The sequence below is a fragment of the Acomys russatus genome, chromosome 24 (assembly GCF_903995435.1).
Source record: "Acomys russatus chromosome 24, mAcoRus1.1, whole genome shotgun sequence".
In the NCBI taxonomy this organism is placed as follows: Eukaryota; Metazoa; Chordata; class Mammalia; order Rodentia; family Muridae; genus Acomys; species Acomys russatus.
This window is the reverse complement of record NC_067160.1, coordinates 19,252,318-19,376,021: the sequence shown is the minus strand read 5'-3', so window position 1 is coordinate 19,376,021 and position 123,704 is coordinate 19,252,318. Positions and strand designations below refer to the sequence as shown.

The following is a 123,704-nucleotide window of genomic DNA, read 5'->3' as shown; positions in this document are numbered from 1 at the left end:
ATGATTCAATTTATCTTAAGTATGTAATTTAGAGTGGGCAATGGGTGTGGGAAGAGTAAAGAGAATTCGCTGTTGATGAATGAGTCATTAAACGCATACACTTTGGTACCTTCATCCCTTCATTCTAAGTCAATGTTCGTACACCCACGTTATCCTAAGTCAATTAAGCACCCACCTTTAAAACTTTCCTCCTTGGATAGTTAGCCTATGGTTAAGCTTAGTCTGCATGAGATTGAATGCATGTGACAGAAAAGAAAAATAGACCATATATACAAAGAGGAAGCTTTGGGGGATGGATCAGGTTTTGTTACTGCAGGCCTACAAAGATCTTAGCATGGAAAAGCAAAGCTGAGGCCAACTAGCTGAAGGAAGCTACGAGACAGTTCATTCTGCTCATTCCCTCTGCTCACTACTGCGTTCTCTGGCTCCCAGGCCAAGGTTTTCAGTATTATTTTGACCTAGAGATCGTGTTCTGTAGGGATATTAATTATTTGGTGTCAAGCAACACAAATTTGTTTTTTGGTCTGCCTTTTTGTAGTTCTTCAAGAATTTCATACAAGATATTTTGAAACACTGCTTTCCAATTCCTGACAGATACACCTTCCTTCCTACCCTACACACTCTGTATCTTTCTTTTTTAACTCATAAAATTCAATTTATAGCCAAATACTCTTGTATGTCTGCCTTCCCCTTGAATGTCATTGATACCTAGGTGCTAAACTCTTACAAAAAAACAAACAACAACAAAAACCACAAAACGCACCCTTCATCTCCTAGAAGCTTTCAATTAGCAATAGCTGTTCAGTTAAGATTGACACTTCTCAGGCCCAGTTCCCCTCTCCACACTAGGATTGGAGTCATTATACTTTTTTTTAATTTACAAAAACATTTGGCACACCAAGAAGTAAACATTAAAGCTGACGGAATGAAAAATGTACTAAGGATAAACATTGATAATTTTATTTTGATTAAATTTCATCTGTGCTACAAAAGAACTCAATCTTATATGTTCCTATTTTTTATAGAAATAATTTTCTTTTACTGTGAGATCTTTTAAATACTTCCTTGGTGCCCATATAGCTGCTTTCAATGTGATGACTATAGGTTATTATTCTATTTAAATATAAAGATATAAAAAGAATATGATTATATTTAATAATTAAATTAAAATATTAATTTAACTATAAAGATTCTATTTAAATATAAAAATATAAAAAGAATATGATTATATTTAATAATTAAATTAAAATATTAATTTAATAATTAAATTAAAATATTAATATTTAAGTAGCTTAGACTGATTAGTTTTGACTAATCTTGACAAAACCTACACTATCAGGGTACATTGCCAATGCCTCCTTGCTGCAAAGAGTTGTTTTATTCTAAGGTCACAAACATACTTGCCCAGGTAGTATGAAAACTTACAGGTCTAAGAATTTAGCTGGATGAGTTATTTCAATGCAGCTGTTCTCAACTCTGGGTCTCAACCCCTTAATGGGCATAATAACCCTCTCACAGGGGTCATATACCAGATATCCTGCATATGAGATATTTACATTACTATTTATAACAGTAGCAAAATTACAGCTTTGAAGTAGCAATGAAATAATTTTATGGTTGGGGGTCACCACAACATTAAGAACTATATAGGGGTCCTAGCATTAGGAAGGGTAAGAACCACTACCCTATTGTTCACAAAGTATTTAAGCATCTAAGTTATTAGCCATAAAAAATGTCACAGTTGACTCAGTACTTACTATTCTTACATAAACCTTTGTAAGTATAATAACATGATTATATGTAAGTATACTTATAACACAAGAATGATACTGGATACCTAATACAATTGGTATCTCCATCCTAGAAAGGCCAACATTTGTTGGATTAGTTCCCAACTACAGGCACTGGAGAACACAGACAGGCACTTGTTCATTGCCCTCAAATTTTATGCTTTATAATTTACTCTCAGATTCCCAGTGTGTATTGAATTTCCTTCTCCATCTACTTAGTTTGTTCCACATTCCTCACTTATGAAGTAATGTCAGGAAAATTTGAATGTTGCTGTATCCCATTCCCACATCCTCTGAGACAGACTTAATCAGCTAGTTTTAGCAATGACTCTCAAAAGACTTAACTTAACAAATTTGAGTACATAACTTGAAAAAACCTGTAAATTGATGAATTTGGACAATGATATAGAAATGAGAGAGAAACAACTACAAAAACCATTTTGTCTACATGAAATAAACACCCTTTTTTTTCCTTTGTGAAATTATAATATAAAACATTTATCCATTTCCTTCCCTCCCTTCAAACCCACCCATATATGCCTCCTTTTTCTCTTTCAAATTCATGGCCTCTTTTGTTGATAACTGTAGTTACATGCATACGTATAATATAATATACTGAACAGGCTGTGTATATATAGATGTATATTTACTACTCAGTATATTTATTATTACTACTATACATGTTTTCAGGGCTGAGCATTTGGTATTGGAAACCAATTGGTGTGGGAAGGCTATTTCTCCCACCCCCAGCATTCCTCCACTGTCTGTAGAGCTTTGTGTAGGGCAGTGTCTGTTTGAAGTTCTGTCCTCATACACTTTGGCATGTCTATTGGTGTCATCTTTGTACAGCTCACATTTGAGAACTCATGGTGAAGAAACTTTATGTGGTAGTTTCTGATATTAGTAGGAGACATAGTCTTCTTTTTTGTTTTTCTAAGACAGGGTTTCTTTGTGTAGCCTTAGCTGTTCTGGACTTGATTTGTAGACCAGGCAGACTTCTAACTCTTAGTCATCCTCCTGCCTCTGCCTCTCGAGTGCAGGGATTAAAGAGGTATTCCAGCACTCCCGGCTTAGGAGACAGTCTTACAGCAAACTCCCTGTCCTCTGACTCTTACAACTGTTCCATGTCCCTCCTCCGCAATGCTCCCCGAACCTTAGGCCGGAGTGTTTTGTAGATGTATCCATGAGGAGTGTGTTTAACAACTCGGCATTTTGATTGGTATGGCTTTCTGTAGTGGTCTCTGTCTGTTGGAAGGAGAGGAAAAACAAACATATTCAAAATAGATTAAAAAAATAAAGTGCTTCAAGTTTTTCAAATGATCAAGCACCATTCATTACTTGCTATTCTGTTTCCACTAATGAGCATAGCCAACAAATACATGGTAATATGATAGTTACATTGCTGATATTTTTAATTGTTATATGACAATTTTCTAGATCTACATAATGAATTTTCATTCATTGTATCATCTACTTTATCCCTCATGTCCCTCTGTCTCCACTGAAACACTTCTTTTGAAGTATACTTCCTCCTCTTTTGTCTTCTATTGTTGCCTGAGTGTGGATAGAAAGTTATTTTCAGGGATAGGGGAAATTTATCCATGGCTGCAGAATTGAAGAAAATGTCCCTCCCATTTGTCAATAGTTATTGTTAGCCAGCAGTTCCAAAGGATATGTGAAACTGCATGAATCCTTCTCCCATCCATTAAATACTATTGTTACTTGATGTTCCCTGGGGCAGATGTGAAAAAAATATCTCTTATCCCAGTTATATCACCAGTGACAGTAAAGCAACAGTTCCACCCAAGCTTTGCTTAATGAAACAATTAGGTTACTGGGTTTACTTATAGGAAAACATGAATGACTCAAAAGGTTACATCACTAAAAAACCCACCCGCACTAGTCTACATGAAGACTCACAAAGCTGCATTCCTGGAACTCCATGTCAATGGTCAGTCGTTCCCACCAAAGAAACTCCTTTCTCCCAGTAATTATTTATAATTATTTAAGCATAAGGTTGGGGCCTCATTAGTCTTGTAAGTTCAGTAAGCCTCCTGAAGCTTGTGAGTTTCATTCCCTTGCTGAGTCTTAAAAGCTTCCTTCATCCATCCAGGCAGCAATGTTTCCATTAGAAAGAAATAGCTCCACATCAGACAGTAAGAGTCGAAGATCCCAGCCTGACCTCGGGAGATGGGTTACGATGAAATTATATGAATGAAAGTGTTTTGTAAAACTACTTTCAAGAGTGTGTATAAAAATCATACAAGGGGCTGGAGAGATGATTCAGCAGTTATGAGCCCTGTCTGCTCTTCCCGAGGTTCTGAGTTCAATTCCCAGCAACCACATGGTGGCTCACAACCATCTATAATGTGATCTAACGCCCACTTCTGGCCTGTAGGAATACACACAGGCAGAGCACTGTATACATAATAATAAGTAAATAAATATTTTAAAAAATCATATGAAACATAATGTCTTTTGTACCTACGTTTTGGTCTTGTAACTAGGATGTCTCATAATGTATATACAAATGTTCTAAAAATCGGGAGATAGTCCATAATCCAGAACACTTCTAGTTTCAAGCATTTTTAGCAAGGGTACATAACCTGCCTTGTGGTGATACAAAAATCAATGCAGAATGCTCCTCATACATCTTCCAATCGAAAGCTTAAAAAAAACTCTAAAGATTTATCTACCAGTATGTAGAGTGAAAATGATTTGATATTTTTATTGCTGAATGGGGATAATAGTGGCGATGTCCCTGGGACACTGAGAAAAGCAAATCCCATGGGCCCAGGTATTATAACTTAGCTTGGAAAAAAAAATATCAGAACACCACCATCTGAGAGAGCAACTGCTTATCAGGCAAGCCTCTCTGGATCAAATGATACGCCAACTAGCACGGGTGATTAAATAATCCTCATGTAGCTGATATTACTTGGTATTATTTGTAAGACAGCCACTTGATATTTTTTTTTTTTACTTTATTCTTTAAATCATGTTTTAATCTAAATCTTGTAAGGAAGGCATCCATGTGAAATGCTGACAGATTATATATATATATATATATATATATATATATATATATATATATATATATATATATATCAAAAGTCACTACCTTGAGGTATTTGTTATGATCTTTGGGAATTATCTGCTCCATTTCTCTTTATTGTGCATCATTACAGATGAATTCACTTTTATTCTTATATTTGCCACTCATCTCTGAATGATTTTGCAAACTAATATCTTGGGGTTTTGTCAGTTTTATCCTCCTTTATAAATAGTGGGATTCTTCTCATTATTATTATTTCAAAGACATTGGAGCAGAGGGAATTTTATTTCCTATCTTGTTTTTCCTTTGCTATCATACATTTGCTATCATACATTTTAGAGTAATAGTGTTCGATAGGAATTTACTAAATAATAATAAAAGTAGTGTTCTGTTTCTGTGTTGTTGATAACCACTAGCCCACTGTTACAAAGCCTTTGAGAAGCAGATCACATCTAGATCACTTTATGAATCCTGGTGACCGTCATAGTGAGTGTATGTGGTCAGCACTGCTGAAGGACAATGCATTTCCAAAAAAAAAAACCCCACTTCCCATCTCCCCAAAGGAAGTCGGTAAGGTGCTTGCTACTCATCTCATTTCCTTTACATAAAAAATGTGCATTTAAAATTGTATATAGGTAAATAGAAGAAGAGCTCATCGGTAAAACGGGAAATAGTACAGTATTCCACATATTAATATGTTGCTTCAAGTATCAGTGAAAGTCTCTTCTCTATAGTCTTTTCTAAAATTGTAAAATTAAGAAAAGAGAAATTTTTTTCTGAGTTCCACTTGCAATGCACCTAAAACCAATACTTTTTATCATAGAAAGTAATATTCCCCATCAGCCTTTGAATTTCTCTGTAACACCAATTCTACAGTTTATCTATTTTGATCTCGTGAGTCTCGGTGGATCAGAAAGAAAAGCATTTTCTGAATTCCTAAGGTTAACAAGGTTAAATGAAAATGAGTAATAGGATACTTGGAATTAATAACTTCACACCTTTACTAGAAACTAACAGTGGGAGGGTTGTCTCTCTCACTGTTGCCTGCTCTTGGGACTCTTGTCCTCTGCTGGGTTGCCTCATCCAGCCTCGAGATGAAGGATCTTATTGCAACTTGTTTTCCATGTTTAGTTGTTATTGCCAGGAGATCTACTCTTCTCTAAAGGGAAATGGATGAGGAATAGATCTAGGGGAGGGGGGAAGTGTGTGTGTGTGTGTGTGTGTGTGTGTGTGTGTGTGTGTGTGTGTGTGTAAGAAGACTTTTAGGAGTGGAGAAAGGGTAAACTGCAGTTTAGGTTATTGTATGAAAAAAAAATAACTAAATAAATAAGTAAAGAATTCAGCTGGAAACTTATAAATAAGTCAGACATGGAGTCATAGAGCAGCTTCAGGGAAGATCCCTGGCAGTATGTATTCAGCTCTGACTGGTTCCGTTCCCTCAGAAACACTCAGAGCACCGGCTTTCAGAACAATTTCTGGATATAGTAAAGTTGATCCAAGACCCCAAACTTATATCGGGATATTTTCCTTAACCTTTGTCTTTTATTGCAGATCCCAGGTATTTTCCTGTGTGTGTGTGTGTGTGTGTGTGTGTGTGTGTGTGTGTGTGTGTTTTCACATAAATATCCACATCAGAAGTATTTTAATAAAAAATAGTGTAAGTTGGACAGGCAAAATAAAGATTGTTTTCATATTAGTAATCACTTTCTAGTGCTTTGTTTGGGCCTTTGTTTATTTCCTTATCTTTTTTTTTTTTTTTTTTTTTCCAATTTGGTGGTTCTAAAGATGGAATCCCAGGGCCAGGCATTCCAGGCAAGCACTCTACCAACTGAACTATAGCACCAGCCCTCTTGATGATTTCTTGAAGTGGTTTCACCTGCAATTTTTCACTAAAATCCCTACATTATTCTTAGTCACTATCTTATATGGTCAGGGAGTGAATGCCTTTCAGAGTGAAGACACGAGCCCAATCAGAAGGGACAGCTAAGAGTTGGCTATTCTGAGGACTAGGTAATGGAGAGACTATTCATGAAGTATTCACACGGTAACCACAAGTCACTGCTTTGGAATGCACCAATTAATATTCCAAACCCAGGAAGGCATGCTGAGTATGTGCATGGCCATACTTAAATTTACACCATGATGCCACCACAACAGGAGAATACCAAATATAAATATCCCCTGAAACTGCTTGAAGTTCAAAATAGCTAAGTACATTTTCATTGTTGTGATAGGAGAATATAAAGATGTACAACTATTCTACAGAATTATATGAGCATGCTGTCACTTGTCCAATTGCTGACCATTGATTAAGTAAATAGTTTTAGTAGCTATCTGTCCCACATACTATGCCAGGAGTTTGAAATATTAATGACTAAAACAGAAAATTCATAAAAATAAACTCCTCGATCTGTAACTTATAACAGTGGGGCACACAAAGCGAAAAATAGCATTAAGAATTAAATTAATTACATATTAAATTAATACAAGTAAAAAGGAATGAAATTAGGAGCAAGGGGACGAGGCATGGTGGAGTTTTGTCAATAAAATTAGGATGTGAGTATCAGCAACAGTGGAAAATGACATTTCATCAATGTCTTAAAATATTTTTGTTTTGTTCATTTAAAAACATAAATATGCAAATTTATATGTTTTTAAAAGACAAATATATCCAGTGAGAATGGAAGAAGTGACTGAATGATGAATCCCTATAACTGGATTGAGTTTATTGTTGTTTTCTGTGTAGTTATTTGAGGTGAGAGCAAACATACAAGTGTGGAATCCTTATACCAACTAGTATTCCCAACACAAAGTGTGTGAAACACTTCCTTCCTTGGTTTTCCACTCTGCATCATGGTCTACAGGGTATTGCTCATCCTTGCCATAGACAGAACCTACTGAGATAGGACAACAAAAAGCAAGGGCTTCAGGCAGAACCATAGGGCTGGCTGAAGACTTGGCAACCACACATGGGAACCACACCAGAGTTCATTATTTTAGGCTTGCTTACATGGGAGTTTCATTGCATAATAATTTTGAAATTAGAATGTCAGTACAAAGGTGAAACCCAAGATGTCTGCATCTTAAAGTGAATTCATGACTTCATGAAGTTATCCAGGCTGGTTCATTTGATTACCACCAGGGTTCCAAAATAATACAGCATGAGAGACCTAACAGTATAGTCAGTCTACACAGAGAAGTTCAAGGAGAGATATTAATGATGCACACTTAGCAAGAGTGAGTTTAAGAGAAGAAATACAAGTCAGAAAGGAAGTCTAGTAATGAAAGATTAGGAAAGAGCTAAAAACAAACAAACAAACAAACAAACAAAACCATACTACTGTGATGTAATGAATTTCAAAGACTAGAAGATGCAAAGTAAGACATGGAAGAAGAGAAAGATGAAGACAAAGGGAAAATAGACAAAGACCACAAATGGAAGAAGAAATGGAAAATGACTGAAAGATGAAACCTACCCGCAACACTTTAGAGAAGCAGCTACAGTCCAGTCACTAAAGACCTTTGGCCAAATGTGGTGATATCCACTTGCAAACCCTGGAGGTGGAACCTGGAGGATCAGGAGTCAAGGTCATTCTCCTCTGCTTCATAGCAAATTTGAGGCTATCCTAGGCTAGAAAAGAACAGCAAAAATAAATTAATTAATTAATTAAGCGAAAAGATATGTAATATCATTAGAGATAAGCACATTAGCGGCATCCATTAACTAAGCAAACATTTACAGACTGTGGACTATGAACAAAGCTGTTTGCTCAGTACTTGTATGCTAAGTATGTGAAGACAAAGACTGTATCCATGAATATTCTATCACTTAAGAAAACACACCTAGACCTCGCTATTCTGATTTAGCCAACGGACATCTCATTCTCCATGGTGTGGGGAGAGTGGGGACTGCCTCTGACTGAACTCTGGTGCCCCTGATTTGATCACTTCCCCTTGGTGGAGAGGCCCAGCAGCGGCACACAGAGGAAGGGGATGTAGGTTATCCAGATGAGACCTGATAGGCTGAGGTCACCCAATTGGGGAGGAGGGTACCCCCTGTCAGAGTTCTAGAGGAGGGGAATAGGACAGAAAAGGGAGTGAGGGAGGTGGAAATGGGAAGATACCCAGGAGAGGATAACAATTGGGGTGTAATCTGAATAAATTAAATTAAAATTAAAAAAAAAAAAGAAAGGAAAGAAAAAAAGAAAAAGAAATATCAAACTATATACACCACAAAGAAGAGTGATAGGAATCATCCCATTATCCTGGACTCAGAGATTATTTAGAGAAATATTGACTGGAGAAGGGTGCACATGTCCTTGAAGTGTACATGACAGCCATGAAGATGGATGAGGAGGAGAAGCGGGGGAGGAGAAAAAGAAAAAAGAGTAGGAGAAGGGCGAAGAGGAGAAAAAGCAGGGAATTGTGAGAAGAAAGAATAGGAAAAGGGACCCAATTCTAGAAAGTGCCTATAAATTAATGGAGTGACATCAAACATGACGAATTGGGAGAAATAAGAATCCTTCCATATGTCTGAGGCTTAATGGCTCATTTCAATAGATATTCATGTATCTTAATGAGCTACAGCCAGTGTATGCACTGGATTCTAATCTGGAGGTGAAGTAATTAAGGCTGAGGTTAATATACTCTGCTGCTAAATGAAGAATACTGGACTATGTGAAATGGGAAGGCTCTATCTCAGTGCTCCCTACATTGATCATAATGTACATTATGAATTGGAGAGGAATATTTTGACTATTTTTCATCTTAGCTAAAAAAAAGTTACTGCTGCTAAAAAGTTACTGCTAAAAAAGTTACAGCTTTAATCTTAGGTGACTCAGACGTTTAGATTGGGGAACATGGTTACATGTGTTTCCTGATTAGCAATGTTAAGATATGAATTCAATTTTAAAAACTTTGAACTTTTAAAATAATTTTCCAAAGTTAAATTAGATAGTTTGTTTAAAATGCCCTTTTTTCAATCAATTTATGAGCACCTAGCTTTCCATGTATACAAATTGAAATTAAAATAATTACAAACATTTCAATTCTGAGCAAATGTCATGTTTCTGGTTAAATAGTTTGACATGTTTTTGAAATATGTTGTAAGAATAATAACCAAACAATAAATATGAATACACAAATAATAGGGCATGAAGTAATATTTACAGAGTCATGTGTTTTTACACCTATAAATATGGGTGTAGAGTTAAAATAATTTCCTATGAATAAACCGTGCATGTCATAGCTATGATTCCTCTCTTAGACTCTCCAAGCTGATGAAACAGAGCATGAGCTCTCAGTTATTAGGGTACATGAAGTCCTTGGCAGAAGTGCTTAGAGCTTTTGTACATGATAGCACAATACCTCCATATTGCCTCTGACAGAAAGCCATGTCCATGGACTTAAAATAAAATTGCCTTTAAAAAATTAAGATCTTGTCAAATGAAATAGGAAATTTATTTTATTCAGTTAGTAGTTTATTTGATCTAATATTTCAGTGCTTATTTTCTAGATAGCTTCAGATGCACGACACGATACATATTTAGTTCTCAGAAGCCTGAAAGGAACACCAATTTCCATAATTATGAAGGAATAAATTGACACATCACCTTCAAGCTCAGTTTGTAGTATTGCTTTGCAGTGCTAAGAAATAACTATTTAAATATTTTCCCTGGCCAGCCTTAATACTAATGTACTGCTCTTTCAGAAGTTAATATCACATGTTGTAGTCCATGGCTTTAAATTGTATTCAATATAGAGAATTATTTTTAAAAATTTAATACCCCTTTCAATTTCACATGGAACAATTTAGGTTAACAACTTTAAAAAAAGAATAGAAAATTGGATAAGTAAACATTTTAATGAATACATTTGAGAATTTCGGTGAGCATAGATAGATACTCTGGTTTAAATTGAAATTGTTTCGGTTGATTTTTTTCACTCAGTAGTTTGTAATTCGTATTCTCATATATAGCAACAATCCTAATTCTATTTTTATAATTTATTCATATTACATCCCAGTTGTAACCTCTTGTCTCCTCCTGTTTTCACCTTGCCTCCCTCATCTTTCCTAGCACCCTCTCCTAGTCCTATGAGAGGAGAGGCCTCCTCCTCTACCATCTGACCTCTCATCAGGACTGCCTGCATTCTCTTCTTCTGTGGCTCTGCAAGGCTGCCCCACCAGGGGGAAGTGATCAAATGGAGGGCACTAGAGTCCATTTCAGGGAAGGATACTGCTCCCTTTACTAGGGAACCCACATGTAGACTGAGCTGCCCACAGGCTACATCTGAACAGGGGGTCTATGCTCTCTCCATGCATTGTCCTTGGTTGGTGCATCAGTCTCTGCAGGCACATCTGGGTCCATATTTGCTGGCGTTTTTGGTCTCCTCCTGGAGCTCCTGTCCCCTCCAGGTCCTTCTAACCCTCCCCACCCCCAATTCTTTCAAAAGACTCCCAGTGCTCTGCCCAAAGTTTCGCTGTGAGTCTTAGCATCTTCTTCGACGTCCTGCTGGAGTCTTTCAGAGGGCATCTATGTTAGGCACTCATGCTGTTAACTATCTTCCACTGCTTCTGTTAGCTATTTATTTTCAATATTTGGTGATCATGTTAGTCCATAGAGTGATCTATCTCTCCTGGATATTCACTTCCAAATAGCTATTTTTCTAATAGGAAAATAGTGAAACCTTTGGTCAATTGTGTTTTCTGTATTTGCATAAATAAAACAAAAAATTGTATTTTATTTTATTTACTGGAGAGGGCTCTTGTCAGCCCTATTCTAAAATCCTAGCTTTTTGTAAATAGGCACATGTGAAAAAAAAAAAAAAAAAAAGGTAGAAAGGAGATTGACTAAAATGTCAGTTCAAAACCTCCATTACAGAAGGAGAGGTGTTTATTTCATGAACACTTGCTACTAGAGGTATAGAATGTTTAAGAAATAGTAAAAACTAAATAAATAAATAAATAAACCAACACGAATTCTACGGGAATAAATAGAGAAAGAATAAGGCATGGAATTACCTAAAGGCAAATTCTAAATTTTTTCTAGTGTTGAAAAACTAAATATACAAACGTTAAAAATAAGAGTTCTAGTATTCTAATGACTAAGGAAAACACATGGGGACACAGGATGACACAGCTGTGGAATGAAATCCTTCATTAATCCACTCAACAATGCCATTTTCCAGAAGCTTCCAGACATGGAGAAAGACAGTTCTGACACAAACATGTGTCAAGCGGAAGAGTTGATGGTGAAAACCATTGACTCTGAATGCTAAAAGTAAGAAGGGTCAAAATATGTATTCCATTGTGTAAATGTACCACAGTTTCCTTATCAGGTCTTCAGTTGAGGGGCAAGTAGCTTGTTTCCATGTTCTAGCTACTATGAATAAAGCTGTTATGAACATGGTTGAGCAAATGTCCTTGTTGTATGGTGGAACATCTTTTGGGTTTATGCCCAGGAGTGCTATAGCTGAGTCTTGAGGTAAAGCTAATTCCAAGTTTTCTGAGTAAGCACTGGATTGATATCCAAAGTGGTTGTACAAGTTTGCACTCCCACCAGCAAGAGGAGTGTTCCCCTTTCTCCACATCCTTGCCAGCATGTGCTGTCACTTGAGTTTTGATCTTAGCCATTCTGATAGGCGTAAAATGGAATCTCAGCGTGGTTTGATTTGCATTTCCTTGATAACTAAAGACATTAAGCATTTCTTTAAGTGTTTCTCAGCCATTATATATTACTCTGTTGAGAATTCTCTGCACATTGGAATACTACTCAGCTAATAAAAACTAGGAACTCATGAAATTTGTAGGAAAATGAACTGAACTAGAAAAGATTATCCTGAGTGAGGTAATCAAGACTTAGAAAGAGATGCAAAATATATACTCACTTATAAGTGGATATTAGCCCAACATCGATGTCCTATGAGAGACTCCACTCAGGGAGGGGGGGGGGGGGTCGGGACAGATGTTGAGACTTGTAGCTGGACTCTGATCAGAGAGCTGAGAGTTGTATGGAGGAGTCAGGAGGGATGGAAAGACCTGCAGCGATCAGGAACCCCACAGAGAGACCATTGAGGCCTGCTGATCTGGATATGGGGGGTGAGTGGGGGCTGCACAAACTGATGCAACAACCAAGGACAATGCATAGCGGGAACCTCGACCTCCTCTTCAGCTATAGCCAATGAACAGTTCATTCTCCACGCTTGGGGGGTAGTGGAGACTGCCTCTCGCAAGACCGCCCACATGGGTGATTTGATCATTTAACTTTGTCAGGGAAGCCCTGTGTGCAGAGGAAGGGGTTGCAGGCTGTCCTGATGAGACCTGATTGGCTCTGGTCAAAAGGTGGGGGAGGAGGTGCCCACTCTCAGAGGTCTAGGGGAGGGAAATAGGGAGGAAGTGGGAGGAAGGTTGGGAACAGGAAGACAAGAATGAGGGGATAACAATCAGGTTGCAATGTGAATAGATCATAATAAATTTTAAAATGACAAAAAGATCAAATATGTGCAGATTTTAATTTAAGAAATTACACTGGCAAAAATACACAAGAAATTCTAAATGAGTAAGATGGTTTAAAATCTGTGATTGCAGAGTCTTTCTCAAGTTGGCCGTACTCCAAATATATTTCCACAAATATTTGATGAGAGATTAAATAGTCTCCACACAGCTCCTTTTGATTTCTCCTGCTTGCTCCTCTAAGCATGACTTCCGTTTTATTGGTTTAATCTGCATGCTACTGCTATAGTAAAGAATAACTAAGTGTAAAGGCTTTCCTGAGCTTTGTGAATTAATGGGCTGAAGGGAATCTTGTGGATTTCAAGGGTTCAAGTGAGAAGTAAAATTTCAAATGATAGCATGAAATGCAGAAATAATAGGATCAGCCTGAACTTCCCTAGGTGATTATATTATTCTTTGAAAAAAAGAAAGTTATTAAAATTAGTTTTGTTTAGTTAACATATTAAAGTTTACAAATTAACAAATAAATGATTTAATTAAATTAGTTTTTAAGCCACTAGAGTGGAACAAGTAACTTTGAATAAGTCAAAGGAGAGACAGAAAAGAGAAACCAAGTCTACACAGTAGTGGAGGTCCTTATATATCAAAAACAGATGAAAATTTTAAACTGATCACATTCCTTACAAATGTGAGTGTAAAGCTTTTTTTAAACAGTATGATTGTCAAATTGTATTTTTTAAAAAAAACAGTCTATAACAGACACTCTCAAAAATTAGAATGTACTACAAAGGTAGAAAGACTTAAGCAAATATCAATTAACAGCAAACAGCTCTCCTCAACAAGAGGAAACACAAGGTACTATAAACCTAGCCAACCATCCAGAGATAGAGAACATGCAACTGTTAACTTTTGAAACTAGCAACTTCTCCACCTACATAATATTTGTCCTTATGCCCACAGATTAGTGTAGTTTTTTTACCCCTCATCAAGAAAACTTCTCTTTGTATTGCTGTTAATTTAATAAGTATGGCCCTAGAATGTTTATTATTATTAGGCTTATAATTATTACAGTGGTATTATTTAACCCACTTTCACAATCAATAAAGGCATAGACATCAAATAGATTTTAGAATAGCCTCATTTCACCTGAGGAATGGCAGATAATACCTTCTAAACTACCTTCCATTGTCTTTCAGCCCTCACGCAAGGCCGGCTGATTGAAACATATTTATCTGGGCTACTTCCCATCCATAATTACATAACATTTTTTGGCCACTTTCTTCCATCTTCTACAACTGAGCTATGTCTCCCCCAACGCTAACCCATCCTAGCTCTCTTCCTTCCTTCTCCTGATACCTGCCCTGCTTCTTCCTCAGCTACCTGTACACTTATCCCTCCTCCATCTGTCTGCTTCTTTCTCCCAATATCCTTCTCTTCCCCAAATCCCAGAACCTTCGCCACACCAACCTTCCTTCAGTCCTGCCCAACTGTCTGTTTTTTATTGGTTAAATAGGAGTAAACTCTCAGACAAGGTTTACACAGCAAGTACATGAGAATGTGCTTGCCTTGACAGCAACTAGATCTTGGGAGCCAGTAACTGGCATCGAATACATATCCCCAGACCAACTCCCAACTTCTTTGACACATAAAGACCTCTGCAGAAAATGACCACCAGTCAGAATACAGAGTTGTGGAGCCTAGTACCAGTAGATACATCTATAGCACAACTCCTGCACTTGAGGGTTAGGGATCATTGTGTAGAAAAGAGCAGAAAATTTGTAAGATCAGGGAGTATAACATGAAATTGTGTCTCCCAGAAATATCAGAAGCTGCACCCATAAAGTGGTTCCAAAATAGTTGATACAAATGACCTGAACAAGGAAAACACCAATAGATATATTAATGCAGATTGAAGGAAAGCTCCAAGACCCACAACACAGACAAAACAAAACAAAACAAACAACAACAACAACAAAAAAAACACAAAAAATATAGGTAGCCAAGGAATTCTGAAAGCTAATAAAATAGTCTTCCCTGTGGAAGAGCACACCAATTGTTCATTCAATACCAAATAGGTATCCCTGAAAGAAATATATATATCATTTAACAGGATAAGAAGGTTGTATTTCCATGTTTAGAAACACACACATAGACACACACACACGCACACGCACACGCACACACGCACACAAATTAAAGAATTAAAATGCACTGGCTACTAAGTTGAAGAAAGCAAGGGGAGATTGCATGCATGGGAATGTTTGACAGGAGGAAAGGCAAGGAGGAGATGATGTAATTATATCATAACCTCCGAAAGTAAAAAATAAGTACTGATTTAAAAAATAAGAAAAGTTGCTATGGCTATTGTATTCTCAGGAAACAAATTTTTAAAGGAATCAAAGTATAGTTTTCAACTTGTTTTCTATCCCAAAATACACAAAACCAATAAAAATTGACATAATTACCAAAATTGTTTACCAAAATAATTGAAATATTTTAGATATATTTTTAAATAAATATTGATTTAGGCAATGCAAGAAAGTATAGAAAATCGTCAAGAAACATAGAAAACCCTATAGCTATGGAAACTGACTACGAGCTGATTCTGACTACCAACTTGAGGTTGTGCCAGAACCCTCTGGGGAACCTGTCGTGTTCACTTCCACTTCTCAAGATGTGGTGTAATAGGTATTGAATAAAATCCAAACTTTGCAACCCTCTTAAATCTAAGATGGCGGTCTTCTGGCCTCAGCCTGTTTAGGAGCTATTATTCAGGGTTATAGAGAAATTCTCATGTATTTTGATTAAATTATCTCATACAGAGCTATAGTAATTAAATATGATAGAAAATCTTTACTATAAAATTTAGTTCCAAATGTTTAAAAGTGTCTCCTTCGTAGACCTTACATGGGCTGTACTTTCAGAAATTATCCAGACATTAAGTACCAAAAAGGTTGATTAATGCTTGTTTGGCTAATTCTTTGGAAAGTAAAGGATTTCTTCTGAGAAAGAATTGGGTATATAATGAAAGTACAAACCTAGCGAGCGGGACAAGAAGTATAAAATCTGTCCATTTCTCTGGTTTTCTTTCTGAATAGCTAGAACTTTTATTTCAGAGCCAAATGCATGCAATTGTTTTATGATATTAGGCCCTGAGTTCATACAGATTGAGCAGGTGCATCTGTAATCAGTTACAAAGCTAAAAAGTACAATAAACTGTAAGTGAATCAGAGCTAGTCTAACACGTGCTTATGCCAAACATTTGGCTGGAATAAGCAGAAATAATTTTATTTCTGAGTAATTCTTAAAGAAAGGACTAGTGGCTCCCGCCTAAACCCCATTTAGATTTGAGGTCTTGGAGAGATACCAAAACTTCCCATCCATTCTTGAAATTATAGTAAATCCATTAAAATGATGAAAACAGCAAAACTCTCTCTGGAGGAATAAAACTAAGGCCTCATATACATTCCTGGGATTAGTAACTAGAACTTAATGGTAGCAAAGTAACTTCTCTTTGAGTGTATACAAAACTTATTTCACATGGTGTTAAAGTTTAGTATAAAAACTCAAACTGCCGAAAATAATGTTGTGCTTCATAGAGCATTTATAAGGAATTCTAGAAAAAGAAACTCCAAAGTGACAATATATTAACTATTAAAAGACTAGAAAAATAAGAAGAATAAGTTCCCAATACTTATAAACATCAACACTTCAATATGTCATTATCAAGAAAAGAATCAAATATAAAACTAGGAAATGAGTAACAACCAAATCAAAATTAAAATGGATAAAAATCATGTGAAAATATGAACATCCATATTAATATTTAAGACAATAAACATTACCATAATATTCAGATGCCAACTTTCTCATTTGAGCAGCAAAAACAAAGGAATGTTCAATAATGTGTGGGTTTGGAATGTATAAACAAATGTATTTGTACTAGTACAAAAATAGTGTAATCTCTTGAGAGATGTTAATTAACACTCAAAGGACCATTCGGTTGCACATCAGCTTTCATCTATTTAGCTAAAAGAAGAGCTGCATTTGACAATGGTTATTAATGATGTGGTTTATGTGTTACACTATTGTTTTTAGGAAGAAAGATTAATACAGAAGTATGTCCATCATATCAGGGTGTGACTGTCTAAACTGGCTTATCCCTTATCATGAAATATTCCATATAACAAAAAGGAATGATAATTTTCAGATGGCATAACAAAGAAAAACTTTGAGATGCATTAGGTTAGTGTGTTCTTTTAATGTTGTTATAGAAAGAATTACTTTTAACAGTATTACTTAGGTAATTATTTGTGTGTACTTGTCCCATTATATCTCTCCTGGATTTTCTACATGCCATCAAGTAAAACCATAAAGCACATGCATTTTCTTTAATTCTTGGGGTTTTCATTTTCTTACAAGGTTTCTTCTGCCAAAAAAAATTTTTTTAATTAAATCAAGTTGAGTACTCTTATCTTATTAGCTTCTTTTTAAATTAAAAATAGATTCCTTTCTCATACAATATATCTTGATTATAGTTTCCCTTCCATCTACTCCTCCCAGCTCCTCCCCACCTCCCCTCCTTTCAGGATCCATTTTAGAGAGCCATCTATTTCTCATTAGAAAGAATAGGCTTATAAAGTAATAACAACCAACCAACCAAAGTAAAATACAATAGAATGAAGCAAAAACTTTCATCCTGAAGATGGGCATGGCAGCCTGACAGAATTAAAAAAGTCCTAAGCCCGGACAAGAGTCATAGACCCTCTCATTCTTACATTCAGGGGTCCCATTGTCTCTTTTCTTAGAGGTCCACAGCAATGACATCTCACTCATGCTTTGGTTTTTCATGGCAGTAGACTTAATATATCTTCCGTACTCATCTCCATGTGGTCTTGATGAGCAAACACAGAAGCCAAAGCATAACTAATGAGCAAAAGTAATTTAGCTCTAGATAGTAGATGTCTAATACAGTTTGCAAAAGGTGCACTGTGAGTGAATATGCCGCTACTTTTAATATCCCCGAAATAGCCATTAAGGCCTTAAAGCTAATACAAGTTTTTAAAAATACTTTAAATTTTTTATTATAATGTAATTACATCATTTCACTCTTTCCTTTCCTCACTTCAAACCCTCTCATACACCACTCTCATACTTTCAAATTTATGGCCTCTATTCCTTTAATAGTTCACACACACATACACACACACACACACACACACACACACACACACAGAATCTTCTTGATCTATACAATGTTACTTATGTGTATGTTTTCAAGGCATACCATTTGGTATTGGATAATTTCTCCACCTCTCAGGATTTCTTAGTTGCCTGTAGTTCTTTCTCTAGGGTAGACAGCCTGAGTTTCCCCTCCATGTTATTGTGTTCACTAGTGTCGTCCTTTGTCATGTAATAGTTAGACAGCCATGTTAATGAGACTTTAGGGATACAACTTTTGATTGCTAGGAGACACAGTCTCACACAAAACTTCCTGTTCCTATAGGTTTTTACAGGTTTTTCCACTCTCTCTTCCACAATGATCTTTGAGCCTTAGATGCAGGGGTTGTGTTGTTGATATATTAGCTGATTGGTACATTGCTTAGGAATGCAGAAAAAGTTGTTGCTCTAGCCTAGGTACATCAGAGTAACCTTTCTAGCACTTTCCCAAGCGTAACCTAGGTTACTTACATCACCTGTACTTTCTGTGTACATGCGTTTAATCATCTTGACATGTTCATATATCATACGTCCTTAAATAGCATTATGTTATCTAAATTGAGTGTAAGTTCAAAAGTCATTGAATGATCAAATGGAGTAATTTTCCAAAGGGGGAAATAGGAAGATCATCAAACATACTTATATTTGTAATTACAAGGAATTTTTTGATAGGTGGACTTTATTTCACACTGAAGTGATAGGCAAAAATTGATAATATTTTTGTTTGTTCTTTTAAATGTTCATATTTATATATTCTTCTAAGTATCACAAATTATGTAACCTAAAAATGTTACCAGTGTTGGTGACTAGGCTGTAATAGATTCTTAGACAGTAGTAAGGTTAGTATTCTCTCTTAGGTATTTTGTAAAGAGTATTTGACCCACCCAGTGCCTACCACAAAACCATGTGTGTGATATAGATGGCTTTCTGGTTTCAAGAATAGTTGGCAAGCTATGGATTTTGCATTTCAGAACCAAAATTAAGTGCTATCCGAAAAGCATTATTTTAATGGCATTCCGTACTTTTATGAACTCTTGACAGAATAACTTGAAAATGACTAGGACTTGGTAAGTATGAGGAATTAGTCTGTCAGTGTAGCACTATAATTGAAACAAAGTGTGAATGTGGTTTTGGTTAGTTAATAAAAATGTATGAGGACATAGATACTTCTAATCTAAAGGCTTAGTAGTCGTGAACATGACTGTTTTTCATCTCCTTCCTCCAAACACCCTGGCTTATTTTGGGCTCTTACTGCCTTCTCTTTCCTTTTTATTCTATGTGGAAATACCCATATTTAGTATTTTCTTCATTTCCAATAGGAACCATTCAACCATTACATGGACCCATTTAGTGTATTGTTTTATTGACAACAACAAAGTGCATTTGGTTCACTAAAAGCACAGAAGCAAGCATTGTCAATACGATTCTCAACAACATATGCCATCCCCACCGTGTTCTTGAAAATGTAAACTGGTCAAGAACTGAGATTCTTGTTTATACAGTGTTGATCTACTCCTTACATCCTTTCACCTTTCAGAATTTAGTTCAGGTGATCATTTGATAGTTTATTTGTTTTTTTTTTTTTAATTTGCTGCTCTATTTATTCTATAGTCTATAAAATACATATATGTTTTACCTGTATTTTAGCATGATCCATCATTCTTTTTAAGAGTTAATTTTAGTGCTGGTATGTTTCCTAGGGTGTTCTCCCATCTCAAGGTCAATATTGAATTTATACTAATATTCTTAATCTTCAATAAACATAGTGAAGAAGTCTATGTATACATCATAACATAATTCTATATGCATAACATTTTGGAAACTAGCTTTTCCCCCTCAAATCATCAAATAGATAAACACTACAAAGAAAAGGGAGGCACCAAAATAAAATCTTTAATAATTAATTTTGCCCTTCCTTCCTTCTACAAAAAGTAGTTACACAAAGCCATTACTTTAATGTACATTGAAGGGAAATGATGAGGTTTGACAGAGTAGCTGATAATCATTATTATCAATACGGTAATAGATAAATATATATTACCTACGTATTTATATAAGTATGCAATCCAATGTTCTGATGGAAGAGGAAAAACTATAGTTTCACCTTAGCCACAGTAACACAGTTCAGTCTGATAGCTGCTTGAGAATTTGGTAAAGATTGTCTAGAAGACAATATTCAGAATGGACAAAAATATGATAGCTATTCCTCTACAATGAAAATAAGATACAAAAATATGAAATTATCAAAAAAAATGAAATGCTTTAACACGCTGCTCTGCCTATGCTATATTGTGAACAGTGTTTGCCTCCAGAATTTATAGATTGCCTTTGAAGATAACAAAAGAATAATTAATATTTCTGTTACTTCCTTTGTCACAATATGTAAATATCTTTATAAAATACAGCTGAAACACCTGAGTAAAAAACGCACTGAAGTCCTGCTGTCTGAAACTGCATGATTTCTCCATATTTTCTTTTATTTCTCATTTATAACTTTCACAATATGAAGCATTTCCCAAACATTTTTGTTATTTGCATCTTATTCTTTGATTTAGGTAATATTATTCCAAGAATGTAAATGAAAATAACTGAAACTTAGAAAATATAAGACCAGGACAAGCAGAGATAATTCCAAGTGTGAAATATTATATCATAAAAATAGTCATTTATATATCATTGCACTTAGCTTTTAACAGGAAATTTGAAACTAAAGGCCAAGAAACTTACAGTTACTTGAAAAAGCAAGGGTATTATTTGAATCAATAATAGTAGTATTTTGGGGAACCAGGGCTTGTCTCTAAATGAATAGGGGGCCTGGAAATAGCAGGCACAGGAAGAAGTCACTGCTTCTAAGGGTAATATGGCTTTCTTTTGTTACTGTGATAAAATGCATGCACATAAGGAATTTTAGAGAGAGAGAGAGAGAGAGAGAGAGAGAGAGAGAGAGAGAGAGAGAGAGAGAGAGAGAGAGAGAGAGAGGGAGGGAGGGAGGGAAGGACGGAGGGAGTTTATCTTCACAGTTCCAGGTTTTAGTCCATCCTGCTGGATAGCAACAGCTACATGAGCTCAAGGGAGCTGTTCACACTGCACCCACAGACAGGAAGCAGAGAGTGATGAATGCATGGTTACCAGTGTCCTCTCACTCTCTCTGTTCTATACAGACCAGGATCACATGCCAGCAAACAGTGTCTTCCACAATTAAAATGAGTCTTTTCACATCATTTAACATAACCAAGATTTTTCCCCCACGGATAATACTATTCCCCTTCAAATTGACAATTGACATTGGCCATCCCATGAAACATATAACACATTGGAAGAAGCATCTGTAAAATGACTCTTTCGTCCAGTGCTGATGTACCAGGCTGGATTGGAAAGGGCTCAGTGAGACCTGTTGTGTAAGAAAGTCTTCCACTGGGAGTCTGCACTTTGAGTCATCCTAGGAAGGCATCTCCCAGGATGCAGAGGAGGTGCCATGAATAGCTGCCAGATGTTAGTTACCAACTCACACTGCAGGGACCTTCAGGAGAGATGTCACAAAAACCAAGAGCCGTTACTTTCTAGTGTCCTCCAGGGCCCTTCCCTATCTCCATTAAGCTTATCATTTTGCCTTCTCTCAAAGGAAGAATGTTCTGAAATCACAGACAGAGCCACAAAGGGAGGCTTGGGAGCAGAGAGTGGTAGAGTGACAGTCAGTACATTTGTATATTAAGAACACTAAAAGGCCTGTATCTGGTTGCCAAACAACAGAATAAGAATGCAGTTTTATTGCATTATCAGATAAAATCATCTAAAAATAATTTTCTGTATTTATTTTGAAAGACAATGCAAAGCTTAATGCTTTTCTGCATTACTACAAAGAATAAAGCTGGTATTCTGATAATTGAAAGAGCTGAATTTGGCTTAAGCCTGTCTGGATCATGTTTTTGACTGCTAAACTTTGGATATATATGTTGGTCAATATACTCAACATTCCTGTGTCTCCGTTAATTTATTATACAAACATACAAGGCAAGACCAAACCATGCACTGCCACTTATATATTTCTCATGCATTTTAGATTAAATGATAATTTCGATAAACCCAGAATGCTATTTGCACATGCATAATGCTCACTTCTATAGTATTGCTTATTATCGTGTTATTGAATTACTTTTCTTATTAAAATGTCTTAAGTAGCTAGAATAGAGAACTCAAAAATCTACAAGACTTTTGGAAAGGAACGTTAGCTGTTCACAAATCAACAAAGGTCAAACAGCTCTCAGGGTACGTGTGAAGTGTATGCAGTGCAGAGCAAGGATGACAGATGAGAACCTAGAGAGGTGATGATTAATAAATCATTCCATAAACAAGCAAGGCCCTTCTTACTCATGTCAAAAATGCAATAGAGAAATGAGACATAAATAATAAAGTCCACAGAAAGTTCATTGACACTATACAATGTACACTGTCTTATGTAGTGACAAATAGTCATCTATTTTCTATTTGAAAAGTAAGTATTAATCCTCCTTCTTATGTCTCTCTGCTTTCTTAACCCCAACAGAATCATTCTTTAGTAATATTTGGTGACAAGGCCTTCCACAGATTCCAATCCCCACAGATGCTCAATTCCTTTGTACAAAATAGAAGTGTCACCTAAGAACACCACTCTATCTTCTTAATTGTCTTTAAGACTTATTTATTTTCATGTTATGTGTATAGGTGTTAGACCTGTACTTACGTATGTGCGTTCCCCCACATGTCAAAAGAGGCAGTTAAAGCTTCTGAAACTGCAGACACAGACAGTTATGAAGGCCTATGTGGGTGCTGGGAACCAAACCGGTTCTCTTTCTGCAAGAGCTGTAAAAGCTCTTAACTGCTGAGCTATCTCCCAAGCCCTAGGCCTTATATGATTTAATACATTTCTTGTAATAATTCCTAAAATGTGTTATCTAAATCGTTGCTGTACTGTATTTCTTAAAAAGACAGTAGTGAAAACGCAACTCCTCTCAAAATATTTCTGATCTGCAGATCAAGTCTTTGGATACAGGGCAACTGCATGTACATTGGGGAAGGGAGAGGGGAGAGCAGGGGAGTGTCTCTTACATGAACCCTGGTGCCTGCAATTTGATCACTGTCCCTTATGGGAGAGGTCCTGTGGGACCTGATAGGCTGTGGTCAGGGGGAGAAGGACCCTACCTGTCAGAGGTATAGGTGATGGGAGTAGAGCGAAGAGGATGGGAGTGTGGGAACAGGAAGACAAGAGTGAGGGGATAACAATGGGGATACAATGTGAATAAAGTATAATAAAATAAATTTTTTTTTAATTTTTAAAAATTGGTCCTATGCTATTCACTTCATATTATACTTTTTACTGCACTGGTTCTTCCATCCACTTTTTCTTAACCAAAACTAATTCCAAAATATTTATTTAAATTGGATTTTGACTCTTAAGTATTTAAATTATTTGTGAAATAAAAGAACTGAGGATCAAATAATGTCCACAGAAAATTATAAGTCTATTTAGTATAGAAACTCAAATTTCTATTTATATACTACCAACCAGTACCTAGATTAGATTCAAATTCATTGTCTGACTCTGACTGATATACCTGCGTTGCCATCTCCTCTGTTTAGAGTGCTACATGTTTAATAGGAACAATAGCGTGGACACAAGATGCTGTGAGACTATTTCTACATGATTTTGTTCTAGTTAAGATTAAAATTGATTCCCTTAAATGTTTCTTTCACTCACGATGCCGCCCTTCCTTCATAAGGAAACATCTCAATAAACCACTGCCCAAAACATCACCTTAGCACTGTTTTTTTTTAAAGATTTATTTATTGCATATGAGTGCTTTATCTGCAGAAGAGGGCATCAGATAACGTTATAGAAGGTTGTGAGCCACCATGTGGTTGCTGGGAATTGAACTCAGGACCTCCACATTTTGTTGAGATATAATGCGAACAGAATCCCCCACAGAGCTCCCTAAGCATCAGCACCTCCTTTAGCCACTCTTCAGCACTGCAACAATACATGGGAAAAGCAAGTGAGAGGGGGGCAGTGTTTTTTAACCGACATTTCTAGATGTTACAGGAAACTGAAATTTGGTTCTATTATTTCTCAGTGATTGCATAGTCAGGTAAACCATGGGGATATGTGCAGAGACCCTTCCCATAGGAGACAGGAGAGGCTAGGGATAAACAGATCCTAATAAATCATACCTCCAGTGACCTACTGCTTTCAGCTAAGATGAGTCACCTAGAAGTGCAGTCAGGTATGAATTCATCATAAAAGTTCCCTTGGCCATGATTAGAACCTCGATGGCCCACTAGCTGCTGAGGAAGCTTGTAGCTTACAACAAATTCCGTGTGTGTTGACATCTGTCTCAACCAGGTTCACTGCCTCAGAATGTTCGTTAGTGCATACTCCAGATCAATTAAACCCAAGCCAGAAGTAACAACGATTTGGTTTTAACCATTTCTATTAGCTTTTCTTCTTCTAGAACTTCACAAACTTCAGTTGTTCAGGTCTCCTTTCATTCTACACTATTTTACAACTTATCTAATGTAAAGTTTCTTTAGGTCAGCCCATCCTTCTTTTCTGAATACTGTAATATTATTATTTGTGAATAACCAAAACTGATATTTCTTTATATTTTTTTATTGATGATCAGGCAGTTTCTTGTCTGGAATCATTAATAACCAAACTGTTATAAACTATCTTGCATCTATCTGAGATGCCTGGATTTTCGTGTCTTGTAGTGATTAATAGTTAGGGAACCCTGAAATTCTTTTCCCTCGTGCCTGGGCCACTTGCACTCTTATCAGCAATGTGAGAGGCATTTATTTCTATGACGTCTTCCACCTCATCTTCAACCACTGCTACTGGTATTTGGCCATCCTCGTAGGGATGAGTCATATTTTATTTTAGACTTAATTAGCATTCATTGCCCTGATGGTTAGTGGTGTTAAATACTTTCCATAGGTTGGGAAGTAGGTTTAATTTGATTTTTTTGTTTTTGTTTTTATATGTTTGATTGCTCGTTTGACAATTTTTGTGTAGTTACTGAAGTGTATATTTAAGTTCCTTTTAATAGGATGCTTCCCTTTTTCTATCTTACAAGGTTTTGTTGATTTGTTTTTCTTTTCTCCTTTTTTTCAAGAGATAGGATGTCTTGGTATCTTGATAAACCTTCAAGATTTTCACCTCAAATTTTTTTCAGAGTCATTCCATTTTTTTTTTGAAGTTTAAATATTTGTTTTTGTGCTAGTTCTCTCTTCCTCAGAAACAGTTACATTTCCTTGATAGTTTCTCTGTCTTTCATGCCGAACATTATCTAGGTCATCTTTTTTTTTTTTTTTTCCTTTGACTTTGCTCCCTCAGTGTGAAATTTAAGATTTTTCCCACATTTCATTGAGTGAAATTAACATTTACATTTGTTCTCTCCTATCTCAAATAGCTTTTGACATTCTCACTGGACTTTATATTTTTCTATTGTATTTTACTTTTTTCCATGTTTTCTATTCTTCTTATTCTTTTTGTAGTAATATCTAATATAGTTTCTAAGAAGCAATTCCACTGAATCTTTTTAAAAGGATGTTTATAAATATTATCAAGAATTTATTGGCATTTTAATTTTTAAACTAAGTTTACCTATCTCATAAAAACTAAAACTATATCAATATAATTTTATTTTTATGCATGCTGAAATTGCAGTATATATTTTTAAAATCACAGATAACTTTACCTCCTCTTGAAACGCTACTTATGATGAACCTTTTAATGTTTCTTTTCTATCATTTTCAAAGTCAGTGACTGTCAGCTGTATCCGATCGACTGTGTTGTCTCATACGCATCTGGTTAATGTTAGTGCACTCTGACACCCACTTGCCATTATAGGCTCATACCCGTAAGCTCCCTACATTCTCCAGCCATTTTATGCCCAGCTTTTATGAGATCAATTTATTTATATTTTCCAGTTACTTCAGAATAAGCTAATTTAAAGAACTGTCCTATTGACTTCCCTCATCAAACAGATGAGTAATATCAATATGATAGGCAGATTTGGGCCCAGGGGTCCCGCTCAAACTAAGGCACCAGCCAAGGACAATACAGGAGGTAAACTTTAAACCCCTTCCCAGATCTAGCCAATGGTCAGAATATTCTCCACAGTTGAGTGGAGAGTGTGATACGACTTTCTCACATACTCTGGTGCCTCACATTTGACCATGTCCCCTGGAGGGGGAGGCCTGGTGGCACTCAGAGGAAGGACAGCAAGTAGCCAAGAAGAGACTTGATACCCTATGAGAATATATAGGGGGACGTAATCCCCCTCAGGAACAGTCATAGGGGAGGGGAATAATGGGAAAATGGGGGGGGGAGGAATGGGAGGATACAAGGGATGGGATAAACATTGAGATGTAACAAGAATAAATTAATAAAAAAAAAATAAAAAAAAAATATCTGAATTTAATTATTTTAAATTTATTGTCTAAAATTGCTTCACATGTGGCACTTCTTTCAGATAAGGTGAGCCAATTTGTCATATTCTGCTGTAACTATATACATCCTATAACTTCAATATATATAATTCTCTCTTAATATTCTCAGTTACACCAACATTTTTTAATATTCTAGCATGAAAAACTTTTGCTAAAAGGACTTGAAATATCTACCCCATATTTTACACTCCTGCTTTAGGCTGAAAGACTTGGTGAGTGTGTTTCCATCGCAAAATACATAGCAAGAACTATTGTGGAGTTGTATCATGCACACACTGAAGTCATTTCCTGGGATACTAGCAACCAAGCACTAAATTTCGGTCTAGGCGAAGTAGATGTCAATGAGAAAGTTGTGATATAAATGTATTAACCATGGAGCTTGAAATGGTTGAGAAGTTATATTGCACACATCCAGTGAATACTACCTAGTTTTAGTATAGCAACATGGGGGTGGGCCAAAACTTTTTCTATATTTTGGGAAAACTTTGTTTTCCTCTGACTCCAAAGTGAAACTGGTATTTCCTGCTCTTAATGATAACCACTACTGGAAATTCTATACACAACTTCAACATAACGCATTTAATATGTCTGTCTTTGAATTGGTTAAATACATTAAGGATAGCCTTGATGGCACCAAAATGTGTCAGCATAGCATCAAAGAATAAAAATTCATCACTTTACTTGAATTAATATGATCAAGAGTATCCCCAATGTTTAATCCTCCACTTCTCTCCCAAAGACTTCCACCTGTTGGTAGTTTGTAGTTTCTGATTGTCCATAGTCTTTCTGTTATGTGAATATGATCTGTCTCCCTTTCTGGTTATAAGTGGCTTTCTCATATCTATCTGTCCCTAATACTATTGTTAATGCTGTCTCTAACAAACAGCTGTGCTCTGTACTCATGGACCAGTGGAGAAACCATCTCAATAGGGAAGGAATGAATATATTCTACAAAATAGTTCATGGAATATTTTGCTTTTGGTTTTGGTTTTACAAAGGATACCAAAGAACTAAATAGTGTTAACATACCCTTTCAAGTTATATCTATATGCTGTTGTTAACATTTGTGGCAGATACTTGTTGTATAAAATTGTTTTTAACTCATTTGCTTTTTTAGCAAATGACTACCATAACACACACACACACACACACACACACACACACACACACACATACACACACACACACACACACACACACACTGCTCTCTGGACCAGAGTACTGAAGAATATGTAAAGCCTAAAGCTACATATTAGCTTACATTGTAAAGGGTGATTATGAAAAATCCAAGGGAAATAAAAGGAAAAGGAAAAGATTGTTATATTGTTCTCTTTAAGGCAGGTTAAACAGACATGCTGAGTACTCAGCAGGATATCCGTCAATACTGAAGTGATCTCAAGGCATATTATGAACTAGAATGTGTGATCCAAAAAAAGTCCAATTATCTTTGAATGTAAGAGTTATTTTCATATAATTGTATTGCCACACCTCTTTATGTGCCCCCATCTCTATCTTTGTCTCTGTCTGAAGCAATCCATAATATTATATAGGACTTTTTTTTTTTCTATTTTCCCTGGCTGCTAATAAAAACACATGCAGTATGTGTGTTCTTTGTGATTTTTAACTAAGAACATTGTCATCATATTATTTCTTTTCCAATTGATCAAATTGAAATATTCTCTAGAGTTCTTTCATCCTTTCTTTCTCTATTAGAAGATGGATATATAATCCAATTTAAAGGGTAGAGATGATCTACAATAAAATGTTCAGTAAGAAAACTATTTTTTTCATGTTGAGAGATAGATCATCTAAAAATCCCTCAGTGTGTGCCTACAGTGTGAGTCAAGAGGGTCTACATTTGGCTTATTAGTCAAGTGTTTACAGATGTCTTTGTCCCAGACAGGCCCAGCTTACACTGTGTGTTGTTGGCACAGTTATTAATAGTGCTGATTTCATTCTCTGAAGTTCCCTGGTTGGTATTGTCAAGTACCTCATCACTCCACATAAGATTATGAGATATGAGTTAAGTGAGTCATATATGCATCGTGATCTTATCATGCTTCTTTAATATAATGACATGCTTTTAATGTAATTAAACTTGAATAGATAAAAGTTGTCACTAACCAAATTCAGCCACAATTCATTTTACTAAGACTTTGTTCCTGTTCAAAAAATAACTGAATGGGTCAACATGGCACCTATGGTGTTCAAAGCAGATTGTTATTATCATAAGTGGTGTGCAAGTATTTCAAATATGATGACCAATAAATTATTTATTTTATTTTAAAACTAATAGATAGGCCCCCTTCTGTCAAGAGATTTCAGATATTGTAACTGAAATCTAGTTGGCCCAACTGTAATACAGGCCCTTCCTGTATCTAGAAGGCTCCAGTAAGCTTGGCCTAATTCCCTTTACAGAGAGCCTAGGTATTGCAAGCATGCTCTAAGCCTTCATCTCATCATCTACTAATGCAAGAAATAGTCTATCCCTCACAAAGCATATTACTATGACACATAATAATGTTTGGAAATTTTAAATTGCAATCAGGATTTAAAAAAATCCCTCTAAAAATGTGAACCTAAGAAGTCAGCAGAATTAAGATCATTGACCGTTAAAATTTATTTATTATTTACTTTCATCTTTGAAAACGTTATTTAACTTTTCTAATCTTCAGTTTTATAATAAATAATAAAAGTGTCAATTTGTTCTCTTCTTTTGAGAACAAGAAAAAATTAATGTAAATAGCACAATCAAATCTATGACATAATCCTCTTATATAATCTAGTTTTTTTAAGGGAAATTACAGAAATAAGAACATACATTCCTTTTCTTGCAAAGTGCTAATAGACTATTTTTAGAATGGTTCTAGCGTCATAACAAAAGGGAACAGAATTATTCAATTTCCACCTCCCTCCCCATGCATAGGTCTTCTCTTCATCAATGTCCTTGAGCAGAGTAGAACATTTCTTACGAATTTAATGAATCCATGCTGACATACTTTTATCACACAAGTCTATACAATAATATTGACATTGTACATTCAATGGGATTGGCAGGTGAGTGATAGCTCACATTCCCAGCTACGGCATCATTGTGAAAGAGCCTTTACTTCAGCTTAGTCACCCACTCTTCCTTGGCCCTTAAAAACCTTTTATTTGTCCACAGGCAAAAATGTTCCCCATGATGTCATAAAATTGAATCCATATAGTATACAGATTTGTTTCACTGGATTTAATATTTATTTTTTCTCAATGTCTTTTCTTTAGTACTAAGTGGTATTCTAATTTCTAACTATACAAAATGTTATTGATCAATGAAGGACAGGTCTGTTTATAACAAGTTTTGGTAAACATGTCTTAAAATGCTATCTACGCCCATTTGCAGGCTTTTGAGTAGATGTGAAATTTTAGCTTCGTGCTGGGCTCTACTATGAACATGTTACTCCTGTAGGCACCACTAATCATCTCCCACAATGGCTCTTCCTTTTTCACTGCTACCAGCAGTGGCTTGGGCACCCAGCCTCCTGAATCTATGCAGATACTTGTTGTTTTCTGGTTGTATCGCTGGGTATATCACTCTTCTTAAAAGTTAGGCAGTCATATCTCACTGTTGTTACTTGCATCTTCCAGATGGTGAATGGTGTTAGGTGTCTTTCACATGCTCATAGCCAGCTATGATCACCTCAAGTGATGTATGTGTTAAAGATGTTGGCTCATTTTTAAATTTTAATTTAATTATTTTAAGCAATGCATATAAATATGAAGCTTCTATTTTTAATGGATACCATGTGATACTTCGGTATTCACATACATTGGATAGTATTTAAGTAAAGCTAAAAATATCTATTTTAATCCATTTTCCATATGTTATATAAATACTTAAACCAAAACATTTTCTCTGAAAAGCCAAAAGTAGAAATCTTGAGATATGATCATTATGAACGAACTTGAGGAATCAAATTAAAAAACTAGTCACTGAATTTAAAAGGAATGTGTTTAAGTAAGAGCCATGATGGATCCAGACATCAGATATTTGAACAATTTAAACAACCATACAAAGACTCTTAAATTTGCTCTAAATTTTTCAAAGATGTATATGTTAGAATGGGTAAGAATGTGGAATATGTCCAGGTAACAGAGCCCAGTTTGTGCTAAGACCCTGGGGGACATGATCAATGTTCAGTAGATCTTTCCAACTGATAAAAACATTCTCAATGCAGAACCACATGTCACATATGGGGGCAGAGTACTTGAAATGTAGTTAGTATAAATTAGGAACTGAATTTTAAAAGCACATTAATTATTAATCATTGGAAATTCCAATGGGCTCATGACGACACATACGACTCAGTAAACCTTGACGTAGACTGCACTGGAAAACCTTTTGGCATATTCAGGACCATTTAATAAACTTTTTCTTATGATTAATAAGATGCAATATCACTCATTGGACTGCCTTAATTTCAAAACTAGTATTTATTTTAACTGCATATGTGCTCCTCTTCCATGGGCATTGTATAATTAGAAGCTTACTTGTATTTGGATGAAATAAGCCCGGTATAAGTAAGATGCTTTTTCAAGTTGCAGGAGAATTTCCTTCACTTGGGTTTGTTGTGAGGCCAGAGAACACCACCCTATGCTAGGGAAGTTATAGGAGAGATGAAGGGTGGTGAGCTGGCTACCTTATATTTATGTAGATTGTCTTAGGTGCTGCCACTATGGAGCTAAAGGATAGCACTAGCTAACTTCTATTTGTCTCTAGTCTGGGCTATTAGGGTATGCCGAGAAAGTAGGATACTGGCAATGGGTATTTAATAGAATTTACTCAGGAGAACCTGAGATGACCCCTTTTCCTGCCTGTTCTTTCTTGTGCCAAATAATTTAAGGCTAATATTAATATGTGTAGATTTTTTAGTCTTTCTACAAAGCCTCTTATCCCTTTCTTCCTTTCCTTCTGCCATGAATAAATAAATAAATAAATAAATAAATAAATAAATAAATAATAATCCCTTTACTTCTAAATACTTCATATGCTTTTGCTTTATGAGTGAAGACTTGAAAAGCAATTAGGGTTTTACATATCAAGAATATTTAAATTATAAGTCTAAAAATGTTACATTGATCTCATGATTATCCTCCTATAATTCCAGTCTCCTGAGGCCAAGATACAGGAATGCCAGTTTCCTTGCCAGTCCATTACACACACACACACACACACACGCACGCACGCACACGCACACACATACACACAAAGTACCTGCTTCCCATACAAACAAAAATAAAGCAAAAATCAAAGTTTTGCCTCCAAATATCCCTAGCTATCACAATCCCAACAGAATAAATAATATTTATTTCTACATACTTTACTTTCATATTTTTTACTTTTAAATAAGTAAAAGTATCTTTTATTGAAAGCTTTAATAACACCTCTTCTTCCATAATTTATTTCTTAGGATACATTGGGAAGTTCAGACTTTGCTGTGGTAGTGGCTGCAGAAGGAAGCTTGATTGACTGCACATGTGTGAGAGCCAAGCATACATCGCCCAGGACAGTTCTAAGCAACATGCTGTCAGAGGCTCACTTCTGAAAAGAGCAGTTGACTCAGGCCCCACCTATACAGAGCTCAGTTCCTAAAAATAGGTGCTAAGTTGCATCCTTTGGACACAGGGCTAAAATAAATTCAGCAGCCACATCTACTTGCTTCATAGACTCTTCAGTGGAGCTGGTCTCCACTCTGCTGGTTGTTTTCAGGGGACTGGGAAAGGTGCTGTGTGTGAAACAGGGAGGAGACCTACTAAGGGAAGATATAGAGGTCTAGAAAGCACTTCTACGGAGTTAGGGTTCATTCTGGTGCAAAGGTATGTAATGTAGTCCTGTGTGTGTACCAAGGCAATAGAGTGTTCTGCTATCACTGAAGAGCAGTGAAGACTAAAAGTCAACTGTCTTCATCGTAAAGAAACATGATGGGGTGGAACTTGTTCTTGGAATTGTGCTTAGCCTTGTTGGATACGAAATTTAGCACTGCATATGTGAGTCTCTTTGCAATAACTTATTTTCATGTTTAATATTAAAGAATGATGATCTTAATAACCAATCATGACTTAAAAGTAACTCTATAATTTATAGCCAGAACGGAAACTGAAAAATGGTTTGTCTCTTCTGAACACAAAGTTTCAAAAAAAAAATACCCATTAAGAAATATAAATGATGCTTCATAAAATTTGATGAGGAATGGGAGTCTGAAATACTTTCAAGTGTTTCGGCATGCTCAAAGAAAGGAAGGAAAGTTTTTCCTTCTCTGCCATAGTTTGATTTTGTAGCTCTTGCTCTGGCTGTGGGCTTATGTCCTCTGGGAGTCTTACTGGAGTTGAGGATTAAAGAATCAGGTTCTTACATGTTTTTCAGAATTAAGGAAAGCACTGCCGGTTGGATCTGCCAGGCCTAATTATGGTAACTACAATCTCAAAGAGAGGATACTGAGATAGCGCTTTGAAGGTGGCATGCTGTATATGCACTTTCGAATGGATTTTTTTTTTTTTTTTCTGTCTTCAATTGCCTGTGAACACCTTAATTTGGTCCTGTTGTGCTGTGTTTAGATGTTAAGAGACTGAAGTGATTTGGGAGTGTCATTGTAAGAGAATCTCCTAAGACACGGTAGAAAAGCAAGGACACTTTAAGATTGCATAATGCAGGGTTTAAATTTAGCCAACTGGTGCTGAACTGAAAGATATTTTATTTTTACCAGAGCTCTAGTTGGTCACTGACAAGCTCTAGGTTGTTTGCAACATTTTAAAATTGTGCATTAAATTGCCAAAAGGCAAGTAAAATATTTACCGCAACTGTATTCAGAGTAATGGTGGGGTTTTTTTTGTTTTTGTTTTTGTTTTTATGAAAGAACACCTGTTGAGACATTTAGACAGTATTATAGGGAGTGGAAATGTTAGGGCAGAAATTAGGAACTCAGCATTGTATGTTCAAACATCTCTCGGCTTCTTTGCTTGATCTGTGAATATTTTCCCTTCTTGCTATCAACACATCAGCTAAGAATTAGATCCGTATTTAAATATCACTCAGTGTTTCAGCCTGCAAGGTGGCAAATTGCCAACAGCTTGCCTGAAGAATACAGTCGGATGTTTAGACGGGATGGGATTTCTTTCATGTGGGTATCTTTTAGGTGCAACTTCCCTCAAGCTCCTGAAAAATGAAAGTAGACATTCTTTAATGATCATGAGAGGCATTGTTTGTTTCAGGAAATGTTCCTGCCAAAATGTCAGCACAGGCCTGCTGTCTCCTGTGATTACGGGAAACAGGAATGTTGCCTTTATCTAGGTCTGCTTTTGGGAAGAAAGCCCACTAAGTTCATAGGTAATTTCCTGTTATTTACAAAAGTGTTCTCCTTGATGTTTAATCTTTCCAGAATTCCGGCTCTTACTCTGGATTTGTTACATTAGAAAAACTTAAAATATTCGGTGTAGCAGACTTGTTTTTACTACTTGCAAACTGTTAGACTTAATGGAATAATTTCAAATCTGAAGTTGATGTTCTATCCCCTACCTGCTCAATCTCTCTGTGTCTCTGTCTCTGTCTCTCTGTCTCTCTCTCTCTTTCACACAGACACACAGACACAGACACACAGACTTATTCTCTCTCTCTCTCTCTCTCTCTCTCTCTCTCTCTCTCTCTCTCTCTCACACACACACACACACACACACACACACACACACACAGACTCATATCTCTCTCACACACACAAAAACACACACAGTCAAACACAGACTCATATCTCTCTCTCTCTCTCTCTCTCACACACACACACACACACACAGACTCATCTGTCTCTCTCTCTCTCTCTCTCTCTCTCTCTCTCTCTCTCACACACACACACACACACACACACACACACAGACAGACACACAGACTCATCACTCTCTTTCTCTCATACACACACAGACTCATATCTCTCTCTCACACACACACATACACATAGACTCATCACTCTCACACACACACACATATTCATCACTCTCTCTCTTTCTCACACACACACACACACACACACACACATAGACTCATCACTCTCTCTCGTTCTCTCTCTCTCACACACACACAGACTCATGACACACTCTCTCTCTCTCTCTCTCTCTCTCTGACTCATCAGTTTATGTATTAATGGAAACCATTGATAACAGCTATTTGATAGTAAGTGTCATATAATTACGAGGCAGGATTGACCATAAGTACAGGCAATATAGTCCCGAGATATTTTTTATTAACATTCTGTGTAAGATAGGATTTAATATAATTACCATGTCCTCTTTTATTTGCATACCACCCAGTCTTTTGAAAATATTCAATTTTCCCTTTGGAATTCAAATAAGGCATAATTTGCCTTTTCACGTTTCTAAAAAAAAAAAACATTGGGTTGTTCGAACAGCTGATGCTTTCGTCCTTTGTAGAATAGTGACAAACGTTACCCTTTTCAGATCCAGGGCACTTTCCTGGAATAGTGATCTATCCCCCTGACCTCCACACAGACACATGGTCTCTATATGTTTGCATTTGGTTGTTCTTTCCTGACACTGTCTATAAGACAATTGTTTCCTTTCCAATAACAAGCAACTCTCCTATTTCCTAACTCCACTGGGCATCCCACTGACTCGACACAATTCAGACACTGCTGTTTCACCTTAGCAAGGTCTCCAGAAGATATGTACTGGATCACACCAGATTACACTGCCTCGCATACCAGCCTAACCTTCTGAAGTTGCTACAGATCCTCTTTGAGTCTGATAATTCATGAAGTGGCTGACAGCACTCTGCTTACCACCACTGTTATATTGTAAAGCATACAATTATACTAATGTAACATGGAAGAGCTCCCCATGGCAAGGTATTGGAGGAAAAGAGGAATTGGAGTCCCTTACCAAAGCCACACCTTTGGGAGTAACCAGGTTTATTTAAATGATAACAGTGTCAGTCAGAAAGGGACCAAGGCCTGGGACACATTCCACAGCTACCAGCAGCAAAGCCAAACAGAAATTTTAGAATGTCTGTGGAAGCTGGAGCAAAGAAAGATTTTAAAGCAAAATCTTGGGAAAAGAGAATTATGCTTTGTTTCTACTCAGCCTACACTGGTGTTTGATGTTGTAGTAAGTTTTGACATAGGCAAGGCTACAAAGAGAAAGAATGGGCTTCTTAGGGGTTACTCTTAAAGCATGCGATTTGTAATCAAACTTTTAATTTATTATTTTATTATTATTTAACATAAATATTAAATACATTATGTATTAAATATACCTATATATTAAGTATATATGTCTGGGTGTGTAGAATATATCTTATTGGTATATTTCAAAGTTGTTAACTGGAAACTGTCCTTATCTTTACTGTTTCACATCCTCCATGTGTGCAATTAAACTTAGAGCTTTCACAATTTTTTTCCTATCACTAATCTAGAAACTCGTCCTGTCTTTCACTTGGGATTTCTATGGTAGAACTTAGTCTGCAGCCTCTCTCCCCTAGGCAGAGGTAGGGGGTGGGGTCTGAATGTACTAATCTTTTTACTCCTTGACCAAGCTCTTGTCCTCCTGAAGCTAGGTAGCATATCTCCCACTCTGATTCCCAGGCCATCCCATAAACAACACCATCACCAATGATACTCCTCAAGGTTTTAATGGCAAGAACCAGAATAAAAGAACAGATATTTGCTCCAAAATATATGATATATGCCTACAATGGGCCCTTCTCCTTTGAAATGCCTCCTGTAAACTGTACTCATTGGAATCCATCTCTTGAAAATTTTACTCCTGAAAGTGTTTTTCAATTTGTATCCACAAAAGCATAAAAGGCAAGACTAATTAAGACATTAAGGAAGCAAAGATTTTACCTTCTTAAAATCAGGAGATATAATATTTAGTGTTAGTTTTGATACATGAAATAGCAGTGAGTTCACATTTTATGGCATATAAGATTTTGAGAGCCTTAATGATGGCATGGAAATAGTTTAGGACAATGGTTCCCAACCCTCCTAATGCTGCTACCTTTTCATACATGCTGTGGTAACCCACAGCCATAACATTATTTTTACTGTTACTTCATAACTCCAATTTTGTTACTATTACTAATTGTAATGCGAATATTTTTGGAGATAGGGTTTTGCCAAAAGGGTCACGGCCCACATATTGCGAACCACTGGTCCAGGGGAGCACAATAAATAACCCAAATTCCCGCTACTGTAGCTGTACCACTTAAGATAATGAAAACTGATTCTATTGATATGCAGCGAACCTCATGGCTGTTTAGTTCAATCTCTTAAAATACTAAATTACAGAAACAGAGACCCTGGAATGAGTCACAAAATCTCAAGACAAGACTCAAGAAACCCACTTCCTTGAGCTCAGCTTAGTCTTAGCATGCTTTCTTAGAGTCTTTGCAGCATAGTGGCCGTGCTCTACACAGCCCCACCTTATGAGATGCATCTGGGCACATATCTTGATAAACCCCTTGTTATTGTTGTTGTTGTTATTGTGTGTACAGAAGCAGAATTTTGCTATTTTTCATATTGTTTCATGTTTCTCCTGAAACTAAGACAAATTATCTAAAAGAGAATATAATCACACATGCTGTAAGACCTCAGAAAGTGACAGTTGGCTTGCGGTCCGGTTTTACCCAGTGTTTGTGTTCCTTCTCTGTACAAAGAGCCCCTCACCCTCACCCCTGCTGGTCTGTTTTGTAAACTTGTCATTTTTCAGAGCTCTGTTTGGTGAACTGTCAAGTCCATCTTTTCTTTTCATGTTCTTCTAATTGTGCAGCGGATATTTCTTCATTGCCTGCATGTGTCCGATTGCTGAAAAGTCAATAATGGCCAGGGTGTTTCAGGTATCCATATAAGAGAAAATAAATGTGCACAGCACAAGAATTCATTTTGGGGACCATTTACAGTTTTTTGAAGATCCAATGGCATCTTCTTTCAAGTTGGAATAAATTGACGTAGATGCTCTTATATGGTAATTACTGGATTTAAAATAATTATGCCATAAGTTATAATTATATCACAAGTTCAATGCATATTAAGGAATAGATTAATATTATACCTTCCAACCATGAGTTTGATGTTTGTCAGAAGTTCAATAAGTATAGATTGAATATAAAATAATATTCAGACAGTAATCGTTATTTTTATTTTCAATTTACAAGAACTTAACTGTATTGAAATGATATGCAGTTAGACCTCATGTCATAGAGTAGCTAGGGTTTGGATAAACAAAGTCACATTTAAAGGATTTAATGTTTTATAACCTCAACAGCAGCAGTATTTGCTTCTTGTAAGTCAACTCTGACATAACAAGAATTCAGATTTGTGTTAACTAACTTGTAAGCCATTTACACAGATAACTAAAAGCAAACGAACACCCAACTATGTAATTATGTCTGCCAAAGAAACAATGAAAAGTGTATTTCTATAAAGTTAAAGCTCCCTTAATGATTTGTGTGTTTAACGATTTAGAATTTTTGCATGTCAGTCCAATAGTTCTAGTGAAGAGTGTGTGTTCCCAGAAAGGGGGAGATTATAGTAAGTTCCTACATATTAGCAAAGGTTCTCAGCTGCAACTGCAAGCTTGTATTTGTCGCATACAGAGGCATTTTCCCTGCATGCTTCAGAGGGCAGAGGGAAGAAAGTGGGTATTTCTCTGCTAGGCAAAGTCCAGCGTGGCTCTCCATTAGAACACAGACAGCATAACGGATGATAATAGAGAGCCACCAGCAAGAGTTGGTGTGCATATCTGTCTCTGCTCTGCACTGTCCCATGGTGCCCAGAAAAGAGGCAAGACCCTATGAGAGCCATGGCTTCTTTAATAAGTGGCATCCACTGTGTCCTGCAGGAATGCAAGACATTTATTTTTAGGGATGGAATTGTGTGAGAGCATGTCCACTTTCAGCCACTGACTCATTCACGGGCCAAAATAATTCCAAGATTCATCATCACTCCATCTTAGATGGCTGGAAAAGAGTTACCCTTAGGCTCCCAATTCTCAGAGAAGTGAAATTTGCAAGGCATGTGTCTGTATCTAAGATAAAGTCTTATTTCTCAATCTATATGGCAATTTTTAATTCAAAACAACTATTTGTAGTTCCCAGTGTCCAGGCTCCTAAAATATAAAAATAGAACATCTCTTAAAAGTTCTTCTTTATCCCTTCATTTACTTTGTCACCCCAGTCTAATGGATTACAGCTTCTTCACCCCATCTTTGATATTGATTATTTCCTTTTCTCTCAGTTAAGCTCAGTTATCCTTACATGTGCACACAACATAGGTATATTTTTTCACATTCTTGTTTGTAAAGCATGAGTGTCTGTGCTTCCATATTTTATATGTTTTTAATATTCTTGATCAAAACTCATTTGGCTGTTCAAAGAGCTACAATGCTTCTCAAATAATAACGAGTATCTATAATATCATGGTGATAAATGTTATTTTTGTGTAATCATGAAAGAAACTGACAAACATTCATGTACATATTTGTATTAATAAGATGCACAGTTAAAAAGTAATGATAAGAAAACAATTGCTACAATATTATATTTCTAAGGATATATATGGAAATGGAATTTGAGGGTTGGTATATAAAATGGCATTTATGAGTACAATCTTTGCATTTTTATCACTCAACATTCAAAAATTATTTGTAAATGCTCTCTCTCTCTCTCTCTCTCTCTCTCTCTCTCTCTCTCTCTCTCTCTCTCTCTCCCTCCCTCCCTCCCTCCTTCCCTCTAAAATAGATATTTGTGAAAGAACTCTGAAATATGTTTCCTTATTCTAGAACTCTAACCAACCTTGATATGTGTGAAGCCCCTTAGATTGGTCAGAATCACACAAACATTGTCTCCTAGAGCCATACAAAATCCACTTTCCATTGCTCTGGAGAATAAAAATGCTGGTGAGTTCACCCTCAGAGGTCAAGTGTAAACTTTAGCACCAGCTCCAGGTCCTTGGGTTTCAATTCTGGTTCCTACATTTACCAACTGTTGCTATTGAGCAAATAGGCACCTATACTTATTATCTAATGAAAATTAGGTGCTAGTAGAGTTTTCTCACAGCATCGATCTGAGAAACAGATACACTCATTTGTAAAGTGACCACATTTGTGCCTGGTGCATAGTAAGTGCTGCATAAGATTTGGTCTTTCATATCATGATTAGTGTTTAATGGTAACATTCTTGTAACATAGTGATCCTCAGGGAGCAAGGTAAGACTATCAACTTTATAAGTTTCTGGGTATGCTTAAACTTCAAAGCGGTAATGTTCCACTGTTTAAGTAACAGAATCATCAACCAGATTGCATAGGTTGTTCCTTGCTTTTCACACATGCAGACTTCAGTTCAAATTAAATGTCTATGCTCTCTAGAGTTGCAGAAAGCTATTAAGTGCCCCTCTTCCATTATAATTATCCCAGCACTTTAAACAAATAACATTCCTGTTATTCTTGGCATCAGCATCACATTATGCAAGAACCTAAATTCTGCACCAATCCAAGTCCTAGTGACTCCAATTTTTCATCTGGAAGGACCACAGTCTTAGTTAGGGTTTCTGTTGCTTGAAGAGACACCACAGCCACAGTGACTCCTATAAAGGAAGTTTAGTTGGGACTTGGCTACTGTTTCAGAGGATTAGCTCATTATCATGGTGGGAGAGCATGGCAGCATACAGGCAGGCATGGTGCTGGAGAAGTTGCTGGGAGTTTTGAATCTGGATCTAAATAAGCATCAGGAAGAGAGAGAGAGAGAGAGAGAGACACTGGACTAGGCCTGAGCTGTTGAAAATCTTAACGCCCACCTCCAATGAAACAATTCCTTCAATGAGGCCACACCTCCTAATCCTTTCAAATAGTTCCCAATTCCTGGTGATGAAGCAATCAAATCTAGGAGCGTATGGAGGGAAGTTTCACTTAACCACCACATCCACATTGGACCTGGTCAATATTTCGACCTACTTCTTGCTCTCAAAACATATCCTCAGACCATATCTAGAATCTTGTTACATCTTCTGCTCTTCAAAGCAATGGAAACTGATCATGATCCTCTAGACATTCTACACTTCCTTAGTCTGCACTCCCACTGCATCTCCCTTTGCTTTGCTCACCTCTTTTTCTGTCTTAGATCCACACACAGTAGGTGAAAGATAGGGGACTTCTCATTCAGTAATAAGTAGCAAACTCTTTACTTTGGGAATCTACGGTAGACTAGGCAAGGCAGAATCCAGTCAACCACTTAAGAGAAATCAAAAGACAATGAGCTCAGAAAATGATGCAATGCATTAGAAGTGAGGCAAGAAAGTCATAAGGAGTAAAATTAATCACAAGAGCAGAAACAAAACACTTAGAAGACTGAGGCAAGAAGATGGTCACATGTTCATGGCCTGTCTGGGTAACAAAGAGAAATCCACGTCAGCCTCTGTACAGATAAGACGTGTTGGAAGGTTCCTTGAGGAAGTTAGAGAGTTGTGTGAGATACATTTTATACACATATAAAAATTTCAAATAAAAACAACTAAAATAAGAAACAACCATAAAAAGAATTAAGACAACAAGATGTAATAGGCATTCAGATCTTGTCCTAATGACACATGCTTCTTAATGAAGGCCAACATCAATTCAGGATTCTTGGGAGTTCCCTACTTCCGATTTCGAGAGTATTTGTGAAGGCTTGAAGGAGCCATCCTACCCACCCAGTCTGGATCGGCTGTCAGCTGTCACCACTGACTTCTCACTCATGTGTCTCGGGGTTTCAGACTGTCTACCTTAGGGAAACCAAGTTCAGTTACATCCCATATACCTTTCCTGTGTGCATTTCCACTCCTAAGCTTTTGCTTACATGTTTATGGTGTGTGTTTGTGTGTGTGTGTGTGTGTATGTGTGTGTGTGTGCCCTTAACAACAAATAAAAGCTCACATGCTTGCACATATTTTAATGTCTCAACAAGTTTACTCACATTTCTTTGAATTCTTACTACATTTCTCATTATTTCTGACTGTTCCACAACTGGAAAACTTGAGTCCAAAAACAAATTTGTGAGGAATAAGAGAAAAAAAAAAAAAAAAGCCACGCTGGATTTAAAAAGTTTTTGTAACATGGGATTATGTTATTAGTTCATTTTTATTTCTGGGATAAAATATCATGACCTAGGCAATTTTTAGAGAAAAGAGTTTAATTGAGGCTTATGGTTCCAGTGGATTAGAGTCCGTGGTGGTAGAGTAAAGGGAGCAGGAGGCAGGTGGCTGGGACAGCAGCTAAGAGCTCAAATCTGAAAAGATAAGCAGGAAGCAGAGAGAACTACCTGGAAATAACGTCTTGTAAAACCTCAAAATGCCTCCAGCTACATACCTCCTCCACCAAGGTCATGCAATCTAATCTTCTCTCAAACAGCCATTTGCAGAACAAGTATTCAAATGCCCAAGGCTTATGGGAGACATCTTCTTCCAACCACTGAAAGATGTTTGTCAGAAGTAACATGGTAAATAGACTTAATGAAAAAGATCTCTTGGAAAGACTGGAGCTCCACCTATTATCCATGTCTGTGGTGTGTGTGTGTGTGTGTGTGTGTGTGTGTGTGTGTGTGTGTGTGTGTGTGTTTAGCTATTGGTCTGAGTGTTTTATCTGTGTCCGGTATAAGTCTCTTAAGAACTACATGCTCAAGCATGAAGTTATATAAAACTTAGTGTGCTCTGATGTATTAGATTCCCCTATAATCCTTTCTCTTAGGCAGCCAAGTGTCAAGCTTGGTGGATTTAATCACAATCCTCAGAACTTGCCTAGATACTGAGTGAAAATTAGGGTTTTGTGCTAGATTACCTTTCCTCAGGAAGCATGCAATTGAAGTGTGTCCTGGGACACTCCCAAACCCCAAAAACTCAGATAAAGGAAAATGCTGCTTCTGAGTACATGGTCATCCAAAGAAAGATGGGCATAAATCTATGTGAGTGTGCACAGGCAAACATGTACTGGTTGTGTATCTCCTCACTATAATCAACTCATGGGATTAAGGAGCTGAGGATGGTGATGAAGACATGGCTACTTTTGGAAATTTTTTCATTAGAAAAATATTTCTAGTAGCATTTTTGTTATATAAAAACAGGAAAAATTCTGGCAAAAATTAAATTTGGCAGGAAGTCCAACAATTACTGGATTTACTTTCTAGCAAATATTTTTCACAGTTTTAAATTTTACCTGCTCGTGTGGTATACTCATTTCTCTCATACCTGTGCATGGCAAATTTGGGTCAATAAGTTGGATTTTATTTTTGTACAGTTTCACAAGCTAGGCACTTGTTTTTATTCGCTTAAAGAATCATTAAATTTAACTTTTACATAGGTTTCTGCTTTTCTTAAAAACTTACATCTCAGAATTTAAGACTTACTTTCTGTTCATTTAAAAAAAAAGCATTAAAAAAAAACAGTGAGGACCATTAGGCCATAGGCATTGGATTTTGCAATGTTATTTCAAGACATTTCAGGGTACCCACTGAATATGTCATGCAAAATATTACATAGATGAGAAGCTGACTATTTTAATTTGAAACATCAGTTTGTTTCTTGGTAATCTGTGAATTTTAGTTCCAGGCAATAATATAAAATTCAATAAACCCTTATGCAAAAGTGTTTGGATAACGTTGCCACTCACTGGTAGGAAAAACACCTTCTTATGCCTTCTATATGTAGTTTTTACTTCCCGAGATCACATAAAAAGATTTGTAATGAGCTAATCTCGTCACTAGCCAGCCATTGTAATTGAAAATATATGTGCTGCCTCTTTAAAAACAGATGAAATTCAGATTGTGGATATGAAATCATGGTAGAGATGGTTAACCTACAGATCAGTAAGTTATGAGACAGATAGTAATAGTGTGCTGGCAAGTTGTTAAAATATACAGTCATTATTAAGTGTTTTAAATATTAAAAATAACTTTGAGAAAGAAAGGAAGGATATTTAGCTTTACAGAATAAGTTCCCAGCCACTTTGGAGGTACTGCCCTAATGCAGTGGAAGACCAAACCAAGTTCAAGAGACCCACTTAAGGTTTTTGGTGGAGAAAATAAATGCATATTTGGGAATATATACAAAGTTGCAAGCACATGAAGACTTTACTCAAAACTGTATGAGGAAGACCTGTATGTGATCATTTTTACATCTTCTTACACTCTCTCACTTCTCACCTTTTTCTCTTCATCTTCTACTACATTTGAGTTTAAAGAACATGAATTAATAAAGCTTTGGCTGGAAAGTGTTAATTAAATACTTCCTGCTCATGAACATAGCTATCGTAATAGGCGTGCCAAAGGACATCTTTCAATCAGATAAGTATATATAGACTGACTTTGATATTTTCTCCCTGTAAAGACAGGGGTGAAAGAAGCCACATGTACAGAATTCCACAACTTCCTGCCTACTCTCAGGATTAGGCTTTGAAGCTGAGGAAAAAGAGAGAAATGCAAATGTCATAGCTTTACAGATAAATAGCTATAACTTAAGGGCAAATGAGACTTAACTAACTGTGCACTCCATGTGTATCCAAAGCAGGGAAGACTATCACATTACACCAACTCTTGTAGACTGTGGCTAAAACCACTGCATCATTAGGAATCTGACATCATAGACCTCTGTTGAAATTACAAACTGCAATTGGATGCAAAGGGTATTTATATCATGTTAGGAGTAAGAGGGGAGATTTATGCAGCACCTGATTGATTCAAAGTTGTTCTGACTTTTTCTGCAATTGATCACTGCTGACAAAGGAAATAGCGGCTTTCTCCAATGGAGCGTCACTGAGTATATCAGTACATTCCAAGGCAGGCCCCGTGACCAGGAGTAGTTGGATAACACAAAATTAATTCAATTAGATGCTGATCCAATATAAGAAAACTGGGAATAAATATGATCTAACACACAATTTGTGTGTGTGTGTGTGTGTGTGTGTGTGTGTGTGTGTTATTGGTCTTTTCCCTGTTTATTTTTTAATTTTTGTGGGTTTCTTAAGGGGGTTGTTTCTTGTTCACTTTAATTTCTTCTTTAAGAGGAAGAGTATAAAGTTGGGGAGGTAGGGAAGTAAGTTGGATCTAGGAGGAGTTAAAGTGAAAATACTGTATAAAATTTAGATTCGAAATTAAAATAAATAATTATTGCTTTAATTTATAAACATCTGCACTTTAAATTTTTTTTTTTTTTTAAATCCAGGTTTTAGTGTACACATCAATGTAGCTTTCCGCAGAAGGGGAACAATATTCAGAATGTGATCTCCACAGTGCACACACTGGAGCAGAGTGCCAATTACCTCTTACTTTAATATGACAAACTCCAGCCCTTAAGAAAAGTAATATCCCACAATGGATTGTTTATATGTCTGCTCTCATGCCCTTAGTAGTTCTATCATACTGTTCGCTTGGAGCTACTGCAACAGCTGTGCTGTTTGGGATGTGTTCAAGGCTTGCTGTAGAGTCTCTCCGCACACACTAGTGCTTTAAAAGAGTGAAATGACTTCCAGAAAAACAGCTTGTTTAACAAGCATGGTCAATCCTTGAAGTGTTATGTCCTAGGATGTCTCTCTGATTCTATTTTCATTAACAAATTTGTTTCACTCTCTAGTGTCAAAACACCAGTAAAGCCAACCTGTGACTATCCTATTCCCTTACTAAGTAATTTTTCTCTTTTATATTCTTTTCATCAGCAGTATGATCACATGTGTACGATTGTTCCCTGCTACAGCCGTTCCTCTAAATTACCCAATATTTTCATGTCTTGAGTTTGATTTGGGGCATCATGGCAGAAAGCAAAATGGGATGTGTTCCTAAATTATGGAAATGTGAAACTTACATAAGTCAGGGCCAAGTCCTATCTTTGCTACATACTAATTTTATATTTATAACATGGTTTATTTCTCACCCTAGATATGTTTATCTGTATACCTTTTATAAGTATATGAATCCACACACCTTCATCTAGGATATATAATAGCATTATGACGGGTGAAAGAGAGAAAGCATTGAGTTCGTTCTATGAAAGGTACTACACTGGAGTATTTCATTTCATAAGATTACATATATTCTCCACAGACAACTATCTAGGTCCCAATTAAAGGTAAGAAACAGGAGGTTTAAAAACATTAAGCAAATAAGTTAACATCAAACATTAATTACCAGAGATGATTTGAAATAAAAAATTATGGGTCCAAAGCAGATTGTTAGTCTCCTAGTACCTTGCTTTTCTAAAGTAGGTCCAACCAAGACTGATAGAGATAGATTTATAAAATTTTCTACAGTGAATTAGATGCTGATCCAATATAAGAAAACTGGGAATAAATATGATCTAACACAGATTCCATAAGCAATCAAACTTATATTTTAGAGACACAAAAATCCAACCATCTATCCCATGTCTCTTTGTGACTTTGCCTCCGAAACACTGGGAATTAATATGTTCCATCCTGTTTAATTTAGAAGTATAATTTCTTTTTTTAATTTTACTAATTTATTCACATTGCAACTCAATTGTTATCCCACCACTTGTATCTCCCATTCCTCCCTCCCTCTTGCTTTCACCCTATTCCTCTCCCCTAGGTCTAAGACTGATGGGGACCTCTTCCCCCACTATATGGTCATAGGCTATCCAGTCTCATCTTGGTATCCTGCTTATTCTTCCTTTGAGTGATACCAGGCCTCCCTACCAAGGGGAGGTGATCAAATATGGAGCACCAGAGTTCATGCCAAAATCAGTCCCCACTCCCCACATAACTGTGGAGAATGTCCTGTCCATTGGGTAGATAAGAGTAGGGGTTTGATGTTTACTATTGTATTGTCCTTGGTTAGTGTAAAAGCTTAAACCGACACCCTCCCTGGGCCCTGATCCACCCATTGCGATGTTCTTCTTGTAGGTAGAAGTATAATCTCTAAATTTAAAGATCCATTATTTAGTTAAGTGGAGAAAATTGGAAGAGAGATGGAGTTGCCATTAGACTAGTTGTGATATTTTAATTCTTTCATCATTTAATCTATTTTTATGTGAAAATCAGTTTGGTTTGGAGTGTTGGCAAAGATATGCAATATATGCCTGCAACTTCCTAAAGATAACTTATATAATGATAACTGCATGTGGAATGTCTTTAGACAATCTGTCTTCCTCAGCAGGATGACCATCTGGGACTTTTTTGTTGTTTAATTCAGAAGCCAGCAATAAAGTGGCACAAATTGCTTTATTTCTAGTTTTAGAAATAAGGTCAGATGAACACTTCTTAGCATGCCATGTTTCTTGAGGATTTCTCTAGTACTTTTCTCTCCTCTTTCCAAGAAATCATGACTGAATATAATGATTGATTTGTTCTGATAGCACTGAATGGCCAATGATTGACTGCTTTACCAGGACAGGGTACCAAATCCCCTCAGCAGTGGAGAAGGATAGGTTCAAACCAAGGGAAAAAAGAAGCCTCATTCCACGCTTTATTCAGGGTGCAGAATAAATCACTAGAAAATGAAAGCCATGACCCCTGCTCTGCACTTTCTCCATCTTTCAGTGATGTCTTTTCCTCTCCATGCTCTCTTGGTTCTGTACCTAACATTTCGTTAGTGTGGTCTCTGTAATTACCAAAGCAATGCAACTGAACCATCTACAGTGACTTCCACTTTCAGATACAAGCTTATAAGAATGAAAAGGGACCCACTCAGGGATGTAGAAATACAATGTGCTGTTTCCCTTTGATTTACCTTAGATTAGACTGAAATCATAACTAGATGGGATAATATGTAGTTATTCAAGAAGCAGGAAGGATTTGTATCCTGAATTAAAATTTTACTTGAAATTTTAAGCATAATATTTTAGTAAAAACACCTTTATATTATGGGCATTTCAGAATGAAACAAGTGCATTTGCAGAAATTTATGTATGTTTTCAGCCATTTTGTATTTGATTATATAGAATTCACATGTGTATATGTGTTTGTAAACTGTGTGTATAAATGCATGTTTGCATGTGTGCACATATGAATGCTGGGCTACATGCATGTGAATTCCAGAGGTCAACACCAGGTAGCTTACTGCTGTTTGTTTTCAGAAGTGTGTTTCCAAGAACCCAGAGCTCATTGATTTGTTTGGTCAGCTTGCAGTGAGCTGTAGGATTCCACCTGGCTCCCCCTTCAGTGTTAGGATTACAGTTGTGCATACTCAGGTTTTAAAGAATGTTTTAATTCTTTCTTGAGAATTGTACAGTGTGTTTTTATCGAATCCACCCCCCACAACCTTCCCTCAAACTCATTGCAAAAAGCCCTATCACTTCTTCCTCCCAACAGATTTTTCTATTTAGTAAACCCACTGAGTCCATTAGCAGTGCCATGGGACTATATAGGGCTGTCCACTGAAACATGGGCAACCTATCAGGGGCCATATCCTAAAAAGAAACGAGCTTTCCTCCTAGCAGCCATTAACCACATATTCCTCCTCAGCTATAGGCAGGCCTTCAGGAGGCCCTCCTACATTCCATGCTAGAATTTAGACTGATTGGGTTTTGTATGTGCAACCACGGTCACTGTGAGTTCATGTGTGCAATGGCCTTGTTGATTCTAGAAATCACTGTTTCAAACAGTCCTCCAAAATGTTTAGCTATTACAATATTGTATGTGTTTGAATGATCACAACAGCCACTTTACCACTGAAATGTTTCCCCAGCTCTTGATTTATCTTATCTTCATTATTTCATCAGTAAAACAGGACTAAATTCCCTATCAAATATGAGAATCAATGTATAATCCAAGAAAAATGATGAGCATATGATAGGCATTCACCAATTGACAGCTTACTATGATTATGGTGTGAGAGGTCTGATTGTTCTAGAAAAGAAAAACGGCCAACCGGAGCTTATGCTGAGAAATATAAACCATCTACAAGCATTTAATGGTTCAATTTATTTGACCATTTCATTGAAACTTAAATCATTTCATTTAATTATTGATTTTTTAAACAAGCCAATTCTCTAAGCTAAGCAATTAATTAAAAATGTTTAACATCAATGTGATTAAATTCTCAAATATGCCCAAACTGGCAATATTTTCATTCTAATGATTATCAAATTTCCTCTTAAATTCTGTTCATTCATAATTGCTCTCTGACCAGTAGTCATTCCCATGGTGTGGTAGAATCTTGAAAAAGCCTATGGAAAAATCTATAGAGCAAGTTATTGCTGTTTCCATAAAGGGCAGTCTGAATGGAATTTGACCCAAGTGCGCCCTCTCTCTCTCTCCTCTCCTCCGCTCCTCTCTCTCTGCTCCTCTCGCCCTCCTCTCGTCTCTCTCTCTCTCTCTCTCTCTCTCTCTCTCTCTCTCTCTCTCTCTCTCTCTCTCTCTCTCTCTGTCTTACTTACTAGTCAGCTGTCTATATTTGTATAATGAATGATAATTTTGGTTTCTGTCATAATTAGGATTTGTATTGCTATGCTAATCACCTTGACCAAAAGTAACTTGGGAAGGAAAGAATTGATTTCAGCTTACAGCTTGTTGTCCGTCATTCAGGAAAAGAACCTGGAGGCAGGATATGATGCAGAGACCATGGAGGAACACTACTTATTGGGTTGTATCCCGAGGCTTTTCCAGCTTGCTTTCTTATATGCTCTGCAACCACCTGTCCTGCTTGGGACCTCTCATATCAATTGCTAATTAATAAAATGCACCAAAGTATTGCCCACAGGCCAAACTCAAGGGGACATATCCTCTATAGATGTTCCCCCTTCCTAAATAACTGTAGCTGTGTCAACTTGACATAATTTTCTGAAGAGAAAAAGGAAAAGAATGAATCTGGGGGAGACAGAAGTAGGGATGACTGCCAGGAATGAAAGTAAGAGAAACTGTTGTTGGAATGTAATGTATAAGAGAAACATTTGTAAAAGAACAAGCTAGCACAGTCTCCTATTTTTTGTTCATAAACATCAGGGGAAAATGTGTTATATTGCAGTTGTAGGCATCCTGAGCCCCCAAGGAGGTTTACTGTGTAGAAATCAAGATGACTCCTAGGCCAAGATCCTCCAAAAAGCTTTACAGCCACTGTCCCAGACTCTAGAAGCTAGATCTAGTCTGTTTTACTTTTACCTCCAGCAGTGCAACCACTGCCTCTCTCTCCCATGCTCTTCTGTCCTTACTATGCTATCTCCTGTTTCTCTTTTTCACTTATGAAGTCTCTTGGGATTATAATTTAAATCTATGAAGCATCTAGGAAAATTTTCCCATATCAAACTCATTAGCTCTATAGCAATATGTATCTTTATGTAATTTAATATATCATAGGTTTCAGGGTCTGGGATAGAAACATCTTTAGGTCAACTCCCATTTTTTCCAACTTAGACTGCATCTTCTCTTCTTCTTCTTATTCTACTTAGTGAATTCCTTTCCAGGATGTCTTCTGCTAGCTGGTAAACAAAATTCTAATTGAAGACCTGATAAGGAGACAAAGACTAATTCTTTACAGTGCAGTGAAGAGACACCCCCTTGTAAGTGAAGAAAGATCAGTAGAATTGGATGTAGGGATGGAATTGGGGGGAAGTTACGTGTACACAGGCAACAGCATGATGGATTTGGGGCTTTGTGCTACCATGGCATTCCCATGCTCCCTTGCCACTCCTCATTGTGTTAAAGGCTGCAATTTAGGGAAAACTGGGCTGGATTCTTGCTCTTTCATTTTATTATCTATTTCCTGGTCTTATAATATTCAAATAAGAATAAGAATATAAAAAACTCAATCGATGACATATTTGCCATGACAGAAGTACTTTAAATGCTTGCAGGAATGAATTTTTCTTATTGGCTGAAAGATATGCAAATATTAAAAGTATAGAAAAATGTATCCGGCTAATGGACCTGTCTAATGCTATCATATTCTTCACACGGATCCAAATTTGGTTACAGGTCATATGTTTAGATTTAATAAAATTGAGCTCAGCACTTTCCCAACTCAATTCTAAATCAATTTCCCTAGTACTAAACAGTTGACATCTTTATAAGACATCCAGAATAAATAGCAAGGCAACTGCTATGTCACTGTAAAAAGAGCTTGCCATCTTGAAAGTGGCATCTAAGACTCCTTTGGCCTCACAGGCATCCGTGGGAACCCACCATCACGTTCTTGACTTGTTCTTGGGCCTCATCAAGGCTTTTAGTGGTGACGTCAGAGAAATGTCAGAGAAAAATAGTTCAAACCATTTTTCCTTCTAAACAGTTTAACTTTCTGTTGGACATTGGAGTCTCTTTTTCGTCATACTCACAACTGTGTTAGCCATCTGGGAGTTTGTTAAATGTTTTATTATATCTGTAATATGAGCCAGTTCACAACAGAAAGACACTGTATCAGTCAGTGTTCTCTAGATGAGCAGAACTGATAGGATGGTTTTTTGGGTTTTTTTTTTATATATATATTTTAAAGGTGGAATTTGTTACATTGACTTATAGGCTGTGGTCTGGCTAGGCCAATACTCTCTGTCTCCTGCATGAAATTATTAAGAACCTGATTATTACTCAGTGTGTGAGGTTGGATGTCCCAGCTGGTTCAGTGTATGTCAGAATCCCAAAGAGATCAGCTCTAACACGAGAGATAGAAGGCTTCCGCAGCAGAGGAAAACATGACAGTGAGACTGGATGCAAGCATGCCCAGCCACTCCTCCAGTGTACAGCTCATGAGCCGTGTGGCAAGGCAGAAGTTTTAAAACTATCAGTTAAGAAACAAATTTGCTTGCCCTGGGAAAAAAAAATAAGCCTCCCATCACAGTATGATCATGAGTATTAAATAAAACTGTCTGACTTTGCACTGCCCTGTTCTTGTTTTTCACTTGTAATTTATTTCCAGTTCTTTCCCCCATAACTCAAGGACGTTTTGCTGACTTGTTGGTGATCTTTATTGAAACTGAACACTTAAACCCGTCGCTTAATCTCCATCTCTAGTTTTCTTTGTTCCTACAAACGTTGTCTAAAATATTTTACCTTGAATTCTTTTATGTTTTCTACATAAAAGTCCAGGTTTTTTCCTGCTCTAAACTTTATGTCATTTATATAAATGAGATTCTCTTGAAATCATTTTATAAAACACCCAATATCTTCTAAATATTTTCATCACTTTAAAAATGTTTAACTCTTCAACCCAACCTGCACTTCATTTGCCACACACAGAGGGGTGAAGATCTCCTTATGGTGTCCTTACAGTCACAGCCCACCTTTTCCTACACAGTGTCTCGGCTTTGCTGTTGTCTCATCCTATCTGCATCTCTCTCATGCACACATGGCACAGAATGTGTCTCAGATGATGACCCTGGCAAGCCCTCAGCCCCACCCCTACATCACAGACAGCTTATGGACTGCCTTCATATACTCACCTTGTAGAAGCACACTTCCGTTTGGGGCTATAAACATTTTCCTCCATTAAGGTGAGAGTTCTGGAGAATAATAAAGACACCCTATGTTCTTTCTAGCGATACAGAAGTAAACATTATTAAAATCATGTATTCCTAATTTACTCTGACAAAAATGAAAGGAGATAATTATAGACACCCATTCATAAATGTCTCTTTTTTATCGCATATGATATCTTGTGTTTCTGTACAATAATAATGAGCATGGAGATCCACAGGTATTAGATGAGTACTGTATTTCAACAATACACTGACGCTCTCTATTACTCTGTAGAATTTGATTCCATTATGATTTTGCCAGCAAAAAATATAGTTTAGAAATCTTTTCTTTATTTGTTTTTTTTATTGTATTAACTTTTTTATATTGTTTTCTTACCTTTATTTTTTTCCTTTTTTATTATTAATTTATTCAAATTACATCTCAGTTGTTAGCCCATCCCTTGTATTTTCCCATTCTTCCCTCCCTCCCGTTTCCTCCCCATTCCCCTCCCCTATGTCTGTGACTGAGAGAGACCTCCTCCCCCTGTATATGCTCATAGGGTATCGAGTCTCTTCTTGATGACCTATTATCCTTCCTCTTTATTTGTACTTAATATATTTTACCAATATTTTCTTTCTAGATGATTTTAAGTTTATTGCCTACTCTTTGGGAGTTTTTTCAAATATCTTTCTTACAATGTTAATTCAATAACTCAATTTACTAATTTACTAATAATACCATTTACTAATTCAATAATTGGCACATTTGGTTTTATAACTATCTTTATTTGGAAGTATTGTGTAAGAGGCTTGCCTTGATTTTTGGCTGCTTTCTTTTGTTGCATGGCTAGTGTGGATAGTTTTATTCTCTTTTTTTTTCCATTTTTTATTATATTATTTATATATATATACATTATATTATTACACATAAATAAACTACATACAGCAAGAAGAACAATGAAACAATCAGGAATTGGTTTGGCTATTTGTATTTGGTAACCTTGAAAAAAAAATCTTTCCTATCTTGGTGAATCTAAAATTCTGAATGAAATTGTTGTCTATCACATCTCATCTCTATTAACTTAAAACATCTATCTAGACCTAAAAACATCTTAACCCCTAAACAAGACAAAACTGTCTTGTCTTCAACCCCATCAGAGACTTGATAAGGAATAAAACCTGAGTAAGCCAGAAATGCACTGTGGCTGCTTCCAAAATGAAAAATAGAGACAGCTTGCTGCCTGAACAGTCACCCAAAACTCTCTATAGCATTGGGGCATCGTCTTCAGCCTTCTGGCCCAATATACTTGTGAGACAGGAACTATTGAGGACTTGCTTACTGTGTCTTGGCAGAGTTTGGCAAGTGACTATACCCATTTTTAGGCAGAATTCTGTCTGTAACAGAAGTGAGGACGTTTTGCCCAGTGGCTTGCTTGCTGCATTTGAAGCCATCTTCAAAAGTAGGTTCTTTGATGCTCATCATCTTCCTTGAGGGAGAGTGGGTGATGCCAGGATGTTAGAAGATTAAAAGAATCTTTAAAATAATAAAGACATCTTTAAATGCCATATTCTTTAGGGCTCTGAGCCTTTTGAAAACCTTATTAGCTATTTTACCTTATATATCTATAGAAACATATCTATCTATTAAACCTAGGATGTATTCATTCTTTTCCTCATGGTTATCAGTTTAGATTCACACAGACATTTGGTGGTCATACAATTAATTTTTCATTAGTCAATGGCTGGTTCTCTAGTTCCTTATGATATCCAGTGTATAAAAGTATTATCTGAGAGTGTCCGGATGATGTTCTTTTATCACAGAGACTCTTCATGCTCATGGAGAATTATAAATTTCTGAGTGAATCATAAACTGGAAAATTTCATAGTATTTTACCAATAAGTTGGTATGGTATTTGATTAGCTTAACTTCTGGGTTACGGAACTATTTCCATTCTCAACAATGTATTTCCTCTACTATCTCTTACAATGTGATGTGTGTAGCTGAGATTTTCCTCTATTCCTTGTGTCTGTCATCTGCTTTCATGTTGTTGCTAATATGTCACTCATTTTCAGTCTGTGGTCTGCTATAGTACCTTCATGCTTTTGGTGTTTTTCTCAAGTCTTGAAGTCTTCTCGTCTTTTCGTTTCACCTTGATCTCTGCTGAGAATTTGGCTTGGCTGATACCAGCCTCCCAACCAACATTAGCTAGCAGTTTCTTACTGAAATAAAAAGTTCAAATATTTTCTATTTCATTCTATAGGATTTTTCTTCTTTCAAGGCATCCCTTTTATATTAGTTAATATGATTTTATGTAAAAATGGATTTCATTATAACATTTAAACATATTATAAACTTTTGCATATTCCATGTTTGGTAGGAAAATTTCATATGATTCACATCAATTTAAGTTATAGGTAAGTAAGCCAGTTTTAAAGTGTCTAATGTCTAATGCATGTATTTCAACCTATACAATCTATTATTTTATTATGCACTCATCCTTTTTGTAAGGCTTTTTCCAGAGCTTTAGTTTGGGACTGTGTTTTCCATATTTCAAAGGCAATAAGAAGTATTTATATTTTGAAAACTTGCTGACAAGAAATCTGGCTTTATAAATGAGACAGTGACAGAGCACTTGTCTCTGTGAACCCTGCCACATTGGACATTTTATGTGCGGACATTTTTATGATTCTGGCAGCACTTTGGAGTAACACATTGACCCTGGATTTATGTCTCAGGAGGCTGGCCTTTATTTCACATTGCTACTGTATAAAGTTATTAGGACTGAATTTATAATGCTCAGTCTTATAAGATAATTTTTAATGAGACATGCTCATCACTTCTTATTTTCATTCTAACATGCAACATATATAAACTGTTTAATGCCAAACTGAAGACTATCTGACCAGCTAAATGACAATAGTTCATCCTAAATAGATAAATGAACCTTTCAGGATATTTATCAGTGAGAGTTGCTACACATTGCTAAGTACTCTTCCTTGCAAACAGACTCGTGAAAGTAAGAGGAAACCCCAGGTTGAAATAATCTCATTGATGGTTTCTTACTATGTTTAGTGTCCGGTAACTGAGACTCATTATGGTAGCACCTTTAAGAAACACAGGCTGGCAAATACACCATCTTCTCTGATTGATTGTGCAGATGTAAATAATTGGTCAAGAACTCTCTGAGCATAAATATTGCACCAGTGCACTTTAACACTGCTTTAAATATGAACTCTACATAGAAAGAAAAACCAAGACAGATGTAATGGATTTCTGTGGCCTGGAGAAAAAGATGTCAATTAAGTTTGTTTATTTCTAAATGTTGTAGAAGAAAAGCAAGTGTATGGACACAATAACTTGAGTTTCATGTATTATAGAATGCATTATATTACAAAAGTGATCATTTGCATCTTTTCCTAAGACAAACTGATCACTTAATGAAAGGCATTCCTGTGTTCAGTGTCTAATACTTGTCTTCGTGACAGATTGTATTTTTAATATTTAATTTTATTTCATAATTCTCTCCGTGTTATTTCTTTTTATGTGGTTTATTATGTCACATAAAGAACTGATGTTTCAATGAACTGTCATTTGCATTGGTATAAGCAATAAAGGATACTTGGAGTGTTTAGAATGTGATGGATTCTAAGCACAGCGATGCCGTTGCCTGTAAACAACAGGGGAACGGCTGTCCTCCTTTGGTTGTACCTTACCCATCTGTACAATGAATTTCCTGTAAGGCCCATTGACAGACAACTTCCAAAAAAGTCTTTTTGTGATGTTAGTACTTACGAGGCTTCCTAACAGAGCTCATCTAAATATTTGGGGCTTTTTTCTTCTTCATGGGACACTTTAACCTTTTACTTTGCTCTCTTGTCTTTTTTGTTTTATTTTATTAATTTATTCATATTATATCTCAATGGTTATCCCATCCCTTGTATCCTTCCATTCCTCCCTTCCTCCTATTTTCCCCTTACTCCCCTCCCCTGTGACTGTGACTGAGGGGGACTTCCTCCCCCTGTATATGCTCATAGAGTATCAAGTCTCTTCTTGGTAGCCTGCTATCTTTCCTCTGTCTCTTGTCTTATTTATAGCAATCTTCTTTCATCATTTTCTACTTTTCCACATGTACTATTTGAAAGCAAATATATTTCTTCATCATTCTATTACCTCCTACATTGAAAAATACTTCAAATGTATCTGTGCTCTTCTCTAAACTAAGTTAGCTGTTCTGCATCGGGAAATGATGACGCCCTGTCACTTACTGTCTTCTTTTCTTCCCCACACACCCCTAGGAAAGGAGCTGTCTAGTCAAGGCTGAGGTACAGTGTTGGATGGGACTGGCTCCACAATAGGCGTGCCTGGTCCCATGCTTACAGAACGAGGAAAGGAAAATCTTCTTTTTTTTTTTTTTTTTTTTCCTTAATAGGAAATTAGCAGGTGTTGACTTAGAAGATCGGGAAGCAACTTGGTTGCCTGTTTGCTCACTATGGCATTTCTACTCCATGCCCCTAGCTGAACATGCGGTTACTTAAGAGCAATGGGAAGAAAGGTCGGAGAACACATCAAAAATGTAGTGGTTTCTTGACTGCCTAAAAGGCCAAGGGGCAGTGGGATCCAAGGCTTTGAGCACTCAGGCCACTGATTGCTTTAATAATAACCTTGAGCACTTTCCCAGAAGTTGGAATATAATAACAATTGAAAACTTCATGTGTAAAACACTATCAGAACATTTTATGGGGAGGGGGGAGGAATGCTAGGTTTAGCTAAGATTAATCACAAAGGAATGAAATTTGTTACTATTATACAAAATAAAGTTTATATTTATTATGAAAAGCACTTAGTGCATCATATTTTATTAAAAACTATATAGCTCTTCCTCACGATGAAATGAGACCAGCGCAGCTGAATATAATACGACCTATATGTGCAGATGGATTGTACATGCAGAAAAATTAGAATATCTCTTCTTTGGTGTATGAAAGACTTATGGTGATTTGTGAGAAATTTTTATCAGGAACATTGGGAGGCAGTTAAATTTCAAGATAGCTGACCTTTGTGGTACAGTCAACCACAGTGCTTATAGCATGCAACTTCTTGATACTTTACAGTTTGCACTTTATGACATGGTAAATAAAATACTTTTATTAAACATATAAAATATTTACTCAAATAAGAGGTCACAAATACCTAGTCAGGAAGCTAAACTGCAAGTAGTTTCAGTTATTTTTTGTACTGCAGAAGTTGTTTTTATGAGCCATTGTGTACATATATCTCGAAGACACCAAAAAACTTAAACATAACCACCAGTAAGATGTTTTAACGTGGAGGCTGAGGGCTGAGGAGAAATGGGGAAAGAAGAAAGTGGGTTGGCGCATTAGTGTTTAAAGTGATTTACGCCTTGGTCTAGAGTGGTTGCATTAAACCAACCTACGTAATAAAATACACCAAAAGGGTTGTACCTTTGTCCCAGAAGCTACAATCACTAAGGAGACAATCTTGGGGCGCATGCTTAAGGGGTGAATGCATACTCACACGTCCATATACACATGTATGCGCATGCACATTTTAGAATGAGTAGTGGTTAACCATCTAGCAAAATAGTAGCAGAAAAGCACTACATTAAAATGTCAAACCTGGCTTTGAGACCAGCGTTTGGCACATGTGAGCTGCCTGGCAGTGAACAATCACATGACTATGGGGGTCCTTATGTTCCTTTCGCTGACAGGAAGTACTGAGACACATGTTGCCTTCTGTGTAAGGATATGCTGCGGCTAAGTTAGTCACAAGGAGCCTTTCGCCTCAGGGTACCAGCGTTCTATAAACTTGCAAGCAGTCCTTTGCACTGGTACCAGGTGTGCTGCTCTTCTGTGTCTGGTAGATGGTTTAGTAGGAAAAAATAGCAAACTCTTTGATATGGGTGACAGAAAAATGCCATTTCTAGTGATACCATTGGTCTTTCCTATGTAGCATCTACTTCTGAATAAAAGGAAAGAGTGGTTTTAGCTACATGTACCTCTTTCAGGTACATGAAGAAAGCTGCAAAGAACATTTTTTTTTTTTACTTGCTAATAATCCAACTGTATTCAAACTTGCCCCTTTGGAATTGTGTCATCCTGGGGAAGTTTGCTGTTGCTGGTGGTGCTAGTTGTTGTCTTAACTACTATGTACTTCTGTTTTCACTCATGTAAAGTTTAGGAAATTGCATCTACCCACAGGGTTGTTAGAGAAGCGTATGAGATGTTTATGCAGAGTTTAGCATCAATGCAAGGTACGGTTCTTGACGAATGTTAATTATTAAGATTATGTAGCTGTTAGGAAACCATCATTTGTCATCATAGTAACTGTAGAAGTATGAAGGATGGGCAGTAATGAGGGTATTCTCCTGTGTGCACATTTTCTAGCTTTGCCTGGAAGCTTGGAGAAAAGAAATTGACAGAGAAGCTTTGAGTGCTGTAATACTTGCAGCCCGAGTTAAGAGACCGAGTACTCTAGAAGCCCTGGCTGTTCATAGCTGATGCTGTATTTTTCGCAAGTTGACACCTATCTGAAAATGCTACATTTGTTTTCAGCGACCTTCAACCTTACTAAGTCCGGAGAAGCCGGTACAGCTGGCAGGGAAGGCCAGTCCGATCTCCTCCTCGAGGCGCTCTCTCTGAAGGAGAGGATGGCAAGGTACCAGGCAGCTGTTTCCAGGGGTGACGCCCGCAGCTTCTCGGCTAATGTAAGCGCCTCTGGAGAATTTTGCATGGTGTGGTACACAGGCTTGTCTGCCCATATTTTTTCCCTTACTTTTGAAAAACAAAAATAGTACTAGGCATTATTATATTTCTGACAGAGGGTCAAAAATTTAAAAACAAAACATGAATCTAATTCAGACCTTCAGATTTGAAGCCTCCGATGTGCCTGTTTGATGGTGGCATGAACCGGAACTATTCTCTTGACCCATCTGCCTGAGCTTCAGTTTCCTGCACTGAGGAATGGAAATAATCATCTGCCACATAGGGTCGTGGGAAAGAAGCGAGGAGATAATTTATGTGGAAGCCAGAAACCACTACAGAAATGTGTTATTATTGTCATCATTACCACTTAACCTATAACTGTTCTCCTCAGGAAGGTTGAGAATTAATTTCAAATCTTAATAATGTGGGCTTATGTGCTGGCCTCCTTTGCCTTGTGTATCATTCATTAAATTCTCTTGCAGTGTAATTTCTTTTGCTTTTCTCGCTATGCATTGAATCCATTTGGAGAGGCTTAATCAACATAGAAATGAAAGCGATATCAATGCAGGCACTTTACTAAACCAACTATAATTATGGAAAACTATGAGATTCAGAAAGACCACCAATTTTAGAGCCAACCCATAATAAGTGTTGTTTAAAAGAATTTGATAGATTCTGTATTCTTTGCCTTGCAGCTTAATGAAATATAAGAACTGTTTTTATAAGTATAATCCCCAAATATATGTATGTATATATATGTATATATATACACATATAAATATATACACACACACACACACACAGAGAGAGAGAGAGAGAGAGAGAGAGAGAGAGAGAGAGAGAGAGAGAGAGAGAGAGAGAGAGAGAGAGAGAGAGAGAGAGAGAGAGAGAAGATCCCACAGGTAGGGTTTAAAAATAGCTACTCAACATTTACAAATTATTTAGAGACAAGACTGACTATGCCAAACTCATTAACAGCCCTGCAATTGCAGATGACATTTAAGTTTTTACATAGTCATTAAAATACATTTTAGATACTGCATAGATTTGGGATGAGTGTACAGAAGAGACATGAGTAAGTAGATCATTTTCAAAACAAACATTAGCTCAACACTGCTAGTCTTCTTAGTGAGCACCCCCTGCTGGTAATTTTAAGAATGTCACTACACTTGTAGTTCTAAATTGCTAAGGAAGCAGCCAACATTAAAATGTATAAAATCCTCAAAAAAAAAAAAATTATTTGCAAGCTATCAGACCATTTCTAAGATGAGAAAATGCATCATTAAATAATTGCTGTTTGGTAAGCAATGGTTTTGGTTGGGAATACTTAGATTTTTTTCCCATAATTGGATATTATGTCATAAAACAGATTAGTATCATGATATCATTTGCTTTTCTAAGGCACTAAAAAATGCTAAAGGTGGGCACACAGTCCACTTGTAAAACAAAAGTTATAATAGTCAACAATAGTCCTATAAAATGGTAATTATGTTTAGTCATTGACTGATCTTGTCATAGCTTAATGTTTTTTTGTTTTGTTTTGGTTTGGTTTTTGTGTTTTGTTTTGTTTGATATATGGCTTCTTCTACATTTATCCTAACCCTGATCTCCATAATCTAGCTGTCAGGAGTGCCAACATTACCCTGGTGTACTTAGTGTTGTGTTTACTACTGTTCATTGTAGCATTTTTGTACCTTCAAATTGGCAAAACATAAAGTTCTATGAAGAAAAAAATTGTTGGACTTTTTAAAAAAAACAAGGGGGAAAAAACCTCTTTTGTAGTGTAAACCAACTGTTTCTTCTTGGAAAAAAAAAGGTTCCCACAAAGAACATAGTAAAAGGAGATATTTTAATCATTTTGACATTTTATTACTGTTTACAGACAATGTGCATTGAACAAGAATCACTTCTTATGTGTCCTATACATCCAATGATCTTCATCATGTAACAAATAAGGTTTAACTGCCCAGGCTGCCTGCATGATTTAAGTCAGATCTCGCTGTGAGATGAAAGGCGTTCTGCCCTTATTCATGAATTGTGAAGAATTAGCTGCTGTTGGATTTGATTAACTTTCCATGGACTACAGTGTGTTGTATCTGGACTACTTAATGCTTAACTACAGCTTTATTCTTTTAGTATAAGATGAATAATATGGATACCACAGATAAATTAAAGAATTCTATTCAAGAAATAAAAATTAAGATTGATATGGAGTGAAAGTCTTCACTTACCAGGAAAGTAAGTCAGAGGGGAGGACATCAATTGGGAACTTTAGGTGAGAGAAGCATGGGAGAATGGGGAAATAGAAGGATCCAGAGGGTCCTACAAACCTACAAGAAGAACATTATGACCGGCAGATCTGGGTCCAGGGGTCCTGCTCAAACTATTGCACCAGCCAAGGACAATTTAGGCAGTAAACGTCGAACTCCTACCCAGATCTAGCCGATGGACAAAACATTCTCCACTGTTGAGTGGAGAGTAGGGACTGACTTTCACATGAACTTTGGTGCCCCATATTTGACCACATCCCCTGGATGGGGGGCCCTGGTGGCACACAGAGGAAGGATAGCAGGCTACCAAGAAGACTTGATACCCTATGAGCATATACAGGGGGAGGAGGAGGTCCCCCTCACTCACAGACATAGGGAAGGGGAGTAGGGGGAAAGTGGGAGGGAGGGGGGAATAGGAGGGCACAAGGGATGGGATAACAATAGAGATGTAATAGGAATAAATTAATAAAATATATTTTTAAAAGACTGACATAGAAATCTTCCACATGAAGAAATATAATTATTTTTATTTCTTCCCAAGTTATAGGCCAAAACTTTGGTGAAAGTCATTTTTAAAAGTTTCTACAGTTACTAAGTTAAATTCCTAGATTCATGATGCTGATGCTTTTTAAACCATTTTATACTCTCTTTTTATACAAGAGTATGTTATACAAGAGAGTATTTGGCCCTCAAACTACCATACTATATGTGTCTCAAATATTATGATCAAGAAAATACTGCAATAAAGAAGAATACTTATGAGCGCACAAAAAAGCCCCATATATAGAAAAACAAAGTACAATAACAGTCTTGTTTGTCAGTGCTGTCAAACGCTTTATCACTTAGGCCAACCAGGCTACTTGTGACTCTACTCAGCTGACACAAACATTGCAGGTGGAAATTCGAGAAGTCACCTATTCTCCCAAACCTACTTCAATATGTCTCAAACATGCTTGAGCAGCTAAGAGTGACCTCCTTGTGTTAACTGCCAACTGGTGATGGTGGCTCGACATGCGTGTGTGCCCATGTGAAAACAGCAGTCTGCAAACAGTCTTACATGAGAGGAGGGTAATGTGTACAGAGCAACAAATTAAATGCCAGATTCCTTAGAGTAGTCTTGTTCTCTTTATCTTTTGTTTTTAAACACACATCATAAATCTGTAACAAGGAGTGTTGCCCCATCCAGTGGGTAAAATAGTTTCAGGAACTTTAGCTCAGGATTTACCAGAATTAGGATTAAAGTCACCTTTTGTCCAACTTCCCAAATTATGTTGTTTTTCTTCAGTTATAGTACCCGAAAACCAATCTATGTCACTGACTGGGCTTACATCTTAAATTGATGACTGTGTAGTATATTTGCCTATGATATCCATTAGATTCCAGATCTTGTTTCCTAGCCCAAAGCTGAGAAGCAGCATACAAGTAAATTTCAGAACAATTTATCAATAAACAGTCTCAGTTATGAGGTCATTAAAAAATAACACAGATTAGTTGGAGCCATTCAGAACATGGAGCTAAACAAAGCTTGACCACCGGAGTGAACCTGTGAGCAGGTGTCACTCCAGCAATGGCCACAGACTGCATAACCTGCCCTCTCACTTGGGTAGCCCTTCCTCTACAGGACCAGCTCAAGGCATTCTTAGCCTCATTTTTATCCACCATTGGGGAGACCTATCTGAATCCGTTTGACAAAAAGTTACAGTGTGTCACGGTGGCCCCAACAATAGCAGGGGTAGTAATCTTCATAAGGTTCTGAAAGTCAGCAGCTGTGTGCTCCCGTGTATGTGTAACATACCTGCTCCCAAAGTAGATGTCAAGGGAAAGGGATGGGTATAGCTATATTTCAATCAATGGTAGGTAAGAGGAAAGCTGTAGACATTGAGAACTGATAATTCTTTGAACAAACGATTATGGAAGAGTATCTGGTTTCTTGACAAAATTAATTAGACTTAACAATATATATTTGCAGCCAGGTGGTTGTGGCACATGCCTTTGATCTTAGCACTTGGGAAGCAGAGGCAGATGGATCTCTGTGAGTTCAAGGCCAGCCTGGTTTACAAAGTGGGTCTAGGACAAGATCTATTGCACAAAGAAATCCTTTCTCTAAAAACAAAATATAAAATAAAATTTCATATGATTTTTTTATTACTTATAGCTTTTTATTTAACTATAAAGCTTCTTGACAATAATTAAGTAATTTCTATAATTTAAAACTTATATTTATTTGCATATAATCTATCCAAAGAAGCCATTTATTCTATATAAATGGTAGGTGGGCTTAAAGAGAGTATTGTGACCTTAATTCACTCATCTCTTTCTTTATTCTCTTAAATTTCAAAATGGATCTCAAACATTCTACTGACTTTAACATACATCAAATGTCAGTAATTAATTTGGAATTGCAAATAGCCAAAACACTAAGAATGTAACATTTATATTATTCCTGATTGCTTCATGGTTCTTCTTTCTGTAGGTAGTTTATTGTATATATGTATAATGATATAAATGTATATGTAAAAAAATAAAAAATATTTTATAATAAAATAAAAACTCTAATCTGATTGCAAAAAAATTTTAAAGCTTTGGAGAAATTCAGAGTATATATGGGATACATAAGGAACATGCAACTGTCTCTTCCCATTAACAAATATTCATATTCTGAAATGACTGGGAAAGCATGAACTCAGAAAAATGTTGTTATGAGAGTGCAAACATTTACAGTGTTTGGCAAGAATTCATACAACTCTGCTGCATGAGTTCAGATGCTACTGCTTGTGTATTCATTCCTAAGGTAGATATATTTCTCACAACCTTTCAAGAAACGCCATATTTTGGGTGAAGACTCCAGGCCCCTGGGTACGCAGAGTCTGTAGGATGTGAACATATCTGTCAGGCCTCCCATGACCTACGAGGTCCTTTGCTCCCAGAGCTATTTATATCAGTACTGGTCCAGACCTCAGGAGTCCTGGTGTGGTCTGAAATGTCACAGAATCTCCACCCACTCGCACAGAGAACTAGAAGCTTCCCAGGCAAAGGGGTCAGGTTGCATGTCACGTGGCATCCCAGCTGGGCTAGAGCTCCTGCTGGGATAAGGAAATTGTTGAGTCAACAAACCAAATCCCTGGGCTTTTTTTACTTCCCTGGGAGTCCTATCAGCTGACAAGGCTTCTTAGTGCCCTGCAAGTTGTTTCCCAAACTATGTACAGAGATCAGCTTTCTCATCTAAAAATATGCCCTCCTGCCCAAGCCTCTTTCTTATTCGTGCCACATGTTGCTGACATGCCAGTGATCAAACCAGAACTGAGATGTGTCAGCTCTGGGGAAGAACAACTGTTTCCCAGCCTATTCATTGAGGCTAGTGATTGAGACAGACAGATGTCATTCAGATTAAGGTTCAGACAGACAGATTTAATATCTGCACATAATGGCATGCATATAAAAACATAAGATGCTTCACATCTCTTAGTCCCAGGTTCTTATATTAAAATGCAGATAATAGATGTCCATGGCTCACAGGATACCAAGAAGCAGGAAGCAGTGGGATATCTGTGAATGCATGCAAAGCTCGCCTAGCACTGTACCGCCAGAAGTGGCAGTTTTTACTGATAGTTTTAGGTCATTTTACATAAGGCTCTTCATTTTGTTCATCCAAAATACTTGAAATAAAATTTGTTGTTACTAAAAATTATTTTAGCACTTATTCTTGATAATGTGTCTTTTCCCTGAACAGATGTTTGAAATCTTAATGACAGCTTTACTTTGAGTTACAAATGATTTTATTGTTATACCCACCAGTCATCTAGTACATTATTAGAGGAATACAGTATTCAACCTAATCTAGAAATCAAAATTTATCTGACACTGGGTGATATTACTAAATGTTTTCAAGACGCGTTATATAAGAAGTCTGGTAAATGACAAACCAACTGGACAGTTTACTTTCAACAGAAGGCTATGGCAATCATTTGTGTTAATATCGCCTTATGTGTTCCACCCATCAAAAATTGTCAACTATAATAAAAGACTACCCTAAGCATGCCATCTATGTAGAGGAAATGCTAAAATGTCTTCTTAAATCACCATAGGTCATGGAAGAATCGGAAGTGTGCACTGTGCCTGGTGGTTTAGCGAAGATGAAGAGACAATTTGAAAAGGATGAAATGACTTCAACCTGTAATGCCTTTTCTGAGTATCAATACCAACATGAAAGCAGGTCTGAGCAGGTAATGAATGCCACTGTGGGTGATGTGCAGATCATTTCGAGTTGATTTTGTCTTCACCAATGTAAAAACACTCCTTCTCTCGTATTAGAATATTTTCACTGCTCATTTAAAAAAAAAAAACGATCATTTAGAAAATCATTCAAGCATATTAGCGTCTTGGTTTACTCACTTGGAATATTATGCCATGTGAGCCATGCTGGAATGTTCTTTTTAGGTGTCTTACATTTCACACACAAATAAGATTTAAATAGTATAACTTACTTAAAGAGTAAATACAAATGCCAAGAATAGAGTTGGCCTTGAGCTTTGGCTTCTAGGTTGTGATTCATTCCAAACTCTCTGCTGGTTGCTTGCATAGATGGAATAGGAAGCATTGTTGAGAGTTTGTTGTAGGAGCTTTATTTTGTTTTCTTTAAAATCATCAAACGTCAAGCAGTAGAACCCAGATGTTACATAAAACCACATAATATGGCTTCTGTTATGTAAAACTTTCCCATTTCATTTTTTCCGTATCATATATCATCAAATATTTTCATGAGCTGTAATGGTTTTTAAATGTGAAAACCCAAGTAATAAAACCCATCAAACAGAGCTTGGAGCTCAGAAAATTCACAACTTTGGTGTAAACAGATGTACTTTCAGCTTTTGTTTTCCATGAGAAGGGAAGTAACTGGGATATGAAATTTTGTGATATGAAATAAGGTAGGAAATGCAGAGCTAAACAAATTTCATAAATATGAATCAGTTGGGTTCTATGTGTGGCAAGCAGTTAAGGCATCAGGAGGAATAGTTAAAAGTCCAATACTTTAACAATAGTTTTCCTGTTCTAGCTTTGCATGGAAAGTAAAAATGTGTACTTTATTTAACTAAGTATATTTCTTTCTAATAATGCCTAGGGGCATATATATGTGACCAAGAAAGTAAGACATGGTCGACTTATGATCTCATATATAACTGTTGGAACACAGGAAACAGAGTGGGTCAAGTGTAGATGGCGTGATTAACTAAAATTTGTCAAAAATATAAAATATAACTACGTTAATAACTTAAATTACAAATTCCTCACAGAAACAAGAATATATTTGTAGACACATTACTAATGTGAAAGTCGTGTTATAGACTATCAGACCATACGGTTTGAGATTCATAAATGAGAGTTCAGTTCAATCTCTGCACTCATCTGTTGAATGGCATAGATCTAAACCCTCCTTCATTAGTATACACTGAAGTTGCATTGTTATGCAACTTTGCAGTTGTATAAGGTCTTTCTACCCTCTTTAGAAGGGCCCTGGGTTCAGTTCAACACTTATTCTCCATTCTGAAATTTGCAATATCTTTTGTTCAAATAACAGTATGTTTTCATTTAATCTGAATATCTGCACAATTGTGCAATTGTAATCACATCTGGAAGCATAAAATAAACCTATGGTCTACCCAAGTCTTACTCACAAATGAGAAATTGATTTAGGTTCCTGTGGGGTATCAAAGCTGATTTGTACAACTCTCTAATTATTGTAGTTTGGAAAAAGTTTGCAAAACAGATGATATATCAGTAGCTGGAAAGTTGTCAAAGTGTGACCTCTTTGTAGGAATCAAGGGAGGAGATATTAGAATCATCAGGGTTCAAGTTCCTATTTCTGTGTGAGAGTTAGCAATCTCCTTAACTTTTCTGTGTCTTAAATTTCTCATTTATAACACCAAGATTATAATGGAATCTAGCTCTGGAGTTTATTTACAGAAATACGTTGGAGTTCATAAGGTTTAAAACAATATGAGGGCTTGAAGTGGAGTAGCTCAATGGTAGACTGCGTATTGCTCTTACATCAATAGCATGATTCACAGCCACCTTCTCCCGCTCCTGGAGATCCATCACCTTCTTTTGGCCTCCTCATGCACTGTACACACATCAGCAAGCCTACACACACACACACACACACACACACACACACACACACACATACACACACACACACACACACACTAAAATTAAAAATAAAACATTTAAAGATAAACCAATGCATAGACCATCATATGAACTACATACTTGTTTGCTTATTGGTTAGTTTTAAGTTTTACTTTAATATGTTTCTTTTTTATTGCTTAGTCTTGTTCCATTTAGTTAATTCTATTACCACCCAGATTGACTGAGAATCCTTCTCCCAGGGTACACACACACAGAGGTGGGGGGAAGACAGAGACAGCAAGACAGAGACAGAGGGCACTCGGATGAGGGAAATGAAAGACACCCATTTCTCATTGAACACATTGCTGTGGCCAGAGCATACTGGCTGCTTTGGGTGCCTGCATCTTATTCACTTATATAGAAGTTCTCAGCATATGTTTATCAGTGGAGAAAACGTCCTGTGGTAACCAAAAGGAAGTAGCACAAGTCCACTATTCTTGTGTGTTGTGCTGTGAAACACCAAAGCAAAGGAAAGCGATAAAAACCACACACTTTATATCCAGATCCAGAACTCCAGTGACCTGCTAAAGCTTCAGTTTCATTATCTGTCTTTAGATATAGGAATAATGTTGACAACTCCCCAGGGATAAGTAAACCTAAGCCACTACAATGCACTCTATAATATAAGGCAATTACAAATAGGATTAACTTAGGAAGTGGCATTGACCAAATGCCCTCTGCATATGGAATCCTGTGAGAAAATGAAAGAAGTCAACTGTTTGTTTATAAAACTAAAAAGCAGCTTCCCCACCCTCCTCTCCTCCCAGTCACCTTCTCTCACCTCCTCCACCCTTCCTCTCCCTCTCCTTAGAAAAGAGGAGGCTTCTCTGCTTGGTGGTTCACTCCCTATGAGCCCCTGTGTGCTCAGGTTAGTTGATTTAGTAGGTTTTCCTGTGGTGTCCTTGACCCATCTGCTCTTTCAATCCTTTCTAGCCCTATCCCACAGGATTCCTCAAGCTCCAGCTAATGTATGGCTGTGGGTCTCTGCATCTGCTTCCATTAATTCTGGGTGAAGCCTCTCTGAAGACAGTTATGGCAGGCTCCTGTCAGCAAGTATAGTAGAATATCATTAATAGTGTCATAGGTGGACTTCCCCTCATGGCATGGGACTCAAACTGAGCTAGTCATTGGTTGGCCATTCCCTCAATTTCTGCTTAATATTTACCCCTGCAAATCTTGTAGGCAGGACAAATTATGGGTCTAAGGTTTAGTGGCTGGGTTGATGTTCCAATGCCTCCTCCTTAAATCTTGCCTGGTTAAAGGAGATGACCAGTTCAGGTTCCAAATCCCTCACTGCTAGGAGTCTTAGCTAGGGTACCTCTCATAGATTCCTGTGAGTCTCAATTTGTCTAGGTTTCTCCTCAACTTTATGGCTAAAATTTACTTATAAGTACTCATTTATATATACCATGTGTGTCTTTCCAGGTCCGGGTTACCTCACTCAGGATGATCTTTTCTAGTTCCATCCACTTGACTGCAAATTAGATCAGGATGTAAAGCAAATAGATTACTTAATTAATAATAAAATAAGATAGATAAAGGAAATATATCCAATCTCTCTAAACATCAAAAAAGGCTTTAATTTAAATCTTGATTAGGGATATAAGACAAATGTCAAATTTGATTTTAGAGAGAAAAGTAAAAATTGTCTTAGCTATCCACTTAAGCTTTTTAAGCCAGCTGAAGACATCCTAAAAATGTGTATGTTTAGCACCAGGGAGGACAGACAGCAGGAATGTGAGTAGCAGGTAGTTAGTTTTGTTCTTTCATAAGATATTGTCAGATCAGAAAGCATTTTCAAGCCTTTGTCTCATTGGAAGTACTTGAGATCGATCTCCGAACTCTTAGCCCTCCATAGGTCAAATGTATTTAATTTGGTGGCATACAGTAAGTAACAATAATTTGAAAAGCAATTTAACTAGGGTGAAAAGAATGAGCATTTGTGTTGGATTTCTAACGGTATTTCATGTCACTGTTAGTAAAGTTTTCATTAGTTGCCATAATTAAGTGCAATCTGCCCCCTTTCCTTTCTGGTGCATTGAAGTCGGGGTTTTCGAGGTAATTGGCTATTTGTTAGCAGTTTGTCTTAAGAGATCAGCAACTGTAGTAAACCAAGTTTGGAGATGGAACTATCTGTGAAATTATAAATCCTTTATATTTGCTTTCTACCTGCAGGAAAGAAAACTGTTGGTTGTTTTTCTTTTGGCAAAACACCTGACAGAAAGACCATAAAAAGGGTGGACTTATTTTGCCTCACAGTTTCAAAGAACTTAGTCTTTTACAGTGGAGAAGGCTAGTGGCGCGGTTTCCTCTGCGCCAGAAGGTTGCTCCCTCTCACATTGCGGAAGACCCGGAAGCAGATGGTTCAGAACCGGAACCAGACCTAAATAGGAGCAGTAGGCGAGCCGCCGACCGCCACCATCAGTAGCCCTTTCCTGCTAGCTAGGCAACAAACCAAAGTTTTCATAAAATCACAAAACAGCACCGCTGGCTAGGAACGAAGTGTTCAAACCCATGAGCCCATGTGTTGCGTTCAACCAAAGCAGGAGAACACAGACATAGGAACATTCATTGACGCCAGAAGTAGTGAACAAGATGATGCCCTATTTGCATATGTAGGGCTAGTCATCTAGTCGTGCTTTATGGTTCTGTTTAACAGTGACATCACTGTTTCCCAGCAAAACGGCCACAATAAAATTACTCAAGAAGTGAAGCAACCTCACTCCCTGGGAGAAGAGGCATTAGTGGAAAAACTAATGTGGCCTTTTAGAAGAGTAAAGCTGGGGCTTCAGTGGTAGAGCATACCTGTAATCCCAGCACCGAGGAAACTGGAACAGAAATATCACAAATTTGAGGTCAGTTGCTAGACCGGGCTGCATTATGAAACTGTAACCTAAAAGCAAACATATATAAAGGTTCATATATAGAGAGATGTGTGTGTGTGTGTGTGTGTGTGTGTGTGTGTGTATTCACATATATGAATGCTTGTCCCACAGTGTTTAGCACTAGTTTTTAACAGCATTCATGTAGACTTTGCCTTTGAAAGAAAGAAACATTTTTGCTTCTAGCAGGAATAATCTCTCTCTGTCTCTCTCTCTCTCTGTCTCTCTCTCTCTCTGTGTCTCCCCCCGCTCTCTAATGAGCTACTTGGAATTACTAGAAAAGATAGTTGATCCTTCATGCTAAAAGGCAAATACCTCTTAAAGGGACACCTTTTTGATTTTAATTTGTATAGTTTAGATTAATTGATTTTATCTGTATGAATGTTTGCCTGCATGTATATCATGTAATTTCTGTGTACCTAGTACCTTCAGAGGCCCGACAGGGGTATCAGATCCTCTATAACTGAAGTTACAGGTGGTTGAGGGCTGCCATGTGGTTGCTGGGAGCTATTCAGGTCCTGCCATGTGGTTGCTGGGAGCTATTCAGGTCCTCTGCAGGAGCAGCCAGTGCTCTTAACTACTGAGCCATCTCTCCAATACTAAAGAGCAATTTTTATCCATTCACTATGGCAGACTGTTTGGAAGGAACATCCTAAAAATTTAGTACCCTCCACCTCAAATTAGGACTTCAAAATATGCTGCGCTGCTCATGGCAGAATGGACATGTAACAGGAAAGAAACTGCCACAGTCTCCCCATTTTCCTGACCGTGTGGCAGGCCACAGCTTCTGGCCGGCGTTTTTAGTACTTTCATCCTCTTGTTCTTTACTTCCTTGTACAGAAGCTTTGTTAACATGTGGTTTGCATATCATACCATCTACCCACTTCATGGGCACAGCTCAGTGACCATTTTATACATGTCTGGCGTTATTTAATGTCACTGCAGCGTAGTTCTAAAATGTGACCAGCCCCTCCAAAAGAATCTTCAGGTGCCACACTAGAACTCTGAGCCCTCTTGCCAAGCTGGGCATTCAGTTAGCGTCCAATTTTTTTTTAACTGAATTCCCTCTTCTTTCTCTTTCCCCGTCTTTGTTTGATGCTGAGACACTCTCTTACTGTTGAGCCCCAGAAGCCTCTTCCTTTTGGGAGTTGCTTGACTTATTTCTGTTTCTTGTTTCATTCTGTGGTTTGAGTAAGGAGGAACAGATGGGGCTCCAAACAGTTGAATGTGCTCAGTGCAGTGGAGCACCCAGGAAATGGTTTTTCCTGTGAATACGCTGCCCTGAACCTCATCAAGAGTTGAAAGCATCCCTGCCTAGCTCACATGCTTTCCACATACATCTTCTGTTGCACAAATGCAAATGTTCACATTCATCCTCTGAGAGATTGCATGACTTTGGAGGGATCCCTGGACAATATTATGTCTACAGAAACCATTTCTGACAGCTTGTGACAGATTCAATCTGACATCTATGTGCTTTGGGTTCTATAAAGGTGACCTGTAATTATTTTCAAGCAAACTAAATATATATTTATCCATTGAATGTGCTCACCACAGAGTTGCTCATATTTAAAACTACCTTTAATTTATGCCACATATATTATTGATTTTCAAGATCATAAATTGGTATTAGTAGCTCTGCCCTGAACCTGATCACTGGTGATACAAAGTTAATGGCCAAAGTTGCCCTGGATCTTAATTATATGCACTATTTTAAATAGTCATTATAACTAAAAATAATAGCACTCAAAATAAAGCAGTCTAGAGTGTGTTGGGCCTCTGCCTCCAGAGTAAGACAGTTTGGATTATAATCTCTCAGGGTCAGCAGCCCATCTTATGCTATATTGTGCTGGTAAACGTAATATCACAAACTGCCTCATTTATAAGGATCTGAAATGTAGAGACTTAAAGTTCTGGCTGCTGGTATCTAACACCAAGGTCCTGGCACCAAGAAAGGATATTTTTGTTTGTTTGTTTGGGGTTTTTTGGTTTCTGTTTTTGTTTGGTTTTTTTGTTTGTTTGTTTTGTTTTGCTTTGTTTTTTGGGTGTTTTTTTGGTTTTTTTGTTTTTGTTTTTGTTTTTTGCTGCATCTTAATAAGTAGACAACAAAAGCAGAGGTAGAGAGAGAGAGATGGGAGAAAGATGTGTGGCTGGGCGAGAGGATTAACTCAGCAGCTCATATATGTCCAACATTTTACTGAGGGTGATTATTATTCACTGAGAATGTATATGTGTATATATATATATATAATTTTTTTATTTTTATGCTTGTGTAAGGACACAAAGAAGCTTAGTTTTATGTCATAGCCTTCTTGTCAATTCTTTGTTTAGCTCTAGGTAGCAACAGTTTCTTATGCACTCCAGAAATAACTAGAAATTGCTTAAAATGAGCATACCTGTATGTGCTTTGGGCATATGTTGTGCTGGGATCATCAGAAGCACTGCTGAGTGCACATTTTATGAAGCAGAAGCAGAAGCAGGTCTTTCTCCGAGGAAAAGTGCTTAGCCTCATCTAAGAAATGAAAAGAATGACGAGTTGAACCTCTCAGAAGACAGAGGAAAGGAGAAAGAATAAAGGCTCTTTTGTGCAGGCTTGCATGTCCCTGTGATTCCACTGTGAATGGAGTTTGGTTTTTAAGTGGAAACGATTGAATAGGCTGGCATTGGCTTTTGGAGTCGACTTTGTTCATAGCATTGTGGGAAGACATATGAGAAAAAGATGATTTAGTTAGTGTATGAATGGAACTAGGCAGAAGAGGAAAAATCTGTACTACTTGAAGAAAGGAAGAAAAGAGAACAGATAGAGGGGTTTGGTTCACCTGTTTTTACTAATGCTGAACCTACTTCACTGTCTCTTATGACTTAACACATTTAAGTTGTTGGGTGGAAGGGAAAGAAAGTAAAGTGTAAGAGGAAAAAGTAATTCATGACATTGTATGGTTTTTGCAGTTGGAACAACCTACAGATATACTGCCACAAAATTGATGCCATATACAGGTTGCCTGTAACAGGCTTGCTTGGAAAAAAATTAAAAATAATGATGAGTCCTCCAGTACTTTAATTTGCTTAACTTCCTCAATGTCTCTGGATGGAGTGACAAAAGATTAACCTATCACTGACTCAGAATCGGATCAAGTGTTTGCTAAATGGAGCTTGTGGCCTCATCAGTTAACACCTGTAGTGTGGCCGGAACTGCTCTTTGCAGACTTCAGTTGACTGACTGATTATTATAAGAACAGCCTGCTTGCTGACTTCACCTTAGCCAACCACTGGCTCTACAGAGGTCTTCACTATTCCCTTCAGTTTACAAAAACATCAAAGCGCCAGCTCCGATCCCATTGTGGGTTCATAGGTACATGTTTCATGAATTGACTGGTTTTTCTCTACTCTTGAGTTCAGAACTTTATGGCAGGCACTTACGTATCCATTTCATCAGTGCCTTTTCTTGTCCAGTGTCTATACCCAGGGTTCTCATGCTGTCCTGTGTTGCAGCTGGTTGTCACCAATCACCAGTTTCTTTGCCCTTTTCCAGCTCATTCTCAAATCTCTGTATCTCTGTAGGTCATGGCAGGACCCAACACTGTTTTTACTAGAAATCGAATCCTATACATACACAAACTATGTGATATAAAACACAAGCCAAAAAAATAATAGGTCTTGGATTCCTCAAGGTGGAAGATAGGGTCAACTTTCCTATGATCCTCAACAAACCTACTAATTTTTCACTTGTCTGTTTTGGGACCTGTATGAGGAAAACTGTGCCCTACTACTTCCTGGGTTGAGTCCCAGGATGTAGTGATGGGCTTGCAGGAGTCTGCTGTCTGCTTACTCCATCAAATCCCTAAGCCTGAAGCAGGGCACTTATTCATCCATTCAGACTTCCTGAAAAAGCAGTTCCTAATCCTACAGCTAAACCCACTGTATAAGAATTTAGAATCAAAGCATCCTCCATATTTGTCTGGGTCTGGGAGTCTCAGGAGGAATTTTGGCATTGAAGCTCATTTCCATTTGGACCTTGATTGTGCAGCTTCCTGGATGCTGCACTAACTCTTTCATTTGATAGATGAAGCATTGGGAAGTATGTATGGCTCGGAATCACTCTTTTGTCTCTCTGTGTTTCTGGTTGTTTATTTGTTTGTGCAGTCTAGATTGGCCTTGAACTCACTATGTAACTGAGACTATTTTACCTGTTAACCCTTTTGCTCCCACTTCCCATGCACTGGGGCTACAGGCCTGTACTGCAATGCCTGGCTTTCTCAGAGTCATTCTAGTGTGAAACCATGAGTGTGGTGCAAATCTGATCCAAATTCATTATTTCAAAATTGAGCCTTCCTTCTCTCTCCTCCATCTCTTTCTCTTTCTCCTCTTCCTCCTGGCCTTCTTCCTATCTCTCCCTCTTTCCCTCTACCTTTCTCTGTCATCCAAGGCTTACTTCCTGCTTAGCACTTTGTCCTCTCCTGATAGTAGTGCTTGTCTGCTCATTTGGTCCTTTCTCCGCAGATGCCTACTATAGTTAAAGAAAGGCGGAAAGGTGAAGCAAGTGGGATTTTAAAGAAGCTATAGTAAAATGGGGAAACATTAACAGCCAAACAGATAATACACGAGAACCCAAACTAAGTTAATATTCTTCTTAGTGATAAATTATATTTAAAACACTATGATTGTGCATCTAGGTGGTGCATTATAATTTTAAAATACACTAAATACAATATAAATTAAAGATACGCTAAAACATTAACTATATGAAAAAATCCAATGGATTGAATGAACTCATTAGGTTATTAAATTAGTATCCTATGAATTTTAAAACTTAGATTTAACAAATTTATTCTGGCCATCTCTAGTGAAAAATATATTCACCGTATTATGTAATCTGCACTTAATGTCACTTCTATATGAACCTTTGATATCTCAATGACAGTAAAAATATTTTATGAACGACACAGAACTTCAATTAATTATAAGTATAAAATGTTACTAATTGTAGTAACAGTGTCTATAAATATTAGATCTTCACATGACTAAACCAATATGTAATCTTTTCCTAGGATACAAGCTGTACTCATAAAAAAGGGGTAGGACAGACTTCTGTGCTCTGCTCACATCAATCACATTACTCTATAGTCATGCAGAATAATTTGCAGCCTCTGCTATCCGCAAATGCAATTGATGGTAATTGCTAACTGCCCACTGAGGCATGACTGTAATGCCTCAGTCATGGTCCCTTCTCAATTTGCCTTTTAGCTTTGTGAGGTGGAACCTGTTGGTGGATGAGTCATCCTGCTGGAGTGTAGAGGAGTTGTCTCTGCCCTCCTCCTGCGAACACAGCAGCACGTTCTGGTACCTCATTATAAAAGGAACCTCATCTCCACCTGCACTGTGCAGAACATGGGACTGAGTCTTTTATGGACTCCATTGTTATATAATTAAATAAGGCCATCTGTACGAGCATCCATTCAGTGTCAGTTCCTCTACTGTTAAAAGGAGGAAGAGGAGAAATAAATGAATGAATTGATCTTGATGGCTTCAAGGGGTTGAGAAATGTTATTATATGGAGGATGTGAAGGACGGGACAAAGAGGCTTAAGGAAAACTGTTACAAAAAAAGAGAAAATCTTGAATTGCATGATTTTTTCCCCTGAACTTTGTCTTATTTGTCTTCCAAATGGAATTAGTAGGAGCAAGTATTCATCCCAATTATTAGAGACTCACTGCCACAGCACCTCTGCCTTTTAGTGGTATTGTGGGGTGCTGTTTCTATAGACCTATTTGTGTTTAAAGAACATAATTTTAGTTTCATTTACAGAAGACAAGCATGCTTACATTTATACCTTTCACTCTTTTAAATTTAATTGAGTCAGAATTGATTTATCAAGGAAGTAGGGGGAATTCTCACAGGACCAGAACCAGGCAAGCATCACCTGAGTCCCCTAACGGAGACAAAAAATACTAACATAGTGACCTCTCCACACTTTCAAAATGCTTTCAAAAGTGCTTGGTGTTGATAATTATGGGAAATACTTAATGGAATTTTAGAAAACGTTAAAATAGTCCTACATTGGTTCTTCTACCAGAAAATCCAGAGTAGCTTAGAAAAATGGGTTTTCTTTTTGTACAGCTATGTATATGGATGATTTTTTTCTTACCACACTAAAGTTGCTCTGTTTTCAGTTGTTTTTTAATAAAATAGCAAGCTGTGCTGTTTTTGGTTCTTGTATTTGGGTATGTTGCAGGAAGCAAAGAAAACATAACAACAAAAGAAAACATTCACACTACAAAATCATTATGTTTGTAGAATTTATTGAAATCTGAAAAAATGTGCTTTTATTCATATGTTTATTTTTATAAAAATAGGTGATTGTTTTAAGTACTTGACATCAGAGGATATCATTATCTGTTTCTGGTTTACTTCTCGGTCTATAGCTCTCAAAATAAACTCCTCCTTGTGGGTCCTTGAAAATGATTGGACTGAGTCAAGCTTGTCTATTCTTTGGATGTTCATTTAGTTATTAATTTGCATAATTACAAAGAAATTATGATGCCAAAAAAGAGCTGGGAGAAAAAGGCCTGAGAAAAAGAAGAGGCACTGAGTAGTTTTGTACTTAAAACAATTCCGTTGCAGAAATATGTTTGGGAATTTTTTTTTGTAATTTATTCAGATTACCTCCCGATTGATATCCCCTCATTTGTATCTTCCTGTGCCTCCTTTCACCCTATTACCCTCCCCTAGACCTCCAGCAGAAGGGGACCTCCTCCCCCACCATATGACCACAGCCTATCAGGTCCCATCCAGATAGCCTGCTTCCCCTTCCTTGGAGTGCCTCCAGGCCTCCCCACCAAGGGAATGATTAAATTAGGGGCACTGAAGTTCATGTCAGAGGCAGTCCCCACTCTCCCCACAGCCCTGAAGAATGAGGTGTCCATCGGCTGGAACGGAACAGGGGTCTAGGTTTACTGTGTGCATTGTCCTTGGTTGGTACAGCAGATTGTGCAGCCCCGCCCCTGCCTCCAGCCCTGAGTCCAGATCTGCCAGCCTTGATGGTCTCTTTGTGGGGCTCCTAGACCCTCTCGGTCCTTCTGTCCCATTCTTCCATACTATTCTCACCCGGTGTCCAGCAGCGAGTCCCAGCATCTGTCCCAATCCACCATGAGTGTAGACTCTCATAGGACATCTATGCTATACTAATATCCATGTATAAGTATTTCTCTAGTTTCTTCATAATTCTCAGCATAAAAGAGGAGAGAGTAAACTGAGTCTCCTTATGGACCTTCCTTGGATTTTTTTTCTTTATCTTTCTCTTCTGAGTAATCTACCTACAGTAAAGAAAAAGTTGTTCATCTCATTAGTAACAAGAAAGAAATGGGGTCTGTTTCATTTCCCTTCCCATTGATAGAACAGGGTATAAAATATACCAGGCACTCAATCAATACCAACAAGAGAAATCAAGTTCACTAGAAATGTCTTGTCCTTGAGTATATGCCAGTGCCCTGTAGAGACATGAAGGCATCCTGGTGTGGCGTCTAAAGTACACTGCCCATCCTCAGCACATGAATTGAAAAAATATATTGTTAACATTTCGAAGCATTTGGAGGAAATATTTCAGGCTTCAACGAGGTCATTATTATTAGTTTAGAGTTCCATTTAGGAGTACTTTATCATTTAAAAATTACATAAACCGTCTAAACCTTAGTTTTCTTCTTTGTCAACTAAGATTTTCTTTCCCCCGTAGTCTTTTTTCCTTTTTACTCACTACTGTATGGAGATTGTCACAATGAAAAGTTGTAAAAGCAACTCTGTACTTGGAGGATGCTTAATTCTCTTTCAAAAGGCCAAAAAAAAAAAAAAAAAAAAAAAAAAAAGAAAGAAAAGAAAAGATAGATGTCCTCTGAAAGACTCCACCCAGCAGGGCAGAGAAGCAGAAGCTGAGTCTCACACCAAACTTTGGGCAGAGGGCAGAGAGTCTTATGGAAGAATGGGGGGATAAAAGGACCTGAAGGGAACAAGGGCTCCCCAAGATCAACAGAGGCAAGAAATCTGGGCCCAGGAGGGCCACTGGAGACTGATGCACTAACCAAGGACAATGCATGGCTAGGACCTAGACCCCCTGCTGAGAAGCAGCTGAGCTGGAGCTGTCCATGCCATGCACTCTCTTGCCTGCTCTTTGATTACTTCCCCCTAGCGGAGTCCCTTACCAGGTGGCAGAGGAAGAGGATGCAGGCAATTCTGATGAGATTTTGTAGGCTGGAGTCAGTTGATAAGGAAGAAGGGTTCCCTCTATCTGAGGAATAGGGGAGGGGCATACAAGGGAAGAGGGAGGGAGGCTGAGATCAAGAGGAGAGGAGGGAAGGGGCTACAACTGGGATATAAAGTGAATGAATTTTCAAAAATAAATTTCAATTTAAAAATTTGTTTTAATGCACCATACCTGAAAATTACTTTTGTAGGCTCTCAAACAACAACAAAAAAGCATTAAAAAGTATGGAGTGTTCTTGTTGTTTTTTAATTGCAAATTCATATTGGCTACTTTATTGTGTTGAAGTGTTAAAATATTAGTTTACTGGGTTGATGCTTAAAGCACTATACTCATAAGATACTTCATTTGAGTGTATAATAAGTTGTTTTGCTTTATTTTGCTTTAAGACAGTGTCACCTTGTGTAGCCAATACTGGCCTCAAACATGTGATCATTTTGCCTCAGCCTTCAGGTACTTGTCATCATTTCTCCTTCAACTCCTTGTTTTCTTTTTTAAGCTGATGTGTAATTAATTTGTCTAAAATTATAATTTTCATGGAATTAGATATTATACAGCATAATGGTCCTTCTGCATCTAGCGATATCTGCAACATGCTTTCGGTAGCTGTCCTGTTTCCTTTGGCTGTTCCTCAACCTATGCCTCAACGGTTTAGCAGCAAGGATTCCATGTAAAGTAGAAATTAGTCATGACAATTTTTACCTTATTTCTCACTTCAACTGTTGGAGAACTTCAGGCATAAATCAGCAGTTCTGACTGTGACTCTAAACTTTTTCCTTTCTCCTTGGAAGTCATCAGTGGGTACATCATCCAGTTACAGATAATCACATTTCCCATCTATTTAATTTTAAAGAAAACCCAAGTGATCAACCTAATTCATCTTTAATTATAATTAGTTTTTATAATGAAATGCTTTTGTTTGCATAGACAATCTAGGTTACTTATGTTAAAGCCAAACCTATTTTCTCCTTCATTTTTCTTGTTTGGATTTTATATAAGGATTAAAAATGTCATTTCATTCCATGAAAAAGACTGATGATCATACAGACTCAGAAGGGGTGTGCAGTCAGGCAGGTTTGTGTAGGAGGAACTCTTAATGGCATTCTTAGCAAGCAAGTTGTGCGGCCAAGGTCTGCATATAGTTTTATAAATGTATGCAAAATCCACTGCAAATAAATAAGCCAAATCAATTCCCTGAAAGGTTTGATGGGTACTGTTTATTGTGGTGTCAAATGTAAAAAGTGAGTGCCATGGATCCTTTTTTGTTTTTTCACTGGTTTCCATTTGATTAAGAATACTTCAGAAATCATAATTAATAATTTTTAGAGAGGGGAAAAAATGTCCACATATTTGGACATACAAACTTCCTTCGATTTCACTTCTCAGTGAAGCAGAACCTGACACCACTAGCAGACACTGTGACTATTCACTAGCCTTTCTAGAATGCACGCCCCACCTCTCTCTCTGAGCTAAACTGCACTAATCCGACATCCAGCTGAGGACTAGCATAAGAAGTTAATGATGTAAAATGCAGGATCCATCACCAGACTGTATGACAACTGTATTCTACATCATTACTGGATACAGAGTTATTCTTGCTTTCCTAGAGACTCCTGAGACGCATACTACACCCTTATCATCTCTTTTTTTAATTGTATTAATTTATTCAGATTACAACTCAATTGTCATCCCATCACTTGTATCCTCCCATTCCTCCCTCCCTCCCACTTTCACCCTATTCCCCTCCCCTAGGTCTATGACCGAGGGGGACCTCCTCCCCCACTATATGGTCATAGACTATCAAGTCTCACCTTGGTATCCTGCTTATTTTTCGTTTGAGTGCCATCAGGCTTCCCCACCAAGGGGAGGTGGTCAAATATGGAGCACCAGAGTTCATGTCAGAGTTAGTCATGCTGGCGAGGATGTGGAGAAGGAGGAACACTCCTTCTTTGCTGGTGAGAATGCAAACTTGTACAACCACTTTGGAAATATATCTGACACTTTCTCAGAAAACTTGAAATAGGGCTTCCTCGAGACCCAGCTATCATCTCTTTAATAAATTTTTTTCTTTTTATATTGTCAGTCAGATCCTTGTACTTGAAAGTGAGAGGTATGGATGATAAAAAATAAATATTTTAAACTTTAATACTATTTATAGTCAATATAAAGAGTCATACAGTAATGCCTTTTATTAAAGGGAAAAATATGGAAGTCACTATAGAGTAAATGCTGTGAACTGGCTGTTCACTCTGTAGAAAATTATTTTAAGAATGACAATAGACTCACTGGCTAGGTGGTCATATGGCTGCCCTCTGACCATGTGTTAGACATTGCTTCTGTGACTAAGGGATCATGATTGTTAGAAGGATCACAATATGCACAGTTTGTCCCTCTCTTTTAAAGAAACAATTCAAATCCACTACTTCTCCACTAGGGGAAAATAAGTGTCTATTGAGACTTAGTTTTCTTTTATTTCTGGACTTATATAAGAATTCTAGCCCAAGCAATAGAAGATCAAGGGCACCTGATGGCAGAAGAAACTTCAGTTGAAATGTGGAATAAGTTAGGCTGAGGAACAACTCATGCAACATGGAACTATAATTTGTAAAACAGGGACTAGCTCGTGGATAATGTTGAAGGCATAAACGAAGAGGAGGCTATTAGAAAAACATGATATGCCTGGTGAAAGATTTCTCACCTTATTCTCAAGCCACCAAGAACCATTGAAATTTTACGAGGGACAAAGATGAACAGATATGCTTTCTAGAAAAATGATTATGACTGCAAAGGATTGATATAAGTGCAGTTAAGGATAGATGGAATAGGGTAAGTCAGAGTATTGGAACAGTTCAGATTCTGAGTAGTTAAATGGGTCAGAAAAGAGAGTTCTGGCTGAAGAAGAATATACATAGTGTTATCTAGCCTTGTTTGAGTAAGCTAGGGGCTATGGCCAAGAAGGGGATAGAACTCTTCCATCTTAGTTTATATTAATTTATATAGGGAAAACATCCCACTGGCTATCCTTTTCTTGGAATGTTTCAATATTTAAAAACTGTTAATAGATAATACTGCTTTTACAGTTTTGGCCACCTGCCCTTTATTATATTATTTATAATCCTAGTTTCCATTTGATTGTAAGATATTTTACTTTATGTGGAACTGAAATACTATATATGTGTATATCTTAAGATACTTCTACATAAATCCTCTAGAGAGAAGTTTTTATTTATTGTAAGTTGAATGTTTATAGAAGGCCGCTTTTTCCATTTGCCAAATAAACAATGTTATTTATGTAACTAATATGTTTGGTGGCCCAGTTGAAAGTACATATTTTATATTCTGTCTATGAATATTCAGCCCTTTCAGATTCAGACTTGATGATTCTATAAATAGCATGGTAAAAGAAAAGGACAGTTAGTGTTCCAGCATTGAAACTCAGCACTGAGTATTCAGAATGCACCCCGGCAAACATTCTTTTTCACTTTTTAAAATAATTATATTTGTTTAATAACTTTACAGCCTCATCCAATCCTGCTCCCTCCTCTCCTCCCAGTGCTACCCTCATGACCCCTCCCTCTATTCCCCTCTGTTCTTCTCAGAGAATTGCAGGCCCCTCAGGGTACCAACCCACCCTGGCACCTCTGCTATATATGTGTAGGGATATCTAGATGCAGCCCATGCATGCTTTTAGTTGGATGTTCAGTCTCTGCGAGCCTCCATGAGCCCAGGTTAGTTCACTCTGTAGGTCTTCTTGGGGTGCCCTTTACCCCTCTAGCTTCCACAATCCTTCCTCCCACTCTTCCACAAAACTCCTCAGGCTTGGCCTATTGTTTAGCTGTGAGTCTCTGCATCTGGTTCCATCAGCTTCTGAGTGAAGCCTCTCAGAAGGCAGTTATGCTAGGCTCCTGTCTACAAGCATAGCTTTGCATCATCAATAGTGACAGGTGTCAATTCTGTCCCCTGGGGGGGGTATCAAGTTGGGCCAGTCATTGATTGGTCATTTCCTCAATCTCTGCTCTTTCTTTATTGCTATACTTCTTGTAGGCAAGGCAAATTTTGGGTGGAAGGTTTTATGGGTGTGGTCATGTCACCGTCCCTCCACTAGAAGTCCTACGTTGCTCCAGGAGGTGGCAACTTCAGGCCAAAATCAACATGATAGACAAACCATTAGGCAAATGAAAAGGGGGACATAAAAACAGACACTGAAGAAATCCAAAGAGTCATTAGGTCTTACTTCTAATGCTTATATGCCACAAAATAAGACAATTTTAAACAAAATGGATAGTTTTCTTGATAGATACCACTTACCAACATTAAATCAAGACCAGGTAAACAATTTAAATAAAACTATAACCCCTAAGGAAATAGAAGAAGTCATTAATATTCTACCAAAAAAAAAAAAAAAAGCCCTGGGCTTGATGGGTGTAGCACAGATTCTACTAGGCTTTCAAAGAAACTATTCCACAAAATAGAAACAAAAAGACCATTGCCAAATTCATTCTGTGAAGGTCCAGTCACCTTGATAACCAAACCACACAAGGACTCAACAAAGAGAGATAATTTCAGACCAATTCCCTTCTGAAAACTGATGGGAAAATGCTCAATAAAATACTCACAAACAAAATCCAAGAACTCATCAAATACATCATCTACCATAATCAAGTAGCTTCAGCCCAGGCATGCAGGGATGGTTCAACATATGTAATCTACCATATAAACAAACAAAGAAACAAAAACCACATGATCAACTCATTAGGTGCTGAAGAATCCTTTGACAAAATCCAACATCCCTTCATGTTAAAAAGTCTTGGAGAGATCAGGGATACAAGATGCACACCTAAAGACAATGAAGACAATATACAGCAAGCCAATAGCCAGCTTCAAATTAAGTGGAGAAAAGTTTAAAGCAATTCCACTTGAATCAGGGACAAAACAAGGCTGCTCACTCTCTCTGTATCTATTCAATATAGTACTTGATGTTCTAGCTAGGGCAATAAGACAACTAAAGGAGGTCAAGGCGACACAAATTGGAAAGGAACAAGTCTTTTTCACTTTTAAACTAAACATCTTTTATTTAAAATTACTGTTGATATCATGTCTAAATAGAACCAAAATGAAATTGGATTAAAGAGTTAAAATTATTTGCATACAATTCTCTTCAAGAGTCTTACAATAAACTTTTTAATCACACACATATTTGTATATATTTAATATTTTTGTCTCAGGATGAGGCCCTTTATATCAATGAATATGAATGTGCATATTTGCATATGCATATATAATCAAATATCCATAAAGGAATAATATATATATATAATAGATACTTACATGTGGATAAAAGATAGATTATAGATAGATGACAGATGATAGATAGATAGATGACAGATAGATAGATGATAGATAGATAGATAGATAGATAGATAGATAGATAGATACAGAGATAGATGACAGAATATGATATCAGAAATTTACTATAATAATGTCTGCAATGCTTAGCACAAATACCTAGAAATATTTTTGCAATACAACTGGTTGTGCAAATAAATGTATATGCCATCATGTGAGGAGGCAGTGTTTTTTAAAGAAATGTCAATATCTGAACTTTTTAATATTCTAAGTTTCCCACCTCTTGATATAATAATGTTGCCTGCAAATTCTCATAATTTTTGGCATGATTATTACTGAAAGAAGTAAAATTTTGCTTCTGTGTATATAGGGCCATACAAAAAAATCAGGATTAACAATCACCTTAGCGCATGTTTTCCACTAGTTTATATAAATTTAACATTAAACAATGCATTTTTGATGGTTACAGCTATCATAATCTGGTTTTCATGTCACAATTATTTTGCCCAGTGTGCTCTATCACTGTTTCTACATGATGCTTGGCTTTAGGTTCATGAGCTCTGTGAGGAAAAGTAGGTTACTAAAAGAAAAAAAAATGACCAAGACCTAGTTTTCTTAGAACCTTGAATATATTTAAAGGGGAGGTGGAAATGTGTTTTCTTGCTGGGCAGTGGTGCAAGCCTTTAATCCCAGCACTCAGGAGGCAGAGGTAGGTGAATCCCTGTGAGTTCGAAGCCAGCCTGGTCTACAAAGCGAGTCCAGGACAGCCAAGGCTACACAGAGAAACCATATCTTGGAAAATAAAATTTGTTTCCTTGGTTTGAAGATTCTCTACATTCATTTGTTTGTTGTGTACGTATTTGTCATTTCTTGTTACGGCTCCTCTTCCTTCTGAGGATACCCATGGTCTGCACCTTTCTACTGCACTGCTCACCTCATTCCACATTCTGACCACATTCCAACGGTGCCCTGAGTAAACTTACAAAGCCTGAGCAGGTTTTGTAAACTAAGGGACATGTTACTGTTATACATAGTCATTTCAGTAGCTTCACCTACCAATTATGCCTGTTAACTACAGCTGTGAAGCATAATAGCTAAATAACAAAGATGTAAACAGTCACAGGAATGAGAAAAGCAAGAACATCTAACCACATGAAGAAAAGTCAGAAATGTCATAGAAAAAGAAAAATAAAACAAAACACTTGAGCCAAGCCTTCAATGAATATAGTGAATATAAAAAATATCAAACCATTAATCCAACAAGGATATGTCAGGTAGCATACTACTACTTTTAGCAATTATTTTAAATATTAAAAAAACAGCAAAGGAAATATTTAACTTGATATATGGAAATCAACACAAATGTCTGGCTCAACCATAAGCTTCCAAACTTAGCCCTGAAAAGGAAGATCTGCTTGTCCTATCAATCTTGAAACCACTGATGCTTTGCACAGGATTACAGGCATATTTTTGTATCATTTATGTCTGCTTGACACAAAATGCAGCCAAGTTAACACACCAAAATCCTTTCTACTTTCATTACAAATGAGACTGGTTGTATGTGAAATGTCCCAACTGATACTGAGCATGAAATATTTTTTCACTTTGAAAGACAGGTAGCCATGATTCTGCCAGTTTTTTTTTTCATTCATTTTTATTTTGAGATAGAGATATTTAAGCTCATAATAATAGTTACCATTTTAAATGGCTTTTTTCTTCTCTAACAGCCTTAGAATGAATATGCATTTTATGGGTAAAAATAACAGTCTTTTCACATAATGACAATAACAAATTGGATAGTCAGAAAGTGAACACTTTCAGTACTATGAAAATTTCCTAATATATTGTGTGTAATAGAACTGGCTAATATATGAGTTGACATAAAATACATGTAAGCTATGCATATACCTTAATAATGTTTTGTAATTGTGCTTAAACATGTCTTCATATATCAGGATATATATAATCTCTTCTTCTTCCTCCTAATGGAAATATGAAATGGAAACCCTAAATTGAAGTGTGATTTGGTGGTTTACCAGAGATTACAGTGTATCCAGTACAGTAGGAGGATAATATTGACTCCTCATTCCTAGCTACTGCTAATCTACCTGAGAACAAAACTACATGTTTTCCTCATTCGATCTGGTCTCTAGTTGAATTTAATTTCAGCAGCCAATTTCATGAATCGTTTCATGTGAATTTGTGTGTAGTGTTCTGACCAGAATTCTTTATTATATTTTATTTGTGTAATTTGAGGTCTGCCTGTGCATTCTAATGATGCATCCTTTAGCCTAATCCTAAACTCTAGACAACAGAAACTAGAAGGAAGGAGTCAAATTTAAAAATTCAAATGAACTACTTGCAAAATGGAAACCAGAGTAAATGATAGAAACAGGATCTTGGAATATTTTCAGAAAGACTTTGTGTAAGTTACAGCAACCAGGGGACAGTAAAATTGATGCACTGATGCTCACATATCAAACTAGTGCAGCAGTTATAGTTCTGTTCTACTCGGCAATGGCACATAAATGCCAAAGTTAAAACCTACAACTATAAATAATATTGACATGCACTTGTATTATCTTTGTTTTCCTGTCTCCTATAAGAAGGTGCATTTAGAGGTGATGAGCACTGGCTAGTTTTTCTTGAGTATGTACATGATAATGATATCTTTTTCCTCTGGAAAGTGATAAATTTTTAGACATATGTCAAAATGCATTTATTTCTAGTTTTGCTATCACAAATATTATACCTTTGTTTTTTGTACAACAGAGGTTTTTCTCATCTTACTCTTTCAGAATAATAATTTGTGGAAGTATCTATGGTCACCAGAGTAAATGCATCTTTTAAATGTCATCTTGATAATTATTAGAAAATGATATGGTCATTGGCTTCATAGTATATGCCCCATGCAAGAAGAATGACTACTACTATATGTTAGCCAGATACAGCAATATTGAAATATGACTAGGTCATTGTTAGATATTCACCTTTCAAATGGTGGAAGAAGAATTAATTTTTGTAGTGTGAACTAATCCAAAATGCAAAAAATAATCAGTTTGTTGGACAAATGTGGTATGTTGGGAGGCTAGTGCTTGCATGTGGGTTTCCAGACAGAGACCTGGCTAAGTGGAAGTGATCACACCGCACCTCAGCTAAGACCACTGTGGGTTCATACAAGCTTTGTTCATTTGATTTAGAGGGACTTGTTCTCCTCCATAACCCACCTGGCTCTCCTGGTGTTCTCTGTTCCCTTTGTTGTTTCACAGTCTAGTTGGCATTAAGAACAATAAAGGATGCTCTCATTATGTCTCTAGAGATGGAAAGCTCTGATACTGATAAAGAGTTATCATTTGTTCCCCTGTGTTTTGTGGCTCTTATCTTCCTATCCCACACAATGCTTTCAATACCATTAGGTAAAGCCTGACAGTGCTAGGCATCTTGTCACAAGGAATTCGGAATCTTTGAATTTACAGGAAGCAACATGGGTTACCTATTTTCTACATTTATCCTTGTAGAAATTTTTTTCTTTCTTCTCTTTGTTCTGTCCCTCAGAGTTTACAATACATCTGGAAAATAGTTTAAATAGAAGTGATGGATTAATGGGAATTTGCTATTTTATTCTTCCTTTCTGCTCTGTTTCATTCATATTGTAAACTTTTCTTTAATGGAAATTATGTGAAAAGCATATACAAAATATCATTTGGAGTGCATAGGTCCTTACCTAGGGACTGGAGACTATTCTCTTTATAAAAATATGCTTGGTAATCTGTTTCTCCTTAATAAAACATAACATAAGTTTTACAGTATAAACCCCAGGTTTTCCATTATATTTTGAGGTTTGCTGTGGAGGTATTTTTAAATTCTACTTCCTGGGAAAACTATAATGGAATCAGATTACTGTATATATCTCAAAACCAATGTATACATGTTGCTTAGTTTATTATTATTGCTTCTCATGGCAAGTGCCCTGTGGAAAGCCACACAAGTAACACCCTAAGTGTAGACTAAAAATTACAAAAGGTGTAGTCTCAAAGAAACAAGATGCCTTTAATCAATTTTATTCTTTGAAAGGTTATAAAAATTGATCCTTTAAAACTATTTAACTCTTTGTTTCCAATGTATTGATTTCATGCCTGAATTTGATGGTATCCATCCGTCTACTCCTCTCGGGTTTATCTGCTTCTTTTGTCCTAAAGCTTTCAGATGTGCTGTTAAGCTGCTAGTATGGAATCTCTCCAGTTTCTTTATAAAGGCACTTAGTGCTATGAAATTTTGATTTAGCACTGCTTTCCTTGTGTCTCATGAGTTTGGGTATGTTGTGCCTTCAGTTTCAGGGAATTCTAGGAAGGTTTTAATTTCTCAGTTTATTTCATTCCTTATCCAAATGTCATTGAGTAGGGAGTTGTTCAGTTTCCATGAGTTTGTAGGCTTTCGGTTGTTTCTTTGGTGTTTGAGTTCCATTTTTAATCCATGGTGGTCTGATAAGATACAAGGGATTATTTTGATTTTCTTGTATCTGCTGAAGTTTGCTTTGTGATCAAGTATGTGGTCAGTTGTGGAGAAGGTTCCATAAGGTGCTGAATAGAAGGGGTATTCTGTATTTGGACGAAGTATTCTGTAGATATCAGTTAGGTCCATTTGTTTCATGATGTCTCATAGCTTCCTTGTTTCTCCATTTAGTTTCTGTCTTGATGATCTGTCTATTGGGGAGAGAGGTGGTGGAAGTCTCCCACTATTAATGTGTGAGGTTCAATGTGAGATTTAAGCTTTAGTAATGTTTCTCCTATGAATGTGGGTGTTTCTGCATTTGGGGCATAGATGTTCAGAATTAAGACATCATCTTGGTGTATTTTTCCTTTGATGAGGTTGAAGTGGCCTTCCCCATCTCTTTTGATTAATTTTCATTGAAAGTTTATTTTATTTGATACTAGAATGGCTACTTCAGATTACTTCTTGGGTCAGTTTGATTGGAATACAGTTTTCCAAACCTTTACTCTGAGGTAATGTCTATTTTTATTGCTGAGGTGTGTTTCTTGTATGCAGCAGAATGATAGATCCATTCTGTCAGCCTGTGTGTTTTTACCGAGGAGTTGAAGCCATTAATGTTAAGAGATATTAATGACCAGTGGTTGTTATTTCCTTTATTTTAATGTTGGTGGTGGTAGAATGTGTGTGTGTGTGTGTGTGTGTGTGTGTGTGTGTGTGTGTGTGTGTGTGTGTGTTTTGAATTTGTGGATATGGAGTTATTTATTTTCTATGCTTTCCTGAGTGTAGTTAGCTTCTTTAGTTGGAGTTTTCCTTATAGTACCTTCTGTAAGGCTGGCTTTGTGCTTATATACTGATTAAACTTGGTTTTGTCATGGAATATCTTGTTTTATCCATATATGATGATTGAAAGTTTTGCTGAGTATAGCAGTCTGAGTTGGCATCTGTGGTCTCTTAATGTTTGCATGACTTCTGTCCAGGCCCTTCTAGCTTTCATAGTCTCTGTTGAGAAGTCAGGTGTGAATCTGATGGGTTTGCCTTTATACATGACTTGATCTTTTTCTCTTGCAGCTTTTAATATTCTTTCTTTGTTCTGTACATTTAGTGTTTTGATTAGTATGTAGCGGGAGGATTTTCTTTTCTGGTTGAATCTATTTGGGGTTCTGTAGACTTCTTGTGTGTTTATGGCAATTTCTTTCTTTAAGTTGGCAAAGTTTTCTCCTATGATTTTGTTGAAGAAGTTTTCTGGGCCTTGGAGCTTGGAGTATTCTCCTTCATCTATACCTATTATTCTTATATTTGGTCTTTTTTATAGTGTCACAGATTTCTTGGGTATTTTGTACCAAGAACTTTTTAGATTTACTGTTTTCTTTGATAGATGTATTGACAACTTTGATCATATCTTTCGTACTTGAGATTCTCTCTTCCATCTCTTGTATTTGGCTTGTGTTGTTTATGTCCATCATTCCTATTCTCTTCCCTATGTTTTCCAACTCTAAGATTGCCTCAGCTTGTCTTTTCTTTGTTGCTTCTAATTCCATCTTTAGGTCTTGAATGATCTTATTCATTCCTTTCTCCAATTTGATTGAATTTTCCTATAATTATTTATAAGACTTATTCAATTCCTTCATCTGTTTGAATGTATTTTCTTATAATTCTTTATAGGACATATTCAATTCAACAAAATCAGTAATGAAAAGGGAGGCATACTGACAGACACTGAGGAAATCCAAAGAATCATCAGGTCTTACTTCAAAAGCCTATGTGCCACAAAATTTGAAAGCCTAAATGAAATGGACAAATTTCTTGATAGTTACCAACTACCAAAATTGAATCAAGATCAGGTAAACAAACTGAATAGTGCTATCACACCTAAGGAAATAGAGGCAGTCCAAAAGTCTCCCAACCACAGATATATCCAGCACAGAATTCTACCAGACCTTCAGAGAATATCTAATACCAATTCTCTTTAAAGTATTCCACAAAATAGAAACAGAAAGAACATTACCAAACTCATTCTATGAGACCACAGTTACTTTGGTTATTCCTACTTACTAGTAGCAAATAATATTTTTAAAAATTAAATCTCAAAAATAATATTAATCACTTAAACATAAATATGAATGTGAGAGTCCAATTTTTATATAATTCCAAACCCATGCATTCTGGTGCACACACCCCCATTTTGTATATTCTTTCCCAAGTTCATATAATTTCATTTATGTTAGCCTTAATCTTTAAATAATAGTTTTCCAGTCTTTTGGGTTTTTTAAATTGTGTTTCCCTTTTATTGGAAAATAATTCCTTCTTATACAATATATCCTGATTATAGTTTCCTCTCCCCATAATCCTCCTGCTTCCTTCCCACCTCACATCCCATCTGTATTCATTCCCTTCTGCCTCTCATTAGAAAAAACATGATTATAAGAGATAACAAAACATAACAAAATAAAATATAAGATAAAACAAAAACAATCACATAGAAGTTGGATAGGGCAAACCATCAGAGGAAAAAGATCCCAAGAGAAGGCACCAGAATCAGAGACACACACATTCACATATTCAGGAGTACCATGAAAATACAAAAGTGAAAAATGTAATGTATACATAATATATACACAGAGAACCTGGTGTAGACCCATCAGGTCTTTGCTGCTTCAGTCTCTGTGAGTTAATATGAGCTTTGCTCATTTGATTTAGAGGTATTTGTTCTCCTAATATCTTCAGTCCCCTCTGGCTATTACACTTTTTCTACGTCCTTTTCTGTGGTTTTCTGAGCACTGAGGGGATGAATTTGATGGAGATATCTCATTTAGAGCCATCTGTTCCAAGGTGTCTCTGCCTCTCTGTGTCTCTCTGCCTCTGTTTATCTGTATAAAATCTAGCTGTGGATCTCTGCATTTGTTTCCATCTGCTTCAGAAGGAAGCTTCTCTGATGTCTCCTAAGTAAGACACCGATCTATGAGTATAGCAGAATATCATTAAGTTTAATTTTATCATTCTTTTAAGACCAGTAGTATTTGGCTTTACACTATATCTCAGTCTCTGGCTCTGGATCATATACATGGTGTAGGGGATGGGCTCCATCTCTCAGGGTGGGCCTTAAGTCAAACCAGATATTAGTTGGTTACTCCCAAAGTTTTGTGCTATCATTGCCCTAGCATTTTTTTTAAGAAGGTGAGCATTGTAAATCAAAGAGTTTGTTGATAGGTTTTGGTGTCTAATTTTCCATTTTGGTAGTCTGCAGAGTACCTTCCTGTATCAAAGACACTAAGACATAGGAATGAAGGCTCTATGTAGGCACCCGCTCACCCCCTCCATGTTCAATGAGTTCTATGAATGTTGTCTTCAGCAATAGGGTCTTGCTGTCAGTTTGTAGAGCATCCTATTGTCTTGGCAACAGCCTGGGGATTGTTCAGGGATTACTATCAGAACACTTTAGCGATCAGCTCAATTGTATGTAACCAAGTTCTAGTACTGTAGACTTTGGTGACAAAGAGATGGCCAGCTGGGACTCTGGCTTCTCCATTATTTGGCTTCTTCATTAGTATTGCCTTCATTTTTAAGGAGGTTTCCACTGAACTAGGTTTCCTCAATGCCCCTCGATTCTGGTTGTCTCATCTTTCATTGCCTCCCTCATCTCCCCTCCTCTTTTCCATCTTCTCCTCTTATTCCCATAGTCCCACACACATACATTCAATCCACACATAAAATATTCTCCTCTCTTAGGGAGATCCATGTGTTTCCCTGTAATTCCTTCCCCTATACCTAGCCTCTTTGGGTCTACAGAATGTTATAATATACATAGTGGCAAATTCCCACACATAAACAAACAAATATCATATCTTTCTGGGTCTGGGTTAGCACAGATAGGATACTTGTTTCTAGTTCTGTCCATTTGCCTGCAAATTTCATGATGTCATTTTCTTTAAACAACTGAGTAATACTCCATTGTGTAAGTGTACCACATGTTCTTTATTCATTCTTCTGTTGAGAGACATGCGGGTTGTTTCCCACTTCTAGCTATTGTGAATAGAGCAGCAGCGAGCATATTTAAGCATCACTATTTTCTAGTAATATGATTTTAGCAGTCATTTGTGTCATAACCATGCTCTACAGCAAAAGAAGGACTAAAATTGCCTATATTATCAGGAACTTCAATTCAGGTGAGTGTCCTATCCTAACTCAAACAAAAACAAAAAATGTTCTCATGTATAAAGACAGACACATATTTGCTGTCACATTATGCCACGTTTATGCTGGTTATACTGAAAGGCTTTATGTTTTAATTAAACCCTGTATATCACATCATACTGGATAATCTATATAAATATTATATCAGGATACGGACATAGGATAATGTGTCTAATAAACAAAATACTTTTATTTTCATTAAGAATTTGCATTTGTTTTTTGTTTCATCTTCATTCACACACTAGGCACAAAGCTACTCATAGAAGGAAGCAGATTGGACAACAGCTTCTAAAGGTGTCCATATGTTCATCCCCAGAATTTCTGAGTATGTTCAATTATTTTCCATAGTAGAATTAAGATTGCAGTTAAAGAAAGCTGTCAGTCATCTGATTATATGATGAGAAAAATTCAGGTCCATTTGTGTCAGTACAATATAGTCACAAATGTCCTTAGAAGTTGAAGATGACATCAGACAGGTGGTGGTGGGAAATAAATTTAGCTAGGTGAGAGAGAGCATCTTGAGCAAAAAAGAGTGGCAGCTTCTAGAGGCTTCTAAACACAAAGGAATGAGTTCTCCCATAGGACCTGCAGAAAAGAGTTGATATCTTTTAAAGCCTGTCAACACCCAGTGAGACATAGTCAGGATTTCTGACTATGTGCAAAACAATTACGTTATGCCATTTTAAATCACTATATTTGCAGCATTTTGTTTGGCAGCCAGTTACACAGAGAAAGACCCTTCTGCCACCACTGCTGCTCCTGCTCCTGGTTTTCCTCCTCCTCCTCTTCCTTCTCCTCCTCCTTTTCCTCCTCTTCCCTCCACTTTTCAGAATTATCTGTCACAGAAATTACTTTAATAAAGTAGTTCATTTTTAGACATCTCTTAAGAAATTACCTGTCTGTTTATATGTCTGATTATTCATTTTCAGGAAACAATCCACAGCAGACAAGAAATGCAAAGGAATAAAGAAGTTTCTAAAGCACATGGAACTGATGTCTTCAAAACAGAAATGGTAATTGCTTAGGAACACAGGCATTTTCAAATGGTCTCCAGAACTGTGTAGAATTTCTGGCTTTGGTATAAGCATATGCTTTTATTATATGTATTTAGTATAAATATACAGCAGTGTGTCTCACTCCAATTTCCAATTAGAAATATTTTTTAAAAATAAAAAAGTACCCTAAAAATATGCCCAAAGTTAGGTGCTGTTCACATATGTTCTGTTATAACTTGAGTGCACATTAAAACAAACAATAGAAATAGCAGATCACATCGCTCAACACATACCACATTTTCAGAAGAAAAACACTGTAAAATGAAGATTATGTTCACTATGCAAATCACCAACTTCTTCAAAACAATTATTCTTTTAAAATTGTCTTTAAACATAGATGTCACATCATGAAAAGTGCTCTGAAGAAACCAACCAAACTTCACAGTTTCATCAATATGTTCAAGAAACAGGTAAGAGTCAGGAATGTTTGGTCCCACACTATCTTTGTTCTTTTGGTGTGTCTGCAGTTGGAGAACTTTCGAAAGCCAGTCCTCCCCATCAAGTAACTTTAGTAACTGTGACTCATGTTCCCAAATGGGACAAGATAGCATTTCTGTGTAGAAGTAGATTTTGACTATCATAGTACATGTAATATTTTTAAAAATAGCTCATTACCTATCAGACCTATGACAGACTCAACCTAAACTCCAAAAGGTTGATAAGGTAACAACTGAATATTTTTTACCTGGGATCTAGAGTAAAATGCATTGCTTATAAAACACCCTGACAATAAAGTTCCCTACATTACATTAATAATAATAATAACTTTAGTAACTAATATGTTTAAATCTCAAGCAAGAGAAGAGGTGAGATCACATGGAAATTTCTAGATGTTTGTAGAAGATAAAATGGAACTGTCCACTTGTACAAGAGGGAAAGTCTTGTTTCACTGATGAGAGGAAAGGAAAGATTTAACCCTCCCATGTCCTAAGCATTATTTGAGTCTTGCTGCTTAAGAAAGGAAGCATTCTACTGGCCAGATTCTGTTACTCATGTCAGTAATCCTGGCATGTATAAACCTCGATCTGGGGGACTGCTTGAGGTTCAAGGCTATCCTGTACTCTGTAGTGAGATGTAGAATGAGAACTTATTCCAAAATATCCAAAACAAATCAGAAAAGTAGGCTTCCACTACTTTTCTTGTTCTTTGAGAGGTATTATTTTTTCCTGAGTGTAGAATTAGGACACGGGGAGGAAGTCTCCCTCGGTAATAGACCTAAGGGAGGGGAATAGGGTGAAAGTGGGAGGAGAGAGGGAGGAACAAGAGGATACAAGTGATGGGATAACAATTGAGATGTAATCTGAATAAATTAATGATAAAGAAAGAAAGAATTAGAACATGGATGCAGAAACTTTGAAAATATAACTACATCAATTTTATTTTAAGGTTTTATTTTAGTTATGTCGTGTGTGTGTGTGTGTGTGTGTGTGTGTGTGAGAGAGAGAGAGAGAGAGAGAGAGAGAGAGAGAGAGAGAGAGAGAGAGAGAGAGAGAGAGAACCTTCAAAGTCCAAAAGAAGACATCAGATTCACTGCAGTTCAACTTCCAAACTGTTGTGATCTGCCCAGCATGAGTGTTGTGAACGAAATTTAGGAACCCTGCCAGAGCAGCAGTCTCTCCCAACCACTGCACCATCTCTCCTGCCCCACCACCAAATATTTTTCTGTGTTTCTTCCTTAATAATTCTTGCTTCCCTTCTAAATTTATAGATTTAGTAATATTGTTTGCATAAATTTCTCCTTTGAGTCTTGTTCTTTAATTTACATTATAAGGAGTTTAAAACAGCACAGCATTTTCTTTTCAAATACCATTTTATGCATTACACGGCATCCCTGCTACCTGCTTCTCTTTGTAGTCATTGATACACCAGAAGATGAAGAGATTCCGAAGGTTTCCACTAAGATTTTAAAAGAACAATTTGAAAAGTCTGCCCAGGAAAAGTTCCTCTACAGTGATAAAGAAACAACACCGCCAGCCAAGTGCATAAAGGTAGGGTAAATTTTCTATACAGGAACACATTGGGTGTTAGAATCATACTTAAATATACTTACCTTTTTGTGGCATTTTCTTAACAGACAATTTTGAACTAGATTTTATTCTATTTCATAAAGAGGGCATGGATCTATGAGGTAGAGTAAGATCTTCCCAAACACTGGAGATGAATGCAGAAAACCATACACACTTTAAAGTCTCTAACATAAAATAAAGTAATTAAGTCAACTTTAAATGTCAGATGGTTACATGTTCTGTTTTGAATTCTACAAATGTAAAAATCTCATAAAAGTACTTCAAGACGTTTTCTCTCTTTCTGTAGATTCTCTCATTTCTTTGCTCTGCTCATCAAGTAAAGAGGAGGAAATTAAGAGTTTGCATAAATGTTAAGTTAGGCATTGTGGCATACACCTTTAATCCCAGCACTTGAAAGACAGAGACAGAAAGAACTCTCTAAGTTCAAGGTTTGCCAGGGCTACAAAAGAGATTCTGTCTCAAAAGGACAAAAGATAGGAGGGAAAAAAAAAAAAGGACTTGTTAATGTTAAATACTGAGTCACTGATTTATGGAACAACAATATTATTAAAAGTAGGATGATATTTATTAACACATATTGACTGTTCTCCCAAGTAGGCTTACACACAATGCATACCTATTTTCCAAGAAAGTCGTCACTGGAGAATCCTGGTGTGGACAGATGAAAGGTGGGGCTCAGGAAATCTCCATACCATAATCATCATTATAAGCTTTGATTTTCTTTCCCTTAAAGATTGAAAATGACAGTGAAGAAACCTTAAAGCCATCATCAGCTGTAGGTACTTCTTCTTCTTCTTCTTACACATCAACCAGCCAGAGGAAAGAAACTTCAACCTCAAGCTATAGCAATCATAGTCTCACTTCAACAGCCATGGCACAAGTTAATGGCACTCCTTCAGAAAATGTGGAAGAATTCCCTCCTCCCCCACCTGATGTACTTCAAGCACCAATGGATGTGACAGCATTTTCCCAGTCCCCTGAATTCCCCAGCCCCCCTAGAAGACTACCAATCCCCAAAGACTTATATTCCAAACAAAGAAATTTATATGAATTAAACCGCCTCTATAGACATATACATCCTGAGTTAAGAAAAAACTTAGAAAAAGATTACATCAGTGAGGTTTCTGAAATTGTTTCTAGCCAGACAAACTCAGGGAACTCAACTACAGCAGATGTGCAACAAGCTCGATATGTTTTTGAAAATACAAATGATAGCACTCAGAGAGATCTGAACTCAGAAAGAGAAAACCTGGAGTGGGATGAAATTCTGAAAGGAGAGGTACAGTCAATGAGATGGGTTTTTGAGAATCAGCCATTAGATTCTATAAACAATGGCTACACAGATGAAGGGTACACTTCCAAAAGCATCACTGACCAAGAACTCATTGCTGGAGGTGACGTGAAGTATACTACTTGGATGTTTGAGACACAACCAATAGATGCCCTGGGGGTTCCTTCTGCTGGCACTGAAGGAAACACTGAGAAAATTCCTGAGCTAGCTAGAGGAGATGTTTGTACAGCAAGGTGGATGTTCGAAACAAGGCCTTTAGATTCAATGAACAAAAGTCATCAAGGTCAAGAAGAAACAGAATATAATGTTATAAAGGATATAACTGGGGGAGATGTCAAGACTGTGAGATACATGTTTGAAACTCAACAATTGGATCAACTTGGCCAGCTTCATTCAGTGGATGAAGTAAACTTACTACAACTCAGGTCAGAACTCAAAGAAATTAAAGGAAATGTTAAGAGGAGCATAAAGTGTTTTGAAACCCAACCACTGTATGTCATTAGAGATGGTTCAGGCCAAATGCTAGAAATTAAAACTGTGCAAAGAGAAGACATTGAAAAGGGAGATGTTAGAACAGCACGTTGGATGTTCGAAACACAGCCTTTGGACACGATTAACAAGGATATCACTGAAATTAAAGTCGTTCGAGGAATATCCATGGAAGAAAGTATCAAAGGTGGGGTGAGTAGAGCAAAGTGGTTATTTGAAACTCAACCTCTGGAGAAAATCAAAGAAGAGTCAGATGAGGCTGTCCTTAAAAAAGAAGCAGTCATAGGTACAGATGTTTCTAAAAGGTGTTGGATGTTTGAAACACAGCCATTAGACATTTTAAAAGACACTCCTGATACAGATCCCACATCACCTGAGGAAAGAATAGGGGGTGACGTAAAAACTACCAAACATCTATTTGAAACACTTCCAATAGAGGCTTTAAAAGACAGTCCTGATGTTGGAAAGCTTCAAAAAATCACCACCTCTGAAGAAGAAAAAGGAGATGTTAAGCATCAAAAATGGGTTTTTGAAACTCAACCTTTAGAAGACATTAGAGAAGAAAAGAAAGAGTATACACGAACAGTGAGACTAGAAGCAGTTGACAGAGGCCAGGTAAAGAACTATACGCACATCTTTGAATCCAGTGATTTAATTAAGGTTGATGCATCCCATCAAATTGAGGTAGAAGGAGTCACAAGAGGCACAGTGGAGTTAAACAAATCTCTCTTTGAGACAATGCCACTGTATGCCATTCAAGACCATCTTGGAAAATACCACCAAGTAAAGACAGTCCAGCAGGAAGAAATATTAAGAGGTGATGTAAGAAGCTGTAGATGGCTTTTTGAAACAAGACCCATTGACCAATTTGATGAAAGTCTTCATAAATTTCAGATAATTAGAGGAATATCTGCTCAAGAAATACAGGCTGGGAATGTGAAATCTGCAAGGTGGTTGTTTGAAACGCAACCTCTTGATTCAATTAAATATTTTAGCAATGTGGAAGAAACAGATAGCAAAACTGAACAAACTACAGATATTGTTAAAGGAGATGTCAAAACCTGTAAATGGCTATTTGAGACCCAGCCAATGGAGTCTCTTTATGAAAAAGCTTCCATGATAACCAACACTGAAGATATTCATAAAGGTGATGTTCGAACCTGTACCTGGCTTTTTGAAACACAGCCACTTGATGCCATAAAAGATGACTCCGGAGCAACAGTCAAACTGCAAACTGTAAAGCAGGAGGAGATACAAGGTGGGGATGTTCGGACAGCATGCTTTCTTTTTGAGACAGAAAATCTGGACAACATACAGGGGAGTGACGGGAAAGAAAACAAGCCCGTGGAGACAGATATACAATCTGGGGATGTCTCTGGCATGAAGTATAAGTTTGAAAATCAGTCCTTGGACTCTATAAGTTGCAGTTCAGAGAATGTTTTGAATAAGATCAAAACCCTGAAAATTGAAGACATTCAGAAAGGCAGTGTATTAAGTTGTAGGTGGCTGTTTGAAAACCAACCTATTGATATGATAAAAGAAAATCAAGAAGGTGATGGATTGGTTAAGACCGTGACAGACATACAAGGTGGGGATGTGAGAAAAGGGTGCTTCATTTTTGAGACATTTTCTTTGGATGAGATTAAAGAAGAATCTGATGGTCTCAACACCAGGGAAACAAATATTGAAGAAGTAATAAAAGGTGATGTAAAAAGCTACAAAATGCTCTTTGAAACACAACCTCTCTATGCAATTCGAGATCAAGAAGGGTTTTACCATGAAGTGACGACAGTTAAAAAAGAAGAAGTAATTCATGGAGATGTACGAGGAACAAGGTGGCTCTTTGAAACAAAACCATTAGACTCCATTAATGAATCAGAAGATGTATATGTTATTAAATCTGTCACTCAGGAAGATATTCAGAAAGGGGATGTGAGTTCGGTCAGATACAGATTTGAAACTCAACCACTGGATAAGATTTCAGACAAATCACCTAATGTTGTACCCATTGCTGACTATATTCAAGGAGGCAATGTGGAGATGAGTAAACAATTCTTTGAGTCTGAAAATGTTGATAAGAAGAATTACATAAGAACAGTAAGTGTCAATGAAATTCAAAAGGGCAATGTTAAGACTTCTACGTGGCTCTTTGAAACTCACAGCATAGATGAGCTAGGAGAAGGGTCCAAATATGAAAATATCAAGACAGTCACCCAGGAAGATGTACAGAAAGGTGATGTTAAGCAAGCAGTGTGGCTTTTTGAAAATCAGACGTTGGATTCTATTAAGGAAGTAGATGAAAGTCACACAGAAATGATGAAGGAAGAAATTCCTCCATCAGATGTCAAGACAACTACATGGCTCTTTGAAACAACACCTATTCATGAATTTAATGAAACTAGAGTAGAAAAGGTAGAAATTGTTGGTAAAAGTATCAAAGAAACCTTGGAAGACCTTTACTCCCAAAGAGTTATTGAAGCTCCTGGAATTATTATTGAAGCTGATGAAGTTGGCGATGTTAGAATGGCAAAATACAAGCTCATGAACCAAAAAACTCCTGAGGTACAGAAAGAAGAAGTGATCAGGGCTGATATCAGAAACATAATGATGAACTTACTTTCCCAAAGAGACTGTGCAAAGAAAGAGATATGTGTCAGTGAAGAAGAGAAGGGAAATGTCAACTTGACTAAAACTCAATTACTAAGCAGATCAACTGAATTTCATGTTGAAAAGGAAGAGATAGTGAAAGGGGATGTAAAACAAGCAATAAAAAATCTTTTCTCAGAGGAAAGATGTACAAAGAAAGGTATATTAATTCAAGAAGACGAAAAGGGAGATATTAACATGACTATCTATTGTCTTCTTCATGAAAATGCTGGTGACAAGACTGAGCGTGAAGACATCATAGGAGGTGATGTGAGGCGCACCATTCATAATCTGCTATCTTCTACATCAAATGGTAAAATGTCTGAAAGGACAAAAATTGATGCCTCAGAGAGAGGAAATGTTCAGTTCTTCACAACATGCATAGAAGCTGGAGCTTTGGATTACCTCAAACAACTCCAAACAGGGTCAAATGAAACACACTCAGATAGAAAGCAAGAAGGACAGGAAGATATAATTGGTGGTGATGTTGAGGGCACAAAATTCCTACTAAAGAAAAGGAAGTCTTCATTTGAACGTACTATTAGTGAAACTGACATCATCCCAGGAGATGTGCATAATACAGCCAAAGTCTTCATGACTGAGCCTCAGAGTTCATCTTATAAGACATCAAAAGAAGAGATTATAAAAGGTGATTTGAAATCAAGCCTGAATTCTCTCAGCCACGCCATGAATCAGAAAACAGTGTCTAAAACAGAAGAAACTATGAACAATGGCAAACTGGCCTCACTCAAGTCACTTAAGGAGTCAAGTGACAGACAGGAAGGGTCTAAGCAATCTGGTGGCATCTCCAGTGATTTTGGGCAAGCCATTGAGTCCCTTGAGAAGGCTACAAATATCAGGACTGAAATATTGAAAAAAGAGCTGATCCTAGATGATCTTGAAACATCATTAAAGTCTTTGAAAGAAGCACAGAGGGGTTTCAAAGAGGTTAATAAAGAAGGAATAATCAAAGAAGATGTCCTACCTGGGATAGTAGGATTCGCAGAAAGACAAAAAGGGATTTATCCAGCAGCTATCCAGAGAGACAAAAAAAGTCTTCTTCAACCAGTGCCAGGACCATTTGAATCAGCAAGCAGGCAGAAGGCAGGACTAGGCACTCTTGATGAAACTTCGCAGACAACCTGCCATCAGTCATTAATAGAAGAAAGAGATGAGGCTAATCTTCCTAAAGCCCCTAAGGGCACTGTAAAGATTGTCATTGATCGTGAGCAAAACAATGATGCTCTTGAGAAAAGCCTTAGGAGAATGTCTAACTCAGAACCCAGAGCTATGAAAAATGTCTTAGACATGGGTGACAGAATGGGTGTCTGGACCGACAGCAAAGAATTTCTGTGTAAAAGAGACCACATGAGTAAACAGTTGACTGCAACCATGTCAGTGAAGGAAAATCTAAAAACCAAGGAATCAGAGAATGTGAAAGAATCAAAGGACAATGTCTTTGCCTCAACCCAGTCTGTGGACAAAGCATTTGGAAAGCAGCAGACTCAACCCTGTGAACTAGGGATTGACCACTGGAAGTGGCAGTTCCAGGATTCTTATAGGAAGAGTCAAAGAAACACCCAAAACATTAATATATCAGCAGAGGTACGAAGTGACATTCCAGAACCCACCCAGCATCTGGACAACAAGGCAGCTAGAGAGATGCATGGGATGATGAGGGACTTTCAGAAGCAAGCCTTACTAAGTCAGGAAAGGCAGTATTCTAACAAAGACATGAAGAAAAATGTCACGAACCTTCAACCTTCACCTGTAGATAAGGATGTACACCGTGTACCAGGAGGGAGAGTTTCTGGGAAAAGCCACAAAACATTTGAGGCAACTGACAAAAAACAGAAAATTGATGTTTGTTTAGAAAACCAGGACTTTCTAATGAAGACAAATACTTCCAAAGAGTTAAAAATGGCAATGGAGAGGTGCCTTAACCCAATCAACCTTCACCCTGAATGTAGTATAAAAGAAAATGAGGGCTCCCTTCCACCTCCATCTCCCCCTCCTCCTCCAGCTTCCAATGTATCATCTGAAATTGAATTTCCTCTCCCACCTCCACCACCCTTAATGCTGCTGCCTGAAAAAAATGAGTTCCCTCCCTCCTCATCCACAAAGAAGACAAGGATTGAATTAGAAAGCTTCCCAAACCTCCGTCTTCCTCCATCAGTAGATGAGAAATCTGAACAAGAATGTCTATCAGCATCCCTCCCTCCTCCACCTCCACCAACTCCATCTCAACCAGTACATCACCTTTCCTCCTATCTTCTGGAAAATCACAGGGAAGCAGCCATACAACAGTATTCCCAAAAAGAAGCCTTGAATTCTCATCAGCTGCACTCACAGGCCAAAATTCTAACAGGAAAATCACCACCTCCAATACTCCCCAAACCCAAACTTCCCAAGAGAATTAAAGATAAAATGAGCCAGTGTTCCCCAAGTGGTGAACTAGAAAGATCACTGTCAGATACGGAAATGAAAACTACCCTCTCAAAGGATCAGAAAAGATCAATGGTAGCAATGAGCAGTGAACACACAGAGACAAAGCAGGAAGTGCTCAGAAAAAGTCTTGATGAAAGAAAACAGCTGCCCGTTGACTCTGCAAATTCACTTCCTCAGCAGGTCCCAGAGATCCCAGCACCCAGGGGAAAACAGACAGCACCCCTTGTTAAATCCCACTCACTCCCATCACGTTCAGAACTACCAAGTCCAAAGCCTTACGTGAGAAAGTTTAAGACACCTTTAATGATTGCTGAAGAAAAATATAGACAACAAAAGGAGGAAGAGCTTGAGAAACAGAGGCGGGAGAGTTCTTGCCACAGCATCACCAAAAGAGAACCTCACCACCAAAGCTGTTCAGAGAAGGAGAAAGAAATAGATTCACACAAAGCATCTGAGGCAATCTCCACACCCAGAAAGGATTCGGACTTCACTAGGGCACAGCCTAACCTGGACTGTAAGAACAGGGCTGTGCATGCAGGCACATGCTCTGACAGCCAGCTCTCCACAGATTCCACATTGTCAGCTGCTACTGAGAGGCTCCAGCACATTCTAGCAGCTTCAGAAGATAAGCTTTCCCTGAGAATGGAAGGCATAGAGAGCTCGAGGGACACCCTCCAATCAAAATCAGCTTCTGAAATTAGCCAGAGGCACAAAGAACGTAAGACACAGCAAACGTTTGGGCAACATGTGGACAGATTACCCTTTCCCCAAAGCAAACCCATCTCCCCAAGTTTCAAAGTGAAAACTGTCAAGCTTCCAACTCTAGATCATACATTGGCTGGAGCAGACCTCAGTTCTGAAAGCCATGTAAAGCAATCTGAAGTTGACTTTCAAAGCCGTGCTCAACAAAGGAACCAGGAAATCAAGCAAACCCAAGCAAGTTCGCAGTGTGATGATAAGCAATCAGTGCCCGAAAAATATCTTCAGTTGCCTAAAGCAGAGAAAAGGGTAACAATACAAATGCCTAAAGAATATGCAGAGAAAAATCATAAAAGCAAGCTCCAAACAGTTCCCAAGAAGCAGAGAGGATTTGGCATGGTTGACAGAGGGAATGTCCTAGGGAGTGAAGAAAAACATCAGGAGTCCTCGATGAGCAGTTCAAAAGACGACAGAGTAGTCGTTGAAAGAAAACAAGAATATCTGCAGGACCAGAGAGTACCAAGGGTAGCCCAACACAAGATCATAGATACACATCTGGACTCCCAGACACAGAACTTTCAGCAGATGCAAATACACACTTCGGGAAGTACAATTGAGCATAAAAAACTGCCCCAGCCATACAATGCTCCGCAGGAGAAAAAATGTCTTAGAGACAAGGGCACACAGCAGAGACAGGCCTTCCCTAACACTGAAGAGTCAAAGCAAAAGATGACAGAGAACAAATCTTCGTTTTCCTCTGTGAAGGAATCTCTGCAGGATGATGGGAAATGTAACATAAATATATTGGAATTCTTGAGAAAACGTGAAGAGCTACAGCAGATTTTGTCAAGAATAAAACAGTTTGAAGCAGAGTCAAATAAAAGTGGCCTTAAAACATTTCAGATGCTGTTAAATATTGTCCCAGTATGGCTGATAAGTGAGGAAAAAAGAGAATATGGAGTTCGTGTTGCCATGGAGAATAATTTAGAAAAAGTCAAAGAAGAAATAACACATATTAAAACCCGAACAGAGGATATGCTCGGTCACTGTGAACGTATAATTCAAACAGCCATGATGGCCTCCCCAACAGGAAAGCAGAGAGATAAACCTACCAATCTTAATGAAATGTCATTGAAAGTGTCTAATGTTAATGCCAGCTCTAATAAATGCACTGAGAAGAAAGAAAGTAAAACTGTAGAAGAAAAATTAACACACCTCCAAGTAGCAACCCACCACGATGAGGCAGTGACTCATAATCCTGCTGAAGCACATCAGGAGGCTAAGAGAGAAGAGAGTAAGATGACTCCCCCCTCTTTGAAAACTCGTCCACCATCACCAACTTTCATTACAATAGAGTCCACTGCCCGCCGAGCAGAAACCCCCACAAAGGCTGAGCTTTCTCAGTCCCCTAAAAAGAACAGTTGTACTGAACCTCTACCCAGAAGACCCCTGGAGCAAACATCCAGTCTTCACAGAACAAGCATGTCCCCATCCCCGCCCAGGAGTCGCTCAGAACAACTTGTCAGACTCAAAGACACCACAGCCAGGTTAGCCAGAGGCACCATGCCCTGTTCACCAGGGACCCCAGTTCCAATTGTAGAGAAGAGATCCGAAGTGGTTATATCCCCCGCCACACTCCGCAGGCAAATTAAGATAGAAAGCCGTGGCGGGGACTCTCCACCCACCATCACAATTCCTGTAAACGTAAACCACGTCGTTAGTGGGTCCTTCCGAGAGTCTGTAGATACTCAAGAGGAAGTGAGAAAGATAGAAAAAAAGGAGACTTATGTTCATAAAGACGGAATGAATTCCGTCAATAGAGCAATGCCAGAGACCGAAAGCTACGATGCAGTTGAAATCATCCGCAAGGTGGGAGGGCCTCGCCTATCAGAACACACAGAGAGATTTGAAGCCACCAATCAAACTGTTCAAGTGGCTGAACGTTTTCTGAATGGCCGTGAAAATGAAATAAACAGATGGTTTAGGGAATTTGAGAATGGCCCCGTTTTCGGAGCACAGACAGATAGAAGAACTTATGCAAATGGCGAAATAAACCAGAACATGAAACAAGAGAATCACACATTCTGTAAGGGGGAATTTGGATTATCATCGTCTGGAAATGCTGAGTTTACAGGCTTTTCTTACAGACATCCTAGGCAGCACCAAGAACAAGTGCCTGCAATGCAGCCCAGGGCTTACTCTCAAGCGAGGTCTATGAGGGAGCATTTCTTAGGCATGGATGCATTCGACAGTCAGATTGTTGGGTCAAAGGTAGCAACCTCGTCATCAAGTAGCTCAGAAGCTGGTAGGTCGGGCTTTAACTTCAAGCACGCCCCACCGACCTATGAAGACGTGATCTCCGGCCACATCCTAGACATTGCAGATTCACCTACAAACTTCAGAAGGGATTTCCAAGAGACATGGCAGGAGAGTGAAAGAGTTTTCAAGCGCTTGGGATATGAGACCTCAGAGGCCCATGCAACTGAAGTGAGCAGGGCCTTCCAGGAGGAATCTGCCTTTAGAAGTGGTAAATGAGATTTCAGCGCATGAAAGACGACTAACCCATCTGAAAGCGTGTGTGCCACAGCCAGCAGATTTGCAGTTAAAACAGTGTGTGGAAATAACCAAGTAACAAGCTAGGGCTAAGCGCTACCCCTGTAAGCTTCGAATTCTCTACTGCCCTTGCTTTCTCCACTTTCTTCTTCACAATAATATCTAATATGATCTGCAGCATGCATTATTGAAACCTGGTCTTCAAACTCAGGTTAAATAACAGTTTGAAGATTTCATCAGACATAACCACTGTAGTGGGTTTAGCAATTGTGCAATGATTTCTTTGCTGCAGAACAAACTTATTATTAAAATGTCATGACAAAATTGACTTTATTAAATACTTTATGGTGGTATCTGATAAAAACCGTTAGCCTGGTATTGATGTTTTAACTGCATGCTTTAATGGCCTCTGCATTGAATTCAATACATCTTGGTGATAGCCCCAGACAGAACTCACAGTATGCAGAACATGCTGTAAAATTTTTCAACAATCTGATAAAAGTATAGATGTAACGTTAGACATTTTAGCTTTTGTTATTGAATTGAGGCTATACCAGCCACTGAAACCAATGTTTTCCATAAGTGATATTTTCACCTTTATGAATAAGAGCCCCAAATTAACCTTATTCACAGATGAGGATAAGAAATATGTATTGTGTTCAGATGATGGGGAATTAATCATTTGAACATAGTGATATTTTTAACATCAGAAGATGCCTCACTCTATTCTATTTTCCACAGTATTTACAAATAATGAGGCTTCATGATAAAAAGGATCGGACATAATTAATAGGCATCATTAATATGGTCCCTTCTTTTAGACAGATTGAAGGAAGCAGCAAACTTAAAAGTAAAAACCACTGAAATTAATAATTTTGCCTTTCATATTTACAACATATGTATCTAGTTTATCAAGTTAATATGGCTTTTTAATGTCCTTGCTTCTGGCATAATTAAGCAAAGCTGTCTAATTAATTTCAAATGTGCAGTTTTTGTTAAGACAGCTCAAAACCATAGACAACACAAAGAAGTTGGCGTTAAGTAGAGAAAAACATCCCAACTGGAATCAAAGAGGCAAAGGGATCCTTTCAGTCATGGACACGCAGAGTGTAAGCACCAGAGCGGGTTTTGTAAGAAGGACCTTCGCATCCTTGCTGTCCTGTGTGACAAAGACAAAAACTGCTGAGTCATTCTCAGCAGAGGATGGTGAAAAGCAAAGCCCATATTTAATCAATATATCTATGTCCATTGGTTAGTGAGGTAACTATTGCTATTTATAAGGACTACCCTTCACAGGAGAGCAATGGGAAGTGGGTAAGAGAAGCAGGGAAAAAACAAAAACAAAAAACAAAACAAAACAACAACAACAACAACAAAAACCAGAAAGAGCACATATATGGATCCAAAAGGCTGGAAAATCTAAAGCTGGATGCATAAGGACTAGAGGTCCCGGCACATGTGCTGTATGGGAGCGTTTCATTACAAGATAGGTAACGGTTGGTATCATGAGGCAAACCTATCACCGTTGAAAAAGTATTTTAAAATATTATATAACTTCCCGCTTATAAAACTTATGTACTTTAGAAAAATTTATCCATGTGGTTTTAAAGATTAAGATTTTGTATAAAACCTTATATGTATAGCAAGTTTAGTTGTGGGAAATGATGCATTTCCTTAAGGTTCTTCAAAAGTTTAATTTATATGTTTAATGCATTAACATATGTCAGCATCACGCATGCTTATGTGTCTGCTGTGTAATAAGCCAAGGTGTATGTGGTAGAGGCATTAAATTTTTGCACCACATCCTCTTTGCTAATATACACTGTCCAGACAAAGAGACCTAAAGGCAATTTTTACAGCTTTTTCACTTTATCTGCATGGACAATTAATATAACTGTTTTCTTATGCTTTTACAATTGTTATTGAAAATTGAAATATAGAAGTCTTTATTCATTTTTTTATTTTTAGAAACTGCTGGTCCAAGACAAGGAAATTTGCGTAATTTGTCAAAAAACAGTTTATCCAATGGAGTGTCTTGTAGCAGACAAGCAGAATTTTCATAAATCTTGCTTCCGATGCCACCATTGCAGCAGTAAACTGAGGTAAAATGTCTTGTTGAGTGTGTCGCATAGATTAACTAACCTTGGAGCATGTGTGTAATATCTAGTTTCTAGAGCACTGGTCCTCAATCTTCCTAATTCTATGTAAGTTCCTCACATTGTGGTGACCCCCCCCCCATAAAATTATTTTTATTGTTACTTTACAGATGCAATTGTGCTACTGTTAAGAATCAGTATTATAAGTACCTGATATTTCTTATAGTCATAGGCAATCCCTGTAAAAAGATCATTTGTCACTCCCAAAAGGGGGCCGCCGGAACTCACAAGTTAAGTCACTGGTCTAGAGAGTAGAATTTTCCAGATCTGCCTACTACAGTCACGCAAGATGTGACTCCTATTTTATTGTGTGCTCAGTGTAGCTGCCAACCCTTCCCTTTCAAATGCCGTCTTTCTAGTTGTGGAAACCACTTGGGTAAGAAAGCAACCTGCGTAGCTGGTCAAGTGAGAATTTGTAAGTTAGTGTTGTGGCTGAAAGTAATAAGCTTTAAATTAGAAGCTATAAACTCCTTCTATAAGGGGCACATAGTGAATATTGTCATTTGGTAGCCTATTCTGTTCCCATCAGGACTCATGTTTCATTGGAGTCTAAGAATGGCTGGTCACAGAGAACAGGTGGGTGTGGCTGTAAATGAATAGGGTCTGGATGTGTCCCAGGGACACTTGGTATCCCACAGCAGGTGATGGTAAAGATCTTATCTGTTTGAGCTACATTATGTAAGTTAAGAAATGGAATTGGGAATAATATTAGGGACAGGTCCTGGAAAAGCTGTTTATTTCTGAAGAAAACGACACATGCTAAATCAACACAGCGCTGTGAGCTTTCCTTTTCCACTTGTCTCAAAGTAGATGCATTGAAACGAACATGGCATTTGGTAAGGCTGTAGTTTGAAATGCTGAACGGAATTTATTTTGCTGAATCTAACGTGCACCTCTCAGACAATCAGCTTTCTGACTTTAGTTGGCAATGCCAAATACTCTTGATTGCAACATCATTTTCCCTTAGTTTCTATGACAGCGCAGCATAATGATTCCCCTCTACTTTTGGGGTGCTTTCTTGCAGACACCCATATGGGGGACTCTTTTTCTGACCACCAAAGAAATGCTAGAGTTCTTCAGAAGGCAGCAATGCACATCCAGCCTTCTTGTCATTTATTTTACCGTCCTTTAACTTAAACAGTCTTCCACATGGGGATAACTCTGAACTGGGTACTGTTGGGCAGGATTGCACCATATATCCAACAATAGATGTCTCAGTAAGAATAGGAACACCAATGGGACCCTTATCTTCTCACTGTTGCTGTTCAGTCTCTGAGCTTTGTTTTTATCCCTCTGTACACATAAATGACATGAACATTAGCCGTAAGCTAGTCATGAAGTTATCTTTCATTTATTCTTTTCCTTCAGTCCTCACACCCAAGCTATCGCCCACTTCTTTAATTATAGGGCTTACAATCCCTCTTAAGCTGTGCACATTCCACCACAAGCATAACCCACCTATCCTTCTATGTACTGTCTCTCACTTAGGCTCATGCCATAACCAGTATAGCTAGCAATCTGGTCTCCCTATGTTAATTTCTGTTACCAGTGCCACTGTCAACAATATCTTCCTTAATGTAGTAAAATGATCTTTCTAAAACACAAATGAAGTTGCTTCTGCTGAAAGTGTAGGCTAGCTTCTAAAACATTAATTTACCTGCAGTTCAAATCTATCCCTGTTTCCCTCCAGTTATTCAAGAGTACCCACTCTTTCTCAGTTACATGCTACTTTCAATACAGAATTACTACCCTCCAGTTTCAGTAAATAGCTGCTTCTCTCCCATACTTCTGGCTAGTGCCATATACATCCCTCCTTTTAGGGTTGTTTCATATCCATCGGCTGGACCTCCATCAAGTTAACATGCACTCATTCATCAAGCCTCAATGAAGGCCATATCATTCACAAAGCTTATTTTGACTTTCATGGACAGGCTAGTTATTTTTCCCAATTAACCCTCAATTCATTTCTTTCACTTTTCCTGACAACATGATCTAATATAATTCTCATAGACATTAATTGTGGTAATGTTTTCTTCTAGTAAAAGTTGACATATAATGAAGAGTCAAAAATCGCAGACTCAAAGGCTGATATCTTTAAGTGATGTGTCAAAAATACAAAGAAGGCCAAACAAGTTGAATGCATGGTACGAAAAAGAAACAAACAAACAAAAGTAGCACGAACACATTATAACCACTAACCAAAAGAAAGAACTAAAACTCTGCTAGCCATATTGGAAGACTCTTTTATGTATTCTATTTTAAATACCACCTCTACACATTCTCATTACTAAAAGAATCAATTTTAATGATCATGCCTTTTTATTTAATTTTTCTACCCTTGTATATTGTTCTGGCACTGTATTTTATTTTTTATTTTGTTGTGTCTTACAAATCTTTTTTGAATCTTTAAACCTCCACTGCACTCGCTTCTTGCATGGCAATTTATTTGGTATGAGCACAGAACATTTGGCCTGTAGATCATTCTAGTCTGAAGTTGCTGATTGCTCACACTCACAAATTATTTCATCCCACCCTTTGTCTTAGGTACTTCCAAACTGACAATTAGAACTAGATTTTTGATTAGACCCACAGTGTACACTATTCCTGGTCAAGTAACCACTTTTAAAGACCTAAGGGTGGGCAATAGGGTGAAAGAGGGAGGGAGGGAGGTACGGGAAGTTACACTTGGGAGGGTAACAATTGAGATGTAAGCTGAATAAATCACTTAAATAAAAAAAATTTTAATTAAAAAAATTTCCTTTAAAAAAAGAAAGAAAGAAAATGTGGTCTTCATAAACTTACTAGTCATGTGTATGTATTTGCGGTGGTGGTTGATTGGGTTCACATCAAATGCATTGACTGATGCTCACCTCTCCTCCCCCTGCCCAGAGGAATCTCTTCTGTTTTATTTGTCTCCTGAGTACTTTTGCCTTTTTGGGCTTCCTCTTTGTGTGACAGATGCAGGCTAGCTTTACATTCCCAACACAAGTTCTAATTACGTAATTGCTGTAAGGCTTCTTTACTGAGGAGGAAAGACTCTTTGATGGTCAAATGATCCTTTCACAGGGTTTACATAAGACCATTGGAACGCACAGATATTTACATTACAATTCGTAACATCTGCTAAATTATAGTCATAAAGTAGCAAGGAAAATAATCTTGTGGTTGGAGGTTACCATGACATGAGGAATTAACTATATTAAAGGGTCACAGCATTAGGACAGTTGAGAAACACTGCTCTAATGACATGTGCTACTTCAAGTCAGCACACTTAGTACCCATTCTATTCTTTCAGTTTTCATTTCTAAGCCTTCTTAGTGGGAAGAACTAATAAATGTTTACATACATTATACCCTGTAAGCTCAACTATATCCCCAACCAAAATTCAGAACTTGCCTATGTAGCCACTTCCCTTCTATGTCTGCACGTCCTGTCCTCCATTCCTCAACTGTAAAGAAGAGGGAGCCAGGTTCAGTGGTACAGACCAGTGTTCTAAGCTACGCTGCAGCTGAGAAGTGAAAATAACATCACGATCCCTTTGGGCAATCAAATAGCATGCTCTCTAAAAATAAAATATGAAAAGTGAGGTTGAGATATGCCTCAGGGCAGAGAACTTTTCTGGCACATATATAGCCCTAGATTCAGTGCCAAGTACTATGAAAACATAACAGATTTAGAATGTCTTTTATTCATTTATTTAGCCTTGGAATGGAACTGGTGATGCAAATGAGGTGGTAAGGTGCCTGTGTAACATGTCCAAGGGCCTGAGTTTGCAAGAGAGTGCTGCATCAACCAAGAACAGTAATTACAGTGCAAGCCTGTAATCCCAGCACTAGGTTTACAGTCATCCATAGCTCCATAGTGAGTTCATGGCTAGCCTGGGTATATGAGACCAGCAACCACATGGCTGCTTACAACTGCCTTAACACCAGTTCCAGTGGACCTGATGCCCCATTCTGGCTTCCTCCTGTACCAGGCACTCAAGTACGGAACACAGATACAACAGACAAAAATACACGTTTTTTGTTGTTGTTGTTGTTGTTTTTGTTTTAGTTTAAAGTCATTGAATAATAAAATGTATTAATAGTGCCAATCAATGAGCCAAAATTTTATAAAATTTATTCTTGATTTCATTTACTCACTCTTAATATTTTTTTTTGGGGGGGGGCAGTTACTTTATCACCTATGCCAGGTCATTTAGACACTGACTGCACACAGTTCCCTCTCTATTCCCTTAACCTTTCATTTCGTCCTCCAAGTATCATGGAATTTATTAGTGCTTCGTGCTCAGCCAACATTGGTAGTTGCTTAGATATTCTAGTTATTCAAGTGTATTTTCTTTGACACTCATCAGAAAGTTCTTTGGTGGGTCCAGTATTCCTTAAATTCTATTTTACTGCTAATATTCAGCCTGTGGCCTTCATGGTAGAAAGGCGTTTTTGCTAACATTAAAATCTCTGACTGATATTTACTTTCGTTGACTATCTCAAATTTCTCAAATGTTTTATTTCATTACCTTCTGCTATAACACGTTAGAACAGCCTGCTAACCCAATTTTCTTTTTCTTTTTTATTTGATGCAGTCTTTTTTTTTTTTTTTGAAAACACAAAGAGTTTTTTTCTTTTTCTTTTTTCTTTCTTTGTTTCTTCTTCTTCTTCTCCTCCTCCTCCTCCTCCTCCTCCTTCTTCTTCTTCTTCTTCTTTTGTTTTTTGCTTGTGGACAATTGACTCTCACTGTGTATCTCTGACTGTCCTAGAACACTCTATGTAAACCAAACTGGCCTCAAACTCACAGACCTCCACCTGCTTCTGTCCCCCAAGTGCTGGGACTAAAGGAATGTACAACCATGCCTGGTGCCACAAAGAGTTCTTTTTTTCATTATTTTTTTTAAAGTTCGGTAGTACCAAGAACAGCTCTTGGCACTGGCTATTCTGTGTCTGGACTCCAGGATCAGAAGTCATTGTGTTGGTACAGGATTGAGCCCCTCAGTCTAATGGCACTTGCTGTACCTGAGAGCACCTATCACACTTGGGTAATATACTGAGTGAGATTCTAAATGCTGAAAGCCACACATCACAGTGGGTGACAGTGACAACCCACATAACGGGAATTTCAATTAGGCAGACCATTCCTTTCAGTAATAAGTGGGTCTTACTGAATTTCCGACTCATTACTAAAATAATTACGCAGTTCTCTATGAATTTACAGAAAGTGTGCAGAAAACTAAATAGTATTTCTTTTCTTTTGGCAGTTTGGGAAATTACGCATCACTTCATGGACAAATATACTGCAAGCCTCACTTTAAACAACTTTTTAAGTCTAAAGGAAATTATGATGAAGGTTTTGGACACAGGCAGCATAAAGATCGATGGAATTGCAAAAACCAAAACATCTTAGCTGATTTACTTTCCACTGGAGAACGTAATGTGTGTGAAAACCCCACAGCAGATACCATCTTGCTTGGGGAACTTACTAAGCATGCAGGTGTTTGTAACAGCAAGTGGCAAAACAATGATTTGAGAATATGGGGAGAGAGGGGGAAATTAAAAATTGTTTGGCCTCCTTGCCAGGAGACGCCTAAGAAAAACCTTCCCCCTGAGGAAGAACTCAAAGTGAGTAAGGCCAAATGGCCACCCGAAGTGATAAGCCCTGTCCCCTCAGAATTCAAAAGGGAGTCTCTGATAGGACATGTGAAAAGTTTGGAATATCAAGGGCGAGAGCAAGATAGCTTCCCTGTCTTGCAACCCTGTCTCCATATTTGTCAGAAAGAGGAAGTTATAGGAATAAGAGAATCAAAAGTGTATGAAGAAAGAAAGGACGAGAAAGAAGGAAAAAGGAATGTGCTGGACAAGCCAAATGACACTGAAGGCTTAACAAATAAGAGGAAGAGTGGGACAGAGCTGAGTGACAATAATGTGTGTGTTCAGAGTGATGAAAAGGAAAAGAATGGACATGCTAATGAACCTGATGGTGTAGACATTTTGCAAGTTACAAACACTGATGATGAGGTGGGGCCAGAAAATCGTAGAGAGAACCCCAATAATAATAACAATAACAATGCCGCTGCTGTCTCCTCTCTGAATGATGGCGGGCAGAAGACATCTATTTTAGAAGATCCTCATCGATTACAGCGAGCCAGTGAAGCAAATTACTGTGCAAGTAAATACCAAATTAAAAAGTTAAAAAGTGCATCTAGAATCTCAGAGTTGCTTGATGTATTTGAATCTCAGAAGGCATCCTCCCTAGCCTTGGCTCTGGAGAAAACAGCTCACAGAGTGACTGCAGGCAGCCCTGTGCAGTTGCCTCCAGAGCCAGGCCTCCAGCAGGGCTTATCAGTTAAAGGGGAAAGCCTTGCAGCCTCTTCCAGTGTAAACCTCTTACACATTAAAGGAAACCATGAAAATAACAAAAATGTACACCTTTTCTTTTCTAACACTGTGAAAATCACTTCTTTTTCCAAGAAGCATAACATCCTCGGGTGTCATTTAATAGATTCTGTTGATCAACTTAAAAATATGTCTTGCTTGTATTTAAGAGAACTCGGAAAGGACGTCAAATGCTGGCAGTGTGAAACCACGGGAGCCGCTCAGAGTGGTGGGAAAATGGGCTTAGATGCACAGAGTCAGGGGTGCACAGCTAAGCGTGTGTTCTCCAGCATGCAGTGCCAGGCTGACCATCTGACTGTGGAAGAGCAGATTAAACGGGACAGGTGCTACAGTGACAGTGATGGTGACTGAGAACTCTGTAGCCACTTGCAGTTCACACTGAGGGATGATTTATCACATGAGACCTGGGGATCATTGCTAACCTTTTGATGAAATTATAAAGATAGCATTTTATAATCTCATCTTTCTTGTATCACACTCCGTAATTCTTTTTCACAATACATTGAGTTCAGTTTTGATCTGAATGGAATGCTGAGGTGAAACAAGGTGGCCCTGTTTTCCTCTCAAATGGCACGTGTGGTACTGTTTTCCTACCTTGTATGGTGATTGGGAGTTTGTACCGCTGGTATTTGTCACAATTCTTAGACACCTTCTCTATAATACTGATGAAATAAAACTGAATTACCTGAGATGCAAAGTCCTATAAGTTTGTGTCTTGTTTCTGTCCTATATATTGTTATACCACATTTTCCAACATTTGGGAAATATTTAGGAGGCCTAGAATGGTTGCCCACATCTTTTAATCCCAGCATTTTCAGGAAGCAGAGGCAGGCATATCTCTGTAGATAAAGTACTTGATATACAAGGATGCGACCTGGAAGATAGATTTCCCCAGCACCCATGTTAAAATCCAAGGAATGCTAAGACCTACACCTATAAACTCTCATCAGAAATGCTGCCAGAATAAATATAAGCCGATCAAAAATCACACCAATGAACATGCTGATGTGGAAATGACAAAGCTAATGGGCAGCAACCTGGGGAAGGGCACACCAAACAGTTATCCAATACCAAATAGTCAGTCCTGGGCACTGTAATATTATACAAACAATGCTTGTATTAATGTATTTAAGAATACATGCATGTTCATCCACACATATGTGTACATGCATGTACACACACACACACACACACACACACACACACACACACAGACTATAACTATTTTCAAAAAAGAGGCCATGAATTTGAAAGAGAGCAAGGAGAAGTTTATGGAAGGGTTTGGAGGGAAGAAATGGAAGGGGGAATGATGAAATTACTATAATATCAAAACTGTTAAATTTAAAAATACAAACCAGAGAAAGCAAAGGAAAGAAAGGGTATTCCCATTCTTTATTATAAAAATTATCTGTTCTGGTTTCTTAAGAAAAACAAACCTCTGACTATATAAAACTTTTAAGAAAGAAAGGAAGAAGAAAGAAAGAAAGAAAGAAAGAAAGGAGAGGTAGTTGAGCATAAGCCATCAAACAAGCATCCAACAGCATTTCTCCATGGTTTCTGTTTCAAGATTTTGCTTGAATTACTACCTAATTTCCCTGAGTGACAAATGTGACCTACTAGTAATTCCTCTCCACCTCCCATCACCGCAAGAATAAAAGGCAGATGCAACAGCATGAATCTAAGAATGTGAGGAACAAGAAGAAAGACACATAGAATTGATGAAGCCTATGAGCTAGCATATATATATATATATATATATATATATATATATACATACATACATACATACAGTGGGAAAAGATTGAAGGAACCTAGTTTCAACACCCATTTTTCAAACACATAATTTTTGAAGGTATAAATATTGTATCCCTGAATTCCTATCTCAAAGAATGATGTTGTCTATTGTTTAAAAACATAGTTATTGAGGTTGTGTTAAAAATTACCTTCTATCATAAAATACGCCTATAAAGATTCAATAAAAATTTCAATTTTTCCTTCAAAATAATGTGGATGGTATACTCAAAAATCAACTCAACTGAAAAATTTTTAGAAAATACTTAAATAAATTTTACACATTATTTTTTTTTTTTTTTTTGCTTACTCTAAGGAATATGTTAGTGTAAAGATTGCATGGCTACAGGTTGTTGGGCTCTCAAAAATAATATTTGATGAGTTTTTTTCCTGTTATCCAAACATTCTTTTGAAAATTTGGCTTCTAAATTGTCTGCTGACTTTGTCTTTCCTCAAATATATCTGATGATTCTGAGAGAAAAATAGCATGAATATAAATGAATGGTTTTGCATAAATTTGGAATATACATGTATGAAACAGACCCTATCCCATATTTTCCTACATCAACACAAACCGTGATTTTCTATAAATATGAAACCAAAAGGCAGTCTTGGAAATGGTGTCCTTTTAGAAAGTGTAACAAATTGCCTGTTGCAAGTAAGTTCTCAACCAATATCTGAGGCCTACACATTACTAGTTCAGTGAAATCAACACAGAAAAGTAACATAGACTGGGGACTATATTTTTTTAAGGCAGAATTAGAGCTTATTTTTTTTAAAAACCTATTAGGCTTAGGATTGAACAGAAAGTATGACTTTCAGAAAGAAGGTAAGACATACTACAGTGCTTCTTAAGTCTTTCTATGGATAAGGATTTTAAGTAACAAAAACATTCTTGTGATTCTGTAAGTGGGAAGTTCAAGACCCACGTAGAGGCATGCAGAGATGGCGGCTCTTTAGGCCTTCCTTGGCTTGTTAGTACCAGTCTACTCATTGCGTCTCACACATTACCTTCCCTCTGCATACTCAGCCCAGAGGACTCTTGCTCTTCTATGAAGCATGCCAGTGTCCTTGAGTGCTGGACCATGTATCTGACTTCATGCAGCCTTTCTTAAATCCTTAACATCTTTTTTCCAAATTCAGTAACTGTAGGTGTTAGGGCTTCAACAGATAATTTTTATGAGGCAATAGTTCAATTCATAACACACATTTTATCTAATTTACTAAAACACTGTGAAATTCTGCTAAGAAAATGGCAAGCTATGAGACTATCACAGAAAATTTTTATTTAAATTGAATTATTATATTTCTCACTGCTCTTCATGAAATCTTAATGGCACAGCATTATTTCTATAATCATTTATGTTCATATAACATGAAAGTTTCTATAGAGGAAAAAAATCATGCAAACTAATGACTTGATATCTTGATGTATAGTTACTTAACATCAATGATCTTTCTAAAAACACACGTTGCAGTTTACAAAAGTCCTCTCATGGGAATTTGCCCATTTATTTTTTGAAAGGAAAGGAGTTTTGTGTTTTTTGTTTTTTTTTTTTTTTTTTTTTTTTTTGTACTTATGTAAAGTCTAATGTTAAAATAGGCTAATGTCTATATCACTGAAAGTATAAAGTCCTCTGCTTATGTTTTACACAAATACGACAACGGATAAAGTTATGTTTTAATTTTAAATTACCATCCTTAAGAGACTGATACAACAAAAATGCCTCTAACCTGTTTGCCCCACTTACCCAAGGACAGCTAACTTCCTGGAATGCTGGGGGCTGTCTGTTTAAGATTACAAGCCAATGTTTTCACTTCTGTACACAAGCATGGTTTTTGCACCAATTTCATGGGCTATGTGCTTGATCACACATAGGGAGGAGTTACTTAGGCAGGAAGTACATCAGAATGTATTTTTTCCCTTAATTTTTATTGGTTTTTTTGTGAGTCTCATATCATGCACCTCAATCCCACTCATCTCCCCCTTTCCCTTGTGCTTGTCATCCACTTTTGCAACCTCCCCACCAGCAGAAAAACAAACAAACAAACAAACAAAAACCTTGTTTGGAAGCTTTAGTGTGTCACAGTGTGTCCAATAGTATACTCTTTTGTCCACACTTCTTTGCTTGCAAATGTCCACTGCAGTGACTTGTTGGTCTGGTTCCAGACCTCTGGCTTAAGTGCTCTATCAACACTAGAACCTCACTGGGACTCATCTCAGATATCCTGTTGTTGCCTTGTGTCATGCAGATCCTGTAGTTTTGGATCTGCAGGACTAAACACTTCATGCATTCCAGCAGTGCATTAATGGGATAGATGCTGGTGGGGGCCAATTCAGAGCCCTGGATCTGGGCCTGAGAGGATTCTGAGCTGATCAGTAAGCTCTCATGCCCTCAGCACTGGGTCACCAGCAACCGCTGCAACCAGGGCCAGCTCTACCCTCTTTTCCAGGTGAGATGCAGAGCACACTGGCCCAAGTGCTGCAGTCAGTGAGAGACATTGGCAATTCTCTCACTTTCACGCCCTCAGGGACAGCTCTTCCTCCTGCCATGGATGGCTAGGTATGAGGAAGGGAAAGAGGGTGTCTCTCCCCTGTCCTGCCACTGCAGAGCAGAAAAGAAGCAGAACCTGCTATCCTGTATTCACATCCTTAGGGCCAGTTCATCCAAAACCCCTATATCCCCAAAACCCCCATATCCAAGGCCAGCTCTAATGTGTTGCCCAGGCAAGGGAGGTGCAGTGACCTTTCTCTGAGTTCTGCAGCAGGTGAGAGACATGGCCAGTTCTTCTCCTTTCATGATTCTAGGGACAGCTCTCACTTCTCCCATAGGTGACAAAGGTGAGGGTGAGGAGGGTATCTGTCCCTTGCCTATGCTGCCACATGGCAGACAAGTTGAGGCCAGCTCTCTCGCACTCATACTCTCTAGGAAGGCTTATCTGTGCCCCGTACACAAAGGACAAGCCTACTGTGCTGGCCAGGTGAGATGCTGGGCCTGCTCTACCCAGTACTGCATCAGCTCTCCTGTTCTCATGACTCTGTTAGGGCCAACTCTCCCATATGCCACCACTGGTGAAGGAAAAAAGGAGGGAGAAGTAATCCCTCCCTCGCAAATGCCACTGCACAGCAGATAAAAGGCATAGATGTGGGGTTTGCTGGTGAGCCACCCTGGATGTGGGGTTTGCAGGTGAGCCACCCTGGATGTGGGGCTTGCAGATGAGCCACCCTGGATGTGGGGCTTGCAGATGAGCCACCCTGGATGTGGGGCTTGCAGGTGAGCCACCCTGGATGTGGGGCTTGCAGGTGAACCACCCTGGATGTGGGGCTTGCAGGTGAGCCACCCTGGATGTGGGGCTTGCGGGTGAGCCACCCTGGATGTGGGGCTTGCAGGTGAACCACCCTGGATGTGGGGCTTGTGGGTGAGCCACCCTGGATGTGGGGCTTGCAGGTGTGCCACCCTGGATATGGGGGTTGCTGCTGAGCCACCCTGGATGTGGGGCTTGCAGGTGAACCACCCTGGATGTGGGGTTTGCGGGTGAGCCACCCTGGATGTGGGGCTTGCAGGTGAGCCACCCTGGATGTGGGGCTTGCAGGTGAACCACCCTGGATGTGGGGCTTGCATGTGAGCCACCCTGGATATGGGGCTTACAGGTGAGTCACCCTGGATGTGGGGCTTGCAGGTGAGCCACCCTGGATGTGGGGCTTGCAGGTGAACCACCCTGGATGTGGGGCTTGCGGGTGAGCCACCCTGGATGTGGGGCTTGCGGGTGAGCCATCCTGGATGTGGGGCTTGCAGGTGTGCCACCCTGGATATGGGGGTTGCTGCTGAGCCACCCTGGATGTGGGGCTTGCAGGTGAGCCACCCTGGATGTGGGGCTTGCAGGTGAGCCACCCTGGATGTGGGGCTTGCAGGTGAGCCACCCTGGATGTGGGGCTTGCAGGTGAGCCACCCTGGATGTGGGGCTTGCAGGTGAGCCACCCTGGATGTGGGGCTTGCAAATGAGCCACTCTGGATGTGGGGCTTGCATGTGAGCCACCCTTGATGTGGGGCTTGAGGTGAGCCACCCTGGATGTGGGGCTTGAGGTGAGCCACTCTGGATGTGGGGCTTGAAGGTGAGCCACCCTGGATGTGGGGCTTGCAAATGAGCCACTCTGGATGTGGGGCTTGCATGTGAGCCACCCTGGGTGTGGAGATTGCAGGTGAGCCACCCTGGATGTGGGGGTGGCAGGTGAGCCACCCTGGATGTGGGCATGCAGGTGAGCCACCCTGGATGTGGGGCTTGCAAGTAAGCCACCCTGGATGTGGAGATTGCAGCTGAGCCACCCTGGATGTGAGGGTGGCAGGTGTGCCAGCAACAAAGGGCTGAGTGTGGGAGAGTGTGGGATGTATTCTTACCCCTGGTTGGACAAAGGTGGGAGGTAGGGAGGCTTGTAGACTTTGCCTTTATAAGCCCTTATCTAATATAGGAATCTTGGGTATGGGTCTGCATAGTATTTAATGAACCTTGCTTCAATTTTTGCTCAAATATTGTGGTAGTGTTATTATTCTTGCCCAGTGGGATTAACAACACCAAAGAATTATTTCAAAACCACTCCTAAATTAGAAACGGTATTCTATTACTCTTGTTTGCCAAGTTGCCTTTCCTGGATGATACGTAGGAACTTGCAAAACTTCAAATATGCCTTAACAACCCAAATATAGTTTTATTAATAACAAGCTCATCTGTATTATGACAACATCTTTCAGCTAAATATCAAGCTTACTAACTAAACAAAATAATTCAGTGACTTTTTTCATTGTTTCAGGGAGTATATTATTTTGTTCTGGCTGTCAAAACAAAATACTACAGTCTAAAGACTGAAGAAACAAAAAGGTATTCCATTCTAAAGGCTTGAAATGTGCAAGATCAAGTTATCTACAAGAGTGATTTCTACTGAGGCCATATTCTTCACGTCTTGGTTTCACTTTGTGTGTATCTGTGTCTAACTTTGTTACCAGTGGTCAAGGTTGAGTCAGGTATTTCCAGGCCGTAGCATTTTATGCAAAGAACTGGATATAAAACTTTATGAATATTTACAAAAGTAGAGAGATAATTTTATTTGAAGCAGAGCAAAGGTACCAGTTAAAGAGAGATAACTTTCAAAAGCGACACTAGTAGGGCTACTCAAGGGTTCTAAGCTGTATCTTAGGTTCTTATTTTTATCATATAAGAGGATTTGGATTAACTCTTGAGGAAGGAGGAAATAGTATGAATTGATCTATTCTTTGGAAAAGATCAGAATGTCATGCCTGTAACTTAGAGGCATACCTTTTAGTAGAAAGTCTAAGAGTGGCAAAAATAATGTTTGTCTTTCTAGTGCTACCAGGAAAATGGGAAGTATGGTCAGAGCAAACTATACTGGGCCTCTGGAGCTACTAATGTCTGCTTAACTACCTAAAACTTAATTATATGACTTCTTATATTCTTTTTTTTCTTAAGATTTATTTATTTGCATTTGTATGGTAAGTATTCTGTCCACATGTGTGCCTGCAGGCCAGAAGAGGGCACCAGATTTCATAATAGATGATTGTGAGCCACCATGTGGTTGCTGGGAATTGAACTCAGGACCTTTGGAAGAACAGACAGTGCTCTTAACTTCTAAGCCATCTCTCCAGCCCCAGTGTCTGTGTATATATGCGTGTGTGTGTGTGTGTGTGTGTGTGTGTGTGTGTGTGTGTGTGTGTAGAGAGAGAGAGAGAGTGAGTGAGAGAGAGAGAGAGAGAGAGAGAGAGAGAGAGAGCTCTCAATTGTGTTGCTCAATTGTGTTGTTCATAGCTAAATCTGTTTAGAGCTCACTGCTTGAGACAGAATAAGCTATCAGGGGTCTCATGCCTAAATAAACAGATTGCCCCTCTGTTAACAGCCATTGATCTGATCCTCTGAAGCTTTTCATTTAGACATGGAGCTTTATTTAAATCCCTTTATCATGTTAATGGATATTGTCATGAATTCAGGGGAAGTTCATTGGAGGAATGGGAGGAAGAGAGGAAAGGGTGGAAATAATATATACATATATAGTACTTATGTGTGAAATTCTTTTAAAAATTAAATTACAAAAAAATCTTAATGTAAATCTTAGAGGGCACAATTTACATCTATAACTGCTAATTTTTAAATGTATAACTACTAGCACTATGAAATAATTTCCCAATAATTGCTGTCTGAAGATTTAAATCACAGAACTACTTAAAGCACAGTTAAGCTTTGAAATGAATATCCCTGGGAACATAATTCTCTTGTCAATGTAAACTCTGATAGACCAAGCATTATATAAAGGACAGTGCATGAGGGCAGATTTGGCAAATAATAATTTTGTGTTATTTATTCATGACATGGCGTCCTAATGAATCTTGTTAAAAATGTTCCGTCTCCCAGAAAATTGTACTGAATTGTTTCTTGCAGCTTTTACACAATCAATCCTTGTGACAGATTTGGGGCTCTAGGCAGCACGTTCTCTGGATTGGGACAATGGTTTTTTCACAGTGCAGTAAAGCTGAAGAATTCAAACATACTACCCATTCTCAGATATGCAGCCATTGTGTGCACTTGGCTCTTTTCCTCCAGACAAACCATTTCCTACACACATCTCTAGAGTAATTTCTAAGGGCATATTAATTTTTCAAAGAATTGAGGAAATAGAATATGTCTCTGTTGATTGTTTGGTTACCTCCTGATGACTGACTGGATCCTGGCCAGCTGGAGAACAGGGAAGTTTCCCATCACCCAAATAGAGCCTCGAAACGATAATCGCAGATGTTAAAGTGAAAAAAAGATCTGATTTTCTCTCTCTCTCTCTCTCTCTCTCTCTCTCTCTCTCTCTCTCTCTCTCTCTCTCTCTCTCTCTCTCTCTCTCCCCCCCCCCCCCGTCTTCCTCCATCTCAGAACTAAGTATGATTTTCAAACTTATTGTAATTAAAAAATTCAAATATTAAATTTAGTATAACATCTGTTTTTCAAAATATGAATTGATGTGAAGACTATAAACTATCTACGGATACTCAGATTCAAGTTAGCAAAGCCAGGAAAAGATTGGGAGTTGCTAATGAATGCTGAGCCTCATCCCCAGGAAGTTAGTAGAAGATACTTTAGAATAAATATACTCTAAAAGTGATTTAGCCTCTTTGTATCAATGGATATTGGAGTCTGTTGAACACCATCGAGATTTCCAGAATTTTATGTCCCGGGAAAAGCTTTTGAACAGTAGTAGACGATATAATTCATTTATAGACATTGGACTCCCAAAGAGAGGGAGTGGATCAGAGCTAGGATGAAGGTTAGAAACTCAAGGGTGTCCTGCTGAGAGGGTAGTGACCTCTATGGGTCATTTGCATAGTGAGCAGTCTCTTGCTCATTTGCATAGGCAACTAGCTGCACCTCTCC

General features: G+C 37.7%; 1 protein-coding gene across 2 annotated transcripts; it reads left to right on the top strand.

Annotated features, from left to right (window-relative positions):
- Positions 1-32,652: 32,652 nt before the first annotated feature.
- On the top strand, positions 32,653-115,168 carry Xirp2 (xin actin binding repeat containing 2). Of its 2 annotated transcripts, none has more exons than XM_051166093.1 (9): positions 32,653-32,860; positions 58,975-59,126; positions 65,480-65,617; positions 93,671-93,754; positions 94,134-94,206; positions 95,651-95,784; positions 96,557-105,923; positions 107,934-108,051; positions 113,357-115,168. In XM_051166093.1, the coding sequence occupies exons 2-9, from the start codon at positions 59,070-59,072 to the stop codon at positions 114,840-114,842; spliced, it is 11,457 nt and encodes a 3,818-aa protein (XP_051022050.1). In that variant the 5' UTR covers positions 32,653-32,860; positions 58,975-59,069; the 3' UTR covers positions 114,843-115,168. The 2 variants fall into 2 exon arrangements, with proteins under 2 accessions (XP_051022050.1, XP_051022049.1); XM_051166092.1 differs by having other exon boundaries at positions 32,654-32,860; positions 107,918-108,051; positions 113,357-113,505.
- The last annotated feature ends 8,536 nt before the right edge of the window (positions 115,169-123,704 follow it).

Bases quoted from the DNA above. Each gene is read 5' to 3' on its own strand.
- Xirp2 (XM_051166093.1), top strand. From the start codon at position 59,070: ATGGCAAGGTACCAGGCAGCTGTTTCCAGGGGTGACGCCCGCAGCTTC. The intron at 93,755-94,133 runs GTAATTGCTTAG...CTTTAAACATAG, and splicing joins ATGTCTTCAAAACAGAAATG to ATGTCACATCATGAAAAGTG. The intron at 108,052-113,356 runs GTAAAATGTCTT...TTCTTTTGGCAG, and splicing joins CATTGCAGCAGTAAACTGAG to TTTGGGAAATTACGCATCAC.